This window comes from Paramormyrops kingsleyae, chromosome 16 (assembly GCF_048594095.1).
Source record: "Paramormyrops kingsleyae isolate MSU_618 chromosome 16, PKINGS_0.4, whole genome shotgun sequence".
Lineage (NCBI taxonomy): Eukaryota > Metazoa > Chordata > Actinopteri > Osteoglossiformes > Mormyridae > Paramormyrops > Paramormyrops kingsleyae.
Genome location: NC_132812.1, coordinates 19,649,159 through 19,793,337, shown reverse-complemented (window position 1 = coordinate 19,793,337; position 144,179 = coordinate 19,649,159). Strand labels below are relative to the sequence as shown.

At 39.6% G+C, this 144,179-nt stretch overlaps 2 protein-coding genes across 12 annotated transcripts; one reads left to right on the top strand and one right to left on the bottom strand.

Moving 5' to 3' along the window:
• Positions 1–32,686: 32,686 nt before the first annotated feature.
• Positions 32,687–41,582, bottom strand: LOC111834116 (SLIT and NTRK-like protein 5). 2 transcript variants are annotated; one of them, XM_023793072.2, is made up of 2 exons: positions 41,150–41,582; positions 32,687–39,289 (listed from the first exon to the last, which is right to left on the bottom strand). In XM_023793072.2, the coding sequence occupies exon 2, from the start codon at positions 39,236–39,238 to the stop codon at positions 36,647–36,649; it is 2,592 nt and encodes an 863-aa protein (XP_023648840.1). In that variant the 5' UTR covers positions 39,239–39,289; positions 41,150–41,582; the 3' UTR covers positions 32,687–36,646. The 2 variants fall into 2 exon arrangements, with proteins under 2 accessions (XP_023648840.1, XP_023648839.1); XM_023793071.2 differs by lacking the exon at positions 41,150–41,582 and adding an exon at positions 40,065–40,573.
• Positions 41,583–83,048: 41,466 nt separating this feature from the next.
• LOC140577587 (SLIT and NTRK-like protein 6) lies at positions 83,049–139,444 on the top strand. Of its 10 annotated transcripts, XM_072700696.1 has the most exons (6): positions 83,049–83,113; positions 121,453–121,518; positions 129,780–129,836; positions 136,993–138,018; positions 138,199–138,252; positions 138,826–139,444. In XM_072700696.1, the coding sequence occupies exons 2-6, from the start codon at positions 121,485–121,487 to the stop codon at positions 139,257–139,259; spliced, it is 1,605 nt and encodes a 534-aa protein (XP_072556797.1). In that variant the 5' UTR covers positions 83,049–83,113; positions 121,453–121,484; the 3' UTR covers positions 139,260–139,444. The 10 variants fall into 10 exon arrangements, with proteins under 10 accessions (XP_072556797.1, XP_072556796.1, XP_072556791.1 ...); XM_072700695.1 differs by having other exon boundaries at positions 138,199–139,444; XM_072700690.1 differs by having other exon boundaries at positions 136,993–139,444.
• The last annotated feature ends 4,735 nt before the right edge of the window (positions 139,445–144,179 follow it).

The following is a 144,179-nucleotide window of genomic DNA, read 5'->3' as shown; positions in this document are numbered from 1 at the left end:
GCACATGGTAAACATGGTAAAATTCTGTCTATGTTTACAGCTGATGGATTTTTTTGGTTTATATAAACATCAACTGCAGGCTCTCCGAAATTAAATCTGAAGAAATTCAACTATTCAATTAGCTTTATATGTCATTGCCCTCTTTCTTCTAAATCTATAGCTAGGAACACCACATATAAAGAAAGACTCAAGGTATACCTTTATTTGAGTTTTTATTGCAGTTTTTTCCCCTCAAGGTAAACACATTTATAACAAAAAACAACATTCAAAACAAAACAAAACAAAAACAAAAGCAGAGGCATCATGTCTATATACATACTTATCAGTCTCAGCTCCATGCTGCTGCCGCCATCGTTGACTTGCATTAGCCTTTTACCTGCAAGTCTGTCAGCATATTCTAACTGTCCTCTTGGCTTCGTCCAGTGTTTGCCTCTAATGGCAAAGGGCACATCAGTCACCTCTAGTCCTGCAGAGTGTGGCCAACACCACCGGAAGTTATCCTGTACATGTATATATTTGTCTATTTCATTTTTAAACTCCCTGTACCCCATAAACACACTTCAGCACTGACATAAAAGCCCCCTCTCTGTCCTGTGGCTTCTTCACCATCCATCCATCCATCCATTCATCCATCCATCCATGTTATCATGCCTCAGGCAGGATATGCATTTGAATCCTGTGCTCGGCTGAGTAGCCACCTCACCACTGGGCCCTTGAGCGAGACCTTTAACCCCAGCTGCTGTGGACTGGCTGACGCTGCTCTCCAACCCCAAAGGAAAAAACTCGCCCTCAGCCCTGTCTCTGATGGAAAACAAGTTGAGACATTTCCATCTTTCTCAGTGTTATAATGATTCCTTCTTAGCATCTGTTTTTCTGCAATGTAAATGCCTAGAGCTGAAATCTGTTTTAAAGATTTAATTATTATAGCTAATAAAAGTTTGGACACAATGTAATAAAAATTGTATGTGAGATTGTTACATTGTGGCACATAAGTTGTCTTTTCTTAGTATAAGCTTTCTTAGTATAACTTTTGTGTCTATTATAATACCAAGAAGTTTCCTATGGATGAACACAACCAGCCTGACACTTTATTTCACTTGCTTGTTTGTGTCTTGTGTTCTTCAGGATAGGATTCAGACTTGCCTTACATTGCAGAGTCAATTATCAAAAAATGGATGCATGTAACCATTCGTAAAATGATTATTAGATCTTTAGTTATGTACATGGCTATGCATGGCTCTGGTGAAGCTTGCGAGTCAATGTAATATTTCAGACAGTGTAGACTTCAAAAGAAAGAGGAGAGATAATGATGGTGGTACTGGGAGAGGTCACTGCGAGCGGAATGACAAATGCATTGATAAACTGCAAGATTCCAAAGGCTTTATTGCCAGAACTGGGTGAATTACATTGCCTCCATTGGAGCATTAAAAGCTAACAATGGATAATTTAATTGTTGAAAATCTGAGTGTAATGGCTGCTGTGAGTTAAAACTGATTTTGAAACTTTGCACAGCAAGATAAGCCCAGTGGCAAATCTTGCAGCAGAACTGTGACAATTTTAATGTACAGTTTTCCCCAAAGCCTCAATTCATAGGACAGGGATTCCAATCCACAGTTTTTTATTAAGAGAAGGGGAAAGGTTGTATTCCTGCAGGGAAAAGTACCTGAACAATTTTAATTGAATGAGGTGCTAAACAGCACAATAGGAACTGGAACCATGTGTGAGCTGTGTAGCGAAGCTATTCAGAAATGCCACACAGAAACCCAGCTTCACTGCTAATTTTAGCTTCAGCTTACCTCTGAAGCTAGCTTCGCATACAGTTTTCAAAGTCTAATCTGCAGTCACAGGCCATTGGAGGATATTTTGAGTGCGACTGCGTAGAATTTGACCAGAATGTCTGGAAGAATTTCCTGTCATTGGCTGCAGCAACAGCCCGGCATGTCTCACATAGATGAAATATATGCAATTGTGGTTTGGACTGATGACAATTAGCAATTATTAATCAGGTCATGGAAAAATCACTACATCTACAAAACATAATCGGCAAACAAATATTAAGAACTAGGTAATCTTTTTATGTTGCATTCCACATTTTTTCCCCCCTGATTTTGTAAATGTTATATTAGAGTCATTCAAATTTATTTATACAATAGACACTCACTTCTGACTGTCCTTTCTGTCCCCAAGACCATCAGAGAAAAAAACAGCTAAAATATCCAGAGGACACGCACGGGGAGAACATGTAAACATCACACACGCTATACGCATGCTCCATTACCCATGAACACAAATGAATTAACTTGGTGTGAATTCATTTATTTTTGCTTATACATGAGCCGTCAACACAGGTAAAAAAACATTCTTTCAATATGAAAGTTTAGTGTAACCATTACAAGTCAAGTAAAATAATACACATAATATTTCTTTCTATGTTTTTAAATATAAGTCTTATTTTATGAAATGAAATACTGAATCTCACGACCTTGCACTGCTTTAGGCATTTGGGTGATGCATGGATGGATCTACGCAAATCACAAACAGTAAGCTTTCTTTGAAGAATGCATATACTGTACAGTGATTTGAGCATACTTCCCCTGCGCTTCTTCAGATGGCTTATGCGAGATAAAAGGATTGATATACTTAGACATGTTTGATATTCTTATAAAAATATCTACTTTACACCTGCACTCTCATAGAAAATGAATCTTTAATTTAAGAAATCTACCCCGTATAAGGAGGGTCAGTGCTGCAGCTTTAGTGGGGATTGGCCTTTCGGGATTGCGTCCTTGCGATCAGCAGAGAACCGTAATTACACATTACAAAACCATATCGACTCTAAAATGATATCCGTGTTATTTCTGTGTCTTCCTCCAAGTCTGACTGATCGTGGTGGTGCATTTGCTGCGACTCGCAGGATGCCATTTCTGGTATGCAGGATGGGATGTCAAAACAGAGGAAAAGGCAGAAGCTCACAGCCTGTACCTGGAAGCTCACAGCATTCTGTAACCCATCCAGTTGCACGGCATTTGGCAAAGGAGGGCTGTGGCCAGGGATACACATGGATTCTGCCCTTCATTCTGTGCTGCTCATCTGGAGGACCTGCCTAAGTTCTCTCTTCTCTTAAGGAAAAGGCGTGCAGAACGCCAGCACTGCTACTCACCATCTTACAGCAAAAACCCAGCTCCTGTAATTGCACAGACAGGTCCCCAGTCCCTGTGGCCTTATGCTGTCCAGTCCACTACAGATCTGGTCTGGAGAAATCAATCTGGTCATCTTTTTCCAGGAGCTGCATGGGACTTCTCATTGTTTGTGTTTCCTGAAATGCCTCTGGAGGAGTGCAGCACCTGCTCTCTCCCCATAGCCCTCTGTATAATCTCTACAGCAGGAGCTGTTCTATTTTATGAACACTACCTGCGGTATTAATATCAGTCACAATGCGATGTGCAAATTAACCAGGTCTTGTTTTTTCATCAAATTCTTTTAATCAATGCATGCCAGGGTCTTTCTGAATGTGGAAAAAAAAGAAAATCAATGTTGCAGAAACAACTCACGGTTGGAATACCAAGCACAGATAATTTTATCAAATAAGGAGTTTTGTATTAAGATAATTTGCATGATCGTTTCAGTGCCACTGCTGGCTGACACAAATAACAAGGATAGTCTGGTAAGTGTTTGTCATCTACCTTCCAGGCGGAGGAATCCTGATCAAAAGAGGGGGTCCATGCAACAACCAAAGACAGAATGGGGGGCTTCAGCCCCCCAACCTTGGCAGTATGAAGGAGCAATGCTACTCTCTGTCCGTCTAATGTGAGGTGAAAATCGATCAGTCAGAGTGCTACCACAGAGGCAGAAGATCAAAATCTATTTACACCATGTGGATAACAACATACAACGAACAATGCCAGTTACATATGAAATATTCTAGAATTGTTTGTTCTTGCCAGTGGTCCAGGATGCAGACTGTAATCCTACCATCGCTGGGTTGATGGATAACCATCGATTATTTGCATGTTTGCATCCTCATTCTCCTAAAGCCAAAATCCAATAAAAGAAACAGTTTTATTTTGAAGGGAGAAGCTTTAGCTGTCACCCTTATACAGTAAGTAGGTTACCTTCCTCCATGTAGACAGAGACTGTGAGGTCACAGCAGCACCTATAAATCTGTGCCGGGAAGACATGATGAATTTTTTACAAGCCACCTTGCGTAAGATGTTGAAAATCAGTGGCAATGTGCAGATAAACACTGAACTAAGGAGTTAGACATTAACATGGTACAGTTTGATCAATACTCTGTGCAGCAATACCAGTCTTAGCTACCATTTTTGGTTAAGTCTGCATGGTGCATGCACTGCTTGACTCTTGTTTACTGCATTTGGGAGCATGATTTTTTTTTTTTTTTCTAACAGTTTAGTTTAAAATATGACCATATTTTGGTTTTTGTATGAATCATTAAAATCGGAAAAAAATGCATTTTGTGCTTTTATAATAATATTTTCATGATAGAGTTACAGAATTCAGCTGATCAAGATCAAATGAAAACTTTATTTTGTTTGCAACAATTAATATGCATTTCTTTTTATCATAAATATTAAGTAATGGCATTAGTAGTTCCAGTTGACACATTTGTCACAGTTGTGGGTGCTTGCCTGTTGTGGATCGCATCCATTTAACATCTAGATTAGCTCTCAGACCTGCAGCCTCCTATAACTACTCTTCTTGGTTTATCGAATCTTCTTAATTGTTTTAAATGCTAAAGTCAAGACTGCAGAAAAATCTGTGTGACCATTAAAATGACGACAACAATAATAATAATAATAATAATAATAATAATAATAATAATAATAACCTCACATACTGTATATATGTCTTGCTGAGCAGTTTGTTGTAGTGATGGTTGCCTGATGGAATGTCATAATACATCTCTGCCTATATTAGATTTATGAGTAAATGTTTAAATGATATGTATCATATTAACTGACTAGAAGGGAATTCTCCTCGTGGTATTTCAGTGCCACTGGCTTTTTATCTGGGTGAAATATACCCATTCCTGAAATTCACCTTAAGTGTATCCGTGTACATTTTGCACAATTTCTGCAGAGCGACTCAGGGTCGCAGTGATCGCGAAGCTTATCTCTGTACACGCAGGGAACAACCTGGCAGTGATGCAGGTCTATCACAGGGTAAACACAATGAGCGTTTTAGAGGCAGGAGTCCCCCAAAGAAGAATGGCTTTGGTCACCGTGAGGAATCCACAGCGACCAGAGGAAACACACTGACAGCTTCTGAATGCGCTTAACTACATGCATTATGATTCCAAGACTGAGACTAAAAACTCCAATGTAATGGTGAAATTCAAGTTTTCAAAGAAGGTGAAAACGCTGTTACTTCAAGAGGATGTAAAGGAACCTTAATTAATCACTGTTTTAATAAATCCTAGGGTTGGTGCCCGCTGGCATTTAGTTTGTAATCCTCTCCTATTAGGTAAATGTGACTAGCCATGCTTATCAGGATTTAATGATGATGTGGCCTTGTAGGTATGTAATGAACTATTTATATTCATGGAAGATTTTGAATCTCCAGCATTAATTTATGTGAAACAAAATATAGAATGAATTATTAAACTCTTAAAAAAGTTGTTAAGGTGACACGCATTGTGGGAAAAGCACATTCACTAGATCCTGCTTATCCAGAACTTTTTGTGGTTATTTGTATTTCTGATTTTCCCGTTATTGTAATTTTCAGTTTTGTGCATTTGCTTTGTCTACATTTGTATGTGCTGTAATTACCAAAGCTCAGACAGAGGTCTGCGATGAGGGCTGTCTGTGTGCTTTCCCAGCCACTGCGGGTCATTGGTAGCATTGAGTACACCGTGGCTGATCTGACTGTCTCACATCCTTCTAATGGTTTCTTACATTCTCTGCCTCACATCTTTTTATTATCCTGATACAGTTCAGTCCACAGAGGCTTTTTATATTGCGCTCAAATGTTTCCACCCCTGTATCATTATGCCATTTATTAATAATATGCTGATCTTCTTGCTCTCTTGTGACTCCACTTAGGGGCCACTGAGATTATAGACAATCTGCAGTAACCTATACATCTAACTAGCAGGTATCTGAGAGAGGATGCCACCTGATTCATCTGCAAACCCCTGAGAGTTGGCAAATCATTGAGAAGAAGAGTTGCGAGATGGTATTCTGAATATGCTAGTTTTGTTGCATCAAAAGGGGGAGACTTGACCAATGTTTTCTGGGGGTGTCTCCGGACAAAAAGTATTAGAACCACAGTTCTAACCGGTCTGTAACATTGAGCCATAATAGGTATTCACCCCCCTTTCATAACCGTTACAGTTACCCACTCGGGGAAGGACATGTGCAGAGCTTGTAGGGCAGGGAACATCCTGGATGGGATCCTGTAGGGCAGGGGACACCCTGGATGGGATCCTGTAGGGCAGGGGACACCCTGGATGGGATCCTGTAGGGCAGGGGACACCCTGGATGGGATCCTGTAGGGCAGGGGATACCCTGGATGGGATGCCAGTCCATTGCAGAACACACTTGTAGTACTGGAGTAAGAAAGAGTCACCAGTTCACCTAACTGGGTGTTTTTAGATGACAGGAAGTGCAGCACTTGGAGGAAACCCATGCAAATATATGAACAAGAAACCCTAGGGGTGTTAGGACACAGGGCTAACCACTGAGCTACCATGACAGCCGTGACAGCTGCCCCCCAGCTAGAAAAGATTCCCATATGCTTTTTTAACAGCTGTAAAATTGTGTAATGTGTGATATTCACACAAGGAGACTTTTAAGTTTAGCACTAGGTTTAATGCTAATGATTCCGTTGTTTACTCCCCTTAGGGATTACAGTCGGCTTCTTCTAGCTGTTCTCTTTGTGAATTATTATCTTTTTGCCCTAATATGCCAATTCTCTAGTGAACACAATTTCATTTTTATTTTTATTTGTTTCTGTGTAGCTGTTTCTTTTTTTTGAAAATTTAAGCAGCTTATAGTTTAACATTTACACAGGAATATAGATGTGATTTCGTCTGAGTATCAGGCTCAAGGATGCAAACATGTTAAATATGGCTCATTTCTGCAGAGACAGGGAATCACTGTGCTGTGACGCCGATTGTATGTGGCACAGATAGCAAGTGTAAAAGCCGGTGTAAAAGCAAGTCTAAAAGCCAGTGTAAAAGCAAGTGTAAAAGCTGGTGTAAAAGCAAGTGTAAAAGCCAGTGTAAAAGCAAGTGTAAAAGCCAGTGTAAAAGCAAGTGTAAAAGCTGGTGTAAAAAGCAAGTGTAAAAGCCAGTGTAGAATACAGTGTAAAAGCATGGGTAAAGCCAGTGTAAAAGCAAGTGTAAAAGCCAGTGTAAAAGCAAGTGTAAAAGCCGGTGTAAAAGCAAGTGTAAAAGCCGGTGTAAAAGCAAGTGTAAAAGCCGGTGTAAAAGCAAGTGAAAAAGCCAGTGTAAAAGCAAATGTAAAAGCTGGTGTAAAAGCAAGTGTAAAAGCTGGTGTAAAAAGCAAGTGTAAAAGCCAGTGTAGAATACAGTGTAAAAGCATGGGTAAAGCCAGTGTAAAAGCGAATGTAAAGATGAATGTAAAAGCAAGTGTAAAAGCACTTGAAATTTTGTTTATTATTCATGTTTTGCATGAAAAGCCACAAAGCAGCATGAGATGATTGCAACACACATCAAATTTATTTTGTAGATGTACATTAAATGCCATGAATCTGATTATTGTAACTGCATTTAATCATACCAAATTAAAATTTTAACATAAATCTTGTGGTTTTTGCAAAAAAAAAGTTAATGTAGTGTTTCACAAAAATTTTTATAATAATAACAAGAGTATTAAATGTAACAAAACTCAATTTTCTTAGATATTGGCCACAGATAAATGGGTGTAGTATAAATGTATATGTAGTTTTCTTTTTTGCATTTGTTGAGCACCATGAGGAAGAAAATTAGATACATCACATCAGCAAATAATTTTTTTAACATTACAATGGCAAGGCATAAACACTAGCTCTTTGTGGTAGGACTTCCACACTTTTCTTGCAATGTCTTGTACATTACATGCCCTTCAGATGAGTCTGAAATAGAACTCTATGCGAATAATGAAATTATTGTGAATTAAAATGCCTTTCCTGTCTGACTTTCACTGTATTATTTGTAATTGGAATGCTTTTTCAGTATACCAAAACTCCAGTTACCTTACTTAAAGTAAATTGTACATTAAGATATATAGTGTAGAAGGATGGTAATGACAACATTCTGAAGGAAGAGGAAGACTGTCATGTACACTAAAAATAATATTGCTAATAATAAATAAATAAATTTTTGATGAGTAAGACAGTCAAAATTTGGGATATATAAACTGAATTCTGTTAGCTACTTAATAACTGATCTGTCAGCAGTATTGACGTTACTCACTGACGATTTCAAAGTGTATGACCTTGTGTAGCATCAGCCTAATGCATGGAGGATCATGCAGCTCTACTTCCTGCAGACGAAGAGGGTGCCAAGTGTGCTGTTAACAGTTACTAAGCGGGGGGCCTTGCTTTGTGTCCAAATATTTAGTTTGGGGTATTGCATTGTAATTTTTTTATCCAGTGAGAACTCGATTTCTGCAGTATTTTGACTTTGATCCCAGTATTCAGTGCTGGCCCAATCCAGTGTCTTTTTTCCCACATATGGGGGGGGGGGGGGTGCTGTCTGATATTGTTCATATCCTGCTACTTATAATAATATGAACACTTACATTAAACATTTTATTACATTAAAAAAGATATTTATTGTTATAATTTATTGTCAGAAGTTAATCAATCCGAATTATTTGATGATAAGGGGCTACTTACATTTTTATTAATCATTTTCAGATGTTAATGTGATGAGTCATTTGCCAGTTCTATCTTTGGTGTTATTTTGTTTCTTTTTTCTTCCATTTTGCACTAACGTCTGGAGTCTGTCTCCTTAATAACCTTCTATGCTATCATGGGCCAGGCATTCATTTCAATTAATTATAATCATTAATTAGTGCATATTAATCCACCTTTCCATTTTCAGCAACCAGTAATCTTGAGTTAATTCTGAGCTGAATGGAGTGAGAGGCAGATGGGCATAGAGAACACAGCCATTCAGTCACTAATTCACACAGGCATAGAAAACACAGCCATTCAGTCACCAGTTCACACAGGCATAGAGAACACAGCCATTCAGTCACCACTTCACACAGGCATAGAGAACACAGACATTCAGTAGCCAATTCACTTGAACAGCATGGGCTCGAATTATAAAATTACTGAGAGAAAACTGAGGGAAGACAGATAGAAGATACAGCAAGAAGAGATGAGACACAACCTTGGTGGTACATAGAAACAGCGGCGTTATCCACTGATCTACTGCGATGCCCAGTTATACATCAGTGTCAGATACTGATATAATGTAATGTGTAAATGTTCTATTAAACAGTGAACCGCTATTGTGTTTTGGCCCAAAGGATTTTATGTATGAATTATAATTATGTCTCTTGGCAGAACAATATGCTAAAACCATCACAGGCTTCATTCTTTGGTTATGCAGCCATGACTCACTCGAATGTTTAAAAAAAAGGCCAGGACAAAAATGTCAGTTGTCACAGTTGCAGGAGGTGTCACTGAAACATGAAGCACACATTACAATATGATTTGTTCCCAGTTCCCACGTGTCTCCTGTACAAATTAGCACAGATGTTTGCTTTTTGAAAGAACACATATCTCGTTCTTGCAGCTCCAAATAAGACACTGTCCAGAGGGGTTAGTCTTTGTTGTCAATTTGGATGTAATAATGCCAGGTATAATCACCCTTTCAAACACTCCATACATCTATTAGTATTTTGAAGCAATGAGATGGGTAGATGAATCATTATTGTCGTTGTTGTTATCTTGGAAGAACTGTATTCATAGGGTAGTGTTTATGTATTTCACAACTAAACGTCTGCGCGCATTATTTTCTAATAATGGTAGGGGATGGCTCTCATAAATGTCGACAGAAAGGAAAGGGTGTGGCAAAATACAACTGAGTGACAGAAATAAATTATTAATACCCTGAAATAAAATATTTAATGACGTGCGTATCTATGTGTAACCTGTCAGTTCCAGTCTGTGCTGAGAAAAATTCTGATTCATTAAGTTGTGTAACTAAAATAGTATGTGTAATGTACAGCCATCTCAGGGTTTCCATATCAGTATTTTTTATTCTAGGTGTACCCTGCTTCACACTGTTTTATTTAAATATGTCATGTGACACACCTAACAAAAACGTATAAAATGAATTTAATATTAAAATGAATGCAAACTATATATTGTGTATATATTTGTTTAGTGCTTTCTGGCAAGGGAAATTTAACTAATCTATAATCATTTTTTTTCTGCATGGCACGCCCATGGCATCTCCCTAACATGTACATGTATTCACATTTGACAGAGCAGAGCACGCACTGCACGCCCACGGCATCTCCCTAACATGTACATGTATTCACATTTGACAGAGCAGAGCACGCACTGCACGCCCATGTCATCTCTCTAACATGTACATGTATTCACATTTGACAGAGCAGAGCACGCACTGCACGCCCACGGCATCTACCTAACATGTACATGTATTCACATTTGACAGAGCAGAGCACGCACTGCACGCCCACGGCATCTACCTAACATGTACATGTATTCACATTTGACAGAGCAGAGCACGCACTGCACGCCCACGTCATCTCCCTAACATGTACATGTATTCACATTTGACAGAGCAGAGCACGCACTGCACGCCCATGGCATCTACCTAACATGTACATGTATTCACATTTGACAGAGCAGAGCACGCACTGCACGCCCATGGCATCTACCTAACATGTACATGTATTCACATTTGACAGAGCAGAGCACGCACTGCACGCCCATGGCATCTACCTAACATGTACATGTATTCACATTTGACAGAGCAGAGCACGCACTGCACGCCCATGGCATCTCCCTAACATGTACATGTATTCACATTTGGCAGAGCAGAGCACGCACTGCACGCCCATGGCATCTCCCTAACATGTACATGTATTCACATTTGACAGAGCAGAGCACGCACTGCACGCCCATGTCATCTCCCTAACATGTACATGTATTCACATTTGACAGAGCAGAGCACGCACTGCACGCCCATGTCATCTCCCTAACATGTACATGTATTCACATTTGACAGAGCAGAGCACGCACTGCACGCCCATGGGCTCTCCCTAAGATGTACGTGCATTCACATATGAGAGAGGAGAGCATGCACTGCACGCCCATGGCATCTCACTAAGATGTACATGTATTCACATTTGACAGAGCAGAGCACGCACTGCACGCCCATGACATCTCCCTAACATGTATTTGCATTCACATATGAGAGAGGAGAGCATGTACTGCACGCCCATGGCATCTCCCTAACATGTATTTGCATTCACATTTGAGAGAGCAGAGCATGCACTGCACGCCCATGGGCTCTCCCTAAGATGTACGTGCATTCACATATGAGAGAGGAGAGCATGCACTGCACGCCCATGGCATCTTCTTAACATGTACGTGTATTCACATTTGAGAGAGCAGAGCATGCACTGCACACCCATGGCATCTCCCTAACATGTACATGTATTCACATTTGACAGAGCAGAGCACGCACTGCACGCCCATGGGCTCTCCCTAAGATGTACGTGCATTCACATATGAGAGAGGAGAGCATGCACTGCACGCCCATGGCATCTCACTAAGATGTACATGTATTCACATTTGACAGAGCAGAGCACGCACTGCACGCCCATGACATCTCCCTAACATGTATTTGCATTCACATATGAGAGAGGAGAGCATGTACTGCACGCCCATGGCATCTCCCTAACATGTATTTGCATTCACATTTGAGAGAGCAGAACATGCACTGCACGCCCATGGGCTCTCCCTAAGATGTACGTGCATTCACATATGAGAGAGGAGAGCATGCACTGCATGCCCATGGGCTCTCCCTAAGATGTACGTGCATTCACATATGAGAGAGGAGAGCATGCACTGCACGCCCATGGCATCTTCTTAACATGTACGTGTATTCACATTTGAGAGAGCAGAGCACGCACTGCACACCCATGGCATCTCCCTAACATGTACGCGCATTCACATTTGTGAGAGCAGCCAGTGCCTGGAGCAATTGGGGTTAAGAGCTTGTTCAAGGGCCCCGCAGTGAAATGATTACTCTGCCAGCCATGGGATTTAAATCAGTAACCTTTTGATCACGGTCGCAGAGTCCTAACCTGCAGAGCCACATGCCACTGTATAGCGTCGAAAACTATCAGTGCTATGCAATTATCTTCATCTCTCCCCTGACAGAAATTACCATCAATTTAAAAATAATTTTACACATCTGGTCTCCCTGTATGCTAGTAGTTTAAAAAAAAAATATATATATATATATATAAAGATTTGTTCCATTCATGCTGTTACCTTGATTCTTAATTACACAGGATACAATAGACGTTATTTCTTCACCCCATTCCTCTTTTTTCTATTGTTAAGATTAATTCTTCTAAATAAGAACATGAATTTCCTTTCTTATTTTCAATTAAGCATCCACCAATTTTCCAACCCACTTGTCCTTTGCAGCAAGGCAGGCCCAGCCTATAGGCAACATAGGCGTGGGTGCCATTTGAATGGGGGCACAAAAGATAGAGTAAAAAAAAAATTGGTTGCATTCCGTAGCATTATAGATATTTGCGCTAGTTTTTATATTTTTCTTACGACTTTCCTTGGGTGAGGGGTTAGCAGAGTATGGCCTATTGCGCCCCAGAGACTCCGAAGCCTACAGTAATACATATTTATCTGTCTGAATGGAGGGTTTTAATTCATTGTATAGTGATGATATTTGAAAAACTAAATATAGATTAAAAACAGTAGGTACGACGAAGTGAAACAGTACAGAAGGAGAATGAAAGGAGAGGCATTCCACACCATCTCAATGACTCATTGATATTCAATGAGTATTTTGTGCATTACTGCCCATCACATACAGTGTAGCTTAAGGCAGTGCACATGGATTACCAGGGCACCACACAGGTAAATGATAAAGCTTTAGCTAACAATACACTCTGGATCTATAACATATATTTCCTAACACCTCCAGTTGTTATGCTCGGATTATGATGTTGCATAATTCCTTGACTCTTCAATTGTTGACTATGTCCTTTTCTTGCTATTTTCTTCTCTCCATCTTTTCACTCTCACCCTGTATCTCTCTAGGTTCTTTCTTTATTTTATTAAATAAAGCACATAAATCTTTCCTTTCCTCAAAGTTTAGTCCTATCGACTACAAATATTTTAGGATATACACCACATCCTCCCTCCGCCCCAAGCTCTGGGGTACACCATGAATGAGAAGGGCAGCACCACATCCTCCCTAAGCCCCAAGCTCTGGGGTACACCATTTTAAAATTAAAAAGTCTTAAAAATGATATTGCGAATCATTACATTATATTTTACAAAATAATATCACTCAAACTAGCAGAAAATGCATGTGTCCTTTGCTGGTGTTTGTATTCCTTCCCTATATGTTGTGCGACCTCATAAAATACTAAAACCCTTTGGCACTCATTCTCATGACTCATCTTCAGCATCATGCACCTATGCAGCTCTGTCATCTCAAAATTTGCATCCTTATTTAACATAATCATCATCGTACAAGTGATTAAATAAACAGAGCAAATTTAACACGTCATGGCATCTCCAACTTCACGTTCAGAATCGCCTTGTTGGTAACGGTGGCTTACACACGCAATATCTGAGCATTTTTAGTTATTTTTAACTTAAATTGCTAAACCAATCTAAGTCAGAGCAAATAAAGAAGGATAATAAACAAAAATAAATATGGTAGTTCACTACCAGGACTAATAATGCTAATATGATATCAAAAGCATGTATATCATGCCATCATGTATAACATACGATTACTATATATACCGTTTGTGATGTTTATCATCCACTTCTGATGATGAAGATGTTGATGAAGGACCTTTACATGAAAACAGGGTCCTGTATTGTTGATATTTGTCCTCCTTATAAAATCCAAATGCCGGAATTTGAATTTTTCTTATCTCTGGTGCAAGGACTGGTCCCTCCCTAGAACTTTTGATTACAAAGTTCAATAACTTGATAGTGTAAAATGATGAAGACACCAGGTGTTGATTTTACATTTTTTGAGCAGTGAGGAAATAAGTGCCACACATCCAGCTGTGTCAGAAATGTTAGTGTTTTATTGAAGAATTTACTAAAGCAGAGCTGGGGTGGTGGGCGGGGGGCAAAAGCCAATTAAAAATCATCTTGTTATCAAGACACCCAGCAAGACTTGGATCTTAATGTCACCTAAATTCTCATTAAAAAAAGAGGCAAGGAACAAGACAGGGGGAAAGTATGAGGCATGATTAATTTCTCATGTTACCAAAGTAATATTGTCTACAGACGGCTTAGCCATAGGGTGGCGTTGGTGGCCCTCTGGCCTCATGCCTCCAGAGCTCAGGGTTTGAGTCTTGCTCCTGGCAAAGTGCATGTGGAGTTCTCCCCATATTCACACAAGCTTCCTCTCGGTGCTTAGGTCCCCTCCTGCGGACCAAAAACATGGAATTAAATGACTTTTGTCTCTGAATTTCCCATGGTGAGTAAGTCTGAATGGGTGCCCTGTGATGCGGTGGAATGCCGTCCCATCCAGGTTGTCCTCTGCCTTGTGCTTTGGGACCTTGTGCTTCAGGCTACCTGGGGCCCTGTACAGGATATTCAAAATGGGATGGACTCATATGACTGCTGCAGATAGTGAGTTCAGTGAAACAATTAAGATTAGCAGTGTGTGTACAAACACAGAGGATTTGCAAAGGTAAACAAGAATAGTCAGGTATTCTAGCTAAATCAAATTGTAACTCGTTACATAATATTGTCATTTCTTTGATCAAGATGCATGTAATTAGCTTGATCTATTCAGTTTCAATGCCATGAACTGTCCCAGATTTTTCTGATAATAAATAAACCTTTTCTCCATATATTTCCTGATAGTCGGGCTGTAACAGTACACGCATTCGCTGTATTTTACTGTAGTTTGCTACACAATGCAACAAATGAAAATATGTATTGACAAGGCGGAACTTAAATCCACAAGCAGAAGTTCAACATTATGCTAATTGGTGCTGCGAGTTGGTTAGGGCTAATGCTGGATACAGTCAGTTGTAATCGGGTATTTGGAAACATTTTACCATTTACGGTGTCCAATAAGAGTCAATGTGCTGCAAATTAAGAAAACATAAATTCTGAAAACACATGCAAAACAAAAAACACTGCAAATCCACTCATTGTACAACAGAAATGAGCTACAACACAATGGAAGCTTCCGGGGGGGGGGGGGGGGGGGTCAATAAAACAGACGAAACATAAGGGGTGGGTGGTAAATGTGGAATGTTTATGGTATATTGATACATTTTCAAAACGAGATATAGGATGATACACTATCATTTATATCAATATACTTTTATCATGTGTTAAAATTAGGCCTCTATTAAAAATTTGGAAACAGAGGCCAATAATATTCCTTCCTGGTTATAAGAACATTTTTCATCTGGTTTACAACACTAGCCTTTAATTATTGGCAATACCACTGAATTTCGATTTGATTCAAAGATCGCATCACTGATACAAATCCCAATATTCAGTGCTGTCTCAATCCAATGTCTGGGAAACTTCCTCTTTCTCCCCAGGTATGGGGGGGCTTGTGTGATATTGTTTGAATCCTACTACTTATGATAATATGAAGACTTACATTAAAAAAAAGAGAGATATTTTATTGTTATAATCGATTGTCAAAATGAAACATTTTTGCATAGCCCTACTAAGCTGACTCATATGATGACAAGGGGCATGTTAAGCATGCATGTTTGCACTTGTTTTTCTTGCTTGTGTTTATGTTGGTTTTTCCTTAATTTTTTAAGGCTTTGTTATATGCCTCTCATTATAATAAACTGTGGCTATTTATTGATATTTTTATTTTTGCTTGACATATAGACCTATCTGTATGCAATCAACTTCAAATTAAAATCCAGTTGAACAACAAATAATAAGCTCTATTTTCTCTATGGCTGTAGTTAATTACTTGATTACAGATGTTGTTGCTGCCATGTTTTCATATGGTCATTGTAAAGTTTAAGCTCATTTATCTTCACCTATTTCATTCCAGATGTTTGTTAAAAAAAAACCATTGTCACCAATGCTATTGCATGTCAGCGTTTTGACTTTTTCTTTTGGTATGTGAATTTTTCTCAATCAGTGGCAAAAATTTTTGCATGAAATTTGGTTTGAAATTTTTGATCCATCAAATTCACATCTGAATATTTCACAAATGCAAATTGTTTTCATGATGGGTATGTGTCCAATTTTTAAAATTCAATTTATTTTAGGCACTGCTCAATTCATGTTTTCAAGATTTTTGAGGTTACCATAGTCACTTATGTAATTTTTGGACCAGAATTCTGATTCGGACCACGTCCTGCTGTAATTTTTGGGCAGTCTGTCTCCAAATTTGTTGAGTTCTAGTTTGCCATCCATATATGTTTGCAAAGTTTGGAAAATATCTGTAAAATACTTAGAGTCATTGTGTTCAAAAGACCAAGTGTCTCCTACAGCTGCCATTTCCTTCCCTTGCTGTCACACAGTGCTGCTGCTTTGTTTTTCATTTTGTCTGAAAATGAAACCAGGTGCAGATGAACTTCACCCATATATGAAGGTCAAATGTCGTCTCCTTTTACGCTTTACCTTTCCTGGGAAAGGGGGCAATATTGCTTCTTTTTTGGGGTGCTTTGTCTCAAAATGTGACCAGTTACAGTTTGTGACCCGTTTAAAATGTCTGCAAATTTGGAGAAAGACTCTTTTAAAAATTTGCATTATCTTCCTACTAGATCAAGTGTCAAAACTGCCCTTTCTTTGCTATTACTATGCGGCACTAATTTCCAGTTCTTCGCCAAACAAAATATGCCTGCAAAACTTTCACATCTTTTTGAAGATTTCTTGCTGATTTTTGGATGTGGTTGCTCATATGGGCTGTTGAGTTAGCACACTGTTAGTATACTGAAAGCCATTCAAATTTTTAATTAATGGTTTATTCTGGATCAGCAGAGATTTCATTTGGCACTGTCGCTTCACACCTCTGGGACCAGGGTTTGAATCTCCACCATGGCTCCATGTTCTCCCTGCATCATCATGGTTTCCTCTGGGTAGCCTGGTTTCCCCCCACAGTCCAAAAACATGCCGAGGTTACCTGGAGTTCCCAAATCGCCCATAGGTGCACATGTATGAGCGACTGGTGTGTGAGTGACTGGTGTGTGAGTGTGCCCTGCAATGGGTCGGTGCCCCATCCTCAGTTGTTCTCTGTCTTGTGCCGGTAGCCTCTGGGAGAGGCTCTGGACCCCCTGAGAGCCTGAATGGAACAAGGGGCTTCAGAAAATGGATGGATGGATTATTCAACTCTTCCTGTTACTATATGCATTGAAAGAGCTGGTGAGGTTCTGTTCTTTTGAATACATCTACAAAGGTGAGCAAAGGGAAATGTATGTTGCTCTTTCTTCCTGGCCCAGTGCAGGGATCTGTGCTTCAGGCTTGAAGTTGTTTTTAACGTTGTTATTAGAATACTGACAACATATAGCTTGAAGCCAATCTGAGGTTTCAGTATGACCTTAGTTTGGATATTTACCTCAATATTTGTTTTATCTAAAATATTGCTAATTACAGTATTTTTTAGGCGTCACTGAACCTTCATTGGCATCAGTATTGGTGTTTAGCAGAAAGCAAGCTTTGGACATCATACTCTGTATAGCTTTCTTCTCGTGCATAAATATTTTCAAAGGTTACTTTCATTTGGTTGAAACCATATGGATACATTGGGAGCGTGCGTGTGTGCGCATGCAAAAATATTTTGTTCTATTAAGTTTTCCTCCCTTTTTTGTGAATTATTCAGGATCTTTTAAATAATCAGTACTTGATGTAACAAATTTCTTCCAACTTCCGGAATGGACAAGCGTTTGAAATCATATTTAAATTGCATGCATTTTAAACAGAGTGTGTCCTCGGGTACATAAATATGAAAATGAATGCAAACCAGATGGAAGAAAGCTAGGGATCTACTAAGGACAGTGAGTGTTTTTTCTCCATGTGCTCCCCAGCAATTAGAACATTTCCTTTTGAATTACGATCAGCACATGCCAACTATAATTATAATTACTTTCTGTCAGCAGGCTTAAAGCATGCACAGAAATATAATCAAATCTCGAAAGACAAAAAGTTTGTCCACAGATATGCAAGTTTGTGCTCTAGCCTGGTTAGGATCACTGCATTCCAGCAGGTCTGGGTACTTATATTCATCAAAGGGAGAAGGACTGCAATTAATAAAAGAATAAAAATTAAGGATATGTAAATTTCTAGACTAAAACTGTATTCAAGTTTGAAAGTCATTGGAAATAATGCAATTTGTGGGCTGCCAACCTTCAAGCAACAGTAAAGATAGAGATATAAGGTAAGACATTATAATGGCAGAAGGCAATGCTTGGAGAAGCTCTGTGATACTCAAATAAAGTCAATGAATCTTAACTGGAGCAGTTATCGCTGTCAAGAACCTTTATAGCTGGATGATTTTTTTCTATTTGCTGCTGTTAAGCCATTGTGTTCCTCACCCTGAGTTTATAGTTCAGACTGCGAGACCACCTTCCTTCTTTGCTCTGCAGGTAGACGAGCTCACCCTCCTATGAATTTATGGTTCAGACTGCGAGAGGTGCAGACCACCTTCTGTCTTTGCTCCTGCAGGTACAGTAGACGGCTAAACCTCCCACAAGTTGGTTTGAATTAACATTATCAGGGCTGACACCACACATTTTTTTATCTCTCTCTCTCTCTCTCTCTCTCTCTCTCTCTAAAATCATATCAATACAGCATTGTTTTGTTAATTATAGATTCATGGTTGACCTATTTTCTATTTGCTTAAAGAGTTACACCCAGTTTTAATAATTCACAATACTCCTGTAATTCAGCGTATACCCCAATTAACTGTATATTTCACCCTCAAATTCCTGGGAAGGTCAACAGACTGTAAAACCAGCAAAGTTGTGGAAACTATCCTAATGGAAGACTAAGAAAATCTCATTCCATTATGTATGCTTGTCATATACTGTACATATATACACAGCTGTGGTGAATTAGGATCCAGTCAGTTTTTTTTAACATTTGTTAGTAAAACAACAAATGTATAATTGCATATGAAAACACTTTTGTGCAATATTAGTAGTGCAGGAGAGACATCAAATTTTATATTGGGGATCCTGGTTCTTTCCTCTGATTGTCTAATGAAGTGTATATTGTAACAGTACCACATACGAGCAAGATAGACATACATGTAACCATATACAAAAATCACTGCACCTGCAAAATCCTGGTGCACATATTGAATAATGTGTTTATAGGCAAGAAAAATTATGTTCATGATTGGGGAAACAGTAAGAAAGCAACTAGAGACACAGACTTGGAAAAGGAAATAAAATGGTAAAATTCTCGCTAACAGCATTAATGCTATGGCTACATTAAGCAATGCCTGCCTTAATGTTCAGGACATTTAATGATCCAATACCTCGTTAGCTGGGCAGTGCATTACATTCATGATCTTTCCATAAGGACTGGATTGTGATGAACACAGAGTCTATCTTGGGGTCCCTGGTGGTCTAGTGGTCAGGATTTGGTACTCTCAGCCCCATGGTCTGGGTTTGGTACTCTCAGCACCATGGTCTGGGTTCGGTACTCTCAGCCCCATGGTCTGGGTTCGGTACTCTCAGCACCATGGTCTGGGTTTGGTACTCTCAGCCCCATGGTCTGGGTTCGGTACTCTCAATACCATGGTCTGGGTTCGGTACTCTCAGCACCATGGTCTGGGTTCGGTACTCTCAACACCATGGTCTGGGTTCGGTACTCTCAGCACCATGGTCTGGGTTTGGTACTCTCAACAGCATGGTCTGGGTTTGGTACTCTCAACATTATGGTCTGGGTTTGGTACTCTCAGCACCATGGTTTGGGTTTGGTACTCTAAGCACCATGGTCTGGGTTTGGTACTCTCAACTCCATGGTCTGGTTTGGTACTCTCAGCACCATGGTCTGGGTTTGGTACTCTCAACTCCATGGTCTCGGTTTGGTACTCTCAGCACCATGGTCTGGGTTTGGTACTCTCAACTCCATGGTCTGAGTTTCAGTCCTGGTCAGAGAATACCAAGCATCGGCAGGTGCTTTGTGGCTCAGCGTGTTTGAACCCCAAGGCCAGAAGACAGATGCCGCTAGGGGGCTTTTGAGAATGGCCCTTGACACCAATTGCTCCAGGGGTGCTGAACACTGGCCAACCCTGCACTGACGTCCCCAGAAAGTTCATCTCATCTGTCTGTGTGTCTCATGGACAGTAAGGTGAGATTACCTATTATGTGGCGAAGAGACAACCGAAGAGCAAATTTTCAAAAATCGCTCAGTCCACAAGAGACGTTATGGATTACAGGAGGACTGAGCGAGCTTTGGTGCCCGGCACTGTAATAAATGATGAGGAAGCCTGACTGTAGGTCATTGTGATCTCATCTCGAAAACAACAGAAAATGGACTGAGTGAGATATTCTTCAATCTCCCCGCGGGGATTTTTCAAAGTATCTAATCTGTTCTATACAAGGCAGGAAACATGCTGGATGGAATGTCAGTCCATTGAAGAAACTAGTGTGTGTGTGTGTGTATCAATAAATATTATATATTATATATATTATATGTAATAAATATATAATCATTTGTTATAATAAATAAATGCTACCTGCTACCTACTGCAGTTTAATTGAAATCCATCTTTCCATTTTTGAATTTAATTAACTTAGCAGAGGCTTTGTCCACGGTGAGGATCAGATAACAGGGTCAGTCAGTGTTCCTGGAGCTGGGGGGTTAAGGGTCTTGCTCAAGGGCCCGATGGTGACATCACTCTGCTAGCCATGAGACAGAAACCTTCTGAGCACAAGCACAGAGTCATAACCCTGACCCATTCCTGCACCCCTGCGTTGTTAAATGCAAAGACCAATCATTCTGACTTATTTAATCGCTGTTACTTATTTGATGCACATGCTAAATGCCAAAACTTGACATCCTGTCATACTTTTTTTCACACGCAGCAATTTTGTCTAAAGTAGTTTCATTATACAATGTATTATTGTTCATTATTATATGCAAGGATGATTCTGTTTAATGGCACCTTTACATTTCGAGTACCCCACTGCAGCATGCTAACTGCATTGCCAGGCATCAATCTATGTATCTCTCCACTTCCATCATGATGAAGGTTATGGATGCTGCTGGTTGAGGAGGACAGACCAACCTTTTTCAGCTTCTGTATACCCAGAGCAGGTCCCAGAGCAGCTGTAAAATCCCTCAGCGTGTCCTGGGTCTGTTGCTGGGTCTCTGCTCGGCCAGACACGCCCAGAACTCCAATGGAAGCCAAACGAAGTCATCTTAAAAAGGTGCTCAACCCACATGGATCCTTTCAACCTGGATAAAATGTACTAACATCTCTACTGTTAAGAAAACATATGGAGGTTCTCAGCCTTCAAAACGTCCACATCAGATTTCTGTTCAAAGTCAGGGGTCCAGAATAGTTTTCAATAAAAAAAACAACATTTCATGAACTTTATTGAATTAACAATAACTTTTGATATAGACATCAATTTACAATAAAAATGGGAACTTAATGTAACGCTCAACTATCATGAGTCGTGTGTGTGTGAAGTTTGGTGGTTCTACATTCTATTCTTGTACTTCAAATCACCTTTTTATGTTAAACATATTGATTCATAAGGTGCATTAACGGCGGGGTCCGGATCACCTTAGGTTCGGTCCGCATCCGGACCATGGCCCAGACTTCGAGAAGCCATGGTATGTAGGATAATATGCTGCTTCTGTGCATAACATAGCAGGCAGGGAGCTCCAGAGCTGCAGACTGAAATGCCGTCCCCAGCTCTATGTGCATGAAGTTTGCATTTCCCCTCAGTGTTTGGAAGTACTTGTGACTGCAGTCCAAAAACTGGCATCCCTAAGCTGCCCATTGTGTGTGACAGTGCGAGCGCAGTGTAATGGGCCGGCATCCCGTCTAGGGCGTTTCACTGCATTGTGTCCTGTGCCTGCCTGGGAGCCTGTAGCTGGACACATTATGTATAATTAAAAGCAGAAAAGAATGCACCAGGTATCACAGCACAAAAAAAAAACGAAATCATAATCTGAGTCTTTCTCCATTAAATCCTGTTCTATTTTTAGTATTACAAAGAGCAAAACGGCGTTGTAGGTCACTCTGAACAAGCACTGAGGCTAAGCACGTTAATGTAAATAAATAACGCAATTAACTGGCAGCCCCTCCCACCCGTCAGCCGAGCTGCTGCAGTTTGCTTTTCATTACTGCAAAAAGGTGCAATTAAACACGGCCGTGGCCAGCGGACTGCTGAGCCGACGGTCCAGTGGCTCTCATTTCACTTCCAGCGTTTCGGCACCTAGTCTGGCCAGACTCTGGCATTTATTATTAAATTCGCTCAGCGAGATGTCAAGGGGCAGTGGCAGTGTTGTTCACAGAGGCGCAGTACCCACTTGTGGCGAGCATTTATGGGAGGGCTGTGATAGGTGGGATCTTACCCTTTGACTGCGCCGTCTTGTTAAAGTTACGGTAGACTGCAGAATGGGCCAATTTACAGCACAGCACACCCGGGCTAACAGAGGGAAGGTGGGAGGGCAGAGGAGTCGGATGAAGATCAAGCAGAAAAGCCACTGTAGACTCTTTGTATGCTAAATCGAATATTGAGCTATTAATGGATTCATTTCGGTTCTTTGGAGGTTGGAAAATAATAATCCTGAACCACTGTCTACATAAACACCAGGGCAGTGAAATGTCAGCGAGGAGGATTCAGTCTTTCTAATGCCGGTTAACACTGTATAACACATACCCAGCCAAGACAAGACCAATTCCCTGGCTAGCTTTGCTGCTTGGCTGCCCTCGGTATATATAAATAGTAAGTAGTAAACAGTATGCATAAATATACCCCAGGGTCTCAACATATTCTGTATAGTCCTGAGGAAAAATTCGGAGCATAGTGTTCTTATGGTTTGGGAAATCATTTGTCTAGATGAAGTCTAGTAGCATGTTTAGCTAGCCTATATAAGCGCAGTGACAAGAAATTATGCCAGTGCTATACCAGTGCAGTGCATCACCCAAGCACTGGCAGCCATTTTAAAACTTTAACAGAAATTCAGGTGGAATATGAAGATAATAATTTTAGCTGACAGAGAAGAGAGGCAAAACTTCTTTATAACAATGATAAATAAGGCTCTCTCACTTCCATGGCTCAAACTGCATTATTTCATTAGGCATGAGGTAAAGATTAAAGTGGCAATTTAATGCACTGTAAAAATTTGGCTGGAAAAGCAATAATGCTCACAGGAAAATGTACATCCTGAGTAGGTCTGGAGAACACAGATCAGGATTTCAAGCATGTACTTCATTAGAGAATTATGACGGGGGCAGTCTGAGGGGCATCCTTTGTGTGTTCCTGCCTGGGCTCGGGGGATGGGTCAGCTTCCGGTGCCATGGAAGACACCTACAGACACTCGCAGACAGCAGAAATAGATCCTGTGTTACAGACAGGCACGCACACACGCATGCGGATACACTCCAGAGCCAAACAGAGAACAAAGCCGTATCTGGGGGAGAAAGAACCACAGATGGATCCCTGCAAGAGCTGCAGTGCTGACCAACGGGGAACACTGATGGAGCCAAACAGAAATCGTTAAAAATAATAAAGGAATGATGGATCTAAAGAGGATGGATGTGTCACGGATACAATGAAAAGGAATCCTGGAGAAACAAGCAGCGCTGAGAGCAAAGATAAATGGAAATCATAGCCTACAATGTACTCTATGCTTTTATAAATTGTGCTCAACATCAACAAGCCTACAGAGAGCATATTTCAGAAAAGCTGATCTCTAGGGATCAAATGCAAGCATCCATTTCAACTGTAAACTTTTACTCAAGCAACAAGAAGCTAACTGGGTGGGGGGGGGGGGGGGGTCTTTCATGACTATCTTAAATTAGTTAACTAATTTAAAACCACTGGTAGCACCAGTAACTGGATAGTTTTTGTTTTAACACACAATAATCTTTCAGTCATCATACATAATGTCCTAATGCATAGATCTTATAGCTGTTCTTAGGCTATTTATTATTCATAAGATTCATCTTTTTCACAGTAAGCTACAGTACTGCGTAGAATTTTACCATTTCCTGAATGAAAGCACTTAACGTAAAAGATACATTCATTCATGTGCTTGTGTGGTACAGAAGAAATCTTAATATGACTGTGCAGTGCTTCATAAAATCACTATTATTTTTTTAAGTAGCTTATTTTGTGAATGTTATTCCTGTAAGTACTTAAATAGCATGTTTAAACCTCAGACACTGCAATGATGCATCTGATTTTCTGTGAATAATATGCGGGGAGCAGTTAGCTGTCTGCATAGCTATTAATCTGAATGCAAGCAATTGAATGCATGCGGCTGTTTTATTCTGCATGGTGCGTGAATATTAAGTCACTGTACTACTTTACATAGCCCAGGACAAATAAGACAATGCACTTTCTGAAACAGTCCTGTGCACTAACTACCCCAGGATGAGTGTCTCTGTGTTATATCCATTAAGCTGAGCTTTCAGGGGGAACGCAAGCGATCCGTCTCACTTTCCAGCATGCTGGGATAGCTAAAGCTTCGTTATTAGTTTTGAAAGTTGAATGATGCATATTGTTTGGTCCTTGGATCTCAGTAACATATGCAGAAAAAAAGGATACTTTCATAATTTAGAGTTTAGAGGTGCCAGTTTGGACTGTGGCAGCTAACCTGCCCGGCGTGGGGAGAATATGCAAATTCCACATGAATCCTCCAAAGCAGAAAGTGTGAATCAGCAGTGCTGCCCAAATTGCTACCATCCTACCATTTAGACGAGCTCCTTTTATATATAAATATAATGTATTAACACTGTGCTCCCATTGTTGTACATTACTGTCCTCTGCTTTGCTGCAGTCAACTCTTCAGCCCATAGTGCTTTCCAAGGTAGCCAAGCTTGGTCACAGCACACTGGATATGTGAGAAACATTCAATAAAATATGCCCCTGGGCCATGCCATTTAAGTGCTGTGTTTGGGCCATGATATTTTCCTACTCTGTGGTTTACTGCCTGGTGTACTTAACTGTTTTTCTTGATGACTGTGTTCCTCTCACCTCACTCTGTGTGTATATTTTTCAGTATCATGTCCGTGACATTTACTACATGTTGTAAAGGTAGCTTACGTTCAATAATATAAGAAATACAGTGAAACACTTTCTTGAAATACTATGTATAATCACCTCGCAGAACCACCTGAGAACAAAATGTGGGTAGTCAGGAATAATTTGTGCTTTCAATTGCAAGCAAAAATATGATAAATGGATATTGATTATCTTTAGGCCAGAATAGCTGCACATCAGTTTATGTTGTGCGAGTAATCAGGAAGACCAACTAGGGCTAACGACCTCACTGAAGGGCCCGGCAATGACATCACTCTGCCAGTGACATCACTCTGCCAGGCAGGAATTGAACTGTTGACCTTCTAATAACACACAGAGTCGTAACCCACAAGGCCACACTCCGCTCACTTAGCCTTTTACACTCATACGTAATTCCCATTGCATTCTCTTGGCGTTACTTATTTCGATAGCTTTCCTAATGGGAGGTACTTAAATGTTAAACAGGGCTGCCAACTTTGGTCAGCTAGCTGGAGTGATATTCTGAATTTGAGACAAATCTGCACACACATGCACATGTATTTACATGTATGTAACAGTTTTATTACCTTATAAATAGTCTTTAGGGCTTACAAACTACCCCGATGCTTTTGATGTAACTGATTTTAGGTTTATAATGAAATAATATAGATTTACCATAAGATTTCGAGGGTGAGCGGAAGAGTGTAAAGGCGTGAGAGTTGGCAGTAGCTCTTGCTCCAGTAACTTTCTTGTAAGTGATCCTTCATTAGAATAGTTGAGCAACAGCATTCACACCTAAGCTGGCTCCTGTCCAGCTCTATGCTTGTGATGTCATCCACTTGTACATCACTTTGGACAATGGTATCTACCAACAAATAGTAAAATATAAATACATTGTCAGTCTATAATCATTTTAAAGGTTGTTGTGGTATGAGCCAATAGTTTAATACATAGTACAGAGTTGAAATGCTTTGTGGATTGTACTTTGTTTTTATATAATATCTGGTAACGCTTAACATTAAACGCACCTTCATAATACATTCATTTAAAAGCAGGATGTAACTAACTTAATGTCCTAACATACCTTCAGAGCTTTAATATAGATTAATAACAAACATAGTTATAGGATCACAATGTTTTTTTTATCATATAATGTTTGTTGTTAATGTACAATAATGCTATAAATGCATTATGAAGGTGCACTGTATGTTCTACAAAATCATTATAAAGGCATTATAAAGGTGCAGTTAATATAAAGCGTTACCTAGTATTTTGTCATAATGATTTCAAATGACACTGAAGAATCCTGACATTGACGGACTATTTTATCTGATTGTATGATATTGTAACAGTAGATTTTAGTAATTCCTAGTGTAATGGTGGATGTGTGTCAGAACTGAGGTTACCACCTGCCTTAACCATGTGTTAGAAATCACATGTGCTGCGCTGCAATTCACCCAGATAAACTGCTGTTCTCTACTGCATGAATATATTTACATACTTTTCTCTTGTGAACACGCTGATTTACATATTCATTAATCAAAACCCACAACACTGAAGTACTCACTCACCCCTTCACATTTTCTGCCTGCAAATTTCACCCGCATCTTGTTTATGAGTCTGGATGCTGACTTCTTTTCTCACACAAACACTTTTACTTGGTACCAATAACTTAAGTCTAAATCTGACAGTAAAATACAATAGAATAATGCATGTATAATAAACATAATGACTTGGTAAAATGTTATAAAACTTCATGTTACAATAATATAAAAGAATAATATATAACAGATGGATATAATTAATATTGAAACAAAAAATATATAGATGATTTTTTATATATTTTTTTTTAGTTAGAAGTGAATTTCAAGAAAAGACGGAAAAGCATGTGGGTATATTCTGTAAAAAGCACAGGCGGGAGCCAGGATTTGCAGGGCCTCCCCGGATATGCCCCTGGGGGAACCAGAGCCCAACAGGAGACAGCAGACTTATTGATGCATTCAGTAAATGTAAACACAGAGCTTATGAGTTTGCCAAACTGGACTGTGCTTGCTCTGTTTAACGGGGTCATGGAATTCACCAGAAACCATCCAGGCTCTGCTGGGTTTAAGGAGAGAAACAACAGAAGTGCTTAGCGCTGAGGATGTCCCACAGACTCTCAATCTGCCCTGCATTTCCGTCATATAGGTATAGCGGCTGATATGTGCTTGGGCTGCAGCCGCGCCGAGAGGGGGGGCGTTTATAAGCTGCTGTCCTCCCCACGGCGCTGGACCAGTTAAAGGCTGCGTTGCACATGTTTTGAAGATGTTTTTTTGAGAATAAGAGGGGGCTCAGATATTATCACCCTCGTCGCTAAAAGCACCAAAAAATAAATAAAAAAGTCTCTGAATGCCCCTGTGAGTGCTGTCCTTTCAATCAACAACAAAAAACAAACAAACAAACCCATGCAGACAGACAGCCTCTTTCTCGAGATTAATCAGATGGACAACAAAATGAATAAGTACATGACAACTCTGAAAAAACCAAAAAGTTCAATTACAAAATAAAAGAAAATGTGCATATAGAGAAATGTAGAGAATAGATAAGCCATATCAGAACACAAGATGAAGATGGGAAGTGAAATCTCGGAGATATTGAAATTTGCCAGGTCAGCGTGACGACATTGCTCATTTAACACAGAATAAACATGAAACTTTAGTTTCCATAGTAGGAATTTTCCAGCTTTGACAGCAAGTTGCCTTGATCACTGAAATCTTAGAAATGGCTTGTAAATGCTTAGTATGTAGTCATATGTATTTAGTATGCATCATCCATCCATCCATCTTACAACCACTCATCACAGACAGCTGAGGGATGTACACCTTATTATTAGAGAAATGTACAGAGAAATGAGTAACAAAAACAATATTATTATGAAATTTAATGTTCATACTTTACAGATTTGTACTTGCTTCATATTTTATATCAGTTAAGAATTTCTTATAAGAATTTTGAAAGTGATTTAATGGTGAAACCCATATACAGGTTTATAATCAATCCTGAAATCCTTTCATGATGATCCACCTCACATCTTTTTTTTTATTTTTTTTTAAATGCTGCATGAAGTTTACCTTGAAGCTGCTTTACATGCACATGGAACAACACGCTTGTAACAGACATGTCTTTGTTTTTTTTGTTTTTATTTTGCTAGAAGAGATTGCATATGATGAATTTTAATAGCAGATTATTTTAATCTTGATATGTTTTAACCTTCAATGGATTATCTCAACAGAAATGTACTGCGACGCTGTACACCTTCAAAAATTTAACCATGGCAATGCAGCAGATAACTGAAAAAATAAAATATATCCATATAAAATACAAATAAAATTAATATTTTAATCACATCAATAAGACTAATAACATTTCTAATAACATTGTACAACTATTTACTACAAATGGACAGCAACTTAAAATATTAAGTAAAATATTAAAAGTTAATCATAAGACATAAACAAAAATATATATTCCCTAAGGGGCTGCTTTTGTACTTTCCTGCAAATCATTTTAAGAGCTCGGCACACCTGCCCTCCGTCTTCTCTGTGTCATGTGCTTTGTAAACTCTAGGCTTATGTGCAGAATAAGCGGTTGTGATGGATGGATGGATGGACATATGGATGGACATATGAATGGATGGATGGACATATGGATGGATGGACATATGGATGGATGGACATATGGATGGGGCAGCACCGTACTGCAGTGGTTAGCACTGTTGCCTCCCACCTCTGGGGACTCTGGGTTCAGGTCTCTGCCATGACTCCATGTGTGTGAAGTTAGTATGTTTTTTCTGTGTTGTGGGGTTTTCTCCAGGTACTCCAGTCCAAAAACATGCTGAGGTTAACTGGAGTCACCAAATAGCCGATAGGTGTTAGTGACTGGTGTGTGAGTGTGCCCTGTGATGGGTTGGTGCCCTGTGATGGGTTGGCGCCCTGTGATGGGTTGGCGCCCCATCCTGGGTTATTCCCTGCCTCGCACCTGTAGCCTCTGGCATGAGCCCGACCCCCTGTGACCCTGAATAGAATATAAGCAGCTGCAGAAAAAGGATGAATGGATGAAGGGGTCCTCTTAGTCCCTTCATGTTTCATTAGGTTTCCCCTTATGCCAAGATAACAGCAGGATCTCCTGTGCTAAGGCTAAGCACGACATGAGGTTCTTACTCTCCAGGTCTATCCAGGTCTTCCATTAGAAAGATGTGCTTGAGTTCTCACGTAAGAGATTTCTCTGGCCATTGCAATGTTCTGCTCAGTCTGCTATCTATCTGTACAGTTTTTGTTTACCCAAGTTGTTTAAGTCAGCATCTTATCACCATAAGATCATACTGAACGGCTTGCAGAGAGCAAAATCATTCACAGTATGTGTGTTTCCCGCCTGCCCCTGTCCACTTGCCTTTCCCTTGGGGTCCTTAGTTACATCAGCTCACTTTCTCACTATGATCGCTGGGCATTGGTAGTCCCACTACACAATAATTTCTCAATGTCCGTTGTTCACAGTACAGTAACTCTTCAAGAAATAGATTATCATTTATAAAGTCACATCTGTCAGAACCTCAAACCACCTTTCTAATACATCAGTTAACAAACACATGTAGTGAGTTTAATATCTTATTTTTAATGCCCGAATACATTTATTTATTTGAATCTCTGTGTGAAATTCTAACCATGACCGAAATCCAAATGGGAATATTATTAAGTCCTTGGTATTTTTTTTTTACTCATTCCACATGTAATCACTGTTTCATGGTTACCATCTCATTCCAAAGTCTTCACAATTTTGCAGTGAATTGGAGCATACAATATTTCCATTTCAGACGTAGTTTAGGTAAAATCATAAATTCATTTTTAATAGCATGCAATTTATTAGATCCAAAGGAAAGCTGTGAGAATATAAGGATGAGCATCACTGAGAAATGTCTATGTTAGGGAAACAGGTCAGGCAGCTGATTAGTACATACTGAAATTGCAGAGAGCTCTGCATCTATCTATCTGTCCGTCCGTCCGTCTATCTATCTATCTATCTATCTATCTATCTATCTAATCAAAATAGATATTTTTGCATTAAAGAGTTGAGATTAGTCTTATATAAGTAGTTTCTGCATTGAAGTTGTCAGTTCTATATTATTGTTTTACTTCTAAGTATTGCTTTTTATGATTTTTAAGCATTTTAAAAAGTGTACAATGTATCCATATTCTAAATATTATTATTTCAAGGTGCTTAAAAGCATTGTCTGAGATGAGTTGTATTTTAAAAATAGGACTTTTGATGACAGACCTGAACAAGGCCTTGGTTTCCAGTCTGGGCTGAGTGGATTCAGACTTTAGTTTGTCTAACTTGAACTAGCAATTGCTCAAAATAACTAATTAAATAACAAATTAAACAAATGCCTAGCCCTAGGTCAGCAATGGTTTTTAATCATAACCTGTTCCTGATAAGGTACATTGCGTGAAACTAAAAATTAAGAAGGAATTAATAAACATGACGCTGTGTGAATAAAAAGGATTCATTTTAAAGGGAACGCTTTCAGTCAAGAATCTATGCAGGACACATGAGGAGAGCATTTTGCATGGACTGCCAGGAGTGAATGCATTAGACTCAATGCTTTCAATGCAGAATAAAATCATACTGCACTTGTCTGCCTTGATGCATTATTAAAATGTGAATGCAAAAATATGAAGTACCACATTTATAAATATATATAATATGATGCTGAATTATAATGTTATTCATGTTAAATTTATTTACTTTTGGCTACTAGGCAAACTATTCATGAGCTGGAGAGTGGGAAAAAAATTATAAAATATGAATATATTAAAGTGCTTTCTCGCTAAGGCTAGTAATCATTGGTTTGAATTTCACATTGAAACATGTTTAACGACTGCATTATATTAATAGATTATACTTGCATTTCATGATTAAAAACATGCTATAATTACCTGAAACCGTTTCATGGCGATTATTAAAGGAAGCTGTGCTACTTAAGTAGCATAATGATTCATCAATACACAGCAGCATTACGTAAGAAAATAAATTAAATTAAAAAATAAATTCAATAAATTAACAGAGACACTATGGCCTTATAAAGGAGGTCAGCAAATACACAAATGTCTTACAGTTTTTCTTTTAATTTCTTAAAACAAAATTGTCTGCTAAAACAATGACTGTCCACTATCATGAATATCTAGCTGACTATAAATCAATACTGAATATTTATCATCACCTGGGCTTGTATAGTACAGTCAACAGGCAGTATTTATATCACTCTATGTGTCTACGACACACGTCTCTTCAGAATCTCACAACACTCAGTTTTAGGATTTTGCACAGTAATAGTAGCTTGAAAATGATTTAATTGTACACTTATGGGTAAAATAACATGTTATTCTAGGGATCATTTATCATATTTTTTGCAAAAAGAATATAAAATGTATGCATTATTAAGAAAACTGAAACAATATTACTAATAGCAAAATCATATTTGTTAGGCTAAGGCCGTCAATATCTACACACTAATATTGTGTTTTATTAATAGATTGCTAATTGTGTAACGCACTGAGACCATGTAATCTTTTTTAACAATCTTATGAACCATTATGCAGTATGTTTGTTGATTATTGTACTATGAAGCACAATGGTTACCATGACGCTATAGATGACGTGAATGCAGTGGGGGTGCAGAATAAATGGTACAGTGATATCTATTAGAGGCACAGATTACTTTGTCCATAAAGCATATACACACATTGAAAATCTCCATTTTCAAAGGCTACTCCAATGCATTTTGAATTGTCTTAGCAATACCTGAAAACTCAGAGCTTAAAACATTTAAGCCAACATTTTTTAACTCAGATCCAGTTTAGTATAATTTATGTTATATGCATTACTTATGAAGCACATTTCCTAATTTCATTGACCACTGAACATACAATACTGGAAAACTAGCAAGAAAAAAGTAGAGATTGGGCAAATAATTATTATGGTAGCATTAAGTGAAGACCCTGCAGTGGGAAAAAGAGGAAAAATTATAGTTACCATTTTACTTGCTATATCCTTAGTAAACAGCATCTTGACATCACATTTGCATCCCACTGCATCCATCCATCCACCATCCATCCACCCGTTGCCTAAAGCCGTCTCACCAGTGCACAGTCCAGTGCAAAGTCATTTTGCTGCTGTTATTATTTTAATGTACCATCAATAAGGACTAAATCCCAAATGCACAGAACAAAAACAGATTCGTTCTGGAAACTTTATTTGAAAATACAAATGGCTTCTCATTGTGCTTTGAGAATTGTGTTCACAAATGAGGCACACAGAGTGCTTGCTTATCTGAATACAGCCTACGTACAGCCTCAGCTAAAGCAGTGTTGTTCCAAACTGTGAACACTTAAAAAACAGTGATAGGCAGTCTCATATACGGATTGAATCTTCCCCTGAAAAAAAAGCAATCATCTTTTGCCACAAGACGCTGGTTCTCTCTCACCTACTGCGGTAAATTATGCAGTTTTATTTTTAAAGTCTGCCTGAACAAGAAGATGGTCTTCTTAGGAAGCCATGAGTCGTGCTCGCGAAAATCATATTAAACATTGCATTCTGCATGGGCTAATAATAATAATAATAATAATAATAATAATAATGGTTGTATTGTTATTATTATTATTATTATTATTATTATTATATAGCTTTACATTGCAAAGGAAGTGAGATGTCTACATTTACATAGAAAACATCAACAACAATACATCCACTTATATCATTTTCTACATAATTCTTCTGCGTATAACATTGGTTCTTCAATGTTCTACAGCTGCATGTAAGCATCACTGATTGAGCTGGTCTCTTTCAGATATCAAAAGCCTTTTATTTCACTGTCTCTGCTGCAGTGGCAGCTTTAACTGGAGTGACTTTGCATCTGCTGGGAAAGGTGGATGTAAATCACAGTGCAGAGATGCAGATAGGTTACTTGACACACTCAAGGAAGCAATACATCAACTTGTTGTTTGGTGCAAACAACCTGAGGTATGACTGGAGTGTGTGACACTGTTGTTTCCATTTATCAAATAACAGGGTTACTGCAGGTCTGCATATGGAAGAGTAATGCAATAACACACTGAAGTTAATAAATAATAATACAAAAAAAGGTTAAATGTATTTTTTCAGAGCAGGATCCACAACCCTACTCACTGGAGAAGGTAAAACAATCAATAATACTAGACAAAAACTAGGATATTTAGGATTTTGAATATTCTCTATGTGTATGTAGCATTTATTGAGACATTCTTATACGATAATAATCATTACTGTAAAGGAAGTTTATTAATAATAATCAGTTTCTTGCCAAAGCATATCAGGACAAATCCCCGCCCCCATCTCCAGTCCAATGAAATGGCTGCCAGGGACCTTGACCCGGAAACGCAAGGCTGGGCTACCTCTCTATATTCTAATTACCTTTGACTTATGATATCTGCCTTTTCCACCATCCTCACAATTATATATGAAATTACATGACAGAACATTAAATGTCCTGTTGCAGTCTCTAACACAGTAAATCTTCTCTGATTTGGTGATTATCTGTGTAATGAAAAACCGGGGAGAGTGCGTTAATTATTTCACAAGATTTAAAGCAATCATTCTGGTCAGGGTAACATCAGTACTAATATACCTGCTAGGAAGCCCACGAAATCAGCCCAGGGACCTGTAAATCCCCCCTGAACTGAAAAATGCATGCTCTCTTTGACAAATAAGTGATGAATTTAGTATAGTCCTTCACTTAAATGAGGAGTACAATTAGAATATTCTTTGATTTCCCTTAAGCCTAACCCATAGTCATACATAAGGACAGATTAATGTTCAGATACTAGCAATTAATCCTAAAAATCAATGTTGTACATGTATGGGTTATGGGAACACACACACCACACACACACACAACCTATTGTTGTTTCGACCATGGATATTTGCATAAGAGTTATATCATCAAAGTTGTATGAGATGAATATCTTCATACAACAGTAGGCAAGCCACACTCTCCAGATATTTTAAATTGAAAGAAAATGGTGTATTCTCATTTAAGCATATCTATTTCTAGAATTAACTAGGATATGACTCTTGCATCTGAACATTACAGTAAAACACACACACACACACACACACACATTTGTATTCATATCTTTCTGGGGACTGTCCATTCATTTGGGCAAAACCCTAATCCCAACAATGACACCCTTAACCAGCCCTAACCTTAACCATAAGTAACTAAACAAAATACAAGACTTGTGGCATATTTAGTTTTTTGATTTTTAGTCCAAGATTTTTATAAATTGGCAGTTATCGTTGTAGTCACCGAAAAAATGTCCCCACAACTTAAAAAGTTATGTTCCCACAAAGAAATAATTACAACACACACACACACACACACAACATCTACACACTCTCCAAACCATATAGGGACATTGTTCAACTCAATAACAAGGAGATAAAAAATGGTTAAAAAAATAATCAACATTCTCTATTGCATGTCAACTGAAACAAACTATTTTAACTTAATTTCTGTTTGTTTAATTAAAGTATGGAATGACACATGTAGCTAGACCAAATACAGCACTATATCATTTGAAAACCACTGTATCGCTTTTAGTAATTATGGTAAAAGTATATCCAATAAGTTTAGTATGTGCAATAAACCTCTGTAATTACAGAATGATTACAGAAGCACATTTAAAGACTCAGTCTAGTCAAAGTTAAGATTTTCCTAATTACACTGTATTTTTACAATAGTTTGTAAGAATAAGAGGCAGAGGGTACATGATGAGCACTGTATCCATGATGAGCACTGTATCCATGATGAGCACTGTATCCATGATGAGCACTGTATCCATGTAATTGTCAGTTGAAAATAAAGAGGCTTCGGCTGAGCAAGTTGGGATCCTTTCTTGACATTGACAACAAACCTCCTCTGAATGAAGAATTGGCTGTACTGCTTGAAGTAAGGGTTATCAATCAAGATTGAGACAGAAAATTCATGAATGACACAGGCTCATCTATACAGATTTGACATTTTTCCCCCTGCAGCAATGCATATGAGTGTTTGCTTTATCTAGAGTTTGGAAACCGAAATGATTTGATTAGGGTGGGACCAAAAACCATTGATGAAAATAATTTTTTTGGTGACACGTAATGAACATTCAAAGGATACTTCGCTGTCACCCCAAGAATATTACAGCAGCTGCCACTAGGGAAATGAATAAATGTCCATTGTTTTCTTCCCAACACATACATGTTTGTAGTAACCAGACATCATACAGTGGCTTTTGTTAACACATTTTGGTGAAAGTAGTAAAGGAAAAATAAAACTAAAGAAAGAAAAGGCGTCACTAATCCTCGTATCAAAATAGGTGATATGTTAAAATGTAAGCATTAGACAACATAATTATGACATTATTATTTAAGATTTTAAATGTTTAAAAAGTTAATAGGAATGAAAATACAATTTATTCTCATTCGTCTATGATAAACCTCTTCGACCTCCTGTTTCCAAAAATGCTGAAATCTCCCAGTCCACGTTTTATTTATGGAACATAGATTTTTTTCTTACACCAGGGTTTGCGAACGACAAAGTTAAGGTGAATATATAAACTACAGTACTGTAAATGATCTGAAAAGGCAACACAGAATTTTACAGATATTCATGACATGTGACCTATATAACTGAGGTTAAAAAAAATCTTAAAGGAACAGATAAAAATTTGTGATGGTACATGACAGATTTCAGGTAAGTATGACAATAAATATTTACTTACAGGGAAGAACCAAAAATGTTCTGCACAGTAAAATGTACTGTTATATTATGTTTAATCAGAATGAGAATTATAAACATGTGATTCACAATATATGTGTGGTTATACTCATTGCAATGCATTTGGGTAAAATTACCTGTATCTACAATAATTTGTATTTAATAAACATTTATTATTGTTTTTTTTTATAATGAAAAAGTATCATCAGTTGCAGATCACAACCCATATATTCATCAAGTAGAATGTAGAGCATTTTACATCTGTAATGTAATGCATTTTTAAAAATAATCATTGTGTAGTCCGGCACGATCCCTTTACTGATCTTTAAAGTTTGTGCCAAGGCATTCTCCAACGAGAAGCACATCGGAAAGGAAAATACTATTTGATATATACAGCATTTCAAAACTGGCTGAATGTTGTCTGTTTCTCAAGAACTTCGAGGTAGTCCGGCTCAGCTTGAAGTTTAGCTTTTAGTTCCAAATATTTGTTTCTGCTGGGCTCCACATACACAGTACTTGGTGCTGTGCTGTACAGAACTGTCTCTGGTACCCTTTCTGGGTGCAAAAACTGTCGCCTGACTTCGTAGTTCGGGGTGTAAATGTATGGGGCGGGCCCGCTAAACTTGTATTCAAAAGCATTTCCAGAAGGCGACTGTTTGTCAGCATCAAGAATGCCTCTGAAAAAATTATCAGCATCTTGCACGGGGGATGGATTCTCTCGCGGTTCAATTGTGCTCACGCTGTACGTGGTACTTCTCAGATCACTATCCCTGTCTTCATCAGCATTATTTTTGTATGTCACTTTTAACTCATGTAAGTCTCTATAATCCTCCACGGCGTTGCCTTCTCGGGACCTGTAAATAGGGTTTTTGCACATATGACCCATTGTGTGTGGAATATACTCATAAACATGCCCAGCTGGGTTTTTCACTTTTGGGCCAGACCTATTACTATAGAGGCTGTACTGCAGATTAAAGGAGCTGACGTCAGAGTTATTGTTGCTGGTACGGTCGTTTTGAGTCTTTTTGCGTCGCTTCATGACAAGGACGAACAACCCTGCGGCGATGAAAACAGATAATATAAACACCAGAAGGAGACTCAGGATCAGGACGGAGAGCGGCACCGTATTGGATGGTTTTTTGTATCTCAGGGAATTTTGTACGGTTGTGGCAATGTCTGGAAAAGAGTCTTCAGATGGAGGCACTGTGGAAGCAATGACATCAGAGTAATCGGGACACAGGAGATCCAATCGGATGGATCGCATGTCCTCCCCAGACAGTCTCTTCGGAGATCCACATATCACGTCATTAACAACAGTGCCCGTATTGAGCTGCTCCAGCCAGATCTTCATGCCCACCACATCACAGGAACAATCCCACGGGTTCTCATACAGATCTATCTGTACCAGTGATTTCAGCTGATCTAACACACCACTCACAGGAAGATTCTGGAAATGATTGCTGCGAAGATTAAGTCTAGCTAGATTTAAACCGGTAAAAACGCCTGCAGGTAAGGTTTTTAGAACGTTGTTATTGAGGAAAAGCAGCTGGAGTTTGGGTACATACTGAAAGGTACCTGACACAATTTCTCTGATCACGTTGTATTCTAAATACAAGTACTGCAGGCTTTGCAACCCATAAAACATATCCGCTGTGAGGCGCTCAATTAAATTGCCGTTCAAGTACAGCCTACGCAAGTTTGTTAAATCCCCAAAGGCTTTGTCATGTATGTGGGCTATTCGATTGTTACCAAGGTGAAGCAAATCTAATCCGGTGGCTTCTATGAAATCAGATCTGAGTACGACAGGGATATAATTCCCAGTGAGGTACATCTTTTTCGGATTGTATGGTTTCGGCTTCAAGTCAGAGATGCTCTCAATCTTCCTCTCCTGGCAGTTAACATTCAGTCCGAGGTCAGATATTTGTAAATTACATGAGCAGGCAGTGGGGCAGTCCAAAGGCACTGGAGATTTAGTTTGATAAGCAATTATTGGACCATAATTATACGGAATGCGAGAGGTGGGTTTTGACCTTGATTTGCTTGATTGGCGGGTGCCCTTTGTCGGCCTTGACGATGACCGTAACACTGCAGATGAGGTGACAGAGGCAGTCACGGCAACAGGGGTGGTTTGGAAGTATCCAATCGTGCTCAAGGGTGGCTGGGGCCGCATGTCGTACTCAGAAATGGCTCTCCTGGGACATAACTCCTGCTTGGAGACCTCGTCCAGGTCTCTCCCGTGCAGCCGGAAAGGTGAATCGCAAACAACCTCCCCAACTAGTGCAGTGTAAGCAATGCTCTCCAACCAAGCCTTCAGAGCAATAAGCTCACATGAGCAATTCCACGGGTTCTCTTCCAGTCGTATTTCCACAACTTTGTCCATGTGTTCCAGAAGCCCCACATAAGGGAACATTTTCAACCGATTTCCCCTCAGATCAAGGTGAGTCAAAGGTACATATCGGAATATGTTGGTGGGCAGAGCAGACAATAAATTGTCATTTAGAATGAGAACTTCTAAAGTATTCAATTTGCTAAATGCATTAGATTCTATATTAGTGATGTAATTGTAATCAATCTGCAGATATTCCAGATTCTCAAGGCCAAGAAAAGTATCATCCCTCAGAAGATCTATCTTGTTATTGTTAAGATGCAGTCTCCTTAATCCTTGAAGTCCATTGAATGCTCCAGTTTCAACTTCTGAGATGTCATTGTTACCTAAATGCAAAATTGTTACACCAGTATAATTGATAAAGTCATTAGCAGAGAGTCTTTTCAAGAGATTTCCTGTCAGTAACAGATGATACATTGGGAAATGCACTGGACTTATTTCAGACAGTCTGACAATTCCTCTGTTCTCACAGCTCACAGTCAGAATCCCTTCTTTCTCTTCACAGGTACAAAGGTTTTTACAAATCTCTCCATAACCGTCATACATCTGAACGAAGCTCAGAGAGGTGGCAACAAATAAGATGATTTTCAATATCCAGATATGCATTTTCACAAAAAAGGACGGCTAAATTTCTGCAGTAGAAATATGTAGTTTCATCTAGAAAAAAAACGGAAATATTTTCTGTTTAAGAATCATACAAGAACACAAACAAAATTAACTATATGCAAACAGTACTACAGGAAACTAACGCAATGCATTGTCATTGTAAATCCATAAATATTTACAGCGCGCTTCGCAGGTTTTAATTTAAAAATTGTAATATTAAAAAGAAAACCCCCCTTTTCCGGATCTGGTCACGATTCTTCGATCCTTTAACATCTTAGAGAAGTATGTATCTCTCTACAGTGAGCAGTCTCTAACATGGCCCCGAAATAGGCTACACACAGCACCCGCCTGAACATACAAGCTCATGTATTGCTAGGCATTACAGGGAACTATCCATTTTGCATGAACAACTAAAATGCATGATAAAGATCCGAAATAAGAATTATTTTATTTTTTGCGCTGCACCGTACGGCAGTTCAACCAACTGCAAACCGGCTAATATGTCATGATCACAAACTAAACCAGTTAATGGAGTACATCGTATAATTAATTAACGCGTTAAATAACTTAATATATAAGCAGGGATATATTACGTTTAAATCAATTTCTGTATTTAGGAACACAGACGTAGTTCACTTTGCCGATTCGTACACTCACGCATACACACGTATAAACATAAGTAGGCGTAATATTAGTAAAGCCGTATTTTAATGTGTGCCTTCAATATAAGCAGTGCCGCAGTCAGAAAAAGAAGAAAATCCAAACCACAAAATAAAACAAATAAATAAATGCGCAATTATTCCCCATATATGTTCTCTTTACTCACCCTGCATATCCGATGACTTGAAAATAGTATCGCAACTCCTGTATATCAACCGATTTCTTCGAAAATATTGTAATATTTGCCTATCAAAGGATGGTAAGCCGGTGCATTTATCATGGGAAATGTTCATCGCCAATCTCGCAAGACTAGAAATGCTGATCGCAACAGCGGCGATAGTCACAGCCCATCATCCTTCAGGAAATAAATAAATAAGACAATAAATAAATAAGCAGCCGACTTGATTAGAATCACACGTGAATGGGCCACGTCACTGATTTAATGTCCAGCATTTCATAATGATGAGGAAAAATAAAAGTACATCAGAGCCTTTTCTCTGTAGCGTATCCGGTTTGTGTCGAAGAATCTTTTGATTTACACAAATTCTCTGGTCCGCTCCTCCTCGCCTCCTCTATCACGCACACACACTCTCCCCCTTTCCTCCCTCTCTCTCCTTCTCCCTTTATCCGCGGCAAAAGAGTCCGTTTTAGTCTGAAAAAGCTTTTCCTGCAGAATCCATGATACATGACGCGCATCGTCTAGCTGAGACGATGGCAAAATTATTCAGACTTACTCATCTCAGTGTTATGCCAACCTGCCAATCGCTTCCAAACGCGCTATATATATATATATATATATATATATATATATATATATATATATATATATATATATATTTCCCCTCTAAACTATTACTCCGAGTATTTCTTCTCTATAGAAAATTCACCTCGAATAACTTCTTAGTTTCCCTTGATAAACGAAATTGTTTCCAAGGCCAAAGACAGAAATGCTTTTAAAAAATTGTAACCATAAGAGGACTTCCAAACAACCGGACATAAATTAGGAATCTGGTAGATTCTACAAAGGCCATAGAATTTGGTATCATTCCGTCGGTCTGCGGAGTGCGATCGAACGAAAATGAAATCGCTTCCCTTTTTCATATATGTGTATTTTCACTATTTTGTGTGATCCGGTGCCTGTCTGATATGTGTCGGTGACGGGATGCATTTAAAAGCACCATAAGAGAAAATCATTTATTTCCCGAAACGCGCAAACAACACAACTATAAGTACAAAATGTCGATTTCTTACCAGGTCGGACTTCTTTAATGTAAAAAAATAAGTATCACAGTGTTTTCTTCCCATCTTTACTTGTTGTTTTAGCTGTCCTTTGCTCGACTGTGAAATCCTTAAAGTAGAGTTTCGCAGCTCTTTGGCCGCACGCTGCAAGCACTGAATTGCCTCATTCACGCCGGCAAACGTGACGGCAGACCCGGTAGAGCGCATACTGTTTTTCCCATAAAAATGGACAAAATCAAGTTTTACAAAACAAAGGAGTGTAGTGTTGGCTGAAGTAAACAAGAAATCCATGCATCATTTATTTATAAACCGACGCCGTGCTCCGTTGAAAAAGAAAAAAAAGAAAATTGTATGAACCGGCATGGGAGGCTGTCCCCCAAAATCCTGCGAGTGGTACGGGTGGCATCGCTGTGCACACAGATCTGTCATTTTATTCCCAGTCAACGGTTAGGTCCAATTTTTTAAATATATCTGTAGACATCTATATTTATATATGTATTGCTTTATCTGAGCCATCACAATGGAATATTAGAATAAACCAAGTAAAATCAACTGATTAGGGGGTTGAACAATTTAAAGCTTGATACGTCTTTCTATTTCTTCAAAGCTTCCAATTTCTCAGTGGGAGGGGGTTGGGGGGCGGATCAGGTCATACCTATAGAGGGCAGTGCTGCGATGTATTGGGAAGCCTTTTTGCGATGCCTTTCGTGTTGGGTGTTGATTTGATATGGCCATTAGCGCAAAAACAAATACATAAACATATGGTAAGACAAAGGTTAGGTGGTTGAAGGAGTTTCAGGCCAACTTAATTGCGCCTTGAAATTCCCTTTAAACCCCAGGTTTTGGTATGTACTTGTAAAGTAGTGTATATTACAAATGCTGCATAATATAATAACAGTAATATCTTAATGCAGCTGTTCTTCAAGTAGGTTTTTTGCCTATGATCAGTCAAGGTCAGTCTTTTAAGACAGAAGTCAATTTCTGTTAGCCGACAGGGTTTTCAAATTATGTGATTAAACGTATGGATTGGTGAGTTAACGAAAGTCTGGAATGCTGTTTTGGAATATTTTGCATATATATTTATATATATATATAGCCTTCCAAAAGGTTAGAGGTTTCTCAACTACTGTATAACTAAAGAGCCAAAAGATTAGCTTTCTTTGGGGGTGGTGAAGCACAGGATGACCTACAGTAGTAATGTATGTTTGTTTTTTTGTTTATTTATTTCATCCATTTGTCTTTTACAGTCAAATGTGCTATCTATCATTATTGACTAGCAGGTTTGATACACTGTCAGAAAAAAGTACCAATTTGTACCTTTAAGGGTGCAGCTAAATGTCCCTGGGGCTACACCCTCAAGGGTCTGCCAATTGTACCCTAGCTCTAGGTAAATGAACCTTTTAAGGTACAGAAATGGACTCTGAGGAACATTTTTGTACCATTGGTGGTACATTAATGTTGTTGGTACCTCGAGGAACAAAACTGTACCAGGGCTGCACCCATCTACTGTAGATGACTAATAATGACTAGACTCAAGTACATTAGCATGAGGTCTCATATCCAAAATCACAATGCAACATTGTTGGCTTGAACAGACAATGGGTCTTCAAGCAAATAATGACAGGTGAAAACAAGCAAATTTAAATCTCGATCCAAATCCATAGTCCAGACACAGGCAGAAGGTAACAGTGTTACTCAGCGCAACACAGGAAAATCACCAAATCAGAATCACAGGATAAAGAGCCATAAATCCAGAAGAATAAACAGACGTCATACACAGCAATAGGGGCAAACACAAAACAAGCCCTCACTATGGTGAAACATTCACTGCTTCATAAAGATGTAATTGAACACCAGGTGCTTTTAAACCCTGCTAATTAAATCAGGTTGATGAGCTACAGGTGTGAGAGGCAAAGGAGGAACAACCTGAGCCTGGCAGAATAGACTCTTGGTTTGATGGGGGGGAATGACAGCAGCCCACCTTCATTGGGGGGGAGTGCCAGAAGCGACTAAGCCACTAAGGTGAGGAGTAGGATGATCAGGCTGAGCATGCTGGGTATTCTCAGTGACAGACAAGATATCAGGGACAGGCAGACCCACAAATGGCCATAGTCCATAGTCCTCTCGGTCCACCAGGTACTGCAAGTACAGCATGGTCTGAACTGAGTATTCACGTTCTCCTCCAGCATCTGAAGGAGGAGAAGATTTAGCAGCGATAAAAATGGGGGTCACTGCACTGCAGAAAACTAGTTTTAGCAATGATTTATGGCATGAAGTAGAAATACAGAAACAGGATGGCAATTGCAAAGAATAGGTGATGCAGCTGATAGTTTTGACAGTTTTTAATGGGTTAAAATATTCTGTATGTATCTCCACAAACCTCTGGAGTTGAACATGTGCTCTCTCCCAAATCTGGCCACTTCATTTAAATCACTCAACAGCTGGGGCATTATCTGCCTCCATTTCCCACAGGAATACACTGCCAGAAAAAGGGTACAGCCCTGTTACAGTTTGGTACCCAACGGTGCAAACAACAGTAATGAATCCCCGGTGATACAAAAATGTTCCTCAGAGGCCGGTACGTTTCTGTACGTTAAAAAATATGTTTATCTACAGCTAGGGTACAATTGGCAAACCCTTCAGGGTACAAGCCCAGTGACAAGTAATGGTGCCCTGAAAGGTACAAACCTGGTACTTTTTCTGACTGTAGAAGGAGCTGGGAAATGGTTAAATGGTTAAGCATAAAGAGGTAGAAACTAGTGAGATCTGCATATTTTGCTCAATAAAGATAGCAGCTCTAATCCATTTCACTTGAGGAGAAATACTACCTTAACGAAAATCTGATTTCTTGTTTCAGTCACTTCATCTGGTCATTAGACTGAGAATGATACCTAGGAGACACACACTGCCATGGATTCCCACTGGGACACTGAATATTTCCCAAATATAATGTGTGTATTTTGACCCTTGGTCCAAGATATTGTCTTTTTTCATCCAAGAAAAACAACAACAAAACTTGGTTAAATGATACTTAATTAAAGGTTAGCTTGGTTAACTAGTTCATTCATTGTACTTAGCAGAGGAACTCAGGCATATCTGTAGGTAAACGTTTTTGACTGAACACAGACAGGACAAGGGAGCAAAGAACCACTTAGGTCCTCTGGAAAAGATGTGGCCTCCTGAACATTTGGGATAGAAGCTATGTGTTATGGGTGATTCAAAGATGCCTGGCACTCAGGGATTTGTACACCAGTTGGGGAAGCAGCTGGGGAAAAATCCAGGTTGAAGTCCTGTTAGGTGGAGGATACGAGGGACTTGGTTTCACGATAAGCTTCTTGCTTCCATGAATTCCCTTCAAATGGGAGTCACCACACACAAAGCAGACCATAGGGTTTTGGAGACTGCAGGATCTTGAGGTGCTGCAATGATGGGAGATGGCATCTACATTGGTGATTTTTGATCCTGTAAAATAAAATAGAGGGATGAACAGGGCATGGGTTTAGTGTCTTTGCCTCTTAGATATGTTGCAGGTCTTGATGATCTATAAAAACCACAAAGGGGTAAATTACCACTTCCAATGAATGCTCCTACTCATCAAGTGTCAGTTTGATGGCCAGCAGCTCACTGGTCTCCATGCAATGCATAGGGGAAGAGTTTTGAGGGAAAGACATGGTGTTGGAATAAAATGACTCCCATATCTACCTTGGAGGCATCTACACCTCCATGCCAACTGGAAGAATTGGGCTATGTTGCTTCTGGATGAGTGTGGAAATGAAAAGAGTCTTGAGATGATGGAAGGCAGTGAGTGCTGAGTCATGCCACAATATCTTCTTAGTAGTCGTGTGCATTAGTGAGGGTGGTAACTTTTCTAAAATTCTCTATGAATTTCTGGTAGAGATTTGCAAAGGCTACGAAGTGCTGCAATTTTGACAGTCTAGGATTCAGGCTAGCAGTGAATGAACGATACCTTTTTATCATCCATTCAGACTCCTATCAGTCCTACAACATAGCCTAGAAATGAGAAGGTGGATTTGTGAAATGCACATTTTTTTGGCCTTGGCATACAGTTGTTTTCTTGGAGTCAGTGCAGAACTTGACCTACGTGATCCTTGTGGGTGAATAGGTGACATTAGTGGTCCTTCCTGGATACTAAAACATGCCCCAACTACTGAGGGCAAGACCAGGGATTGAGGAGGCTGACAACAAAGATTACGTGCGTCTTAAGGTAGATCCATGTGAGTCAGTGTTAGAGGTCAGAGTACATCTCCGGTCATGTTACAGGTTGTCTTTAGAGATTGACATCAGACTAAACAGATGCAGGCTGTGCATATCACCTGGATTTGTAAGCTTGGTCTGCAGATTCATATGTAGTCGACTGTGATAAATAGGAAGTGGGGAAGGTTCCTCCATCCATTTCACACTACTAAAATGTGAAATTCCACCCTATAGTCTGCTGCCATATGACTCTGCTGGTGTATCTCACATATCTGGATTCCCACGTCCGCGCCAGCTGTGTGGGTGATCAAAAACTTAATTAAAAAAGTGCACAAAACTGGGTCTCCGAAGATAGTATGTGGACATTATGATTCCATAGGGCAACAGCTCGGCCTAGTGCCCATTAATGGTGAAATCATGAAATGGATCTTGTCCTGGCATGGTGGTGCAGTGGTTACCACTGTTACCTCACACGTCTGGAACCAGGGTTCAAGTTTCTGTCATGGTTGCATGTTCTCTCTGTGTTATTGTGGGGTTTCCTCTGGATACTCTGGTTTCCCATATGTGAGTGTGTCCCATAATTGGTTGGTGCCCCTTCCTTGGTTGTTCCCTGCCTTTTGCCTGTAGCCTCTGCGATTGGCTCTGGACCCCCTGCAACACTGAATAGGACAAGTGATTACAGAAGATGGATCTTGTTCCATTTGGTTCTGAGCACTGCGGGGTGGTGATCAATATATGCAGTACAGTGTGCGAGGAAGCCCTAGTATTTATTAGGATTACAGTCATACCTTTCAGGGGTAGCGATAAACACAGCAGAAGGTAATATGTTGGGAATAGCAGCGGCTACAGCACCATGACCTGACATGCTGGAAATGCTCACAGGAGGTGTCTGCCCTGAGAGAGTGACTGGAGTTCGCAAGCCATATTGTAGTAACTGGATCAACTCACTCAGATTCTCCTCCTGGCCGTTCAGTCATGCCTCAACCTCTGCTAGGTCTATTATGTGCCATAATATTCTGTTATAGTTGGACAAGGTAAGATCGAGGTGCAGTAACATGGTTTTTTTTTTTCCAAAAATGCTGGTCAAAACAGGCAGTAGGACAGGTACTGGGAGATGAAGAAGACCAAATCCAAATCTTGATCTAAATGCATAGTTCAACACTGGCAGAAGGTCAGAAAGTCAATAAGAGAAACACAGGAAAGTTGGACACAGGGGCAGGACAGGCACAAAACAAACAGACAGCTTGGTGAAACACATGATACTTTGCAAGGACGTAACTGGACACCAAGCTTTTTATACCCTGCTAATTAATCATGCTGATGAGCTACAGGTATGCTGATAGTATTTGGGGGTGGAATGGGAGGCAACTGGGGGGTGGAATGGGAGGCAACTGGGGGTGGAATGGGAGGCAACTGGAGGCGGGAGTGGAATGGGAGGCAACTTGAGAGGGGGGTGAAGTGGGAGGCAACTGGGGGGGTGGAATGGGAGGCAACTGGGGGTGGAATGGGAGACAACTGCGGGGGTGGAATGGGAGACAACTGGAGAGGGGGGTGAAGTGGGAGGCAACTGGGGGGGTGGAATGGGAGACAACTGGAGGAGGGGTGGGAGCCAATTGTGTATATGTGTGTGTGTGTGTGTGTGTGTGGTCCAGGTACACCTTACCTTGTGGGGACCATATGTTCCCACAACGTGATGAATACCTGTTTTTTTAACCTTATGGAGACCAGTTTCCTGGTCCCCATATGGGAAAACTCTATTTTATAAAAATCCGTGACTGCAATGAGAAAACTCTTGTATTTTGTTTGGTTACTTACAGTATGGGTATATTTAGGGCAGGGTAGGGGTCAAGGTTGTGATAGTTAGCATTAGCATTTTTCCCATTGAAATGAATGAGCGGTCCCCAAAAAGATATGATTTCATGACTCTGTGTGTGTGTGGGTATTTGGGCTTGAGAGTAAGTAAATCTCAAGAGGAGGATGAAAACAATCATGTTGCAGCAAGCAGATGGGGTCAAGAGATTCACTGACCTTCAGACTCAGGTATTACTATGGTTATTATGTGTTATTTAAGAGATTTTGAACAAGGTGCGTTTGTTGATGCCATGACAGAAAATATCTTGGTTCGTACACCACAGTGTGTTTACAGGGAACACTGTGATGCACAATCCTATAGTCAATGGCATTGCAATGGCCGAAAAACCTAATTAATGAGAGGTCAGCGGAGAATGACCTCGTTAAAGTTAACAGAAAGGTCGCGAGTACAAAAATAACAGTTCAGTAAAATGCGGGTGTGCACAATGGCTTGTCGGAATGCACAGCTTCTGGTCTCGGAGGTAAAAGTGGAACCTATAATAATCTAGCCACTGAATGTATATAAATATAAAGCATAAATCAGTGTTTTTCAGCCTCCAGGAAACTGGAGCATGTTTCGTATTCATTGGTGCCTGAATGGCTTCTTTATTTTTCATCTTATGAATCCCCCTTTCTGACCAGTCCCAATTAGGCCTTAAAAGGGGAGCCCAGTAAAACACTCAATCCCCACTGATGCCACATGGTTTTGTTACTGTCGTAACTGGAGTGAATCTGGAGTGAAAAAGAAATTCCAGTGACCAATGCCACTCCATGATAAATGGCAAAGAAGTCTTCTATTAAACTGTATTGTGACTAAAAAGAAACGTTTTCAGTCTTTAGGGAAGAGACGGGTAGAGCAGGTTACTTGGGAACATTGTGACCTTGCAAATCTCTGTTACATATATGAGAGACAAAAATGGTAGGGTTTGTGCAAGACATAGAGAATAGATTTTTTTAAGGGTTCTCTATGACAAGGTTTTGATACATCTACTAATACATTTCTACTGATAAGTACTATTATGTTATTATAAAAGTAATTTGGCGCATTGTACCAATACTACAACCAATAGCAAGACCATTACTCACTATATATCCCGTCTTTTCCTTAATACTGCACGTTACTTAGGATTGGCCTGATACGGATGCTGACGGATGCACATTAGTGACGTTGGTAAGTGATGGTTTCCTTTCCTTAGTTAGTTGTGGGTGTTTTGTTTATTGCTTTGGCACAGGTCCTTCCCAAAGCCACCACCAGTTTATCATAAATCCCTAAAATGTATGTCCCCCCCCCCCCACACACACACACAACACACCACATCACTCTGTGTTACTGTGTTACTGATCCCTAGACGCGGCCGTAACACCACCGAGATGTAATGTTATCTTTGCAACTTTTTATTCTTCTGTTAGGCTACTATGTGCCACTTTGTGCTACTCCAGTATGTACAGTAAGAAAGCTGGGTTGCGGGTATAGCCCATTACAGCCGGGACTGTGCTGTCTATACTGAAAACTGTTGCTAATAGGGGTGTAACGAGATCTCGCAATATTACAACATGACAAGATTTCTCGTCGGAGTGAAAAGAGGTCTGGCGAAGGCGCTGCAAATCAGCTGCTGTAAGCATGTCGGTGTCTGATGAAACTACCATAGTAGATGCCCCAGACACTTAAATCTTTTGTGTGGCAGCATTTTGGGTACCCGGCGGAAAAAAAAAAAACGGTTAAAGGTGACAGATAAAACACGAACCATCTGTAAGCATTGTAGGAAAATAATGCCGTACACAGCAGCTAACGCTACTATTACGCAAAGTCATTTTCAGCACCATTATAGCTCTTTACTTAAAATCCTCTGCACCGGTGAAGAAAACACTAAAAAAAGTTTTATGTTTGTTATCTATATTGTTTTATTTATATTCTATTTTGTGTTCAATTGAGAAGTCAAATAGGAGAGAAGCCTGTCATTTGAGTTTGTGGTGAAATATTTTATGGTGCTAGATATTTGTTCTGTTCTTTACTGCATATGATGATGGTGATTATTTAACACATTTCACCATACATCTGCATTATTTAGCATATTTTGTCTTTCAAATTAATCAAATAAAAGGCTGCTTTCCAGTAATATATTTCCTCTTTGAAGGTTCCCTTAAAATATAGGTAAAATATCGTCTCATTCTCGTCAACCCAATATCGTGTCTCGTCTTGTGGCCTGAGTATATCGTTACACCCCTAGTTGCTAAACAATGTAAACAACAGACATGTTTCTATAATTTAAATGATCAATATCTAATATCCATAAATGTAACTTCTGGAAATTCTGTCGTCAAGGGGCCCCTAGTTTCTGGGGGGGGGGGGGGGGGCATGGTCTGCCTACACTTCTTCTGGTCCACACATAACTCTGAAACTACACCTGTCCGTTTAGTACCCATTCCACTTACAGTACATGGCAATTTGCAAAATCTTTCCCCATCAATTAGTTTGTTACTTGTTACTTCTCTCTTGTGTATATCTTAATGTCCATGACTTAAAATGGCATTCATATTTAGAATTTTTATATTCTATTTATTTCTCATTTGTGCTGTAACCAGCATTTTCCATGACGTGTATCAGTAAGAACAGTAACAGACACACCAATGGTATAGACAGTGCCCAGGAGGATATACTGTATATATATTTTGTCATGGCCATGACATACTAATGTACGATGGACTAACTCACCAATCAAGTGCTCAAATAAATTTTTTATATAGTTTAACATTTGGGTTAATTGATTGGGGTCAGCATGGTGGTGCAGTGGTTAGCATTGTTACCTCACACCTCTGGGGAACCCGGGTTCGAGTTGCTGCTGAGGCTCCGTGTGTGGAGTTTGCCTGTTCCCCACATGTCATCCTGGGGATGCCTCTGGCCATTTGAGTTACCCCTCCCCCAGTCCAAAAACATGCTGAGGTTAATTTGAGTCACCAAATTGCCCATAGGTGTAATATGTGAGTGACAGGTGTGTGAGTGTGCCCTGTGATTGGTTGGCGTCCCATCCTGGGTTGTTACCTGCCTTGTGCCCATAAAGTCCAGTCCCTTTGTGACCCTGAACAGGACAAGTGGTTACAGAAAATGGATGGATAGGTGGTTTGTATCCTTGCCAAAAGAAAACATAACTGCAAAATTAGAGGCTGGAATGAAATGTACAAATACTATTAAATTTATTGTATCAAATTTGTTTGCCTAAATCTTTGTAAAACTGCATAATATAGCTTCCAACAGGCAGTACAGTGGCACGGTGCATTATGCTGTAGCTTCACACCTCTGGGACCAAAGTTCAAGTCTCTGCCATGGCTCGATGTGTGTGGACTTTGCTTGTCGTCCCCCCCCCCCCCATCAAATTACCCCTCCACCTTTACACTGTGTCTAGAAAGGTCAGACAAATAAGTTACCGTGCTGACAAGGTCATTTGTCTGAGCTGCACTTCTCATTGCTACTACTATGCAGCGCTGCTTCAATTTTGGGGCAACCTGTCCCGAAATTTAATTGGTCTCATTTTATCACCTATGCAATGGCTCTGCAGAGTATGCCCATGTCCGGCCACTGCGATGAAGAGGTCGCTTGGACACAGGAGGATACCTAGAAATTCTGGGCCCCCTGACAAAATGTCACCCCACCCAAATTTACATATATTTTGACATATTCAAGGGCCCCAGTCAGGTGCTGTGTCCCAGCATCTGCCAGCATGCCCTTGCCCCTCTGACTTCCCTGCTTGGACATATCCACATGTGGCTCATTTAAGTCAAAGTGGTTTATTAAGTTCAGTTAAAAGCGTAGTTCGGGTAAAAAGACTGATTCATATTTCTAATGCAGAGGTTTTCACCCTGAGGTCTGTGTAAGAGGTGTTCAGCTCTGCTTGGCTTTTCATCTGGGGGGGTCCCTGCTTTAAGAAATGTAGAAAATCCCTGTTCTAGGTGATAACGACATGAGAAAAGGTTAGAAACGGTAAATCTCTTCAGACTCAAGTAAAGGTTACGTGATCCAAATATACTGTGCTTTGAAGGGATCGGACAAGGTCACCTCACGTGACTGCTGTACGTGTCATTCTTATCTACTATCCTTGTCCATTTATGTGTCAGTGCATTTTCTGACCATCCCTGCTCTCTGCCTCCCCAAATTTCTGGGTGGTGCCCGGGGTGGGCACCATCTGAGCTGGAGTCCTGGTAAAGTCTCATGGAGGGGTGACATGACGAATGGGACCTACAAACTTTATTATCATGGGTGCAGCCTTCAGTGCCACCTGACACAGGCCAGCATGGAGAAAAGACTCACTGATAGACTTTGCCTTCATTCTTAATCACAGCTTATACCTGCCTTTTAGCAAGCAAGTCCAGGGGGGGGGGGCAGGCAGTTGACCTTGGACCCCAGAGGTTTTTTTTCTCCTTTCTTGGGAGTTTTTGGTTCCTCTCCTCTGTTTTTGTCTGGCTTTTTAAATTTAATTTCTTTCCTTCCATTTTTTCATTCTGTATTAGTCTCTCTAATGATGTTTAATGTTTCACAACACTTGCATGTAAAGTGCTTTGGGACGACTCTGTTGTGATAGGCGCTATATAAAAATAAATTGAATTGAATGACAATTTCGATCCATGAACACCTGGCCACAAACTAGTAGCAGTATGATAGCAGTTAATATGTGAGCATGTTCTTTTTTAATATATATAGGAAGGGTAATAAAACAAGGCTCCTGCAAGTGTTCATGAGCTCAGCAAACAGAAGAATGTGGCAGAGGGATTTAATGGCATACCAAACACATTCATTTCTGCTTCCTGTTTTTGGGCACAGGTGGATGCAGGATGTGGGACAGGACAGCAAAAAACTTTTGAGAAAAATAAAATTGCTGTTTTGGTTGGGAGAATGTAACAAAATAAACAGCACCACATGCACTCGCTCTGCATCTCTCGCCACAGGAGTCTGTAGGCAGGATTACTAAGAGGGATGAAAAAAAGAACATACCAGTGTTTTCAGCAAAACGTAAAGGAGGGACAGCGAAGAGAAATCAATACAGATAATTGTGATCACACAATTGTTCCTCCTGACACAGCTAGTGGATCTTCACCACTACCACCCCCCTCTCAAACACCCGTCTTACATAATTTAGCTCAGGCAAAAACCTCGGATTCCATCACATCAGCAGTCGATAAATTGTACCACCACTTAGATATTAAATATCCAAATCCAGAACAGAGCTAACAAGAAGGGGTGAATGCTCTCCTCTTGTTTGACACGTTATTTATGTTTTTATGTGCTTCTGTGTAGGAGGTATTTGACACCGTGATGCTTTGATGAGACAAATGTCAAGGAAATCCAAACAGTATAGCAATGTGCTCTATGACTTTATTTGATTTTGCCCGTCGGGTAGGATAACGCAACATAGGGGAACTAAGTATAGAATCTTCGGGAGTAGGCAGGGTCAAAAATATACCTTTTATGTGTAGCAGATTTTGAGGTGGGATTTTTTTTGTATCAGGGGATGGATCAGTGGCAAGTAGCCCTATTGCCTCTCACCACCACGTTCGTGGGTTCAATTCCCAACCCTGAGTTTTTTTTTTTCCATTCTTCCCATGTTTGTTTAGGTTTTCTTCCAGGATGAAATTGTGCATAGTGTGTGTGTGCATGCATATGTGTGTGTGTGTGTGTGTATGTGAAGCAAGTGTGTGCACTTGCTTCATAACTGATTAGTATCCTCTCCATAGTGTGCCCCTGCCTTGTGCCTGCAAATCCTGATATGCAAAAATCTCTGTACCGGAGAAGTAGAATGCAGTTGGATGGATGGATCTTTTTTCCCTGTAAGAAGGAAACATAATCATGTGACCTCAATTATCCAATGAATCTAATGGATTATGGGCTACATTATATCTACATTATATTATAGTTTACTCTATTGCTTAGTCTGCCTACTTGCCCTAGTAATTTAATAGGTTCTCTATGTGGAATTTTATTTAAAAAGCTGGATTGTCAATTGAAGGTCACCAATAATAATAATGAATTTCTAAATCCAAATTTTATATTGGCTGCTAATTCAACATGTTAATCCCTCGGTGCTGGGCTTTCCTTCCTGCACGGTCAATTAAAATTCAACATTAGTAAATTTCCATACTGCAAAATATTCCCACTCTAATTTAAATACACTGGTGTCTGTATAATTAAAACTTTAGTTATGTGGGAACCTACATATCACAATGTACAAATCCATTTTCCAATTTGAAATCAATCAATCCCCAGAGTGATTCCTAATCAATTGTGTTGTCACATTTCTGAAGGCTCTTTGCAAGAATGTGCATTACTGGGCACTTTAAGCACCATCACTAATGCCAGTTCAAAATATCATCCCATCATTTATATCCATCTGCTCATCACAAACCAAATTTTCCAGATCTGACAGGTGTGCTGATGCAGATACTATCACATGGGTGTCCTACTTCAGTTGAGATAGGTGTAGGTTACAGCATAGTTTAAAGTTGCTCCAGAAAATTGCAGTTCCATTTAAATCTTTGTTTAATCTAGTATATAAATCCACAAAGCATGCAGTAATTAGCAATGGAAGAATTGTAACTAATATAGTCTCAGAATTTACAAAAAATGTCTAATTAAATACAATGTAGCAGAAACAGAAAAGTGTTGCTTGAACTCCCAGTGATTAATGAAAGCTCGTTCTCAGCTTCGTAAATAACATCATATGAAATGGTTATTTTATAAATCTCTGTACAAATACAATCCAGGCATATACACTATATCTAATGCATTCTTTCCAAACCTGATGTTTCCTCAAAAGAGAATGCAACATCCAATGTTTCTCCAAGGGGTCATTCTTGAGAATTCATAGTGAGGACCCGGTAAACTGTGCAGCTTAATGGATATGTTGCTACGGAGGACACTGTACTCTCTGCCTCCATTCCTAACCCTCGAAAAAAGCATTATGACGCATGAACAGTTTTATAGGGAGTAGGGGATCAGCTGCACCATGGAAACATTTACTAAGAACCAATTACTTCTCAGCTGAACTCTTTTTACCTTCTGTTACCAGTTTTACACTCTGTTTAGCAGACATAGCCTGAAATTTCACAACAGAGATTTCTTATTATATTTGTTTTTAATTCTTACTGAAAAGAAGTAATAAAACGACCCCCTCCCTCAACAAAAAAGAAAAAAAAAACATGGCCTGATCCCTGATCCTGGGCCACTCTTTCAGTTTTCTATGTTCATGATTTGTGGTTTGATTCTTGTGCATGTGATGGTGGTGAATGTGGATCAACCATGAGCGGCATTTGAAGTGTGGCCGCTCTCTGCTCTAGCCACACCTTTCAATATTCCCTCATCTACTGCAGCCTTGTGGTTTATTTTACCTTTGATCTTCAAATGCTGCATTGAAGTTACCATATAAATTGTTTGCAAGACAATTGCGGTTCTAGGCTGAAATGCAGCACTTACATAAAACCTGCCAATAAAAAACTTTGATGAGCTGCTGGCATCTGGCATTTTCCATTTAAATCAGACGTCCTCGTTCCAGCGGGCATCACAGCCCTGGTGCAGCCGTACAGCAACCCAACCTCAAATTTTCTGGCAGCAGATCAAAGGTTTTCTCCAAAGCTTTCGGAAGGGCTTCCTCAGACCCCCTAACCTGACCGGCTCTTTGCTCATTATGAACACACTGATAACTTGCAAAGGTTTATGAAAATTAAAGGCATGAACCAATAACAGGCATTAACAATAACACACATGCAATTTTTACGGGAAGAATATTATGAATGCCCGTTAACATGAATGCTACCTGTATATGCCATTATAACAGTAGCATATGCTTCATTTACTAATTGATACATATTGCATAAGAAGTTTCAAAATAATGGTATGATAATTAAAAATATAGAAACAGTAAAAGATATTTTGGAATGGACAGTGTTAGTTTAGATTCTGGATGAATGAATGGATGTGCTAAAACAGTTTAATTAACATTACATAACATTGTTTTTAAGGGAAATGCAAAGCCCACCCAGCAATTGTGATGAGTTTACTTTCCTCAACAAAAGGTAACAGAAGGTGTTAGCACACCGTTCTGTCAATTTAGCATTCAACAGAAAGCAAGGTTTTTCTGGTCACCTCTGTGCTTTTTTCTGCATTATAACCTCTGCTATTTTCAATAAGGTTACGCATTATACAATAAGACTACTTTTATTATTACATTAATACACATATGAAAGTAAAAGAACAAATGCATTACTGAATATCACAAAGATATATTCCTATACAGTACTTATTGTCAGTGAAAATTTGGCAGATGACAGCATTTTCCTTTAAGGCAATGAAGCACTTTTTTTTGCACGGCCGGCAGCAGCATAGAATCCCATGCTAGCTGACAATCGTTACAGCCGAAGGATAAATTCAGACGTTAGCAGTAAGTCCGTAGTTTATCCTTGGTTCAGCTCTGAATTTGCATCACCCTGCTTAAATTAGTTCAATACACTGCATAATCATCTTCAGCCGAGGCCCTGACACATTTACTTGGCAGATATGATGAATTATAAATACAGTTTTGTCAAATTGTGCCACACGTTGAAATATAGCCCTCATTTTCTATATCTTTCAATTCCATCTATACATAGTGTAACAAGCTGTTCAGCTGTGAGGCTTTTCAGCATTGTTCTCTTTCGGTGTCACGGTCCATCCCCAGAGAGTATATAAATATGCTATTACCTTTCAATCTTAATTTCCTATAGCCAGTAATGAAACTGGAATGAGTTCATCAGCAAGTTCACCCATTTTGAAAGTGCATATATACAGATGATAGAAATATGTAGACCTTCTGGCCCTACCAGATAAATATTACATCATTACATAGGTATTTTAATATACCTTGAATTTCCTATTATTGTGCAGTTAAATTGCATGATATATATTATTATTATTAATATTAATAATAATCATAATAATAATAGGATACTGTAGCCAACATCAGTAAAATTACAGTTCACACAGCAGAATGTTTCCATATGAAGCTTTGTATCAGATTAACTTAAATCCAATATTGTCTGATCTATGTTGCTGATAATAAACTGAAGCTTTGTGGGATTACCGTACACTGTCAATCTCTGCCTGGTTTAAGCCAGTGGAAACCTATACAGTAACTTTTGGGTAATTGACTGAGCAGTATAATTACACCAACCACAAGTTTTGAAGTTCATTTCTTCCATTCCTAGTTTTCACAAACCAGTCTATATCTGTCTTTAGTCATGTCTCAATGAATGAATATTACATTTATATAGCACTTTTCAAGACACCTGAAGTGCTTTATAGAACCAATGGGGGGGGGGGGGGCACTTCAACCACCACCCCTGTGCAGCCCCCACAACAGCAGCCATTCTCTGCCAGCATGCTCACCACACTGGTGAAGGGGCAGGAGAGAATTCACCAGTTAGGGTTAGGGGATGATCGGGAGGCCAGTTCTGACAGGGCCAGGGGAAAATTTTAGCCAGGACATTGGGGTACCTCCCCTACTAGTGATCTTTTATGACCTCATAGAGTCAGTACCTCAGTTTTACATCTCATCCAAAGGAAGGCAGCAGCACAGTGTCCTCATCACTGCACTGGGAAGCAGACTGACCACAGGATGAGCTAACCTGTTGGCCACAGTGTCCCCATCACTGCACTGGGAATCACATTGATCACAGGATGGGCTAACCTGTTGGCCACAGTGTCCCCATCACTGCACTGGGAATCACACTGATCACTGGATGGGCTAACCTGTTGGCCACAGTGTCCCCATCACTGCACTGGGAATCACACTGATCACTGGATGGGCTAACCTGTTGGCCACAGTGTCCCCATCACTGCACTGGGAATCACACTGATCACTGGATGGGCTAACCTGTTGGCCACAGTGTCCCCATCACTGCATTGGGAATCACATTGATCACAGGATGGGCTAACCAGTTGGCCACACCAACACCTGTTCCAGCAACAACTCACTTTCCTAGTTGGTCTCCCATCCAAGTACTGGCCAGGCTCAAACCTGCTTGGCTTCAGGTTGATTACCTAGTCTGAACTACAGGTGGCTGCTGGGAGTTCCTCTATATCATCTAATATCATATCATTGTCCATAACAGCTTAAACGAATGACCCTACACTATACATTCCCTATGGTCAATGATGTGCCTTGAACAAACGTTTGTGTATGTATGTGTCAGCTTCCATTTAGACTTTATGCTCAGTCATGAATTTTTATTACAATGTCATCATTAAAACTTTGGCCCTTACATGCTATATTTGTCCCCCCAGTGTTGCTGTTCTGGGAAACAAATTCAAAATTGTTTGGTAATGGTACAGCATGCAATGGATGCCAGTCAAATTTGTGAAAAAAAAGTATGCACCATTATTGTGTATTGAACTGGAACATTATAATGTATTAAACACTTGAACAAAATAAAAATTATTATACGTAAATATTTCAGCTACAATTATTCTGGCTACATGGCATTTTGTATATAACCTATGTGTGCTGTCCTGGGTTGCATAAGTGGATTCTTCTCTGTTTTTTTTCCTTTTCTTTGTCTATATAAGATTCTAAAATAAGAAAACCCCACAATAAGAGATAATTAATCACAGTGGGAGTACAAGGCATATAATTATTTAAACTACTTCAGAATGCTTAGAAAACCACAGTTATTTTCTTCAAGCATTTCTCCTTAAATTTTTGAGAACCATTTAAGATTTGAATATGCTGACATACTGTCAAGTACTGTCAAGTACTGTCAGTTTTAAAATGTATGTGATTGAATTCAAGGCAATAGCAAAAATATACAAAAGCAAACATTTGGCAATATTATATTAAACAACTTATCTGACAAATGCCTTTTCACGGAATGTATCGAGTTTTGTTTTTATTATTTTATTTATTTGAAACACTTTGTATATCTTTGTATGTCTGGTGTTTGTGGTTTTGAATCAAATTTTAATCTCCTATCTATGCACAATTTCATTCAGATATTCTCCAAAAGCTAATCTCCTTGATAGCGTAATGAACCCAGCGTCTAGTTTAAATGTCCAATTCATCACATCCTTTACATTTCCATTAACAGTCTCTACTTCGGCACGTGTTTCAGTCTTAATTATGGGGCATTATTACGTAGCATTAGAACATTATTCAGTCTCCAGTATGAACTGAGCGAATGATTCTGAATACTTATTAAGTGAAATCAATAGGCCAGGCTACTATCAGAGATGTCACTGGATATTCAGACTGTTCATCTGTCTCCATGACAACCAACTGCACTAAGTAAGAAACATTTAAAGTAGTAGGCTTCCCTTATTTAAAATACAGAGCAATTTGCAACTATTCTGAAACTCATATCGGAAAGCTCTGTTTCATAAGAGATTATGACTATAAGTTTAATGACATTTGGTATTCATATAGTTTTACATCTCACATGTAAATAAAATTTCAATTATGAACTCTTAACTAAAGTGATTTGGTTTTTCTATTTATACATCTGGATATTTCACTAGGCAATTTTACTGTACGGTGATTTTTTCCACTGTCTGATTTTCATCATATATGCATATTCTTTTGGAATCGATTAAATGGGCGAGGAAAAAATATACAGTTTAGCATATACATTTTTATTTGGTTTGAAGAGGACAATTTTGTAATGTTCACAAACACATTCTAGAAGTTCAGTATGCCATGAGCAAAACAAACATCTCTAAACCTCTGAAAATAAGCAAATAAACAATATTGCTGAGGCCAATCAATTTGAACAAAAAAAGATGCAAAGACATTCATAAGGGGCCTGAAACTCTAATGCACTTTAGTATCATAAAAAAACAGGGGGGAAGACAATTATGCATCTTCCCAGGAGTGTTTGTCCTGCCAAAATCTCTCAAAGGGTAAGAAGTAAAACATTCGCAATAAACCACAGAATGGCATTCAGGAATCTGCAGGACTTTTTGGGTGAGGTCAGCATTCACATAAGTCACTAAACAGAACGTGAATGTCAGTCGGTTAAAAACCATCTATGTAACTCATAATAGTTAGAGAACTGTGATCAAAGGGCAGCTGTGTGAAAATAGATCTTTTTTGCCACAGTAAGGATATCAATCCTTAGGGAATGATTTACTATATAAGAACCCAGGTGACTTATCATCAAAGGAAGCATGATCTCTGATGCATAGTAGAAAATCGCACAAAACAATGCTGGATATCCAATATCAGAAAGTGTGAGGCACAAAAAAACTTGTAAAATAAAAAAAAATGAGAATTAATAAAAATAATTTTGATTGACAGTGACATAATACTTAATGCCCTGCTTATGTCGAAATCGCACCTTGTTGGAGTGTGGCTCCATCTCCTTCATCGTTAACCTTTATTTATTATGTCCCAAAATTTTGTAAAAAAATTCAAAGTGAAAAGTTTAATAAAAGGTCAGTTTTGCATTAAAAACCATGTTTTTTCATCAGCTTTACTGTTAATTTTCATTAGTATTCTTAAGTGGATGAGATATTCTAAGTGATGCCTTGATATTTGTTCATCCGTTCATTTCCAAATGATCACAGGGCACACTGACACATGCCATTCACTCACACATACAAGGCAGGGAATAACCCAGGATGGGGCACCAACCCATCACAGGGCACATTCACACACCAGTCACTCACACATACAAGGCAGGGAATAATCCAGGACGGGGCGCCAACCCATCACAGGGCACACTCACATACCAGTCACTCACACATGCACACTTACAGTAGGGGCAATTTGGTAAGTCCAATCAGCCTCAGCATGTTCAGTACCTGAAGGAAACTCCACGACAAAACAAGGAGAACAGGCAAACTGTACAGATACAGCCAAGGCAGAGACTCAGACGCTGGTCCCAGAGGAGTGAGGCAGCAGTGCTAACCACTGCTCCACTCTGCAACCCCAATTTCTGTCTCTTGTTATGTTTAAAAAACATCAGTACTATTTAAACCATGTGATACATACAATGCCCATATCAGATAAAAAGGTAGCTTCATAATAACTTCATTAAAAAGTCTTTAACAAATATTACATAACACTTATCAGATTATTAGTCTGTGTACACTCAAATACTAATCATAATTCATGCATTAGTGTTTTTAAACATTTATAAATGATTTAAGAAATACCAACAAAAGCACCATTTGGTAGCACATTGTTCATGTTCACTACTCATTCATTAATTTTTGACTAATTAAACAGATATCCTCACACGTCAATTACACCCATTTCATTTACCATTAGCTATTTGTTCATTGGTTGTACAGACTTAAAACCAACAGTTTCATATTTCTCTCGACATTCTAAGATAGGATGCGGTTGCAGAAGATGGATGGATGGATGGGTGTAAGCTTTATATCGATCATCTCAATCTCTTCCATTATGATGCAGATCTTGTTCATTTCATGGTCTTTACTAACTGTAAGTTTGGGAGCATGGAGAGTTTGCTGCCTGGTCAATGTGGTTTTCTCAGTGCCTTATTACGCCTATCGTGCCTGTCAAGTCTCATCCATAGAGTCACCAACCACAGACTGCCCTATCTTTCCGCAGATTATGCAGACTTCCCCAAGATTTTCAAAAAAAATGAGGGCATTTGTGTGACCAACTTTTTCCCCTTATCCCACCCAGAGGAGAGACATGTTCACCTATATCATTGAAGCCATTAAGAACGGCATTATCCTCCCAGGTAGATCATCTGTTGCCTCAGGATTCATCTTTTTTGAAGACTGTTCTCTCTCAACAGTAAGAAGTTCAATATGCCATGAGCAAAACAAACATCTCTAAACCTCTGAAAATAAGCAATCAGTTTGACCAAAAATAGATGCAAAGACATTCATAAGGGTCCTGAAACTCTAATGCACTTTAGTGTCATTAAAAAACAGGGGGGAAGACAATTATGCATCTTCCCAGGAGTGTTTGTCCTGCCAAAATCTCTCAAAGGGTAAGAAGTAAAACATTCACAATAAACCTGACCTGAGTGATTACACTTCTAGGCCTTTTCCAAAATCTATGTACTCCCTGATATCACTATCATGGTTCGCCTAGTAACCTGTAAGTACTGGTGGCCTAGCTGGATGGAGGACACTGAAGAGTTCATGGGGGCCCTAATGGCTCCTCCAATTGCTCCTGGTCCCCATACAGCCTTAGTCCCACCTCTCTTTGGATTTCATTACTGATCGCTCCAGGTCTAAGGGTAATACCATAATACTGACTATAGCTGACTGTTTTTCTCAGAAATGTCACTTACTTGCGGTGGCCAAACTGCCCTCAACTTTGGGAAACAGCAACACTTCTATTCCACTGGGTGTTCAGGCATTACAGAATACCTGAGGACGTGGTTTCAGACCGAGGTCCTCAATTTTTGTCGCAAATGTTCCAAGCTTTTGAGCACAGCTGAATATTTCTCTCTGCCTCTCTTCCAATTATCATGTAATCCAATGGTCTGGCCGACCAAGCCAACCAAGAGACAAGGAATGCTGTAAGTCTCCTCTGCTCCACTAACCCAACTGACTGGGCACACTGGGCTGAGTAGGCAAGTAACTCTCCCGCTCAACCAGCCCACAATCTAATTGCCTTCCATTGTGTGTTCAGGGTTACCAGCCTTCACTTTTCCCTTTACTCCCAGCCCACGGACATTCCAGCAGGAGATGCAGTCGCCTGTAAGAGGGGGGGCTCTGTCACCCCCATGAACAGCAGCAGCATGTCAGCAATCAGCAGTGATGATTACACCTGTGGGAGATGAAGTATTGCCAGGTTATGCTGCATACTGAGCATTTGATCTGTCCTGCTTGTTCTCGCAATTCACCGTTCCACTTCTGTTCTTGGCTCTACTCTCCCATGCTCCCTTCAGACCAACCCCATGTGTTTACCTGCCCTGTCCCGTCTCTACGTAGGACTGACTTCCGCAGCATTTGACTTCACCACCAATCAGATCTTGACTCCGAACCTTGCTGACCAATCATCAACATCATTTTTACACTTTCCAAAAAAGAGCATCGGTTTGTTTTTATGATTTATTTTGGGCAATCTCTGTCTCTGTGACAAGACAGCAGGCAAAAGTAACAAGCTGGTTGGAACACTCTTAAAATTCCGGGCATGATTGGGAAGTGCATTACTTATGAAGGGATTCGAGAAACACTCACTAATTAATGATTGATCTTAAGTGCAAGATAACGTTACTTTTAAATTCCCTGCTATTTTTAAATTATAGTGACATACTTAATGAAGCCTTAATTTTAAAGGCAAAATCATATGATTGGGGAAATATATTAAGTTTATTTAAATGAGTTTCTGAAACGTCATTCATTGCATTACAGCCTAAGTACTAGGGCTGTGAAATGTATTGCATTAATGCATTGTGTTCATTTTGAAATCAAAATGCATTATTTTGTGTCATGATTGGGTGGAATGTAGGATGCAGGAGCAGGCATAAGGATAAACAAAATGGAGTTTATTAAGAGGGGATGAACAGAACTGGGAACCAACAGGATCGCAGGGGATCAAAAAGAGAAGCTAAGGCATGGGGAACAGAGAGGCACAACATCATTGACAGAACTAAGGAACACAAGACCGGGAAGCACTTAAATACAGGACTAATGAGGGAAGAGACAAGAGGCAGCTGGGAATGGTTAAGATGAGGGCAATAATGAGAAGTGAGACAAATGAGCAGCAGGCACCAAGAAACAGGAGGATCAGGCAGGCATTGTGGGCAAGACATGACATTTTGTTAACTGCATTAACGCATGCAGTATTTTGTGACCCAACTGAGAGAACAATATGAACACAGATTTTAATAGAGACCTATAATATTCCTTCCTGGTTTAAACAATGTGAAAGTTTAGGTCGTGACATTGCACAGAATTCCATAATTCAAAGCTAGCATAGAAACATTCAGTTAGGGTCTCTCAGGGAAGCTGATGTTTCCAGGTTTATCATATGGAGCCATGCAATACTATAAACTATTATAATCTTCAATGTTTATTTTATTGAAGGGTTATACCTTAATCTTAAGATCTTTCCTGTTACAAAGTACACTTTCAGAGGTTGTCAGACATCTATTTTTAGAGCCATTTTCCAAATTGATATAAGATTTTAGATCAATTATGCACTTGGGAAAAAATATTCATTTGATGTGTCTGGTGAGTACATGCGATTATATGTACATGTGATGTATGCCATTAATTGCCAAGGTGTGTGATTAAAAAAAAGATTAACAACCCTACTTAAAATGCAATGCCCTCTCTATTATTGCCAGCTGTTCATTAAACCTTTTTGAAAGCATTAACATTCAGCTTGTGCTTGCTTGGAAATAGTATGTTTTATTATAAATTAATGATCTTTACATCACAAGTTTAAGTGAAACTGTTAAAAATATTTTTAAATGGGTCATTCTGATGAATTTGAGGATTTTTCATTAATTTTAATGAAATTAATTAACTACCCCAGAGCAAAATTTACAGTTTAGACAATGAAGTTGCACAATTTGAGTCTGTCAAATTTGAGAAAATTAATATTGTAGCGCCGATGGGATTTGTATATTCTGACATACTCGCATGATGCGCATATACAGTAGCCCCTGTGTATGTCTTGTTGTGGATGGTGGTATGTATTTGTTAGTGTGAATACTTGTGCTCCTGAGTATTGTGTATACCCTTACCTGTGTTGTGTGTAGAATCCTGTGCTCTAGTGTGGCATAATGGCCTAGTGTGTGTGAGCCTTCCCTTCACTGTTTCTCATTAATGAAGGGCTTCTTCCTTGCTTTATAGGACCTCAGTCCTGCTTCTAGGAGCCTGATATGAACTTCCCTAGCAGTGCACTTTACACCAGCACTTAATGTTTCCCATTCTTTTTGAAGGTCACTTGATGTCATCCTCTGACTCAAGAGAAACTGTCGGATGAGTTAATATTCATCTCTGGCATTAGAAAGTCACTTCTGCCTTTTACCTGGCAGGTTTCTGGTTGTTTCCAGTGTCTCCTGCTTCACTTTGTTCTTATGTACTGCCGTCTTTGATATTTCAAACCTGGAAGCAACCTGCTGCTCAGCATAGCCTTCTGCCAGCAGAACCAGGATTAAACCAGGATTTAAAAATGCAGATATTATTATATTTTTTTAATATAGAGTGGTTTCTTATTTTCTGGAGTTGTATGTTGTGGTAATGACTTTGTCGCAATGACACATGTACAGTACTCCTCTTTGTGGTAATTTTAAACTAATTTGGGGATTCAACATGTAAACATTTAAGATTTTAAGTTTTAATGTTAGATGCGATTAATCATGATTAATCACAGAACACTGTGCGATTAATTATATTTAAATATTTCAATATATATTTTTAGCCGATTCCCAACCCTGCTTAGTACACATTCTATTGTGCTGCAGTGTGACAAAACTTAAAATTCTTTGATTTGTCCTGTTTGCATCACCATTGTTGATTTTGAGGAAATTTGGCATATGAATTAGACATACCTTCCAGAGAAATATTCTGGTTGATTTTTACCTTTGAGATATAGCGCCTTTTTACACCAGGTGTGCCTGAAAATGTTTATTCAGTGTGTTTTATAACAACCTGCAACTTTAAAAAATATATATTATTACAGCTACATGACTTAGCTATAGCTTGTTGGAAAGTTCAGACAGAGTACTTTTTCATAGTGTGGTGTATTGAATTCAAAGATTGCACAATTTCTTTCAAGGTCAAAGTAAAATAAAAATTGATAATAGCAGCCTGAGTCATCTATGGAAACTCAGGAAATGGCTTATTATGCAGAAGAAGGAATGAGTGGTGCGTGTTTCTGGTGGTGCAGTGCGTGATCAGCCTGTGGAGCTATGATGTGTAATACAGAGATCTAGCCGTGATGTAGTAGTGATGACAGGTGATTATATGGAAGGTTTACTGCTGAATGTGGAGGAATCGCTGGTTCCCTGAGCGAAGGAGGAAGTGGATCAGGCCAGGGAGGTGATGATTCTGTGGTACCAGATGCAGCTTGTTTAAGCAAGCACCATACACATGGGTAAGACTCAGAAGGTCGTACCATACAGTATACTCTGTTATGTTAACTGCAGCCCCATCCCTCAGGAAACGGGCACTTGTTTCTCTAAGAGTGTGTAGGAGCACATTTGGGTGCTTATAATGTAGATTAATGATGCCTCCCCCCCCCCCCAAAAAAAAAAAAAAAAAAACAAGGAAAAAGACAAACTGATGGCAAAATAACTCTGTGGGAAATGGTGAAAAGATAAAAAAAAATAATAATTATACCACTCTGTCACGGATCCGGGCGGCTCGGGTGCGAGAACGTGGCATCAGGCACAAAAAGGGTGACCCTGACACACACGAGACCAGAGGAAGGTGGGAATTTCCGAGGAGACAGACACAGAGAAACCAATGGAGACAGAGAAGGCATCCTAGACAGGGGTGCAGGGATCGGCAGAGTGCTGGGGGGTGAGGTTAACGTTGGTGCTGGAGAGGACTTGCTGATTCAGGTGGGATTGGAGGACATGAGCACCAGCAGAGGGTGGAGGAGGAATGCAGGTAAGGGGAGGGAGACTGGTGTCGAGAGATCAGTGAAGGCTGAGGCGGTGTCCATGGCAGTCAGCATACAAAGGGATTAAAGGAAGGGAAATATGTAAAGAGGCTCGCCCTGGGGTAGAAACCATCTTTGACTCAAGGAACCATGGAGACGACTGAGGTCTGTGCTGCACCTGCTAGGACACCAGCACTGACAGGAGATGCAAGGGGAGCAATGCAGAGATGACAGGATGAGGGCAGAGCGCGCCTGAACTCCGACATCCGCAGAGGCAAACAGGTGGAGTAGTGGGCTGCTTTCCTGGTGCCTGTCAAGGCATCAGTGGCAGGAACAGCAGCAAAGACGGGAAACGGGAAGGGGCACCAGCTGGGAAGTGGCAAAAATAAGGGGGGAGGGGGCGGGAGCTGCAGAAGCAGCAGAGAGCAGAGCGGGCGAGACAGCAGGCGGGGAATCCGGAACAGGAGGCGCGGTCTGGGACTCTGAGGTAGCAGGGCCACATGCCATACGCTGTGGAGAGGTAGGGCTGAGACAGAGAGCCTCTCTGAAAAGGCCAGGAGAATGAAGCCAGAGGAGGCTGCCGCATGGCAGACATGAATGGCCGATCGCTGAATACAGCCACCAGGGGGCAGCCAGCGGGATAGGCAGACGTGCAAGTACAGAGCCAGGAAACACGGCGTTGGGGGACGCGGCCTAGGAATGGTGGGCGAAACGGAGCCGGGGGCAGATGTGGTGAATGTGGATGCGACCACAGCCAAAGATGGAGCCATCGGCACCAGCGTAGAGGAGATCCGTTACACACAGAGCAGAGCAGAGACACGAGCTGAGCCCAAATGGCCGAAATTGCAAAAGCTGAGTACTATCCCTGGTATAGATTGACAACCGCCATTTTGAGCATGACAAATAATCCCATTTAAACACATGTGGTAACTAATAAATAATAATAATAATAATAATAATAAAGACTTTTCTGTGTGACCTTGAGGTACCTATAGTCAGTTGCTATACAAGAAAAAGTATATAGGACGAACTATACACAACAGATGATAGTGATTAGATAATATAAATTAAATGAAATGCTAAAAATCATTAATATAAAAACTATTAGGCAGGAACTGGTGAGACACAACCTGCAGTGGAGGCTGAGCACAGCAGGAACAGGCCTTTGCCGATCTTGTCAGCGGTAGGTGTTCAAGTTAACAGACTCTTTGCTTCAGGAAGCATCAGCTAAGGTGTTAAATGGCCATAAAAAGGTGAGTAATGTCTCCCCGGTGACTGCAAAGCTGCCGGCGAGAAGAGACGCTGCATACAATGCAGGTAATGCAACGACACGCGAGCTGCAACGTGAGCCTCGGATATTTAGGATGATAAAATGATATTTTGGATGAAATCATAGCAGCAGTACAGATGGCTTAAGCGACAGAAGAGTCTTGAATTGGGAAATGGGAATGAACGGATCTCACAAATATGCGCATGGTGAGTGATTCTGAAAGAGATACTTTAATAGTGTATCTGTGATGGAAATACAAAAGTAGCAAAATTAATACTGCTTTGTAAATTGTAAATGTAATATTCAAAGAAATAAAAGGTAATACAGTTCTTGAGAAATTACTAAAGTAATCTGTTTTAAATAACATGTTAAATTGCAGCCAGAATTTGTATTAATTTCTCAAAATATAATTTAAAAATGTATTGACATAATAGTGCATCTGAAATTTTGGCTCCTGTTTTCAAGTCAAAGTTTTATTTGTCACATGCAGAGTTTTACTGAGTACAATGTGCAGTAAAATGCATGCCTGCATAACTGCATGTCTACAAAACAGGGGACATAGCCTAAGCCTAAGAGACATAAGTACAACGGGGACATACATATAAAGTGACAAGACATTAGATATTAAATAGCAATCATTAAACAGTAATCATCCTAGAGTGTTTTTCTCTTCAGTCTCTAACAGGAACTCATCCTGATTGTCATCATTAGGTGATTCCTTAAAAATATAAACAGGTTGCCCTGGTTACACATATAGTGGTGTGAGTTTTATTAGAGTGCTGAACATTTTCCTTCTATTCCTCAGAAGCATTTTACAGGGATAATTGGATTAGATTAGAAGGAAATCAGACTGAGCGTCCGTCGTCTGGCTTGATCAGGATCTTCCTTGATGATATCAGTGCAGTTATGCATTGTTATGAAGGGGTTCAAAATATATTTAAAAAAGAAACATTTGTGAACAGGGGGCACCGCAGGCGTGCAAACAATGATTTGTGCAGTTCTGTCTTATCAAGGGCAGCTGGTGTGCATCGAATAATATTGGCTGAGCTGTCTCAGCTTACAGGAACCCAAGGGTAAGCTATCCCTGAAGGCAATAGACTAAAGCTGTTTTTGGACGGCATGCTATAGCCACTATTGTTATTTTTACACTAACCTTTTCCGTTTATGGATTGATTTAGAGGAAAATGACCTTATGTAGGGTACGAAGACTCTCAGCATGAAGGGCACCATTAAGCTATGGTTACAGTATAAAACAAGCTACCATTTTGTGCAAACTTGCACAAATTACCATTTACTAAGTACTGATAAATCTTTCCAGTCTTGTCATATAACATGATTACTAGGACTCACCTATCCTGAGTTTAGGGGTCGTGTCTTGCCTCTGCTCTGTAACTGTGGAGTTTGCATGCTCCCCCGTGTCGTCTGGGTTTCCTGCTACGTGCCCTTAACCTAACCGGCATCTCAGGAGTGTCCATAGTGTGAGAGGACGTGTGCTTGGTGGACTGGCCTCACATCCAGGCGTTTGCCCCTAGCCTTGGCCCCACCCCATCCCTGACAACTAGTTAGAAGATGGATGGGCAGAATTACATAGTACAACTTCATATGGTCACACATATGGATTAGCGTTTTGGTAACCCTTTACATTACCTGCATCTTTACAATGCCTTAATAATTAATTCGTCAAACATTCATAAGCAGCATGTAAGTATACCTTTACAGATTTAATGTACATTTCTAACAGATATTATACGATTATACAATTGTAATGTATGGTATCATCATATAATGTTTGTTATTAATGTAAATAAAGCTCTTAAGGTATGTTACGATGCTAAGGTATATTTACTTGTTGCTTATGAATGTTCTATGAATGCATTATGAATGTGCACTCAATGTTCTATGAATGCATTATGAAGGTGCAGTTAATGTATTACATTACCAGACTTTCTTACAGGAAGAGTACAGTGTATCCTGTCTTCTGCATCTACGTCCTCACATTCGACACTGCCTTTTGATCACTGTATTGACAAGGTTTTAATGACTCAATAATTAATAATTTGCTCTGAATTTGGCAGTAATTAATTTGCCAGCTGCAGGGGAGTTTCGATGGGATAGCAACTGCAGTTCAGTCTAACAAAAGTTCCTGTTTCCTCTGTATTTTCACAGTAAATAATGTATCAGAAGTACGGAAAAGCAAAGGGGTTAAAGCACAGCCCACTGGCTAATGATGCTTCCTCAGTGACGGTTCACTGAAGGCTTTTTGACATGTATGCTCATCCGTTTAAGACTTCAGCAGGGCTGGTGAGGCAGCTCTGGCTGTTATCTCTCAGCAACAGATAAAAAAAAAAAAATCAAATCAGAGAGAAAGCTGAAAGCTGAAGCCCCTTTGCATTTTACACAGGATAAATGAATCAGAAGGCATATGCTACTGCAGCAGGGTGGGTACCATTGTATCTTATGAAAGGAGGATGGAGTGAGTGTTCAATCAGATAAGAAGTACTCTCCTGGAACGCCCAGCTAAAAATAATAATACTAATCATTTTGGAAATTTCTGTTGAAATGTCATCAGCGTATTGTAGCATTGAAAAGCATGAACAAACTATTTTGGCACTGAGGTTTGGAAACGGATATGGTGTGTAAGGAGCATGTTAGAAGAAGCTGCACAGTGAAGCATTTCTATTCTCTGGCTACATTTGACATGCTTTCATGTCAGTTCAGGGGGAATGAAAACAGGAAACAGTTTTGTTTTATAAAAGGAGATTGCATAGTCACATGACCATCCAACCAGACAAAATAGATGTGTCTGATTGTGTGTTTTTATACAGATATGGTCTCCTTATAATGGTGACACGTTGAGATCACAAAATGTGATGGGGATACAGTCACAGAGATACAAGGTTATCATACGGCTGCCATGAGACTGAATAAACTGTACAACACGGTAACTAAATAAAAGACCTCGGCTTTCAAATCTCCGGCCAGCTGGCCAGCAGAGGCTAGGACAGCAGATCCACCTTCAAGTCAAGTCAAGTCGGTTTATTGTCATTTCAGCCATGTTCACGGTACTCAGTGAAAGAGATATTGTTCCTGCAGGACCAAGGTGCGACACAAAGAACCAAAACAGGAACAACACAAGTCTAGTGCAGGCAGGACAGAATTATCTGGAGTGGAAGGAGAGAGAGTGCAAGAGAGAGAGAAAGTGCAAGATCAACACAAGAGCAACAAAACAATATTACAGGGTAAGACAGCATACAGTGCAGTCGACAAAAGCAGGAACAGTACTAGTTTGAATGAATACAGTATTGTCACAGGTACTGTATTGTAGCAGCAGAAGTGTGCAAATAATGCAAGATTGAGGTAGATAGCAATAAATAAATAAGTAATGGAAGAAGATCTGTTCAGGGGTGTGTGTGTGTTGGGGGGGAACAGTTTGCGATTCAGTTCTGATTCAGAAGTCTGATGGTCTGAGGGAGGAAACTTTCCCATCCTGGCAGTGAAGGCGTGTATGCTACATAACCTTTTGACAGACAGAGGGAGGGAGAAGAGAGTGTGGGAGGGATGTGTGGGGTCGTCCGCAGTGCTGGAGGCTTTGCGGATGCAGCGTGACGTGTAAATGTCTGCGACAGAGGGGAGAGAGACCCCGATGATCTCTTCTCTGCAGGAAATAGAGACGCTGCTGGGATTTCTTGGCAATGGAGCTGGTGCTGTGGGCCCACATGAGGTTCTCTGTGATGTTAGCACCAAGGAAATTGGTGCTCTGGACGATCTCCACTGGTAATGCATTGATGTTGAGCAGGGAATGGTCACAGTGTGCCCTTCTGAAGTCAACAAGCATCTCCTTTGTCATGTTCACATTCAGAGACAGGTTGTTGCTTCCACACCAGTCCATTAGCACTGCACCTCCTCTCAGCATGCCACCTCATCGTTCCTACTGATCAGACCAACCACGGTTGTGTTATCTGTGAACTTGATGATGTGGTTTTGACCTTTGCATTTCTGCACAGTCGTGGGTCAACAGCATGAACAGCAGTGGGCTGAGCACACAAACACCCTGCTCCTCGAACAAGCCTATCCAGCTCTGGCAGCACACCTGAAACCCATGGAATCATTACCAAGGCCTATTTAAGCTCAGTGTTTCTTCAAGCCCATTGCCGAGTCATTGAACCTACCCATGCACTTATCTAGGGTGCATTTCCCAAAAGCATAGTTGCTGACACATACATAATTGGAACCATGCAACTGAATGGGTCCAACAATGTTAGTTGCCAAGGGGAGCTTTTGGCACAGGTGCCCCTGTGAGATCTGCTCCTGATCGTCACCTTATTGATTGCCCTTGCTTTCCTGCACCCGCGTTGCCCTGCTGGCTCCTGTTGTTGGCACCATTGAACCTGCTCCAGTTTCCTGTTGACCAATCGGTCTCTCCGTTTGGATTATCCACCCTAGTCCTACAGTAGCTCTGACAAAAGCAACATCATCTGGGAAAGACTGACGTTTCTTGACCATTCCTACTCGCCTTTATCAGTCTCCATCACCAAATTGTGCTCATTGATGTCTTCTTTATCTTTGATTACTGGTAATAGAACTAATGAATATTTATTGAATATGGCTAGTAATGTCATCAGTAATGTCATCTTTTGGTATCATTTAGCAGCATCTGCTTTTAATATTAAAACCATGCTGTATATTACAGAATAAACATTACTATGCAAGCTAGGCTAATATTCACAACATAATTGTGTGCTCAAGGAAATGAATTATATTTTCTTAAAGACGATGTCATGCCAAATGCCATGCCCTATACACATAATTCACAAACCTGTTTTCACAAGTTGTTTACAAGATGATCTGCCTGTTTCTGAGTATGTTACAGCTCTATCACTGTCATTTCTGGCCATAATGTTGCTAAATGTAGTTCCAGTCGCCAGTAATTAGCTGGATTTATCGTCAAAGACTCAGGTAAAGGACACAGTCAACACTGACCATTTTGGAAAATACAAATACCCACAACTTTACAGGGATTTTTAACAAGGACGAGTTTCATCTTTAAGGGTTAGGCACTCATTTGGCTTTAGATGAATTAGATTATTTAGCAAATCTTACATAGTTACTACTGAATAAATATGTTGCGATGCAATGTTCACATCTCCCCTTAAAAAAATCTTCAGTCAAGAACGTTATGATTTGAGAAATTAACAACAAAAACAACAACAACAATAATAATAGTAATAATAATAATAATAATAGTAATAATAATAATAATGAAGTATGTAAAATACATTATAAAGTTATGTATTGAAGCAGACTGTGGAAACAAGGACACTGACATTTTACTGTTTCAAATATAAAATATCCAAGGCCCATATGATTTTATAGTCCCTTACTCTACTGAAATATATCTGATTCTGAGCGTCTGTATGATTGGACTGCATTAGAGTTTAACAATACCACTGCAGCAGATCACTTTCTCTGTAATTTCAGATCTGAATTTATCTTCATGGCTCGAGTCCTTATGTATGGCTCGCACTCAGCCTGGCTTTTCCACGGTGCTGCCACGGTTGGGTAATCACTTAATTGGTAAAATGACTAATGTCATCTGGAAAATATCCCGTCCATCCATCTTCCATTGCCACTTGTTCAGAGCAGGATGGCAGTGGGTCTGGAGCCCATCCCAGACAGCGGAGAACTGAGGACAGGGGCATCCTGGAAGGGATGCCAGACCACTGCAGTGTACACGCTCACACAATCAGGTACACGCTCAGGACAATTTAGAGGCAGTAAATCACCTGGTCCCTCGCACAAAGATGGGAAGCACTTGGAAAACCCAGGGGACAGCACTGAATCCACAACCATCAAGGTGCCAAACCAGCTGTCCATGTCAGAAAGAAGATATTGTCAGATGGAAAGATGTCACTCATATAGACCTGAAAAGGTTACAGTTTTTGTAGTAATTACTTGATATAAAATATTAACAATTAAATATTAACAAATATTACAAAATCATCAAATTACAAAGTTATATATTATAAATCTCTGTGTGCTTTTGGATCTGTTGCAGATTTGTAATAGTGTTACAGACCAGCTGTATGTGATTAGCTGGTATTATATAAACTCACCTGACAGATCGAACGTTTCTAGTAATTTTAAGCAACAAGGAACATTTACACAGGAAAATAGGCCACCATATATGAACTTTGGCTCATAGGTCCACCCTGTGGCTTCAAATTTGGTTCAGTCCCAGCAGCAATTTCCTGTTCTGATTACCCTCACAGTGTGTGCCCATATTGTCTCCTGTTTTTTTTGTCATTGTTAAATATCCCTCCTTTTGCCTGAGCAGATCTTGGGGATTTCCCTTCCATCTGTAACCCGGGAAATGGTAAATGTGGCTAAAGTAGCCAACCTCTTGTCACAACACCCCGGGCATTGAGCCCTGTTGCAGATGGACCTGTGTAGCTGCAGGCAAGTCAGTGGGTCCATTCTGACCCCTGCCCACCATCAAAAGTGTCTACTATGGGCACGCAAGCATCAGAACTGGACCTTGGGCCAATGGAAGAAGGTTGGCTGTTCTGATAAATCCTGTTTTTTGTTGCATCATATGGATGGCCAGGTACGTCAAGTATCAATGGGATGCATTGGACTGAAAAGTCCAATTTGATGACTACGTACTGTAGCACCATGCAGAGATGGGGTACATGTAGCCCTTCTGTTGATTTGTATCACACGGGATATCCTTCATTCACGTCTCATATCAATGAGCCTTGACTGCCCAACACCCTGTCAGAGGTTTGTGGTTTTTCCCTCAGACTGCTCTCAGTAGATACTCACCACGGCTGACCGTGAGTCAACAAGCCTTGCTATTTCAGAGATATTATGGCCAGGCGATTGGGTCAGAATGCTTGCATCCACCATGTCCATTATGAGTATGGAATGGTAGCATACTAATAAAATATATAATATATGCTAATATGTAATCTAATATATCCTAGACCTTGACATACACCTTTTTTTTCTTTTTATATGAGAGAGTCAACATTATGCGCTTCACAGTGGGTGGTCATAATGTTTTACCTCATCATTGTATACTGGTACAATGAACTATATATTTATTACTTTACCATTGTTGTTCATCACATAAATTCTATTAAATGAACCTGATTACTGATCCTCCTGTAGGCCCCACCACCTGCAGGGGGAGCTGTGGGGGTCGGGTACAAGGTAGATTGGGTGGCAGTCAAAGACTAGGGCCTCGACAGACCGATCACCAGCTACCAAATCTGGCTCATGACAGATGGATCGTAATCTCTCTGGTGGGAAAGGAGCCTGAGCTGGTGTGGGAGGTAAAGAGATACCGGCCCGGGCTCTGGAACCAAACTCCTGGAGATTGGCTAGACTTTATTGCACTCTGGAGTTTCCCATGATGAGACGCACCAAGCAGGTGTAGGTCTACTCATAGCCCCCTGAATTGGTGCCAATATGTTGAAGTTTACCCGGTGAATGAGAGGATTGCCTCCCTTCAACTCCTCAACTTTTGTCTGTTCTTACACAAATTCAGAGTATCCAGGCTTCTTGGAGACCTTGACTGGGGTGCTGAAAGGTACCTCTTCCAGGGACTCCATTGTTCTGCTGGGGGACTTTAACACACATGCATAATGATAGTGAAACCTGAAAATGTGTGATTATGAGGAAAAGTCTGCCTGATCTGAATCCAAGATATGCTTTATTAATGGACTTCTGTGCTAACCAAAGTTTGTCCACAACAAACATGATGTTTGAACATAGGGGTGTTCATAAGTACACCTGGCACCAGAGCACCCTAGGCCGCAGTTTGATGTTCAATTTTGTAATCATATCATCGGATTTTCGACCACATGTTTTGGAAACTTGGGTGAAGAGAAGAGCTGGGCAGTCAACTGATCACCACCTGGTGGGGAGATGGATCAGATGGAGGTGGAAACTGCTAGATAGACCTGGTAGACCCAAACATGTAGTGAGGGTTGCTGGGAGATTCTGGAAGAGGCCCTTGTCCAGGACGTCTTCAACTTGCACCTCTGGCAGGACATCTCTTGCATCCTGAGGGGGACTTGAGACATTGAGCTTGAACGGGCATTGTTCTGGGCCTCCATTGCTGAGGCTGCTGTGTAGAGATGTGGCCATAATGTTGTTAGTGCCTGTCGTGGTGGAAATCCCTGAACTCGATGGTAGACACCACTGGTATAGGGAGGAGTGATGCCTTCCGAGGTTGGTTAGCTTGTGGGACTCCTGAAGAACAGGTACCGGTGCAGAATGTGGTTTCGGCAGCAGCGGAAGCAGAAACATGGGTGTGGAGGACTTTGGTGAGGCCATGGAACATGACGTTCAGTCAGCCTCCAAAAGAACCTGGCGAACCTTCAGGTGACTCAGGAGGGGGAGGCGGGGTTTTATCCATGCTGTTTAAAGCGGGGAATGAACACTGCTGACCTCAACTGGGGATATAGTCAGGTGGTGGAAAAAATATTTCAAAGAGCTCCTGATGCCCACTGATACGCCTTCCTTGGAGGAAGTAGAGCTGGAAGACTTGGAGGAGGACCTGCACGTCACTAAGGCCGGGATCACTGAAGTAGTCAAAAAACTCCGTGTTGATAAGGCTCTGGGGGTGGATGAGATTCCCCATAAGTTCCTGAAAACTCTTGATGTGGTTGGGCTGTCTTTGCTGATATGTCTCTTAAACAGTGCCTTTGACTTGGCAGACTGGGGTGGTGGACCCAATCTTTGGGGATGGTGATCAAAAGATGTGTTCCAACTTCAGGAAGATCACACTCCTCAGCCTCCCTGAATCCCTGCTTAAACTTCTACTCCTGCAATCCAGCCCTGGTTAAGCAGTGGAGAATGAATGAACGATTACTTGCTGCTCATTATACCTGATCCCTCTTTCTCTTTCCATTGTGAAAGACCCACCTCAAGCATGGGCAAACAATCCCCCCCCCATTCTTGCCAGGTTGTATATTGTCTTATTTATTGTGTTCTTGCACTGGTTGTACTGGGGGGACTGTAACCTGAAGGAACTAGGATACATACTCATTTTTCATGACTACTTATTCAGTGCAGTGTCAGCCTGGAGTCTACCCCTGGAAAAATAGGGCACGTCCAAAACAAAAGGAACACCCAAGCACATACATATTAAGGACATTTCAGAAGCATCATATGGATGCAAAGTCAGCACTGATCCCACAGTGGAGATATGAAACAGCAGCACATTGAGGCAACATACCACCCAATCACATTATGTTGATTATGTTGTAAAATTATCGCATAATTGCATGCTGAGGTGACCCACACAGTTTAACAGAAAATATATACAACCAAATAAAATTATTGAAACATTGTAATGTACAAGCTTTTATTATGTTACCATAGTTAAGATCCCTAGGGTTATATCAGTGGGTTAGCTCTACTTCTGCACGGGGGAGGTTAAAAAATCAGTAGATATCCAGGGATTCACCCAGAAATTGTCATTTGTCATAACAGGGTAATGGTGATTCTAAAACTGATTGTGAGAAACCTGGGCTTTGCTAAAAGCGTTTCTGACTTAATGGCTATTAGTCTGTCTCTTTCATGGCTCATACTTCTGTATAAGTATACTGAGACATGTATTTCCTGCCTCTTGTTTTGCCTTCTGCACAGGGCCATCTGGTCCACGGAAAATAGAACAGCGACCAGAGCAAGGCAGCCACCTTGCAATAGTGGTTTGGCCTCAGAAATACTCCCAGGACTTTGGTCTCAGAGAGATTCTGGCAAACTATCAGACAACTCAGGAGGGGGAAACAGGGCTTTGCCTATGCTCTTTATAGCAGGGATGAAATGCTGTTGACCTCACCTAGGGATATAGTCGGGCAGTGAAAGAACTACTTTGAGGACCTAGTGAATCCCATTGATATGCCTTCCATAAAGGAAGTACAGTATGGGGTCTCAGAGGTGGACTTTCCCATCACTAGGGCTGATGAGATTTGCCCTGAGTTTCTGAAGGCTCTAGATGTTGTTGGGATATCTCACCTTTTCAACACAGAGTGGAGGTCCGGGACAGTGCCTTTCGATTGGGAGGCTTGTGTGGTGGTCCCAATCTTTAAGAAAGGGAAATGAAGGATGTGTTACAATTTTTAATGGATCATACTCCTCAGCCCCCCTGGGAAGGCCTACGCAATGGTAGGGTCCATTGGTGGATCCTCGGATCCAGGAGGACCAATGCGGATTCAACCCTGGTGGAACACTGATCCAACCAGGCGGCATGTGTTTTGTGGACTTGGAAAAGACATACAACCGTGTCTCTTGCGGGGGGGGGGGGGGATGTTTTGGGAGTATGGGGTGCTGGAAAGCACTGTTACTAGCCATAAACTCCCTATATAACAGGAGCAAGAACATAGTAATTCTTAGAAAGAATGGAGTGGGAGATTGACAGGTGGGTCACTCAAAATCATCAGTTATGCAGACATTGTACTGGTCTGTTATGTTGAAGCAAAAACTGAATGGAGGATAAAGCTGTCAAATTATGATGATGTCTGGTCATGAGCTTTGCGTAGTGAAATAGAAACAACTGAAATTAGTTTCCTTCATAGGGTGTCTGGCCTCAGCCTCAGAGATGGGGTGAGGAACTCAGACATTTGGGAGGAGCTAAAACTAGAGCCATTGCTCCTCTGCATCAAAAGGAGCCATCTGAGATGGTTCGGGCATCTATTTAGGATGCACCTTGGATGGTTCCTTGGAGAGGTGTTTCAGGCATGTCTAACTGGGAAAGGCCCTGGGGCAGACCCGTACATGCTGGAGAGATTATATCTCCTGGTTGGCCTAGGAACGCCTTGGTATTTCCCTGGAGATGCTGGAGGAAGTGGCTGGGGAGAGGGAGGTCTGGGAATCCGTGACCTGCAGTGACTCAGACCCAGATAAGCAGTGGAAAATGGATGGATGGATAGCCATTCACAAAGAACTGTACATTGACATTTTCATTTCAATTGTTGTATTCAATGTTTGGCAGTTGAACACTCTTTCCTTGTTTGATTTCAGTCATTAGGTCTTCATGGTATATAATATTCACTTGATCTCTGGGAGGGAAAAAAAAACCTTTTCAAATGATCACTTATGGTAACTTTATCCTTTCTCAGTCCACATTAAGGGCAGAATGTATGTGTGTGTGTGCGTGCTATTCACTACCAGTTGCATTGAGAAGAATTCATTCGGAAGAGGGCCTAGATTGTTCAGTCTCAGCACCGAGGGTAATAGATGAAATTGCAGGGACTTGAGGGAGTCTGTCTCTCCTACAGTATGGATCTGGATATTGAGAAGAGCCCTTCAAGTTCCTTCAAGACATATTTAGCATGGAAGTCATTTTATATCTTTGTGCTCAATGCTTCCAAGCAATGTAAGCACTACATGCAGTCAACAATATTGTAGAGAAGAATCAGAGTTTATTTTGGTAGTTTTGAATCGCCAGTTAAATATTGTACTCATTATTTTTGTCAACCTGTACTTTAGGCTAAGTTGTGGGTGGTTCACAGTTTCTAATTTTGCCTGGTGCTCAGAATTCCATCTTGTTAAAAAAAGAAGCTGTGTGAGGATAGCAGCTTCTAATCTTACAGGTAATCTCCATGTTGGTAGGACATGAGGAGATTTGATCCAACATGAACTTCATTCACTTATCTCGATGCTCCAGTAGAAGATATCTTTACTCACTTGTCCCATGCTCAGCCTAAATGATGAGCGTACGCTTTGCATTCTTGTTTGATTTTTGCTGCCTAAAGGAAAAATATCTTCTGAATGGAGCCAGGTAGTTGTCCATCGAGGACTTAAGGGCCAGGCTTTCTTATGACAATCAGGATCCGAGTCACTTCATTCTTTACATCACTGAATGCAGGCATCTTGTATCTTTAGGCAGAGCTGGAATCCTGCTAATTGAAACATATTGTCCGGAAAAATGTGAAAAAAATCCAGTTATACAGTATTTGGAAAAATCGCCGTTCAACACTATGCATTCCTAGCAACGACTTTTATCTTCTCCTTTTCATTTGTAAAATCTTTGCATGTGGGAACTGATCAAGGGACTCCTGAGAGCATAATCTTCACAATTGTTTGAGGTTTAAAAAGTTAAGTAAGTAATAATGATCGTATGTCTTGAATTCAAATGACTTAAAATCTTTTATCACTGTGAATATAAGAGAAACTGACTTTTAGGGATGTGCATCTCCATCAATGAGAGATGTGCATCTCCATCACTAACTTATCTGCCAATGATCAGATAAACTAAAGATACATATGAAGTAACTACTAATGTGATACAATATGATTCATCCCTATAGTGATGCAGTGCGATTCGACACAATTTGTTTCAACACGATGAGGTTCAATGCAATACAATGTCATTCAAGAGAATATAAAGCTATGCAATGTAATATGGTACAGATACGGAAACAGTCTGAGAGGTGGAATCAATTTAAATATACTGTACAATTATTAGTCAAAACTCTTTGGTTACATTTCTAAATAATAAAGCCTTAGGGCCTCTACTAATAATTATATATTAATAATTGGTCTTTACCGATGCGAAGATGCATCCTGAGTTCATTCCAAATTGCATCTAGTGCACACTTTTATGCCAGTGCATCGATGTGAATTGCTGAATCTTACCATCCCAATAGCCTTTACATTATTCTGGCGATGAAAACTACTGTCTATTATTGTTTTTATATTTCCATACCGCTTCTCTTGACAACAGTCCTTTCAATCACCATTGGGAGGTAAAATATAGTCAAGATATTTGGAATCATCATCATATGTATTTCACATGTCCTGCTTAAGTTAAACCTTCTGGTTGTGTCGGCGTGCAGGCGAGCAGGGAAGCAGGCGAGAGCCGTAAATGCGGATAGAACGGGGTTTATTTCAGGTAGACAGGACACAGGGAAGCACACGGCAAACTCACGTTAATGACGGACCTGGGGAAAATGGACTCAGACGCCGACTAAATACACCAGACAAGCAGAAAATAACAGGCAACAGGTGATCAGAATCGGTAATTAACACGAGGTAATGATGGGGGGCGTGGCACACAGGAGGATCGAACGAGCAGGTCATGACACTTCTCTTCTATGCAACAATCACTATCAACAACTCGAAGACTTTTTAGCCACCATTTTAACTGACATACATTTGTATCTTTGTTTTCTACAATCTGTTCAGTATTCGACTGCAATAATCCCAAGGCCCAGAGAACTTATGCCTTCAACAGAAGAACATTTTCTCCCTCACTTTGCAAAAGGACTGTGGCTAATCTGGTGTTTGCAATTTGATTGATGCATTCTGAGAAGTAAAAACAGGCAACCGTGCTAACACCGTATTGAAGAACAGGGCCACAAAGAAGCCACGTACAGTATGCTGTCGTTTCTTCACTGGACGAGAGTGACAGCATGATCAGGCCCATCAGTGCATCACTAAAGCTATTACCTGGGTTATTCGGTGCATCCTGGAGAGAACTCTCATATGGGTTACCCATACGTGATGGGCTTTGCACTCAAATAGCAATTTCTAGCTAACTGAGCTGCTATGATATAGCTAACCACACAGACCCTATAGCAGAGAAGGGACAGTGCAAGGTCTGCTGTCTGAGGGACATCCCATAAGTCAGTAGAACTGGCTGATCCTTTCGTAGGGCAGGCATACTTTCTACCTCACAATGGTCTTAGTGGTCTATCAAGCCAGCTTTTTAATGCATCCACAGAAACCTGGCACTGTTTCTTGGGCAGGGAAGATGTGTCCCTCAGCCCAGCTTCTGAGAGCTTAGCGACAAGTGTAGTTACAAGAGTACATGGTGTAGCCATCTGCTTCAGCATTTTTGCAGGTGCAAGACGGCATGGAAACATGATGTTCAAAATGACCCATGAAGGAGAATGCAATCCTTACTAGATGCTGTGCTTTTGCAAATGGTGAGGAAGTGTCAAGGGGTGGCCTCGTGTGTAGGGACTGAGCTGCCTGCTCAGGGGGCAGGGCATGTAAGCTCAGCTTGTAGACTGCTGTACTCAGAGGAGCTCAAAGGGTCTAGTCAAGCAGATTCTTTTGAAATTGTATCTGTTTCATCTGGTGAAAATCAGAGATGACACTACCCTCGTATCGCTTACAGAACTGAAGAAGAAAGAAAGATAGAATAAGAGTCCTTAAACTGTCCGCGCTAATGCTAACTTGTCATTAACATCATATTGCCAGGTATGTTCTTCTTTGCTGCAGAAGAGATGTACCTACTGGACACAGGAGACTCCAAAATAAATGATCATTTATCAAATCAAACCAAGTCAGTAACCTAGCATTTAAAACTGAACGTATTTGCCTAATAGGCAGTGAGATTCTCGCAAAGTGCTTTTACGGAAGTGCTTCATTGAGGCAGAGCCATTTGCCGTGAGCCCATGATGCTTCAGTGGCCCCTCTGATGACGGTGAAGTGGACTTTACGAGTTTAGTGAGTCTTTGGGGGGGGGGGGGGGGGGTCAAAGAGATGGTAAGAGGAGCTAATTGCCATGAGTTCTGGGCCTAAATGGTGCTACTGGTTCACTGTGTCCGGGCTGGGAAGGGAATGATCAATCAAAGAAAGGACACAGGCAATATTTCAGAATTATAATTATGATTAATAAACTGAAAATGTGGAGAGAATATGCAACACATGCAGGACTCACCGTGGCAAACTGGTGGCACGAGAACAAAGAAGGGAGCTTTAGCAGGCTTGCAAGCTCAGCCGGACTCCCGCCACACTGACATAAACACGAGAGCTACTGTAGCAAACACAAGAGGGTCCCGTTCACCCAGCTGATACCTAACGATGGGAATCATCTTCTCTCTGCACGCTACTCCAGATAACTGTATTCATGCAATCTCCACTAGTTACAAGTAGTCTGTAATTAAAGTAGAAAATAATAAAAGTAATATTTAATAGGTGGTTGGATATGTTAAGTGTATTAATACATTGATTTATGCATTTAGAATGAAGTTTACTTAATTGTGCAACAACCTTGAAGTATACGACTTATTGTCATTAGTGAAATGATTAAATAATATCCTTAAATATTAAGCTGATGACCAAGGAAATCCTTTGGAGAGATTACGTCTACTGCACTTGAAACAGGGGGAGGCAGATACATTCAATGCACCAGATCAGTTAAATATAATTGATATGAGCATTAAAGCAAAGACTCAGCATTGTGTAGTTAAAAGTCAGAAATCCCTAAACTGAGTTTACTTCCCCCCCCCCCAGGTTATGATGTCAATACATTCTAGTCAATGGATGCAATTTTATATGCAAGACTGAAGAAAGCTGTTAACTGGAATGGCAGAGGGCAGGTCATGCAGAATACGCCCTTACAAAGTCACGGTGTAATATTACGGTTTTTCTGCAGCATCAGGCACTGCGCTCCGAGAAGTCGTACTCCCATCCTCTAACAACTGGTTATAAATAACAATGAAATATTTTTTTCATTAACAAGAGTCCCTGAAATTAATAGAAAGTGCCATGCTTCTTTGCATCTGTTACCATTATGTATAACATGTTCGAATGAAAGGGAAAATGTTTTATTCCTCGAATGTAACTACCTGATACATTGACATTAAAGGAATGAGAGTACAGCAACTGCTTCAGCTTGTGCAAAAGAAAAATAATTACACCGCTTTTATTGATCTAGAAATCCTTTATGAAAATGTCACTTCATTTCCTACTTGGTAGAGGTATTAAAACCATACAGAATCTGTATTTGAACAAGCAGGTGCCCATATGCACATGATAAGATCTGACAGTTACAGAGGGTATATTTAAGGGCTCTTTCGAAGTTAATTTGTATCCCACAGATAGGAAATACTACGCAGTATTTTAAGTGAGTGGAGATGTCAGTAAGATTAATTTTGATTTGCAACTGGCTTCTGGTATTTTGAGCATTAAGCACCAAAATCCCCAGCCTAATTTCGTGAGGAGTGAAAATATCTCTGTTTATTCACTGAAAGCCCTTCAGTCTATATTTATTAGTGTTAGGAGACGTGTATGAGGAACAGACACGGAGGATGCCTTGTGCGCTAAGTAACCATGAAAGTAAGATATGAACTTGTTTGCATTTTCCTAAATGAATGGCTCTCAATCCATGCATAAAATTCAAGCTTTGTAAAGACAAGTAAAGTGGGCAAAGGGGGAAGTGAATAGGGAGGGTGCTGGACGGGACAGAGGCTCAGGGCTCATTCTCACCCCTCAATGGATTTCAGGTTGAGATCCTACCCCCTATATCTGCCTGTGCGCTGTCATGTATGTGAGTTTGCATGTCCTATGTCATGCCATGTGTTTCCAGGCAACAGTTACAGGCTTCCCACAGCTGTTTGCTGGGTAAGTGGTTATGGAACAAGGATGGATGGTACATGGAGTTACACCACTGTTAATTAAGCTTGGCAAAAAAGTCAATAACACTTTGGTGTGACAGCAGGGTTATGGGTTTATCTCCGTGCCGCAGCTCGGGGAAGGGAGTTTGGGTGTTTTCTCCAGGTTCCCTGGTCGCCTTTCAAGGCTAATGGGTTGTAGTCTGCGGCTGTAGGTGTGGATGGGCTTTGTGATTTTGCTGCTGTGTATCCCGCTACGTGACATGTGCTCCCTGGCTCCCCTGAATGGATAAACATTCACACAAGAAGTAACAGTGTGTCCCAAAGCAAATGAAATTCAAATCGGTATAAAATACACCTATAGCCGTCATTGTATCTTAATGTAAAAAAAAAAAAACTGTGCACTGAACCAGTATTCGAAGAAGCCAAGTCTTTTGCTAAATATTACGTAAGACCCATTGCCCCAGTTACAAAATTAATTAGGGACCAGTGTGTGTGGCAATAAGCAGAGCTATGTTTTACCTATATTATAATGGTAGCTGGCCATTGCTGTTGATTATGTGCATACAATTCTATTTATAATATTATAACGATGACGCTGTGATGGATTAGCGTCCCATCCAGCCCTGTCTTGTGCTGTATGATGCCCTATGAAGGCTCCAGCCCACCCCCCCCACAAAGCTGATCACCATAAAAGCTTGGGAGATGGATGTATGAATAAAATAACAAGGCAGGCACTCATGTATGCAAGTAAGGTTTCAAGTAGGTATTCCATCGAAGAGAATAAGTCGGGTAAGAACTGTTAAGAAGAGGCTTGAGTGAAGCGCTTGGCTGCCACCAGCAGTGTTTCCGGAGATTCTAATTTCCACATGTCTGATTATGTAGTCAATAATGCCAAGCACCTTCACAGCAGGTGGTGGGGGGTTGGGGTTGGGGGTGGGGGCGCAGGTTTGATAGACCCATCAATCGCATGGCAGAATTTTGGTCTGCAGCTGTGCCACTTCAGTAATGTGACTGAGCCTCTGCTGGAGCGCTACGATTGCCTCTGGGACGTGACATGCTGTCCGTCTGGGGAAATGAAGAGACACTTTGCATTTTCTGCTTTCTTCTAACGTGGTGCGGCCTTCAGTCACGGGCTTGCAGTACCGGCTCCATACTGAGCTGGAGTCTTCTGCAATTAAAGGGAAGGACACTTCAGCGAGGAGGCACACATGGTGCTGCATTGGTTAGCCTGACACGTCTGGGACCAAGGTTTGAGTCTTTGCCATGGCTGCGTGTGTATGGAGTTTGGACGTCCTCCCTGCGTTATCGTGGGGTTTTCTCCTGGCTCTCCGGTCCCCTTCTCCACTCACACAATCAAAAAACATGCTGAGGTTAAATGGAGTTCCCAAATCGCCCATTGGTGTGCACGTATGAGTGACTGGTGTACGAGTGACTGGAGTACGAGTGACTGGAGTATGAGTGACTGGTGTACGAGTGACTGGTGTACAAGTGACTGGTGTAGGAGTGACTGGTGTGTGAGTGACTGGTGTGTGAGTGACTGGTGTACGAGTGACTGGTGTACGAGTGACTGGTGTACAAGTGACTGGTGTAGGAGTGACTGGTGTGTGAGTGACTGGTGTGTGAGTGACTGGTGTGTGAGTGTGCCCTGCAATGGGTCGGTCAGTTGTTCTCTGTCTTGCGCCCGTAGCCTCTGGGATAGGCTTTGGACCCCCTGCGAGCCTGAATGGGACAAGGGGTTTCAGAAAATGGATGGATGGATGGTTGGATGGATCGAAGGACTCTTCAGCTGTGGGAAATTGCATGTAGATAACGATGTATGGTTGATTTGCTGCAGTGTAGATAACGATGTATGGTTGGTTTGCTGCAGTGTAGATAACGATGTATGGTTTATTTGCTGCAGTGTAGATAACGTTTTATGGTTGGTTTGCTGCAGTGCAAATAACGATGTATGGTTGGTTTGCTGCAGTGTAGATAACGATGTATGGTTGTTGCTGCAGTGTAGATAACGATGTATGGTTGGTTTGCTGCAGTAGGAGTCTCATAAAGATGGACTTCAGTGAGATACTCATTGCTACAAGGAACAAGTCATAAGAGACAAAAACCTCCTATAAATAATCTATCAACCTCTGAATTTACAGTTGCAAGGTAAAAAATGTGTTTTGGTGTAGTGTTTGCAAACCAGTCGCCTCAGTGGAGATAATTGATCAACTTGTCTGAATGACAATAGTGTTCTTATGTTCTTATGTTTGTTGGTTTGTGACTTTAAACACATTTAGAATCAACTTTATGGCTTGAAAACCTTCCACTACAATTCCCCTTTCTGAATAATGTAATTGTAAATCATTACATATTAATCACTATATACTTTGATAAATCAGTTTAAAGAGATATTATGCAGCACAGTGTTAAAATGTCTCAAGTTAAATGTGCTTCTATAAATAAATAAATATTAACGACTTCACCAGGGTTAAATCCTTCACTGAGTGTTTAAATTACAATGAACTCTTAACCTTGAATGGGAAACATTTTTATACTTCATGTAGTTTATGTATCACGGTATCCTTAAATGAATAGTTCAAAAATTGCATTAAAATATATGTTATATATGTTTTTAGGTGATTTTTTGTGAACTTGCTCATGACTGTTAAAACATAAAAAGCTGAATAATGCATGAAAGTGTGGGAGTCATGGCAATGCAAGGGGCACTGACACTGCAGTGCTCCTTCAGGACAAGGGGTTTGGATCCCATCTCCACCTGGTGCAGAGCTACTTCCTATATGTTGGCTGGGTTTCTTCCAGCAATTCAGCTGTCCAAAGAAATTAAGCTGCCTGTATTTAAAATCTGCCTGTAGGGGGCGTATGGAGCCTCCTGCAGCCTTATCCGGGGTCGAAAGATAAATTCATGAAACATACATTATTATTTTTTATAATTAACAAATGAAAATCAGGGCTGATGGAGAATATGCTGCTAAAATAGTCTGAATTGTTTTCTTTGACTGTTTCTAACAGAGGTCTGCGTATGCGCTATATGTTATTTTGTTCAGTGATCAAGAAATTCAAGCTGATGTCTAATTGTTTTAGGTAGGATTCTTGCTTAAAATTTATTAATGACAAAAATACTTACATCCACCGTAGTTATGATGCTTCCGAAACAGACTATGAAACACATACTAATAAAAAAGCAGAATAATTTGTACTTTTAACCTACAGATCACTCAACATGCACATAAATACTTTGGCCCGATTTGTCAGCAGAGCGACTCTAAATCAATATTACTGAGCACACATTGGTCCATTTTCTTCACAGATAAGTGCCCCTTGTATACCCCTTCACTCACACAGATCCATCAGCGCTGGTGTTTCTATAGCATACACAATGTTTGAGGGAGGGCTTCACTGCTTCCTCCATTCACCTGAAATCTTTTTGTTCAAACAGAGAAGGGAGGAAATGATGGCTTTAACAGCCCGCCGAACTGCCTGGATCAATCTCTTTGCTTTTTATGTTGGTAGTTATTTGATGTCCTTGATAGACAAACCAAGTTCTCCCGCTAAAGCTTTTTGAGCAGGGACCAGTTTCACAAGACAAATAGGTGACCTAGTGACCCAGGGACTGAAATGTCATAGATTTGGATATAAAGGCCGGGGATATTTTTAAATCTCACATTATAGCAATTGGCATCGGATCATTCATCATTTTTAAGCAAATGTCCTGAAGACACGTTTAAATACAAATTTCTGGCCTGTTGCAGGAGATTTTCATAGACCCCCTGTCATTATGTATGTACGTACAGAATGTGTGTAGCTGTTAAAGATAATGTTTATAAAATATAAGTAAGAATAAAAGAATATCAATATTTAGTTGAATCAATCTAGATTCGAATGGCATGATCTATCACACGTGTGCCTAAGAGGTATCCTACATGTTGGGATTGAATTGAGATGAGGGCAGAGTCCCAAATTTGCAGACCCCGCAGGTGGTGATGCTGGCAAGAGATCCGCAGATGTGATAACCAACCAAAAACAAGGGCAAACATCTGCACAGCACAATGCATCAAAGGAATTTCTGTATATTTAACAGACGTTTGTAAATGGAATGCTTTCTGACAGCTTTCTCCTAGTACTCTGACTCATTTCTGCAGGCCAAAGACATGCTGTTTGGTTAGCTGGCTTCCCCTTTTTAGACAGAAGTATTGTCCAGGGTGTCCCCTGCCTCGTTTTATCGGGGATAGGTGAAAGGCCTCCCCAAGGTTCCATATTAGATAAGTGGTTGGAGGATGGATGGATGAATGGATGGATGTTTTGCTGCAGGCAAAGCCTTGTGCATTCTTCTTCTGTGGATGTCATTGGCTAATTGCTGGAACGACAGTGACAGCTGAACAATGCATATGATCCATGCATTTTCTGTAACCACTTGTCCTGTTTAGGGTGACGGGGATCCACTCACACTTATGGACTGTTTGTTAACTCCAATTAACTTCAGCATGTTTTTGGACTGTGGGAGGAAGCCGGAGTATCCAGAGGAAAGCCACCGTAGAAAACAGAAACAAATATAGATGAGAAGGTGGAAAAAACTGTGAGGTTCATGTCTTAATATTTGGTGTAAAACTAGGCCTAAATTAAAAATTGAACTTCTTTTATGATTGTCATTTATACATAAGTGGGATTAGAGAGATTCTAAATACATTAAGAAATTAGTTTTTATCCAAATCACTTATTGTCAATTTAATGTAAACCTTTAGCAAATGGTGTTGGTACTTGTTTGCCTGTATCGAATCCACATTTTAAAGAAGAAATGAAACAGGCAGATCTGTATTTTTCTCGAGTGGCTGTTAGCTGAACTTGCTACTCATTCTGGAATATTCAGATCCAGGCAGGCGCTGACACATTTTAAATTACTTGCTGTTCAAACACAGTTGTGTTTTCACTTACGACTTGCTTCTCCATGCCTGTATTACAAATGGGAGATTTCCCGGAGGGAAAATAAAGAATGACCTCATTATACCTCAGTTCATTTACATATTTTTATAGTTTTTTTCCCCCCATTTTTATCCATTGTGTATCTATTCTTCTCTGAGGGGAGGATCAATTTAAATTAAACCCATTTGCCCCCCCCCATATCTATACCAATGAAGAACAGATATGAGTGCTTTGTCCATTTTATATCCAAGCTAAATTTAAATAAATATTGTATATAACATGAAAACACACTCCAAATAATAATAAGAGAGATACATATCAGCAGGGAGCATAGGTACTGGTACATTTAAAAACCAATTACAAAACCAGTTAATTAAAAAGGTTATTTAAACAACACTGTGAAGTCCTTCAGGCCTTTCTCTGCACATTAATCTGTGCAATGATTAGACGTAACTCACGTGGATCTGGATCGCCATGGCGATTCTGCAGCACTGTAATATTCAGTACAATATACTACCTGAGCCATTAACACATTCTATATTTTAGTAACAACTGCCCTCAGAATATATTTTGATATTAAAGGAGAAAGGAAATGAGAATGTCCTCATGAAGGTAATAATGGTGACATAATGGCGTCTACATTAGAGTCTCAAAGCTGGCAGTAATTTCTGAGTAGATATTGATCATACATTATAAAATGAAGAGCATATGTGCAACCTGAGCATTAAGGAATTACACAGAAAGTCTATGCATTATTCAGAAATATTTTAATTTGAGAATGAGGTTCCTTCCGGTGACAGCACTGTACCGTCGGAGACTGATGACGGCGCCGAGGTAATGCTCACTGTTATCAAATGGCAGAATCTTGTTGCAGTTGTTTCACAAGCCTGCCGGGGAGGAAATAATGCAAATCAAATGCAGTGGCCATCAATGGTATGTCACTGAATGAGTTATTGGAATCCTTCATGCTTGCGCAAAGACTCTGGGTCTGCTACAAAAAACACACACCTTTGTGTAAAATATGTTGCAAAAGGCCACCCCCCCCCCCCAAAAAAAAAAAAACATACAAGAAGCCATTTCGGTGAGATGAGAGAGAGAGAGAGAGAGAGCACCCGTATGAAGGAACATCACAATTACAGGAGGTACTGTAGGAAAAGAGAAGGATGGAAAAGATATATATTTACAAAAAAAACTCCAAACTGTTTATGATGGTGCTAATGAATGAAGGAAGAGGCCACACAGACAGCCATCTGAGTATCATGCCGTCCCTAGACAGGCCTGGCAAGCATAACCCCCACACCTGGGCTCTCATCTGCCCCCCCAGGAGAATTTTCCAGTTGTCCCCCTGCTGAGACAGTGGACCTCTGCCTTTATATACAATGCAAGGCTAAGAGCAAAAGAAAGTGTATGCTCTTGAACTGTCAGATGCATTAACTATGGTAAGATTCATGTAATTATTTCATTATTAATTTATTAATTATAATTTATTTATATTATTATGTAAATGACCGTGATATTAGAGTCTGATTAACATCACTCAATTTATGCTTGTTCTTAGCCATGTATATCACAAACATAAGCATGCCTTAACAGAACCTGAACATTGTAACCGACCGCAGTTGAGAGGAGAAAACTCTGTGGGATTGCAGTATCACATGCTGAGACGGACTGTGTGCGCTGTAAGAGTGCTCTTCCTTCCTGCCATCGTGGCATGAGACGACAATGGAGCAGATTTCATCTTCTGAGCGAGCATGACAGAGAGCAATGTCATTCTGTTGCTACGTGAATGATACCACGGTCAGATAAATTCCACAGTGACTATGGGGTGGGAATACTGCACAGCCAGCCGGCCGGCACTGCCTCTAGGGCGAAAGACTACAGGAGATGGGAGGAAGACTGGCATCAGTTAGAGGAACATTTTGATGGATCCTGTAAAGACATAAAAAGGAAGAAAAAATGAGGATGGGGCATTGGAGGGAGGTGGGGCTGAGCTCCTCCCCCATGCTCTTGATGATACTTTATGCCTTCAGATCTTAAGAGTATTGCCAATTTAGGTCATTAAGAAGAACTGAGGGAGAACATTCTCTGACACGTTTGGGGAATAAAGAGGAACACGTGACCTGCCCAGGCTGCTAGGGGAGGGTCTCTCTAATAATTACTGAAGAGCTTGTGAACTAACGTGGTCATTCTTTTAAGATATCTTAAAAATAATTATTGAAATGGCCTTGCTGTGTTAATTTTCATGTGGCCATGTGTGATGAAATATGAGTCAAGGAAAAAAAATTCTCCTTGGAACCATTCCTTCAGTTCTAATTTTCAGTGTAGAACCTGGGATTACCTCTTGTGACTACAGGGGGTTAAGAAATTCATTTTAGCAATGTTGAGTTTATTTATTGCGGTAGTTTCTCTTCTGGGTTTTATGTAATAAAGGTTTGTTTCTTTGGAATGTCTGATCTTGGTTCTGTGTGTCTGTGTGTGAGTGTAGTTTAGAGACAGACAGCGTGAAGTCTTCCTAGTATCAGCAAGGCACCAGTGCTAAAATATGAAAAATTTAAGATATGACATATTTCCCAGTGTCTCATGTCTACATACTATTATTTTCCACACCAGTGGCTATTCCCTGAGATAGACCAGGAAGATCTACTGTTTCTCCACAAGCATAAAACCCTCAGTGTTTGCGAAATGCTTCTGGTGGTCCAATCTGTAAATATTTTGGACGTGCCTGACATGTGCACTAATACTGTCTGCGGCAGTTGACGCTGGCTGTTTATTAGCCTTGTCGTTCACTGCAGGTTGAACAGCTGGCGATGGTAACAACATCCTGTGAACATCTGACACCATCTCCCAGCTAACTTTGATGTGGCGTTTTGTTTCATAACCATTCAGTGATGAAAATAAAAGTATCTTGCGACTGAAGTTAACAAATAATTCACCTATGGATTTTGGAGGCAAGGTTTGTTCCTTCTCAGCTATGAAATACAGTGTTATAGTGATCATGTCTGTCTGGGTGAAATTGATCATTATAAGCAGATGATCATTAGACATATACTGTTTAAGCACTATTTCTTATTTGTGGCTCATTAAATCGGTCGCACACACTATACCGTCCAACTTATCTGTAGACGTATTGCTACGGAGTTCTATACGTAAAGCACCACGCGTAATGTGTTATCAACTGATATTGCTAACAATGGCTAACAGTTAACCGGGCTAGAATTGGATTTCATGATAGTTGGATTGTTTGTCGGATTTAAGATAGTTCGGGCTAATTGTAAGTGAGCGAAGATAAAGGCCATTTAAACTGAGGTACCTTAAATCCGACAAAGTCTGGCTAAGCAAAAAATCTTGCTTTTTGATATGGGTCCATGGTATTGCTACCTCTTTGACAAATGGAACGCACCAACTCGGTTTTCCCGAGTTTTTAGCGGCTGTGACATAATCTCGGTAACTGAAACTCGGATCCGAAATGGAACGCACCATTATTAAAGTAAAGTAAAAAAATAAAATAGAATCAGTGTAGTTTTATTTTTTTCCATACGTTGTCATGTATAAAAAGAACCAAAACAAACTCTAAGTGGACTACTTGATGACTTTAAGTGAATTATTTAAACATTATTTGTATAGGAATGATTCTGTCCCAAGTTTTTTGATCCATATAAGCAGTTGATCACTATAGGCGGGTGCCACTGTATTTAAAGACAAAATGTACCTGCTTTAGACAGATAGTATTATACTGACTGTAATAGGAATCAGGGCTTCAGGCTGAAGACCAGGTCTGAAGAACCACCACTAACCCATTTTGTTCCCCTGTCTTGTCCCCAAAGCAGAAAACCCATTTTTTAAAATAAACACAACAGCAAATAAATAAGTAATGCATGCCTGCTATTAGCTGATGCATGCTGTTATTGTAAATGTGATTTGAATGAAATACGCATTTAGTTTATAAATATTATATATGCAGAAAAAGATGTGTTCAGTCAAATTACATTATTATTCATGTAGATGGCAAAGTAATGGACAAACATGAATCATTCCCAGGAAAACCCTCTTCTTGAAAATGCATTCCCTGATGGTGGGGAGTAACAGACAGAGCAGCAAAGATGCTGCTTATTTGTTTAGCCATATGATCCCTCCTCTATTCATTGTTTTCTATGATATCAGACAAAAATGAATTGGATAAAAATGTTCCTATGACTAAAGAACAGCTTGACTCATTCTCAATGCCTTATTATGTATCCATCATGCAGGCATATTATATATTCTCTTTGTACGTTATATATTCTCTATGTATTCTCAGAATACGGCCAAACATATATGTACATTGCGATTAATTAGTGGGATTGTCTACTTAAGCCAGGGCCTTTGCTGACTCAGGTGTATGATTAAGCACCCATCCTGTACCGCTAGCTGGTGGATGGGTGTTTGTACAGAAAACAATAGTGACTTTCAGCTTGAAACAATCACAGAACACCATCACAGGATGCCATCATATGACGCCATCACAGGACACCCTCATAGAATGCCATTGTACAACGCCATCACAGGACACTACCACAGGATGCCATCACAGGACACTACCACAGGATGCCATCACAGGACACTATCACAGGATGCCATCACAGGACGCCACTGTACGACGCCATCACAGGACACCCTCACAGAACGCCACTGTACGACGCCATCACAGGACACCCACACAGAACGCCACTGTATGACGCCATCATATGACGCCATCACAGGACACCCTCACAGAACGCAACTGTACGACGCCATCATACGACGCCATCACAGGAAACCCTCATAGAACGCCACTGTACGACGCCATCACAGGACACAACCATAGAATGCCATCACAGGACACTATCACAGGATACCATCACAGGATGCCAACACAGGACGCCATCACAAGACGCCATCATAGGATGCCATGCCATCACAGGTGATTGTGAAGTTCAGTTATGAAGTTCTAGGCCACACAAGCACACAGTAAAGAACCTTATCACCCAATATTAATACCCCACCTGAATGGCAGCTCATTCCACCAGCAATGTATATATATTTCTTTGAAATTTACTTTTGGAAAGTTAATATTACTTTCAAACAGTGTATGCCCAGAGGAATGCATTCATAATTAAACACTTAGTCATCAGGTTATTGCTAAAATGCAAGCATCCATCCACCTTCCACACTGCTGTCCAATATAGGGTGATGGTAAGTCTCATGAAAATGGAAAAAATAATAATGATTACTTCAATATTTAACTGTAGGAATAATGTCATGGGGTGGGAATATATACGCACACACACACACACCTGGAAAAAAATAAGAGACCACTCCAATATATATATATATATATATATATATATATATATATATATATATATATATATATATATATATATATATATATATATATATATAAGTAGAGGGCAGAAGTGACTTTGTAATGGCAGACCGTCAACTTATCCAGGCAGTGCCTCATGAACATGACATCAACTGACTTTCAAAGGGAATGGGAAACATTAAGTGCAGGTGTGAGGTGCACTGCTAGGACAGTCCGTATCAGGCTCCGAGAAGCAGGACTGAGGTCCCATAAAGCAAGGAAGAAGCCCTTCACTAATGACAAACAGGCTGCAGTTTGCAAAAAACATGTACTGTATCATTCACAGTTGCACACCCATAAACTGAGAAATGAGTGAAACAAAAAATTGTGCTGTGGTCTCTTCATTTCATCTAGAGCTGTGTAAGTATATGGTAATTGCTGATTATTCTCAGCATTATGGGAAAGGGGGTATTGTTGAGTATTGTTGAGAAGACAATACTCACTACTAATTGGTTTACTTCATGTTTGATTGGCATGATGCTGTGCTGAGGCCCTCTTCAACATCAAAATAACATTAAGTATGTTGGAGCTGATGCAGATACAGTCCTATGGGTAGGAACAGTACCCTGTCTTTCTCTGCATGGGTTATGTACTGTAGTGTCATTGCTTGGAACTCCCTCACAGAGTGGATGTAAAAACATGTTTGAAACAGCAGAAAAACTTCATCTTATTGATCTGGAAGTCAATGAGTACCACTCTTCTCTGAAAAAAAAAGTTTTAGAGTTGTAGCTTAGTGTACTCAATAAGTCAGTCATCTTATTTATGTAATTTTATTTTTTCACTTTTTCACTGGTAATTTAATATTTGAGGATGCAGACCTTTGATGACTCCACTCAGTTATAAACCCATTTTTAACAGGGTTGATTAAAATATCAAAGCCTAAAGCAGAATCACTAGCCACTCATTTGCACTAAAGGAGTTATGGCAGGAATTTCTGATCTCAGTCATGCACAGTGTAAGTAATTTTGGAAATGAGCCATATCAGTTAGATAATTACCTTAACATTTCAATGAGTTACAGTAATTATATATATATATATATATATATATATATATATATATATATATAAAATGTCAAAAAATATCTTATTTTTTCTAGCATACAATACTGAGCCTTAAGGCACAGCTTTCTTTATAGGACTACCAATACATTATTGCATGCAAATATTTAATGCGTCTATACAGGGTAAAAAATATATATTTAGAGTGCTGCCTCTGGCCGTATCTTAATAGAAAGTGCCATGTTCTGCTCACAAACGCAATCAAGATCAGGACAATGACCATAAAATAACTTTATCATACTTATTTACTTGCAACAGTAGTCAGCCTGTAGAGTAACAGCATGAATATGCAAACTGGGCTGCAGCGGAAAACATTTTAAATATAGCAAGTATGTGATCCCTGTGTGGTGGATTTACACAAACGATTATGTAAGTCGCATCGTCTGAGAGAGCTGATTTGTGCTTAGAGTACTGCACACTGGTACTGCACATTATATATATATATATATATATATATATATATATATATATATAATTATTACAAACATTTATTCTCCAAGGCATCCACTCGTCAAATTGTGTATCAGATCGGCTAATACTGTTATAAACCATATTTCTCTCAATGCCTTTTTAGATTATTACTATTAGTAAATCAACCACTGGCTCTACATCTGTCACATACTAACGCGCAATGTGACCCACAGGTCAAGTTTCAAAAACTCATTGTTTTCAAAGTTCCACGAATATGTGGATTTTTTGCAAAGAAAGTTCTGAACAGACCATCAGCAAACCATCGGCAGAGAGTTTAGGAAGAGGTCTGCGCTGTAACTACTGGTTAAAGACACTGTATTGAACTCCTTCACTGTAATAGCCCAGCAAAAAAACCTGAACACTTGATGGAACGGTAACTGGCCTTGTTTGCAGCACAAGAGACTGAGGTTATAAATTCCATCTTTGTACAATAAAATTTCAAGTGTTAACTGGCATTTTGTTGTTCTGACGAACTGATTTCTCACCATCCACTCTAGCTGCAATTCCCAGTTTAAATTTCAGTATCATTACAGATGGCAATCGCTACTAATTTGGATCAGAACAGAATGTGTGTGTAGCATAGTGTGTTCATGGTTCTGCTTCCCAAAAACATAGGTCTGAAATCCCTTACGTTATTAAGCACTTACAGTCCCGCGCGACCACAAAACAACATTTTCCATCAAGGAGCCCAAATGTACCTCTTTAAATGTGACACACAGGCGCGCTCAAGTGGATACTGGGTCATGGTACTCGGCACACAAATGAAAAAAGCTGACAGATATAATTTTACAGAAGGCTACATTACCGCCGGCAATACCCAGCAGGCTGGTCTGAAGTGCAATAAATTCAGTCTAAAGACTATGATGTTGCATTTGTTTGTTGACTAAGAGCACTATTCATAAAATTAAAGTATTTTACTTAATATATTTAGCCAGAAATATTAGAATTATTATTTCTAGCCTGTGTTTTTGTAACCTGTCTATCTATTTTCCATATCAAGCTAAAGGTAATGCTAATGCTAAAGCTTGTTACAGGAAGGACAGTGATAGAAGACAGGGACAGCCTGGATGGGATACGAATCTACTCACATGCAATCACACACTCTGGGAAATTTTGATATCAGATCACCTGAACTGCATGTTTTTGACTGCAGGGGGAAATCAGAGTACCTGCAGTAAATTCACGCAAACCTGGAAATCAGATTACCTGTAGTAAATTCAGGCAAACCTGGAAATCAGATTACCTGCAGTAAATTCAAGCAAACCTGGAAATCAGATTACCTGTAGTAAATTCACGCAAACCTGGAAATCAGATTACCTGTAGTAAATTCAGGCAAACCTGGAAATCAGATTACCTGCAGTAAATTCAAGCAAACCTGGAAATCAGATTACCTGTAGTAAATTCAGGCAAACCTGGAAATCAGATTACCTGCAGTAAATTCAGGCAAACCTGGAAATCAGAGTACCTGCAGTAAATTCAAGCAAACCTGGAAATCAGATTACCTGTAGTAAATTCAGGCAAACCTGGAAATCAGACTACCTGTAGTAAATTCAGGCAAACCTGGAAATCAGATTACCTGCAGTAAATTCACGCAAACCTGGAAATCAGATTACCTGTAGTAAATTCAGGCAAACCTGGAAATCAGATTACCTGCAGTAAATTCAAGCACACCTGGAAATCAGATTACCTGTAGTAAATTCAGGCAAACCTGGAAATCAGATTACCTGCAGTAAATTCAGGCAAACCTGGAAATCAGAGTACCTGCAGTAAATTCACGCAAACCTGGAAATCAGATTACCTGCAGTAAATTCAGGCAAACCTGGAAATCAGAGTACCTGCAGTAAATTCACGCAAACCTGGAAATCAGATTACCTGTAGTAAATTCAGGCAAACCTGGAAATCAGAGTACCTGTAGTAAATTCAGGCAAACCTGGAAATCAGATTACCTGCAGTAAATTCAAGCACACCTGGAAATCAGATTACCTGTAGTAAATTCAGGCAAACCTGGAAATCAGATTACCTGCAGTAAATTCAAGCACACCTGGAAATCAGATTACCTGTAGTAAATTCAGGCAAACCTGGAAATCAGATTACCTGCAGTAAATTCAGGCAAACCTGGAAATCAGAGTACCTGTAGTAAATTCAGGCAAACCTGGAAATCAGATTACCTGCAGTAAATTCAAGCAAGCCTGGAAATCAGATTACCTGTAGTAAATTCAGGCAAACCTGGAAATCAGATTACCTGCAGTAAATTCACGCAAACCTGGAAATCAGAGTACCTGCAGTAAATTCACGCAAACCTCAGACACTGAGCTGGTGTCAGGAACCGAACCCCCACTCCTGGAGGTCTGAGGACACTGTGTCTCCATGTCTTATGATTTCTAATGCAGTGGTTAATCAAATATATCTTTTTGCCGTGATCTAAAATGAGGTTATATTGAAATACTGAAAATATGGATGTTCATAACAAAGGAGTCCACACTTCATTATAGCTCCTTTGGGTTTTATATCCAAAGTGGCTGTGGCTTGATGTTAGAAGAGCTATTGGGCAATTTAAAGAGGTTACCGTGCCTTTCTGCAAGAGTGCATGCCTATTGTTGTGGATTCTCAGAGCAAGAGATCTTATCCCCTGAAGAATTTTCATTCAATGAACATTTTGTCTTTAACAACTGAGCAACATGGCATATAAAACAAATCAAAACCCTTTAAGGTGAAGACAAGATCGTTATAATCCCTTTCCATTTTTATCAAAAGATTTTGCATTTAGAATGAAACCAGTGATTAAACATCCATTCTAAATTTAAATAAAAGCACAGATATAAATGATGATTATCATAACAACAACAACAAGGATAATGATGGTAACTGAATCCACATGACGCTCAATAATGCGTGTGCACTGCGCTGCCTGAGGTTGGCTCCAGGCTGCCACGCCCTTTGAATGCTTAAGCAGTTAGAAGAGGGATGAAGGGACAGCTACACATATCATGTAAGACTCTTAATTTGATACATTATGTTTTAATGCCCACTAAGCATCCTTGTGACTTGTGTGCATTTTAAAATGTAGTTTAGTTTATAGTATCCCTCAGTTTTTTGTACTGCAATCTGCCATGTCCGTACTGTGTGTATCGCTTTTTTATTGGAAGTCTTCAAGGCAAATTTATGTGATATAGGTAGTGTATTTTTTCCCTTGGCTGTGTCAGTAAGTAGGCATTTAGAATCACTATGTATTTTAACTGAAATGGATGTATACCTTCGCACTTAAGTGGTGCCATGCTCTTGTCATCTGTAGATTCAACAAACTACTGAGTGCCTTTGGGCTTACGCTACCTTCACCGAGGTCAACGGCTTAAAATTCTTCATCACATTAATTTGACCCCTAGGCTTGAGACTGAGTATAACTACATTGTTCTTTTAATTAGCCTAGCTTGGATTAATATGTGAAGGTGATCGTGTCCTCTTTAGAGAAACTCACAGGGGTAAAAAAGAAAAAGGAAAAAAAGAAAAAAAATTCTTAAGCAGCAGTGTGAACAGCAGACTGATGATGCAAAGGCAACTCTCTTCCCAAGTCAAAAAGACAGTATCTGATACTATTAATGTGTCCATGAGCATGTCTTCCACTTTTATATTTGTAAAACTCTGAAATAACATCAGTACTGGCCAGTGTCAAGGTAGCTTTGGTTAGTTAATTCCAGCTGATTGGGCTATTAATTAAATGAACAGAACGAGGACAATCGTTAAGGCCTCCACTGCCATGTCTATTTCCACGTAAGACTACAAAATAGCTACTGGTGCAGTTATGACAAATAAAATGTTCTCCTAGATCACAGAATATTATGTGTCTACTTCTGACCTTGTGAGATATTGAAAGAAATAAGAAGAACATAAAATACTAATATCACAAATCCAAATGAAATTTTTTAATCCAAAATGTACTTATAGAGATACCATGTGGTTTTGATTGATAAGACATGTGTTAGTGAAAGATATTCTCAATCACACATACCTGTATATGTATTGTAGTTATAATATGTATGTAGCCAGTGTCGTAGAGCATCATAATGCGACCTATGTGAATGCTATATAGATAAAACTAATTACTTTATTTGTCAAAATAAATAAACATCAATATTTAAATTTATACATAATAAATTGTATAGAAATTGATTTAATTGAATAGGATGATTGAATAAGATGACTGAATAAGACCTCAGCCCATTTTTTATATACCAACTGTGTATTGCACTAATGATTTACTCTCAAAAAAATGACATACTTGTTCTGCTTAAAATTGAAGAGGAAATTTTAAGGGATGAGTAGAAATTAAATATTGCATTAAAATACTGCTGTTGATGCATGTGTGGTGCTGCCATTCTGTTTATAGTCAGCTGCTGGTAGTTATGCAAATCTTTGACTAAACCTGCTGATGGAGTTACTCTCCACCCCACATGTGCTACAACAAATATGCATACAATGGGATTAAAGAAACATAGATTGCTCGCTGTTTTATATCATTCATATAACATAATTAAGTAATAAGTAATATAAGTGACATTTTCACATAGTGAAAGAATAACTACTATGACTAGTACTATTACCAACAAAATAAATGAATTGATTATTATTAGTAGTAGTAGTATTAATAATAATAATAATAATAATAATATCCTAAATAACAGGTACTCTCTGTAATTGTGATCATTTTGCTACCTCATCACGGTAGCATCTGGCGACCCGTCAGAAGCGGGTGCCCTACATCACATATCTGTTCTGTGGCAGCACTGCGGAACATGTGCCTTCTTCTGGGGCTGCACACTCATGCAGCTATTTTCACTTTGTCTCACATGGGGCCGCCGCATGCCGGCGCAATCGGCTGGCTAAAGATGGCGGCCCAGAGAAGCCGACACCATAGACGGCCATCTGAGCTGCCTATTAGATTAATGGACCCTGTGCCTGAGAGTGAAACAGGCACAGAATCGCCATGAGGAACGTCTGGCATTTTCCCGGTGGGCTGGTCTGATGAAGGGGGGTCTTTGTTCCCCAACCCTGGCATTATATAGCATCTATACCAGGGTACTCCAGCATTAGCCTATATACCAGGGCCGCCCCGGCATTATATACACTATATACCAGGGCCGCCCCGGCATTATATACATTATATACCAGGGCCACCCCGGCATTATATACACTATATACCAGGGCCACCCCGGCATTATATACACTATATACCAGGGCCACCCCGGCATTATATACACTATATACCAGGGCCACCCCGGCATTATATACACTATATACCAGGGCCACCCCGGCATTATATACACTATATACCAGGGCCGTCCCGGCATTATATACATTATATACCAGGGCCGTCCCGGCATTATATACATTATATACCAGGGCCGCCCCGGCATTATATACACTATATACCAGGGCCGCCCCGGCATTATATACACTATATACCAGGGCCGTCCCGGCATTTTATACATTATATACCAGGGCCGCCCCGGCATTATATACACTATATACCAGGGCCGTCCCGGCATTATATACATTATATACCAGGGCCGTCCCGACATTATATACATTATATACCAGGGCCGCCCCGGCATTATATACACTATATACCAGGGCCGCCCCGGCATTATATACGTTATATACCAGGGCCGCCCCGGCATTATATACGTTATATACCAGGGCCGCCCCGGCATTATATACGTTATATACCAGGGCCGCCCCGGCATTATATACGTTATATACCAGGGCCGCCCCGGCATTTTATACATTATATACCAGGGCCACCCCGGCATTATATACACTATATACCAGGGCCGCCCTGGAATTTTATACATTATCTACCAGGGCCGTCCCGGCATTTTATACATTATATACCAGGGCCACCCCGGCATTATATACACTATATACCAGGGCCGTCCCGGCATTATATACACTATATAAAACTTTGTTTTTATTATTAAGGTTATTTCATTTATTTTATTGCTGTGAAGCACTTTGGTTCAACTTAGGTTGCTGTAAAGTGCTATATAAATAAACGTTGATTGATTGATTGATTGACTATATACCAGGGCCGCCCTGGAATTTTATACATTATCTACCAGGGCCGCCCCGGCATTATATACGTTATATACCAGGGCTGCCCTGGCATTATATAGCCTATATACCAGAGGTGCCCAACCCACCCGTTGATCTCAGCATGCCGGAGTGACAAAATAAAGGAAGGAGTCACATGAACTGCTACAGTAAGTGGTCATAATAGCTCCATTATGGGGCGGCTCATGCATAAGTCCCACACTTTTGATATTTTGCTCGTGGTGGCAAAAAATACTGTGTGTTGCTCTGAAACCTTCCGTAAGTATTATACTGGTTTGACATATAGGTTCAAGGCCAGCAATGGCGTTTAGTTCTTCCAACCATTCAGTGGCTGCTCTTTCTCCAAAAATATCCCACTCATGGCACAATGAAACGCTTGACCGCAAGATGTCTGTGATTTGTCAGAAATGCTTTGTGTCTGTTTTGCAAGGGGAAGAGTGGACCCAAGCCTTGCCAAGAAAATACTCACCCAAACCCTTCATTACAGCAAACCAGCTCTTGAGCCTTTAGGCTTCTGTTGGCATGAGCCATACATCAAGACTCATCTGCTTGTTCAGAATAGGGTGATGGATGACTCATCAGACCATATGTCTTTCTGCATTGCTCAGTAAATCACTGCCTGTATTCTCTGCATTATATTACTTGCAAAAGTCTCTTTTTATCTGTAATAAGTGGCTTAGGACTTGAAGCCCATGCATAGTGTCTTTCTTTGTGAACTTCCTGAAGGGCTGCAGTTGATGAAACAGCCTTCTCATGCCTTACAACGACATTTGTAGTCAACTAATGTAGTGTCATGTATTTGAATCAGCACGCGGTGAGGAAACCACGGTGACCATTAGCCTGAGTGGTGCTGATCGCCCCCTGCTGGTGCACAGTGAGCTCTCTGTGAGTCATTGTGTAACATTTGGGAAATGTATTATACTGAATACCAGAGTCCTGCAGAATAACAGTGTTGGTCTAGATCCTTGTACATGGTGCTTGTAAGATAGAAAGTAAGCTCAACTAAGATGAACATATTTAGAGCCTCACAAAGGGAAAGCAAACAAAACACTACGCTTTTGTTTAATCGGCCTTTTAGTGAATTAATTGGTCTTGTAACTTGGTTTTAAATATAAACATAATGATAGAAGAAAGGGAAAAATGTCAGTTGTGAAATATGGCAAAGCAAAGACAAACCACGGGAAGCTTTGGTTATAAAGAGAAAAGAGAGTCGAAGAGGAAAAAAAAACAGAAAAAAAACTTCTGGAAGGCTGGGAACTGAGACAGGGCCAATGGAAATGAGCTGGACCATTGGGACACTGGGCCATGTCAGCAGGATCCATTCTTTTAAACTCATTGCAACCCGAATGCTTGGATTCTTTTTATGATCTGTCAATTTAGGGCCAGATGAGAGAGAAGCAGAATTTGTAGCTGAAGAAGGCTATTTTACTTACAAACATTTATTTAATACAGGCTAGGTACAATACTCAGTAGCTATGAATATAAAATCAAAACATGTGGGATAATGGATAAACAAAATTATAAAGGCAACATGAAACACTCCATACAGAAACACAGCAAACAGCTCATGGGGTGGTCACATGAAATTTAACAGTGACAAAATTGATTTACTGACTCCTAAACAACTTGCTGGTCAAAATTCATCAGTGTCTCTGCACATTGAGCTAGAGGGGAAATCTAATAGGGGTGGGGTTTGTGGCAGAAGTGGATTTCTAAGCTTCATTTGCATGGTCCACTTTGCAACATATGTTCACGTAAATTATTTATAGTAAAAACTCTGCACGCTATACTGGCAAGTGAGACTCTCCACAGAAACGCATGTGGAAAATAATAGTGAGGTAAAATAATAATAAAATCTAAGAAAATTTACACCAGTGTTTTCTGCTTTTATGAATCATTAATAAAATATATTTTATGATTTTGGATTTATATTGGTTGTAATTAGATTTATTTTCTGATGTAAAAATAAATGGAGCCACTGTAAGTAATAATTATGTGCATACAGATAATATCCAGATTTAACTTTTAAAGTTTGGGAATGTATGTCTAATTAGAGCCAGCTCATATAAGCTCTGACTGCAATTCGGTGTATGGAATTCCTGTGATATTTCATCGCTAACACATCAGCAATAGGAAATAGAGGGAGGTGAAGAGAAAGCTGGGCATCAATATTCACTCAAACGAATTGGAGATGGTCTGACAGATAAAAGACAATTCCAAGAGAATTTAGTGATTTCTCAAAAGCAGACGTGACTGCAGTCAGAAGAAGAAAGTCATTCCTTACACTGACAAAGGGCTCTTTCAGAAGTATGAAAAATATAAACATTATTTAATTTACACTTCAGACAGTTCCTGTTGAATTATTCTTGGTAACTAACTACTATATTATTTGTGCCTCCTCAAGTAAAATGTTAGCCTATTTTCTTTAATCAAAAAGAAAACTTATGATTGCCTGCCGCTATCATCAGTATATAATTTATGCACTTTGTGTACAAAAGTATTTGATAGGTCTTATTCAAATTTTGTATACATTCCATGGATCAAGAGACACATTTCACTAAAAACAATAACTGAAAAAATCTTAGATGGATTTTTTGTTATTTTAACTTTGCATACACATTGTATGGTGAAGATCTCAACAAAATTGAAACAGCCTTGCATAGTGTTATGAAAGAAAAATAGTTGCAGACACTTGATCATGTTAGCACAATAACTTAAAAAGAGTTTGATGGATTTTTAATAGATTAAAAGTTTTGCAGACACATTGTACGGTGATGATTTGGAAACAAATTATTATTATTATTTTTTTAATAATTTAGATAAAATTAAAGCAACACCACTTAGTGGCATCAAATGGAAGGGGGACCTTAGGCGACAATTGACCTTATGAAGATGATTTTGAATGATGACCTCATAAAAACATGATATGGATGATTTACACCTGATTTCATTTTGAGGCAAACTGCATGAAAATTGCAGCAGCACCAGCGCTAGACACCTGCAGAACATTTTGTGAACATTGTAATTCTACAAGTCTTTCATGGAGCTTTTTTTTCAAAGCTCCCAGAAACATTGCATTGGTGATGATCTAGGGCTTATTCCCTTCTTGATAATTGTGAGATCGCTATGAATTCATTGTTTTTTTTTTGTTTTTAGCTGTTGATCATATTTTATATTTAATGCATAAATTTGTGCATAATTGAGTTAAGCAGCAAACACAGGGCATGGGTTCCTGTCAGGGACACTGCAACTGCGAGCTTCACATTCTCTCTAGACATGAAAGAGACGCACTGCATTTCTGTGTATTCTGTCATATTACCATGACGTGGTGACGGCCACGACCCATGTAGCAAATCTCGGGGGCTGTTCCGGGATCTCTCCACATCAGTAACGTTATGCGGAGCAGATTTAGTAATAACAGAGCCAAGGAGCTGTAGCGGTAACCTCACGCGGCTGAGAAGAAAGGGGCCGGCCAGGGGCGTCGCGGAGAGGAAATCAGGAGACATAATTTTCAGCGCTGCGAGTCGCGCTGCAGCTTTCAGACACAGCATGCCCACAGTGTTCATAGTGGTCAGTCTGGGAATGAAAACATGGCCAGTAAGGAGGCCCGAACAATGCAAGAACTGAGTGGACAGGTGAAGACTATTTGATGGATCAGCAGTGATCAATCATGCAGGCAACTTGCCTAGATATTACACACAAGACATAGAGCCCACAGTCGCAGGCCACTGTGACTTTCCTCTCTTTGCCAAGTCAACCTGCCACCCTCAGTAACAGTAGGAGATATAGGTGTCCAAAGTGTAGCTCTTGTTTTGCCTGTTTCTGTATGTGTGTGTGGGGAGGGGGGGGGGGGGGGGGGTGGGGGACTGCATGAAAAAGAAATCAACAAGGAAACAGGACCCAGTCTTTGCCAGGGGACAACCAGAGACCAGCAAGCAGTTACAGTCCCAAATGGTCAGTCCCCTCTTCAGCAGTCCTCAAAACCCGGCCAGGAGGCAGGTTTCCAGAAAGCTCCAGGCTCAGTACCATGACTGGGGGAAAGATGGCTCTCGCTGGGAAGCAAACTAATTTAAAATGTTTTACTAGTGGGTATGTAGTCGCTGCTGTATCTGATTTGGGCTCACAGATTGAGAAGGGAGATGTGTATACAGAATCAGACAATGAAACCCCTTCAAGGAGCCCTCAGCTCTCGGAGACACTTTGACAGCTCTGCTGCCAGAGGGCAAGCAGTCCTGTATAATGGATGAGTGGAATTAACCATCCCGGTAATAAATTTCCAATTCACTCTGGACATCAAAGAGAACCGCTGTGTTTCTCTGTTAATTCATTATTTTCCTGTATTTCTCAGGGTGCTTCATATTGACACAGCGTCATGACGACCGTGGGACGTGGAACAAGACAAATCGCACCGAAATTGAACCAGCGTCACTTAGTGGTGCCACATGAAAGGACAGCCACAGATGCGGAGCGGGTGAACCTGATTGCATTGAGACAAGTCACAGAAAGCTGGGCTTCTAATGAAGATTTTTTTGAGAGGTGGGGGCTGTGTGCAGGAGGGTGAGAGAGTGCAGAGGGTGGGGGGCGGGGCAAGGACTAGATAGGGAGGGGTGTCGGTGGCATACGGGGAAAACACTGCGGTCGTTCTTACAGCATCTGTGGTTAAGCAGCATTCCTGGAGCTCCTGGGGTTGAGGGCCTTGATGAAGAGCATGATGGTGATATGACTGCTCTGCCGGCCACAGGGCTGGAACCCCATCTATAGTGTCCCCTGCCTTGTGCTTATTTCTCATTGGACAGGCTCATTGTTGTCCTACACTGGACAAGTGGCTACAGAAGATGGATTACTCAAAGAAGTCATCAGCCCAGTTTGGGTTTGTCAGTCTTTTCCAATGGTGATTCTAGACCGTTTCACTTGGGGGGGGGGGACTGGGGCCAGTTGTTCTGTTAGGGGGGCCAGATGAATTTGACCTTAATGTCCTCCAAGCATTACTTACAGTATATTGCCAGCATTAAGAAGCAGAAGACAATTTTGAAAACTGATGCTTTGCAGTTACAATTTACGCTTTTTACAAATATGTAACTCCGATTTCTTGTTCAGACTTGCTTCCACAAGCTTAATAACTTTTTTTCAGGCATTAACTTTGTTTTTCACCCACTGAAGTTATTGCCCATAGGTGTGCATGTGTGAGTGAATGGTGTGTGAGTATGTGTGTGCGCCCTGCGATGGGCTGCCCCCCCCCGTCCTGGGTTGTTCCCCACTTTGTGCCCATAGCTTCTGGGATAGGCTCTGGACCCCCTGCGACCCAAAAGGATAAGCAGGTTGGAAGATGGATGGAAGTTTCCCTGCATGCATACCAGATTTTTACAATGAAAGGATAATTTAATATAATAATTCTGAACTGAATCATTGTGGAAAATGATGAAGCCAAACAACAAGTAATTCTGCTCAGTGTTCCTGCTTGAGAAGCTCCTAAATGTTATTGCTTCACTATAAATAGAATTTCTTTGGTTATTCAGCAACTCAAATTAATTAATCGCTTGCTTGATAAATTAAAAATGGCAGCGTAAGTATGCAAAACTAAAAATATAAATATTGAACATCTTAGTATTTAGAGACATTTCACAATAAATAAAACAAACAATCTTTGAATAAAAATAGTAATAATCATGAAATATATTGTTATTATATTTCTAAAAATTTTACTGCTTTTGTTCTACATTATGTAGAACATTTTATTCAGCTTATTATTGTATCAATTTTTGACATTACACAATACCTGAGAGTAGTGAGAATTACAGGCAGTGTAGAGATCTGGGAAACAGCCAGATAATAACATAAAAGGCTCTCAGGGAGATTAAGGGAAATGATACAAAGCATCCTTATTCTTATAGCGACCACTATAATGCATTATGAAGGTATCTGTAGTGCATTATAGATGAGCGCTTGATTCAAACTCACAAAGTATTATAATCAACACTATAATGCCTTATGACTGTCAACAGAAGATGCTGTAATGCTTTATTAATTCTTATACCGACCATTATAATTCATCATGATCTATAGTGCATTATAGATGACAGCTTCACAGAGCATTCATAAGTCATAATAAACATGGCTATAATGTGTAATGTCTTTTTATAAATATTTAAAGCCATGTTTCTAATACTTTATGAATGCATTATAACACATTATGAAGTATGCATGATGCATAATGCTGACTGCTTCAAGCAAAATATTGACAGCATTAAGTAAAGTCTTACCAGTTTAACTATCCTCTAACCACTTATTCTTCCCAGTGTCACAGAAGCACTCATCCCAGCATAGGGAACAAGGCTGGGATGCACCTTTACCAGAGCATGTTTATTATTATTATTATTATTATTATTATTATTATTATTATTAGTGTTATTGTTGTTGTTGCTGTTGTTGTTACATCTGATGTGCTATTTTTAGCAGCCACCAGTGGGATTGTCACTAAAACCTTTCTCTTCCATGATGTAAGGCTCTGCTCTTTCCATTTTGTAATGAAACTGTCTTCGTCTGGCCCTTTCTGTGCATGCTGACTTCATTTCCAAGCAGCACACTAGCAATCACTCCTCCAGACTAACAAAAACCCTTTATAAAATGAGAAATCCCCCTTATTGAATTACATGTTGTACACTGACTCAGCTGAAGCAGATAGTATTAAGTGTGTCCTAATGGGACTCCCAGCTTTTAATGGAATTGTGATAAATCTTTAATCTAACAACTTTTAACTTTTTTCTCAGTATTTAAACAGAGAAAAAGCAACCAACTGCTTTAACTTACAGTACTGATAAAATACTGGCTTAGCTTGGAAAATAGCTGTGTAAGTGGAGCAGTGAGCCCATTGTTCAGCGTCTCTTTGAACCCCTTGAAGGCTTTATCTTGATGGTCCCCAGTGGGATTAAACAGTCCCTACAGAAGACATATGTTTATTCTTCTATAAACTATTGCTTTGAAGTATATTTTATAATTAATGCTTAATTCACAAATCCCAAGTTCATTCAGACACGCATACACACACGCACACACACACACACACACGTGCAAATAATAATAATAATAATAACCTAAAGGAACAACAAAATTCATAAAAAGAGAAATTTTTGGTTTATTTTTACTGTTGAATGCATTACATAATATTCTCGTCATAAATTGTCCAGAGCAGCATAATAGAGTACCATTTGCGCACTGAGCACAGAAAGCCCCTGTTCCTCCTGCCCCTGTTGTATCAGAAAGCCCCAGTTCCTCCTGCCCCTGTTGTATCAGAAAGCCCCTGTTCCTCCTGCCCCTGCTGTATCAGAAAGCCCCTGTTCCTCCTGCCCCTGTTGTATCAGAAAGCCCCTGTTCCTCCTGCCCCTGCTGTATCAGAAAGCCCCTGTTCCTCCTGCCCCTGTTGTATCAGAAAGCCCCAGTTCCTCCTGCCCCTGCTGTATCAGAAAGCCCCTGTTCCTCCTGCCCCTGATGTATAAGAAAGCCCCAGTTCCTACTGCCCCTGCTGTATCAGAAAGCCCCTGTTCCTCCTGCCCCTGTTGTATCAGAAAGCCCCTGTTCCTCCTGCCCCTGCTGTATCAGAAAGCCCCTGTTCCTCCTGCCCCTGTTGTATCAGAAACATTGACACCTGACACATTCCCTTGCATATCAGTATGTTGGAACCTTCTTATTTTTTTATGCATTTTTTCCCTGCAAATAAAAGTATTTCTGCTATGAAATCACCCTCATCTCATGTTAACAAATTTTACTGGGCATACAGTGGGTTTAAAAGCCGAATAGGTTACAATTTGCAAACTGATTGCACTTTCTAAAATTTTAGTTACATAATCTTCTAAGCAAATCAGTAGTAAATTTTGGCACCTTCAATGAAAGCATAGGAATTTGTGCAAAACTAGACCATGTTTTTTTCCTGCCTCCCCTAAATTTTAGTGAGTGTAGTCTTTGTGTGCGTGTGAAGCAAGAACTCTAAGTGAATCTTCTAAGTGAATTACCCAGACAGCCCTGTCATCCCTCCCCATATCTAATCCCTACTCCTTCCACACTGCCAACCTCTACAACCTGTAGAATCACTGGATGGATCAGCTGGAAGTGTAAAAGCCAATACATGTGTTATTGCTGGAATGATTTGAATCCTAATTGTGATGTGTCACAGTGAAACTATATTAATTTATTACAGATTCCACTTACCTGCTGATTTGCACAATTTTCCCCCACCAATTAGGTGGTTATACGTTGTGTAGGTCTTAAGGTCCATGTATTAAAATATCATTTATAATATGTATTTTCTTTATATTAAATTTATTACTTTCTCATTTGCAATATGACCAATGCTTTCCACGACTTTACGGTAACAGCTGTAATAGACACACTAATGCAGGGGTGTCAAACTCCAGTCCTGGGGGGCCAGAGCCCTGCACATTTTTTGGTTTACCCTCATTTAACACACCTGATTTAACTGCTTCTGCTAATTACCACACAGCTCTTTAGCTGAATCATTTGTGGTGGAACAGGGAAAGAACTAAGCTACACCGGGCTCCGTAGTTGGAGGATATATAAAATGTATATGTATAATGTGTTCATATATATAATGTACTACGTCCCAAACTTATAAACTTAAACACTATCAGTTAAACAAAAGTTGTTATATAGTCATTTTAACGCTGGAAGTAAACGTATGTTTCTTCTACCATATATTTCTTATAACGCGGACACGAAATGACGATAATGCGTTTCCTGAATGGCCCCATCACCCTCACCCACCCATGTATTCCTCCCAAACCTCCCCAACCTCAAACTGTAGCCCCCTACAGTAGGCTTGGGCTGTTTCTCATTTTACATACCACCATAATACTTCTCACAATATTGCACCATTACCATAATACTATTATAATACTAATAAAATACTGTTACCTTAATAATAATAATATCCTACACACTCTTCACACCTCTTCAAAATCCTTATTAAAAGCCCAACTTGAATTATATTCGCCCATGATAATTTCATGAAGTTCCTCATGATAAATTTTGCTAGCAATAGAATTTTCTGAGCAGGGGCTGGTGATAACATATTTTATTTTAGAATAGAATATTCAGAAAATCTACACGCCCCACACTTTGAGAACCACTGCCTTGTACAATGTTACTGTGAAGTTTGGAAAAAGTTCCATGGAATAAAATGTTCATGATGGCTGATCCAAGATGGCTGATGCACCCTTTCCCCCCCTATACTGCCACCTAGTGCTGCTGAATCGACTTTGGGATGATTTTTCCCATGTGTATCAGGTGTATATTTTCAGCTATAGCTCCTCTTCCATATAATGTTTTTGTGAAGTGGTATTAGGATCCATGAAAGATCAATTAGATTACATAGAGTAATAAGATCAAATTGAGTTACCCTGTTCACAAGGTCTAGCATCTTCTGCAAATATATTCCTCCCCTTGCGTCTACTAAGCAGCATTGCTTCAATTTGAACACTTCTAGATCCATATTAAAGGTCTTAAAAATGTTTTTTAAAAGGTCTATCAAATACTTTTTGAGTTACTTTGCTCACAAGAGCAATCTTATGTAGCTTCCCTTTCCTTTCTTTGCTGCTAGAGTGCTGCTGTTTTTTGGGGGGAACTTTGTCTGAAAATGAAATCAGGTGAATATCTTAATCCATACAATGTTATTTCGTTTGTTCTTTGTGATGCAGTAATAATCATCTGCAGTCATCTTTCCATTGCTGCTAATAAGCAGTGTTGCTTCAATTTTCTGTAATTTATCTCAAAATTTTATCATTTCCAATTGTACACTCTTACAATATGTCTGTAAAATTTGAAAAAGATCATTCAAACACTCAAAATGAAATCAGTTGTAAATGTTTATCCATGTCATGTTTTTGGGAAGTGGAAATAAGATCCATCAAACAGTTTCTGAGTTGTCACGTTCACCAGGTCCAGCGCCTCCTGAGGTCTCGCTTCTCTTTGCTACCACACACATTGCTTCAATTTTGATGTGATTTGAATATTTGATCAGTTCCAGATCTTCGACATACCATTACCATAATGCAACTAATCCATCAAATAGATTTTGCATCCATAATGCAACTAATCCATCAAATAGATTTTGAGTTATCACACTAATCAAGTGTCTCAAACTGCCATTTAATTTGATATAACTTCTAATTAAATTAATTCCAAATAAAAATTAGATCCTAGAAGAAATATTTGGGAAAGTCAATCAGTGTTTGGGTTTCACCACTGACTGCCTGTCATACTAGTGCAAGCCTTGTGATAATGTAGCATCTCTACAATTGGGTAGGCAACGTTTTCATGTGATGGACTGTAGCACATTTCAGTTGGACTCAGACACAGCACACATCTAGTATGATTTCTAACCAGGCCACAGTGTGGAACACGAAAACGATGTTAATTATGTGACTGGCATACACAAGTGCACATGTACAATATACATGAACTGGACCCAGACGGGATCAGGTAGGCTGTACAGATATGAAAGTGACAGACATTTAACAAACATTATGGCAGAGGTGTAGTGTTTGCTGGAAATTTGTTCTCACAAGAGTACCCAGAAATAACTTGATGCAACGCACAAAATTTCAGAAATATTTGATAGAATACGGGAGTATCTTCTACGTGCAGCACAATTAAATTAAAATTGCTGTGTTGCATATTCGATTAATGTTTATGGGGACCGTCTGTCATTGCACCCAAAACGACTTCAAATAAGCCAGAAAATAAGGACATTAATCACGAACTCCATTCTGCTGTGCAATAGCCCTTTCCTTCCTCAGTCTTCTTCAACACAAAAAATTGCATAGTGATGATGAAAGTGTACTCAAGGCCAGAACGTTAAGCACAAAATAAGTGCAGACAAGCAGGGGTATGGGGGCGAGGGGCGGACAATCATTCTCGGGCTTGGTACAAGTCAACCGGGCTGAGTGTGAGTACGCCCTTAGACTGCAAGATCATTTTGTTTACTGAGAGTTTGAGGGGTTCCCTGTTCTCTGTTTCCGCTTGTATGATCCCGTTCTGTTTCTAGACTCTGTGTTTGCCTTGCCCCCTGACCGTTGTTTGCACCTTGCCTGATCTACGCCTGACTCTATGATCATTGATTTTTGGATCTGAATTCCGTTTTGCCAGCACTGGTTTTGACCTTGGATTGCCTGACTTCGATTTTGCCTGACTTATTAAAGTCTCCGGTCTCTACGTATCCACTTCTGAGTTCTGATTTCCCTGCAACCCACAACAAGCATCCATTTATTATTTATTTGTACTATTTAGAGTTCAGCAATGCAATATGAAGTGATAAACTGTACAGTGAGAGTACTGAACACTAGATTGGCTGAAACCATGAATACATATTTTCACAGCTCATTGGAAGAGAATGAACAATTTGGATTTTCTGCAGGCCTAGCACCACATTTCCGAAACTGCAGGTTAGTATCTGAATTGTTGCCAAGGAGATTCATACAAGACAGCAGAAATGCAAATGGTTTACCACAGTTTAAGCTGTGATTGTTCCATCTTAAAATAGCTTATTTAGTAATTTTTGAGTCTGACAGAATGAAATTTAGCACCCATTTCCATTGCATTGCAAGAGATTAAAAGAGAAATACTTTGGGTGACAGAAGGGGGGCACAGATGATATGATAAAGCATCTGTGGTGGGAGTTTTTTTCTCTTCCTTGGAGGGGGGGAGAGGGGGGAATCTCAGCCGGCATAGTTATCTGTCATGGCTTGAAGCGTCCATAGCAGAACAAACTTCTGGTGATACTCAGCAGGACAACTTAAAAAGTTTAGAAGGCAAAGCTTAAATATACAATTTGTGACCAACAAATTCTTAACAAATGGCCTTTCATCCCTACTGTACATAGATATTAGGTTTATTAAAAATCACTTGCCCAGATTCTGTCTTTATGCCTGTTGTTTTATAAGTTTAAAGTTTATCCAAAACATAAACTCAAATGGCATGCATGACACCATAAAAGAAAGTATATTTGAACATGTCAAATATAAATTAATTAGATAATGTGAAATAATTATGCAAAAGAATTTGTATACTCGTACAATGTGCCTGGTAGTCTGATGGCATTCCTTAAAAACTGGTTTCAAATTGTATTTTGTTCATTTCTGTGTGAATACTCATATTTCCTGAGTGAAGGATGCTGGCCAAATGAGAGTCTATGCAAGGGGGTGGAGTCTATGCCAGTCGGGAAAAGAGATGACTTCTCGTGCTTAGATATGTCGTGTTTTAAGTGTTTTACCTGACTAGTTTACAGGTATTGTGCACGGATTTAGCAGTTGTTTGTTTTGGCTAGTTATTTGAATGCAGTTGCTTACCGTCAAGACTCAGCGAATCAATGATGCTGTTAGGTTATGTAATGGAATTTCACACCCTAAAGGTGTGGAGTGCCCATCCTTTTTTACAATGACAGCTACTTTTACAAGGAAAATACTGAATCATGTCAGTATATTTTGCCACCAATGATACAAATTATTATCTATTAATCATGTCGTGACCAGATCATGCGTTGCGCTGTTTTTTAGATTTTTTTCCCCCTGAGCTACGAAGTGCTGCTTCAGTATGTTTGTCTCTCCCAAAAGACACCAGCTGCCATAGACTCACACATACTGGTAATTGGCATTTGGACTAACATGACTTATCTTTACAGCACTGTTTATAACTGAAATTCATTTATTTAAAAGTTAAGGTCCTTATTACCTTTCATTTTATTTTTTTTGTTATGTTGTCCAATTGGAAAACAATAATAAAATACTTGCTAGTATCGCTATTAGACCCTTTGGCTTCCAGAAGTATTTTTTGATTGCCTGGCATATGAATGATCACTGCTGGATGTCAATTTCAGGCGCTGCTGGAGACACAATTCAAAATCAATCAAACAGAAATGCATCAGAATGTGGTCATTCACTCAGTTACCTTAACACCTTTGATGCATCTGCAAATAACAGTGACACTCACATCCACCTGCTGCCCGTGCTTCATGTTATTTTGTCTGTAACTGTTTAATACCAGCATCGGAGGAAAAACATTGTATAGATATCTTTCACCATGGAAGAAAAATTGGGCTTCCTGGACCGCGAATACTAATGTTCAGATATTCTCCCTTTGTCAGAATGCTTTAATTTGTCACCAAATGACACACTGACCGAATGTTGAGGAAATGATCCAACTTGTTTTATTTATTAACTCATATTTCACAATTACATAAATGACACGAAAAACAATATGTATGTAGTGCTTGTCTAAGAGCAGCTGGAAAACTAGTCCCAATAAGGAAGTCAAAACTAGCTCATGAGAGTTTTATTTACACAAAAATATTCTGAGGGCAGAAGGAAAAATGATAGAGCAGGCAGGACCAACCAATCAGCTGTCTTGGTCCCACCTCCTTTAGTTGCTTGGACCCATCTCCTCTACAATCTGATTGGTTATCTCTCTGAACCATTTCTCCTTCTGCCCTCAGAACATTTTTGTGTAAATAAAAGTCCCATGAGCTCTAAACCAGAGTCTTTGAACCATGCATTCTTACGTAAAAGTGTTTACAGGTTCGCCCAAAGCCTCCGTACCTATTCCTTTCACAGATGCAGAAAGGGTCACCAAAGCTAAAAGAAAGATTCAGGTGAGAAATGACAACTGGGGCTGCTCACTATGAATAATTTCTTCCCCCTTGTCTGTGATGAAGTACACTAGCTGGAACAAATTGTGGAAAGGTGTTCAAAAGCTGATGAATGATCAGTAAAGCCTTTGCTAGAATTAAATTCAAAGAGATCAAGATGGGTACAGTGTATCCACATGTAGGAGTCTGGTTCTCCAGGGTCCGCTGACTTGCTGCAGGCTTTGAGCTGTCAATTTAATAGTGATTGCTACACCTTTCAAAGGCCTACTTCAGAGTGGAATAAAAACATATTTAAACCTAATAATGGTATCAAAGGTGTACAAGTGAAGCATTCTAATTATATATTTATATAGTTTGTGTTGTTGCGAACGTGCAAAAAAAAAAACCTTAATTTCCCCATATTATCTTATCTAAACCATTTGAATATAGTAATGTCTTATTGTTTTTATGCTTTTCCTGTTCTCATAGGAAACCAAATGACACGTTTACATTAGAAATTATGTTGGTTTATGTTGTTATGAGGTTTTCATTGATCATTTGCTGGCATTGATCTCAAGGCTGAAGATTTACGCTTTCCAGGGCGTCGTCGTTTAGTCAGCTTTGGCTTTTTATATCAATAATGGATCATCAAAAATTAAGGATTGTGCTGTTAGTCTGGTCACAAAAATACTGCTGCTTTGCAAAGAAAAAAATAATCAGTACAAAAAATTTTGCTCTTCAAATGTAATGTAATTAAATTAAATCACCCCCCTATTTTTTTACTCAGGAAGAGTAGAATTCTAATTCCACTTCCTCTCTTTCTGTGTGCGTGTGTCTCTCATAATGTGATAAAAGCCTGTTATTTTGACATTGTGGGAACTATTTTTCTGGTCCCCACAAAGATCTGTGAATGCAATCAAAAAAATCTAAAAATACCAAATGTCTTGTATCTTGTTTGGTTACTTATGGTTAAGGTTGTCAAGTTAGGATTAGGGTTTTCCCCATAGAAATTAATAGAAATTAAAGATATAATTACAAACCTATCCTACTTTCTCACGACAAAATTCAGCATCACAAGTTTGCAAATGAAGGTCTAAGCAAACCTGATGCCTAACCTAAGGAGCGATGAAGTTAAAATAGAACTTTTGGCCGCAGTGTGCAACAGTATGTTTGGAGAAAAATGGATGCAGAATTTCATGAAAAAGAAAACCTCTCCAACTGTTAAGCACGGGGGTGGATCAACTGTGCTTTGGGTTTGTGTTGCAGCCAGTGGCACTGGGAACATTGCAATGGTAGAGGGAAGAATGGATTCAGTTAAATACCAGCAAACTCTAAAAGCAAACCACATCATCTGTAGAAAATGCTTCAAATGGAAATGGAATAGAGGACTCCTTCTACTGCAAGATAATGATCCTAAACACACCTCAAAATCTACAATGAAAAGACTTTGCCCCTCATGGTCCCTGACCTAAACATCACTGAATATCTACAGTATGTATATACCTCAAAAGAGCATGCGCAGTGCATGCAAGATGGCCCAGGAATCTCACAGAGCTAGAAACCTTTTGTAAGGAAGAATGGGTGAAAATCCCCCAGACAAGAATTAAAAGGCTCTTAGCTGACTACAAAAAGCATTTACAAGCTGTGATATTTGCCAAAGGCAGTGTTACTAAGTACTGATCATGCAGGGTGCCCACATTCCTGCTTCAGGCCATTTTCCTTTTTGTTTTCTTGAAACTGTAAAAGACGGAAATAAAATTTTATTTATTTTTTTTCTACCTAGTGAATTATTGCGGCTACACTCTTCCGTGTTTCCTGATTAATGATGGTGCCCTGTTGACAAATAGCGTCTGTCGGAGTGAACTGTAATCAGATTCATATTGTCCATTAAGCCAGTAACAACAGTAAAATTTGAATTATCTGTTCTGTGAATACTTCAGGAGGGTCCCAGTTTTACTGTACATACGTTTTTTTGCATCCTTTCTCTCTTTCATGTGAGAAATTGTGGCCCGGATTCATTTAGTGCAGAAAGCCGGGAAATATTAGCAACATTACTATTGGTGTGAAACATGAAGTTCTATTATCTATAATCTATTATCTTTGAGCTTCTGCCACATGTGCTTGCGCATGCTGCCCGAGAATGGCAGCGTTTTGTCCGTAAAGTACCTTAAAAAGTGAGTGAAATATCCTTAATTATAACTACAAGAATCTGTTTAATCCCTGAATAGCAGAACATGGGTATTAAAGCATTCTGCACTTGTTCCTGTAATGTGTTTTCCAGATACATATAAAATGAATACAAATTTTCATTGGGAGCAAATACATTTTAGTTGTTATGGTCCTGACATTTTTTCCATCTATCAAGATGAATTTGGTCATATAATATTTCCAGTGTTATGCACATGGGTAATTATCAGGCCGCAGATTGGCTCAATGGCAGCACTATTGCTTGGTATCTCCAGGATTGGGGGTGTGAATCCTCTCCCCGCTTTGGGTTTGCATGCTCTTTCCCAGGTTGTGTGTGTTTTCACTGGCAGTCTAAAGACATTAAGTTAGATCAATCTCCCTTAGTATGCCAGTGTGATCCTGTCCAGGGTGCAGCCCTGCCTGGGATGGATGGATGGGTGGATGGATGGATGGATGGATGGATGCTTAATGTGTGAAAATGGCAAAAGGGAGCTGCTCTATGTTTTCTTCAGCTCTGACAATGTATAGTGCATATATGCGGAAATATATTCAGAAACAAGTGATTCTAACAGACTCAGCAAGGAAAAAGAAAACCACAGTAAGAGGAAAAATAACCTTTCATAAGCAAGTGAGGTAAATAATAATAATATATTAAACTGTATATTTACATGTAACATACAGTACAGTGCAAAGTCTAAGAAAATGGTGTTTAAATCAGTAGGCGATATATACATTTTTAACAGGGGTGATTGACCCTGATTGCAATCAACACACACACACACACACACACACACAAGTAAAATGTAAACCTTCTAAAGGACATTGTTGCAGGACATCTTGACTTTAACTGTGAAACATCTCATTTCGTGAGTTAAAAAAAGAAAAAAAAAAAACTACAACAATTTGATTTGGTCACATATCCCAACCATATCCTGAAATTCTTTCAAATTTCCCAGACTCTAAAAAATGAATGGCATGATTTGTTAATTGTTTCATCTCAGGGAGGCCTGGGATGATGACTTGTGAGTCAAAGTGTCACAACAGCGATGAATTGAGGCACTGCCCCGCACCCATCTTTGGTCAATAAATACTTGTCACAGGCTGATACAATTTAAAAAATTGCATGGACTCCACAATTTAATTAATCTAAATAAATTGTACCCATCTGTATGTTCCATGTGCGACAGGTGTAAAATGACAGAAAATTCACTAGCAGATGTTTTTGGTTCTGCCTTAAACAATAAGAGCATTGGACAAACATTTTTATATGCTTTTCAAAGTCATATGACGGAGATTTTCTAATTGATTACAAAGTACTAACTTTTTGCTTTGCCGAAGCAAACTGACCTTGAATATGAAAAACAAAACTAATGTTATACGGTTGTAGCAAAAAAAGCTGATTCTTAAGGAATGAAAGTCTGCTGATCCATCCTGTGTAAACATGTGGTTCATTAATGTTGAATGGACACTGAATTCCACAGATTCAAGCAGGAGCAGGCGATTTTGGTAGCAAGGCTGAGAAATAAACATCACATCTGGGAATTTATCTAGCACTTAAACACACCAGCACTCTCTCTGCTGGGGGTGGGGGTGGGGGGGGGGGGGGGCAGGGTAACAGGGGGATGCATTTATGAAATTTTGCATATCACCTGCCAGTTTTAAATGATTGTCATGTTAGAGTAAAACTATGGTTTTATGGCAGCTTAACCATTTCCAAACCTCTCCTAAAGTCAGCCCAGTACTTTCAGGAACCATCCAGTATACCCATGTATGAGTATGGATGTGGATTTTTTCACCCAACCAGTTGCACACTTGGTTTGGCTAATAAAGGCTTCATTGAATGAAATTCAATTGAATTAAATGTACAATAAATCAATGAATTGGTTAATTGATTGAATTAATGAATTAATTAAGCTGGTGGTGAAGTTTAATGGATACATGGAATGACTGGGATCCCCCTGAGGAGAAGTTTGGGAACCAAAGCGGTGTTCAGCTAGTCATCCAAGATATCAGTAACTTTTTGGAAACCAGGAGACATTTGGCTTAGCTTTTATTTTGTTACAGTTAACTTGCATATGTTCTAATGTTAAATGTTTTGTTCTGAGCAAATATACACTTTCTATCAAGAAGAAGAGCCTTAATCATTTTCTTTGACTGCCTAACACTGTAAGTTACAAAAACCGTAGTAGAATGTGTTATTTATTATTTATTTTTTTTACCAGACTTGCTTATATTATGAAAGGTTAGTTTTTCTATTATTGTGGTTGTCTTTATATTGTATCAAAAACACGGCGTCAATTGAAATTAGTCAGTTTTGAATACTAGTATCATATCATTTTATACAGTTTCATTGATTTTATTTAGTAGCCGATTTTGTCCAAAGCAAAATTAGGCGAGTTAACTAGGTTTCTTATCCCATTACAATATAACAGATATGTAACCTGTTATTACTTTAATAAGGGAGCTAAAAGGAAGAAGCCAAAAATGAATTTATTCCCTAATATAAATGACCCTTTGGATATTAAGCATTAGAAACATACTATCTGATGTATATTTTATCGCTACAGTGATTTTTATTGTTGCAATTAAGGGAGCTAAATGTCTAACTGCTGCATGCTGCTCTGCTTCTTGCAGTTTTAGTTTGCCACAGACTTTGCATCTCTGCAGAGGTTAAACACATCCATGAGAGATATTTTTTGGCAAATAAAAAAGAGTGCATGCAACACCACGGAAATAAATAAAACTTCCCAGCAACACCTATGGAAAGGCACAGCTTCACACAGCAGGATAAGTCGGCTTTTACAGAGTGCACATGTTTTATGAAAGGCTTTAATGAGAGCGACTCCGACTGGGTTCCGAAACTGCATTACCGGGACTAGCAAAAATGGCCAGATTGGAGGATGAGGTCTGTCATGATCTCCTACGCTGAACACTGTCAGAAATATAACCCCACTGAGAAGCATTAGTCCATCATCCAAGTTACAGAACTCCAAAAGATGAGTAAGGACACTGACAAGGGATGTGGGTTTACATGAACCAGAACAAATCAAGGTCAAGCCCCTTTGTCCACCTGTAGCCAGCTTTCGGTTATACAAATCGGTCTTTTGTTGGGTGTTTGGTCGCCGACAGCTCAGTCCTGGCTGCACCTGCCCAAACTCCACTCCTGTGCCCTGTCTCTCTTTGCCTCGTGCTGAAATCAGCCACATTTTAGGGAAATCCACCTTAAACCCACCGCTCTCAGCACGACTTACTAGGCAGCGGGGACACTCCACTGGCCAAAAGTTGCCTCGTCATGTGTATATAGAAATTATTCAAGTCATAATATCACCTGATTGTCAGAGCTTCGAGTTTTGCCGCATAGACTCTGTATCAGTGACTCTGAAATGTGTGATATTTTAGATGGATGAGTAGGGCTGCTTTGGGTAGCCGTGCTTTTTTCACATTGCTTAGTCAGTACAGAGTTACTTTGAGCTTGGAGAATATTCCTGGGTAGGGGGGGGGAGAGGGATCTTGAATGCCATTCCATTGTGGGGCACATTGAATCTCCAAATATGGGCAATAGGGTAGGTGTACAGTATATGTGGACTGTAGCTGGAAACCGGAGGTACAGAAAGCATGTGAACTCACACACACACGGATCCAGGGGCAAAGGTCAGACCCCACAGCCCCAGAAGGGTTAAACCGCTGTCATTCATGTAACTTGATACATAACTTATTATCATTACTATTGCTGTTGTTATGTTTGTAATCAATGTTTTATAGACCTAGAGCCTCTATCACAAAGCTAGATTTTTCGGACTACAAGATAACTCGTCGGATTTAAGCTAGTGAACGAAGTGATAAACTGGAGTACCTTAAATCTAGCTAAATCTCACTTTGTTATACTAGGCTGTATTCTATTTTTAAAACAGAATTGCTAACGGTGTGGCTTGTCTTTAAGCTGTAAATTTTGAGGATCAAAGTGTATGTGTACGTGCGTGTGAGTTATGTGTACATTACATTTTGACGTCATTTTATTGGTCGCCACAAGGGGAAGCTCAATTTTATAAAAACCTGTGACTGCAGTAAAAATAAAACAAAATAAAAAAAACAATAGTCAAAAGTATTGTGTTTTGTTTGATTACTGGTGAAGGTTAGGGGGCTGGGTAGGTGTTAAGGTTGTTATCTTTGCGATCAGGGTTTTGGCCATATGAATGAGTGGAGAGTCCCCACAAAGGTATGAATAAAACATGTGTGTGCATGTGTGTTTGTATGTGTGTGTTTGTGTGTGTTTTTCTCAGTATGCTTATTTTTCTCTCTTCTTAGGCATGGAAGACGCCTTGACCCGGTAGCACAGGATGTTCCTCTTTATCTTGGGCTCAGTCAAAACAGGTCAGCTTTACACAAGACTTCAAATGAATGATATGTCAGCTGTTTCCACAGCAACCAAGTCCTGTAAGTCATGGTAGAACAGAAACCGCTCCCCAAGGATGACCAATGATGGACTCGTGTAAAAGCATTTTTGCATTTCCAAAGTTTGCCTTGCAACAAGGGCAACCTGCACATATTCTAGATGGTCTAAAGTTCACAAATTAGGTCTTTTGTTAAGTTTAGTCCCTTTGTGTGAGTGTATACTCTGCCCAATTTTCTAAGCAAAGGAATTTATGGGATTTGCTCATGTTCTACCCAGTGTTGATTTAACTAGAGAAAATCAGAAACGTTGCTTATGACCCTGACCAGAGTCAGCTGGACGACGGATAGAAGGTAATGGGGCCACTTTGAAAAATGATATGAATAATTTAGAAAAACAGCAAATATGTTAAAATGTAGGCAAAAACAGAGCAATGCATTTTTTATCGTTATTATAAAGATAGTCATGCGCAACCTTAGCATCTCGAGACATAAAAAGGCACCTGGAAACACTGACCTACATTTGGAATACCACATTTCTGAAACAATTACAGACCTCTTTGGGCTGTCACTCTGACCAGAATTATATCTCGGACATTATGTAATTCATACTAAGCTATAGCTTACTACAGATGTTTACTTCTGCTATACTCTTTTTTTCCAACATTGAAGTAACTCACAGCTAGACATGAACTTCGAGATGTATAGGACTGGCTTTTAATGTCGACGGCGAGGGTCAGACTGAGCGTAAAGCCTGTCCCAGGGACGAGATGCCAGTGCGTCACAGCCCACGCACTGAAGGGTAATCTAGAGACATTAATTCACTTATACCATGTTTCGACCACAGGAGGAAACACACAGAAATATGGGCAGAACATCCAAACTCCACATACAGAGAAGCAGATGTTAGAAACCAAAGTCACAACACTGTGGGTGCGAGGCACAGTATCATACCAACTGAGTGTCACATGTTAAAATATTTGCTAATATCCATTAATTAAACAGTGTGGAGATACCCAGCAAAGCCATTTGTATTGTTCATACAGAAGGTTGAATTCTCCATACTGTGTTATCCAGAGGGCACCTCTCAGAGGTAATAAGACAGGCCATTATAAATGGCTTTTTTTTTAGGTTAAAGATTGAAACCTGGCCTGTTTGTCATCCGAGTCGCTGCCTTAAAAGATGACTTTGGTCATACTGAGCTGTTCTCCCAAACACTTGACTCACAAGTCCCCTGAGATATCGTCAATATCGATACAAGGTCATGAACTGACATATAGTGAGTCCAATGTTGAAACAATTAAAGCAAGAAGAATTTGTCAAGGTGGCCTTCAGGACACAATACTGCTCACTTGAATATCTATTCCAGGAGTTTCAATCGCAGCATCTAATGAATTTCCTCGGGCCAGGGGCCATTTAGCCCTGAAACCGAATACATTTATATGAGGATGAACTTATCGTCATCTGGCATGAAAAATGTATTTGTAACAGTGGTGGTGTCAATTACAAGCAGCTTATAATCGAGGAACTGAAAGGAGGGTGCCTATTGCCTTCTTCTACAGTGAATCACTTAAGTAACAAACAGGGCTAATAATAATCTATAACGATTTAATCTAATGTACTCTATCTCTTCAATGTCCTTAATATTTCTTATTTAGGCTAATTGAATTCATATTGCACTGTATTGCAATTTACTATTTTATTACCTTTTTGGTTATTATGCGGCCACTCTTATGTTTAAAGTGCTGTTGAGATTTATTCCAAAATATAAAAGGACACAAAATAATTGATTGCAGCAATTTCAATGACAGTGTCACAGAGACCTGAAGCCTACAAAAGCAAAGTGCAGGCTACAAGATGACTGTCTATGGCGGGACACTTACGTACTAATATTATAGACAATTTTGAGTCAGCAATTCACCGGAGTTGCCTGTCTCTGGGGCATTGAAAGAAACCTGAGTAGTTACAGGAAAGACAGGGAAAATGTCCCCCACAAACACAGAATTGAGGTTAGATGAGGTTAGAACGTATCAGGCGACAAAGCCTGGTGAACAATGTCTGAGGCATACTAAGTATTAAACATACCGATTCGACAGTTTTTTCTGTTTGTTTTTTTCAAAAACAAAAGACACAGTAAGAACATGAAAAGTGATGTAGGGCAACATTTGTGATGTTGTGGTTTTCGTGTGGGGGAGGCAAAGACAGACATGGTCTCTTGATTGCAATGCAACAGCCAATGCTCTTGTACAGACTGTCAACAGCGGCAATTTCCGCTAATGAAGGACGGGTGCAAGAATTAATCCTGAGAGGTCTGGTCGTCACAGCCCAACATGAACAGAAACATCTTAAGTGTAAAATTACGTTATCTTCTCCTAGGAAGCATTTGAAGTTGGTTTCTGTTCTGAGATGTAGGTATTGTACAGTCATTTTTCAAGTGTATCTGGCCCTGAAACAAAGAATTTGCGTAGATTCAAGATAATATTTTTATAACTACAAAGGCATCTATTTTCCATTTTAAATGCTGTGATCAATTAAAATCCATACAAAATAAGGCTTACTGGGAAATGAGTAATTAAAGTTTATGGAAGAGAACTGACGACAAAACTAAAACAGAGATACTACAGGTGTTCTTTTCAACCCAGAACTCTGCTGAATATAATTGTGTTAAAAGGGCTCTTGTAAATAATTTGGCTAGAACTACATTTTTTAATGTTCATTTTTTACCTCTGATGCAAATGGATCACATAATTAAGAGTATTACATAAGCAAATTGCTGGCATATTGCAAGAAAACATAATATATGCAATACTTTGAAACTGCTAAATGTAAAACAGCAGATACAGCACTATGCAACCTGCATAATGTTACAATTAACAGGGCATACAGCACTGTGCAACCTGCATAATGTTACAATTAACAGCGCATACAGCACTGTGCAACCTGCATAATGTTACAATTAACAGCGCATACAGCACTGTGCAACCTGCATAATGTTACAATTAACAGCGCATATAGCACTATGCAACCTGCATAATGTTATAGTTAACAGCGCATACAGCACTGTGCAACCTGCATAATGTTACAATTAACAGCACATACAGCACTGTGCAACCTGCATAATGTTACAATTAACAGCGCATATAGCACTATGCAACCTGCATAATGTTATAGTTAACAGCGCATACAGCACTGTGCAACCTGCATAATGTTACAATTAACAGCGCATACAGCACTGTGCAACCTGCATAATGTTACAATTAACAGCGCATACAGCACTGTGCAACCTGCATAATGTTATAGTTAACAGCGCATACAGCACTGTGCAACCTGCATAATGTTACAATTAACAGCACATACAGCACTGTGCAACCTGCATAATGTTACAATTAACAGCACATACAGCACTGTGCAACCTGCATAATGTTACAATTGACAGCGGACACAGCACTATGCAACCTGCATAATGTTACGATTGACAGCAGATACAGCACTGTGCAACCTGCATAATGTCACAATTAATAATTTAGGTTAAATTTTGAAATGAAGTAGACATTGCTTTTATATTAAAATATTCTGCATGCAACAGCCTACATAGTTTCTGCATTAGATTCTACTTTTGGTCGCCTGACTTATACACAGTCTATACTTTCACTATAATAATTCCTCCCCAAGTTAAGTTAAGGACTGCCTGTACAGAATAACAACTGTTTAATTGACATCTCAATGGCTTTCATTAGGTTTCAAAAGTTTTCACTAATTATACATTCGGAAATAAGGAGTCTCACAGCTGTGCTATGGGTTTGCGCCCTTACCAACATCTGTCTGTTGTGAAGAATCTGCATATTACCTCCAGGGATAATGGAGTTGGAGAAGATGCAATTCCCAAACCAGAATGAAAAATATGGGAATACATAGGAGGATAAATCTTAATTATGTAAAACTAACCATGCTATCTTTATAAATAAATTAAATATATGTCAATAAAAGCCAAGGATGATGGGAAATTCAAAAATTGGCTTATAAGGTGAATAAGCTCAGATTCATTGGAAGCTATTAATATATAAACAGTCTGTTTACAATTAGTCATATTTAGCTAAATTAATTCCCTTTACTTTAAATTTGCTCATAAGGTAATATTACACAAAGCAACAAAACTGTTTTACACACCAAACGAAACACCAACAAAAATGTTTGGCTTGTTAGAAATATTCATATGTATGAGCACAATGAGTAAGTGGACAAAAACACTAATTTAGCATACAAACAAGAAACAGAATTTCCTATATATTTATATCTCAAATGCATAAACTCCAGGTAGTGTAGTATTCTGGTAACCCTGCATACCTGTAGTAGAACCCAAAAATAAACATTTAATAAAATATTTGTACAACATGACATATTGCGATTTAAAATATTTGTCGGTATTCATATGAGAAGCGTGCTGATGGACCAATACAATATTTCAATTTATTTTAGAAATTCAACAGCACCATCTAGTGTTTCTTGTGAGTATTCAAGGCAGGCCTATGTCTGCAGGTTCTCCATTACACATATATTGTGATCACCCATGTATTACATTTAAAATGTATCTTTTGTTTTTCCCATGATTTAGTGTTTGGGTAAATAAGTATCACACTTTCTCCACATAAAAATATGGTAATCTTGGTATCAGAGCCAAATTCCCTATTTCCATCTGACCATCTAATCACTGTAAGAGGCTAATTAGAGTCCAGCCTTTGTGTAATGAGCCCTATCATTAAAACTATAATCACAATGCTTCACTTAAATGGTTGCTATGCTTTGGTGCTGGTTGACATATTTATAGCACTAAATTAGCAGTCAAGGAAAAGTCGCATAGTAAATTTGACTGATTTTTAACAATTAGAAAAATCTCACTGTCAAAAGTAAAGACCAGCTTTGCAAATTAATAATAATAATAATAATAAAATAATAATAATAATAATAATAATAATAATAATAATAATAGCCTGTGAGGCTCCAGGCTCACGACAAAAGAATAAGTGATTATGGAATATGGATGGATAGATCCTAATAGTTCCCTAAATATTGTTTAAAATAAACTCCCTGTGACTCTTTAAGTGAGCCAGTGGTGTTCAGCAGGTCACATGACGGACTTCAGTGTTCAGCTCCAAATGCCTGTGAGTCTCACTAAGGTAATGTGGGTTTGGATATACAAATGCCATAGCTAATGCATATTCCTGGGGCCGTCTGTCACTCAGTGGCTTAGGCCTCTGTATGAGCAGGAAGTCACTGGTTCATGTCTGGCAGTCTGATCCTGCCACTGGGCCCCCCAGCAAAGCCCTTAACCCCAGTCGCTCCTGGGGTGCCTGATACTGGCTAAGCTGGTGCTGTGACCTCCAAGCTAACTCTTACCTGTGCATGTGTCTGCGTGTCTCATGAAGAATAAGATGGGATAGGCAAAAAGACAATCCCCCTGCAGAGATGAATAAAGTATCACTATTCTATTCTAGACAAATATCACATACAACACCACCCCTGGATTTAGCTAGGATAAGGTAGGTCAAAAGAGTTCGCCTTGAGCCTAAATTAAAGCAGATATCTCTTACATCCCCTTTCTCGGTTAATTAAGGAGCGCTATAGCCAAAGGCATTACTAGCAACAACAATTTTATTTATCATTATTTACTGTCATTTTTATTCTATAAAAGAAGGCATGTATACAGTAATGAGGTCAGGAATGTAACACTGGGGCCAATCTTCAATGTGATACACTTCAGAAGCGTTAAAGTTTAACAGCCAGGGAAAAAGATAAACGAGAACTGTTGTAATTCAGTAATGTTTGATTATTTACATTAAAATTCCTGCAGTCTTTCACTATGGCAGAAAGGATGTGTATCATAAATCTTAAATTACTGACATATAATGTTCAGAAATGCTTTATATGAACTGCAGCTTCATAATGCCTTCTTACAACATGATGTTTGTTATTAATGTATAATAAAGCTATTAAGGTATATTAGGATGTTAAGGTATACTTACATGCTGCCTATGAATGTTCTATGAATGTATAATGGATGCATTATGAAGGTGCAATTAATGTAAAGTGTTACCTGATGTTCTAAGTATATATTCCAGCTGAGGACTTTGGGGGCATGCAGCCTAGCCAGGTAGTGCAGGCCACACCATTGACGGCATGCTAATCCATCCCATAGTATACACTATGCAAACTTTAAACTATGCACCAATTCTCATAACATGGCTCTGGTTTATAGGAGATAGCTGGAGTTTTGGGAGGAAACCTCTGGACACAGAATGTACACTATGTGGAGACAAGATTTACTGAAGCCTCAGTCCTGACATGGAGATTCACATTATTATTGTGATGTCAAGGCCTTAAAATCAAATTGATTATGAGACATCTTGTGCAATGTCAACAAAACATGACAGATATACCTGGACCTTTGGAGCAGTTCAAAGCCATTATAGCTAATCAGCAGTGATTTTCAGATCTCTATGTATTAGAATATTATTCCATGACAGACTAAAAAAAGACTTGGATGGGAATATTTCCTTAAAAAAAAGCAACAAAATGTAGAAATAAATAACAAAATACAAAGAAATAATGTAATACACACACCTTTATTAACCATGTAAGTCTCATAATTTCTCAAGTTAACAGTTTTTCAAATAGCTTAAGAAAGTGACTACAGCTCATCTAATTAACCTAATAAAATATTGAGTCCCTTTTAGAATCAGCCTTAATGTTAATATTTGCATTAAAATTAATGTGTCCATATTAATTGGGCACATTTATTAATTTCTAAAATTAGCAATAGTGCAGATTCCACTAGAGAAACTAAGTTGAAATTCAGTTAAAATCTCAGTCTTACTGCACCTTTGAATAACATTACATTTACAGGGGACAGCATATTATTTTGGAATCCATGTAATTCATATAACACTCTATTAAAGGATAAGTTAAATGAATGTGAACAATATACACTAAACTACAACATGTAAATGTGTGTTTATACACATAAAACACTGAAAAATACTGATTTGATTGTAATAGAACTAGTAATACTTCAATAACACCCCGATGACACAATAATGCTGACCAGTGCCTGAGATTTTTTCCCTCCAAAGTATTGTCTGGAACACGGTATTTTCTATTAATTTCATTTATTTATTCATTTTTATTTATTTCATACCTTTAATATTACATTGCACCCTCGCATAAGATATTACAAAGAAACTAGAAACAATTCTTTCTGTAAAGCTTTAATCTTGCAATGACATATTCTTACCACATGGAGGCGATGCAATGTAAATATCAAATCCATATTGCCAGTCAAGTCACATAGAAGAATGCACACTGCAAGCATCAAGTACTCTCGATCAGGCCATGAAATAAAATGAAAAATAAAATAAAATCATATTTTAGCTTCCCTGCCCCCCCCCCAAAAAAAAAAATGTCTAACTTGGAGTACATTGCAGTGATTAGAACATATTTTCTCAGTGATCACGTTATCAAGATTTTCCCCCTGGAATCAATAAAGTGTACTTTAGCTTATCTTATCACGTGAATTTGGAATGTGCACAGATGATGATAGTGACTTGCTGAGTGTGAATAATGAGAGACCTTACCGTGGTTATGTTGTACATACACTCACCTAAAGGATTATTAGGAACACCATACTAATACGGTGTTTGACCCCCTTTCGCCTTCAGAACTGCCTTAATTCTACATGGCATTGATTCAACAAGGTGCTGAAAACATTCTTTAGAATAGTTGGCCCATATTGATAGGATAGCATCTTGCAGTTGATGGAGATTTGTGGGATGCACATCCAGGGCACGAAGCTCCCGTTCCACCACATCCCAAAGATGCTCTATTGGGTTGAGATCTGGTGACTGTGGGGGCCATTTTAGTACAGTGAACTCATTGTCATGTTCAAGAAACCAATTTGAAATGATTCGAGCTTTGTGACATGGTGCATTATCCTGCTGAGAGTAGCCATCAGAGGATGGGTACATGGTGGTCATAAAGGGATGGACATGGTCAGAAACAATGCTCAGGTAGGCCGTGGCATTTAAACGATGGCCAATTGGCACTAAGGGGCCTAAAGTGTGCCAAGAAAACATCCCCCACACCATTACACCACCACCACCAGCCTGCACAGTGGTAACAAGGCATGATGGATCCATGTTCTCATTCTGTTTACGCCAAATTCTGACTCTACCATTTGAATGTCTCAACAGAAATCGAGACTCATCAGACCAGGCAACATTTTTCCAGTCTTCAACTGTCCAATTATGGTGAGCTCGTGCAAATTGTAGCCTCTTTTTCCTATTTGTAGTGGAGATGAGTGGTACCCGGTGGGGTCTTCTGCTGTTGTAGCCCATCCGCCTCAAGGCTGTGCGTGTTGTGGCTTCACAAATGCTTTGCTGCATACCTCGGTTGTAACGAGTGGTTATTTCAGTCAAAGTTGCTCTTCTATCAGCTTGAATCAGTCGGCCCATTCTCCTCTGACCTCTAGCATCAACCAGGCATTTTCGCCCACAGGACTGCCGCATACTGGATGTTTTTCCCTTTGCACACCATTCTTTGTAAACCCTAGAAATGGTTGTGCGTGAAAATCCCAGTAACTGAGCAGATTGTGAAATACTCAGACCGGCCCGTCTGGCACCAACAACCATGCCACACTCAAAATTGCTTAAATCACCTTTCTTTCCCATTCTGACATTCAGTTTGGAGTTCAGGAGATTGTCTTGACCAGGACCACACCCCTAAATGCATTGAAGCAACTGCCATGTGATTGGTTGATTAGATAATTGTATTAATGAGAAATTGAACATGTGTTCCTAATAATCCTTTAGGTGAGTGTATATTTTCAATGAAATCTACAAAATAGCTAAATTCCATGAACTTTCCTTTTAACGCTGCCTTTGACAAGAAGTTCTGATTGTAAATTACATTATCTTTTACCACAATGAGACAACTATGAACATGTACTTGAATTATGCATACTTTTTTAAAAATCAAATGACTCTATATCACATTTGAAACAGTCTGGCTTTTTTTGTTTTTAGTGGAATTTATAACCATATTCAACTTGCAATGGCCCACCCAGGAGACCCCCTTAATATGATACATTTCTTCTCCAAAAACTATTTGCCTTGTTTAAAGGTCAAATCTGTGAATCTCAGAGAGGAAATTGCACCTGACCTACATAAGCTCTTTATTTATAGACACCTCAGTCATCTCAGAATGACTAGCTGTGTTGTCTCCTCATATTATGTCCGAAGTCACAACAATGAGATATTGAGAAATGCCCTCCAAACAGCCCTCCTAAAATCCAATTGCTATTTTTTTTAATTGCCTTATATTTTGTCCAAATGGTCCATCATATCTCTGTTTCTGCAAAAATCTGACTAATTGTAAACTTTCTGTATTTTTATATTAAATGTGATTGTTTTTATTTGTATCAAATGCAGGGTTGTAGTCATGCATATGTATGTTTATATACATAAAACAATGATGCGCAGCTGCACACTTTTTTGACCTAAGTGTAATCTCCCATCGGCTTAAGTGTGGGGTTTAAGTGCACACATTTTGGGCAGAGAAACTCCAAAATATGCATGTAACACATGTAAATAACCCTTAAGCGAGTTCTGCCACTGCCTTAAGTGCATTTTTCACTACCTGCTTTGGAGGGCTGTATTAATTCACGCACCTCTACGCGGCCAAATGCAATATTGCAGTCTTCAGAAAGCCGAACAGGTGATAAAACAAAACTTTTGAACATGTATCAAACATTTACAAACAAATGTTAGAATCCAAAACACATGTGAGCTATTCATATACAGTAATTATATAGAAAATATATAACGCTATAGTGTATAGAAAAACGATATATTTCAGCTTTGACAACTGCTAATCCGCTAACTCTAAAGTTTAATTTGATACAGCTAAACTGATAAACCACTAAAAAATTTAGCAGAAGCTAACAATAACCAATATAGCTATAATTATATGAATTTAGCTTCACTTTAGTTTTTGGATATGAAACCCTTAAAAACATACCTTGAGAGCTAAAACTTTAACCTGCTTAACCTGCAGGTCCCAATTCTCATAACATTTATTGAACTAGAGTGATTCCCCGGCAGCTCACAGGATCCTCATTGCTGAGGACCCAAGTGGCTGGACTAGGCCAAGGAGACGCCCACTTAGCATCTTGGCTGTGACAGCTTACTTCCTGAGCACCATTGACTGAGGCACGATTACACCGCTTAGCACTGTGCACTGTGCAGCACTAAAGTAACTTTACAATATGTGCACTCCTATTTTCAGATGGTATCATAGCTCAAAAAATATACAAAATAGTGGCTAAATAAATGCTAACACATAGTGTCTCCAGTATATATATGTGTGTGTGTGTGTGTGTGTGTGTGTGTAAAAAGCCTGAGGCATTCAGCAAAATGCAGTGCCACATATGGAATGGTCAGCTATTATTAAATATATTTAAGTAGGCCCTACCAAATATATATATATATATATATTTTTTATTTTTTTTCTCTCCCACATATTCTGGGAATCATCTTACGTCCCCCCCCCCACCAGTGTCCTGGCCCCTTGGGGGCTTTGCAACCCCCACTTTGGGAACCACTGATCTAACCCACTGAGCCGCACACTGCATTCATTTCAAATCCCAGGGTCAGCCATTGTTATGCCGTTAGGACCTGAGTGAGGCCCTTTGCCCTAATCAGCACTGAAAGTTTATGGGGAATTCTGGAGTGAAGCCCACAAAATAGATTTCCATCTTTATCTCTCAAAGGACATACTAGCCTTGGTCATTGGCCCAATTATAAAATCACTCTTCAGACCCTAGGATGTGAATCCGGTGCCTTCCAATCACAGGCATAGTGCCCTAACCGAATGAGGAGCACAGTACCCTCATTCCACACAGCTCAAAGCCCAGGTTCCAGTGGTCCCAGGGACTGTCTGACCCTTCTTACATAAAAAATGCGTCTAACTAAACTAGCTGCTCCTAAAGTAGTAAAAGTAATGAAAAGATGCGTGAGCTGGTGCAAGCAGCGCAAAACTTGGCCCTCTTAGAGATGAAAATAGTCATCTGATATGATTCATCTTTTGCTTAAATCCTGAAAGATTTACGTTCTGAGAGCTAAAGGATGCCTTCAGCCCTCGCGGTATGGTGGGCTGGGAAGCTTAAGGCACAAATATTACTCTTCAGGCACATGATAGCCAGGGAACGCGAGGCCATTTTGTAGGACCTGGTCTGCCTTATTGTGCAAACACTTTTTCCTCATTGTTTCCATATTCCAAAATAACAATGCCCCGCCATACACACTGTATAATATACAATCAAGTGCAGTTCCAGGAACACCATAATAAAGTCAAACACCTTCCATGGGCTCCCCAATCGCCTGATCTAATCATCACCAAAAGTTTATGGGTAGATTCTGGAGCACAGCCTGCAGAGGAAATTTCCACCTTCATCTCTCAAGGAACTTGAATCTTTTCTTTTCAAAGAAGGGTCCAATATAAATTGAAGGTTCATTTTGGCTATGATGCCGTCACTTCATATCTCCTGCAGTTATTCGGGGTATTATGTTGGCACTGCTGAAGCTCATGGGTACCAAATACAGCAGTATGTTTACAAGCCGTCAAATTATATTTCTGTTTTAAATCTTTTTATATTACTTTGTGGTTGAAAGTTTAATTCTATCAGGGGTGGGCAATCTTATCCAGAAAGGGCTGTTAGGTATGCAGGCTTTCACTGCAACTCCCTAATTAAATTGCTGATTAGTGGACTGATTGGCTGAAGAGCCCTCACACCTGGGTTTGAACAGCTGACCTAAAGGTTACCCCAAAAACCCGCACGCACACTCACCTTTTGAGGATATGACCCCCTGCCCCTGGGCTATGACATTCGGCAGAAGGAAATAGGACCAGACTTCTGAATGACGGAACTCCACTGAAGAGGCATTACTGAGGAGGAGAGAGATCCCCCTACAATGAAATACGACAGTGCTATTCAAACGTGTCTGACAGGGCGCCCCTAGGGCTGATATGTTTGTTCTGACCCCGAAATCTTTATTTAAATAAACTTGAAGCTCAACGGGAAGGATAGGCCAACACAGAGATTACTAAAGTCCAGGGAAACTTCTGACATTGCAAGTCTCCCTATTTTTAATATTTCTAAAAGTTTTAATTTCTGCATAGGTCCGCCACCCTCACCTGCGCTCGACCCCCCCCCCCCGCAATTCCTTCGTGCCCCGACAAGGGGGCGCCCCGCACAGCTTGAATGCCTCTGTTTTACGAGGTATCGGGGAGGCAGGAATCGCCCGCTTTGAAACGGAGCTGCATGTACCGTAAAGACTCTTATACGAAACAGATACTGGGCTGCAGCTGTTAGGCCGTACAAACTAAGACCGACAAACACAGACAGATTTGTTTATATGCTTAGAATATAAACAGAAGAGTACCGTTTATGCTAATTACTTAGTTTCTTAAGACATCGACTCGTTTTGCATTACTAAAACGAAATATTTATATGCATATAATTACCGACGAGTTATTAGAGGTGGGGAAAATAACCATATTAACATTTACTTATACTTGACTTTTATCTGTTCAAGTTTCGGCTGCAGCTCATTTCTAGAATTGCTTGTAGGTGAGTATTTTTTAGCCTTTTTTGCTCCTTAGGGAATACTTTAAAAATACTTCGTTAAGCTGTTCATATTCAGTAATATGGAATTATCGATGTTTATGGAGAAAGGTCTTAACTCTGAGCATAGTGTTAACTGTAAAAACTGAACTTCGTTTTCATAAACGTCCCGCTTGAATAAATGCACTTAAATAAAAGCAATACTGGTACAAACTTAATAAAGCAATTAATCTTTTTGATAAATATTTATTCCAGAATGATGCTTTTCAAAACGGTGCAATCGCTAGTTTTATTTAATAATGATTAACCGTGCAGCTGTTTTACCTAAGGCTTTCGACTTAATGAATATCTTATTACCTTCAATTTCTGTGCAGAAGGAAATTTCACACACATTCATAAACAGTTTGTTAGAAGTTTTCAGCTCTTAGTATCATCACCGAGCTGATCGACGCTTTCTCAGAGTTTATCCCTGAAGTTTATTCAGCGTGTGCGATTAAGCTTCAATAAATCAACAGCGCACAAAAATCCGGCAAAAGCAACACCTTCCCTTAATCAGGCACACTTTGAGTGTAGGGAATGTGGTGGTCACATTGCGTCATTGGCTGTTAATCGAAAATGCTTTCAAGTACAAACACTTGGAACTATCTTTGATGGAAAATTTAAAAACTAGACTTTTTTCGGTCTTTCACCCTTTTATGTTTTTTTACATTATTATTAGGCTATTTCAAATGTTATGCAGTAGTATTTTCCTTGATTGCAAACCACATTTGGAAGTTTTGAAGAGCATGCATGTATGCACACACAGACAATAAGGCTGTCAATTTTTTTAATTTTGAAAATAAGGAAGTGGTCTTCAGCCCGAATATTATAACTTAAGTCCATGATTAAAATGCACTTTGTATGCACACATCACAATGTCCAAGATAACTGCTAAAATGACTCTGGAAGTCGTGAGTAATTCATTAATAAGATGTGCCGTGTGCAGGCATGTTTGGTATGTGGAAGCCTTTTATTCATATGTCTTCGGATACTTTCATATTATACGAAAGTGACACGGCGCCTTGGACTCTCCCTCTTTAACTGCATGCTTGTTCTTAGTCTCTTGTAATATATAGGTAATAAATGACATCATGGATCGCCTGTGTTTCTCCTTCAGCCTAAGGAGCGAAAGCTCACCTTTTCTGTTTTCACAGTGTTCGCTGGTTTGTTTTGTTGCTAAATTTGTGTCACATTTTACCTGTAGTGAGTGTGTGTCCAGGTATACCAAATGTCCCCACAACGTGATGAATACCTGTTTTGTTTTTTTTTTTGTTTTTTTTTTACCTTATGGGAAAACTCTATTTTATAAAAATCCGTGACTGCAAAAACTAAAAATGCAAAATCTCTTGTATTTTGTTTGGTTACTTATGGTTATGGTTAGGGCTAGATAGGGGTTAAGGTTGTCATAGTTAGCATTAGCATTTTTCCCATAGAAATGAATGAGCGATCCCCATAAAGATATGATTACACGACTGTGTGTGTGTGTGTGTGTGTGTGTGCGTGCATGCGTGTGTGTGGGTGGGTGGCCTTCAACAGTCTGACATCTCATCCAGGTGCCTCCTTTCTTCCCATGTACTTTTTGGGATTAGCTCTAGAATCAGTCTGGAAAAGTGGTTGAGGATGGATGGATGGGTGGATGGATAGATAGTATAAAGTGGAATATTAACGATGGCCACACTGTTTACTTTGCAAGTGTGTAAATCATGAAGAGAAATAGTTTTTTCCCCCTGTAGATAGGTATTTGTTTTTTTGTAAATGTGCACTATTGCCTTACTAGAAGTAAATATTTTGCCAGTTCTCTTTTTCATGCTTACTGAGCTGCTCAGGAAATGCGTGTTGAGGACTTGTTGCTCACATGTGTGAAAAGAAGCCGCAGCCTTTACTGCTTATAAATGAAAACACAGGCTCTGCTCTGGCAGCTACACATCTAGCCTGAAAAACACTGCATGATTTTATTTAACTGCCTTCTATACTACTTGTGAGTATAATTTTATGCATTTCTAGCTCTTTTCAATATTATGTAAATACCAAATTATTTTGTCCTGTTGTCCACTTTTATTTTTTTCAATTTCATTTTTTGTCAGAGGTTTCTAACACTAACATTCAGATAATGCTTCTTGTCTTCTTCTTCTTGGTTATTGTGCCTGACTTCTATTCTGGAAATTCTATCAATGTGCTGAGTGCTTTATCCATTAAAATTCACCTGAATAATGCATTTATTCCCACATTGATGATGATTATCTGCACAGATACTGGGCCCTAAAAATCTGAGTGGCCCAGTCAGCCATTACATGCAGCGCTGCAAATGTGCGGCTCGTTCCCTCATTACCTACAATGGTTTTTTAAAGAATATGGTTGTATCAATTATAGATAAAAATAGGCAGTTTGATGGGTGGCTTAAAATTGTAATTCACAACAGCTTTCCTGAATTTTTTTTTATTGTCAGCTTTTCTTAAGGTATTTTTAGGTCACATGGCCTAAAGAATATGAGGTCATACGCAAGTACTCCTTAAAAATGATCCATGAATCATTGGATGCATGACACATGGTCGGTTTGCATGGCATACCTGTTTCCTTAGGTTCTCTCAGCCATTTATTAATGAAAAATATTGCTACACTTCTGAGTGTCTTTTTGATGTATCAAACTGTGTTACTATATCTGTGTTAGTTATAAAGTCCTTAACTGAAATCACACGTTTTTAATTAATTAATCAAGCATATTTTTTCTTCCTTTTCTCTTACAGATGCGACAGAAATGCTGAGCTGCCTTTTCTTCATTTACTGCTTTTTGAGTGGCACCCTTTCGCAAAATGTTTTGTCTTCCAAGGAATCACCTGAAGGATCTTGTGGCAGACTGTGCTCTTGCACAGAAAAAGACAACATGCTGTATGTAAACTGTGAGGAAAAGAATATTGACAGCATTGCTAAAATAAAGCTACCACCAGCCAGACCATTCCACCTTAATCTGTATAAGAATGACCTTGTGGAGTTGCTTCCGGAGGGATTAATAGGTCTGAAGAATGCCCATTCACTTAATCTTGGTGGAAACAGCATCCAGCAACTGGAACCTGGGGTTTTTCATGCACTCAGCTTCCTGAAGAAGCTCTACATTAACAAAAATTTTTTAGTTGCGTTAAAAGAGGACACTTTCCTGGGTTTGGTCAATTTGGAGTACCTCCAGGCAGACACAAACTTTATTGAAGTTATTGAACATGGAACTTTCAATAGACTTATACACCTCAAAGTTCTGATACTAAATGACAACTCCATCAGAGTCCTTCCAAGAAACATTTTTCGCTTTGTTCCACTTACGCATTTAGACCTGCGCGGAAACCAACTGCAGTCGCTGCCTTATGTGGGTTTTCTTGAGCATATTGGCCGTATTGTGGAGCTTTTGTTGGAGGACAATAAATGGCTGTGCGACTGTGAAATGCTTCTTCTAAAAATTTGGAGGGACACCATGGTGACACAGTCATCCGTCAGCGAGGTTGTGTGTGACAGTCCAGCCAATCTGAAAGACCATTCCCTCAGCAACATCATGAAGGACGATTTGTGCCCTACATACGGTGACACCAGCTTAGAGGAATCTTCCAAGTCATTGAATATGGTTGCTACACCATCTTCAAAAATCCTAAAGTTGGTTATTGCAAGTGACGATGCAATATTCACGACACCAACACCCGTACTAACATCTGACGTCGCTTGTGTTGAACTCTGTTCTTGTTTAATCAGCTCAACTGCTGGTTTTTTAATCCATTGCGAGGACAAAGGTATTAAAAGAATGTCTGAGCTTGGATTTCTGCATCAAAGTCCCACAGATCTTGTCTTGACGGGAAATATGATTCAGAGACTTTTACGGGATGATTTTGTTGCATATGAAAGTTTGGTATTGCTGAATTTGGCAAACAACAAAATTGATTATATTGAAAATCAAAGTTTTCTCTGTTTAGGGCTACTACAAAAGCTCAATCTCAATGGAAACCGAATTGATCAGTTATTCTCAGGTATGTTTTTCGGACTTAACAGCCTTGAGCAGTTGTATTTAGAGTACAATGTAATTGAAGGCATCCATCCAGGTTCATTTAGTGCCTTGCCTAATTTGAAAATCCTGTCTTTAAATGGCAATCTTCTTCATAAACTTCCACCCTATATATTTCACCATCTGCCACTAATTAAAGTAAACCTAATGAATAATGCATTTAAGCACCTGCCTGTGATGAATGTATTGGATCAGTTGATAGCTCTGAGGCAGATTTTTTTGGATGACAACCCATGGGACTGCACTTGTGATCTGGTTGATTTTAAGCAATGGGTTGAGACCCTACAAAAGTATAGTGTGTCGGGTAGTATTTTGTGTCAGACTCCAAATAAAATAGCTAAAACGAAGCTGGAGATTGTGAGTCAGGAAGTCATGTGTCCTGACCTAGTGACATTCTTACCAATGCCAACTGGTACGTTTGCTCACGGTGTGCCTTTCCCCTCCACAACCATTAAAAGTACAGGTTTCTACCACCATTTCACTGTCTCTGTCCCATTTTCAGTCTTTATCGTAATATTTTTGATTTTTCTTCTTATAGTCGTTTTTTCTGCCAGTGGGATTGTTTTTTTGATTGTGCATCGAAAACAAAGGTCAAAGAAGAAACACAGAGAGGATCGGCCCCAAGACGGCGGCCCAGTGGATGTGAAACATGGCATGTCTGCCCAAAAGAACTGTTGTCCTTTGACTGAGAGGAAGACAGAGAATATAAAACAGGACCCCACATACAGCCCCGCTGCCACAGATTGGTATAATCATGACTGCCATACTCATTCGAAATATCAGGGGAAGGAAGACAGAAGTCAGAATCACCAGGAAGAAATAGAATTATTGTCACGGAGTTTAGTCTATGCTGCACCACGAGGTGTCGTGTTGGATTGGACTAAAAATGAGCATTTTGAGCTTAAAGGCAATTCACAGACAGACCCAGAATACCTAGAAATAATAAATCATCATAATCATCATTTGCAATAAAAATGAGTTTTTGTACCATGGGTAGTTTTGCATTAAGCCTATAAATTATTTTGAATCCAGTTTCAAATAAATTATTATCATTTTATTTCTTCCTGGGGATTTATTATTATTATTATTATATTAATATTAATAATGATAATTATTATTATAATGGAAACAGTAACAATAAAATAATTTTAATTTCACTTGTCTGATGAAGTATTTTTTTTATATTTCATAAAATTTCTCAAATGTATATATCATGACAGCTTTTTTTTCCTTAGTCTTTGTTATACTGATTTGATATCTTGCCTTTTCCGTGTGTCACAAACACATTTTAACTATGACATAAGCAATAAATTTCAAACAGACACAAAACAAAAAAAAATCAAATTTCTCCCATTGCTTAGATTTATTTGCTGGTAATGCTTACACTGTATATATTTAATTCTGTACATATTTAAGGATCTAATGAAGGTTTAAAGTGAGCGTCTGACTAGGTAAGACCCAAATCCTGTTTGGATTTTATGAATGACTTTTAAAATGGGTGATGTTCCCCTGGCTGAGCCATTCGCCCTGATTCCGGTGATATAAATATCCTGCCGTATTTCCCCATTCACTTCACATAGCTCCATTCACTTCTCTATATTTAGCCATGCTTCACCCAGTTTAATAGTGTTCTTACATAATTAAATCTCCCAAGTCAATCCCAGACCAATCAGAAAGCAAACGTATCCTGTGCATACCTGGGCATTTCTGCAGAAACACATGCATGCCGGTGTGAAACATGCCACTCTCTGATGGAAAACAGATGCACAGGACAAGAGAACTGGTGAGTGGATGGGGGTAATTTTTTTAGTACTCTTAAGGTGAGACAAGCAGAAGGTCTGAGTCACACTCAAAATTACTGCGTTACTCTCTCTAACACACTAACATAGCAGGAACTGAGAGAGGAAGACCAATGCATGAGGGTACCCTGCTCTCTCAAACACACAGTAAACTTTCTATATACTCAAAACAATTAATTCCAGATATCTTCATCCCACCTGCAAAATATCCTTGTTTCACATTTGGCATGAAATATGGACAACCTGGTTACTGCAGTGAACAAAAAAAACAAAAAACGAGTAACTGGAGAATGAAAACCACAGGCAGCAAAAGAGCATGAAGACACACAATCTAAAACCCCAGAAGTGACAGCAGTATGCAACAGCAGCAAGAAATGTAAATAAAGATGCTATTATGTGGGAATCACCGGCCGCATCTCAGCTTATTGTATCAGATCAGGGCCTGATTGTGAACAATGTCAAGGCAAGAAATATGCAAGAGAATTTAACATCACTAGAGCTCACATCCACTTTCTTTAAAGTTTTTAGGTCTGCTTATAATGTATAAATAATCTGTCTATCTTCTGGGGTGGCTTTCCCAAAAGTGATTAATTTTAGCGAGTAACAAACAAGATAACGAACAATGCAATTAAAGAACGAGTGAGGCCTACGTGCATTTCCCAAAACTCTTAGTTATTCCAGAACTTACAAACAAACTTTAACTACTACATTGTTGGCTTCTCCCCAGCCTCCGTGTAAGAAAATCACAGACTGTCGATAAGAGGCACATCCATCCTACGTATTTCAATGGTAAAATCTGATGATTGTCAAATGTAAATAAAAATATAAACTAATTATAAAATTAATACATCAAAGGAACCAAAATTAAGGACAAAATAATTTAACCTGTTGAAAATAAAAATGGGCTTGTAAACAAAACACAATGGTGGAGGATACTTCTCAAAAGAACTTATTGGGGAGGTGGTCAAAGATATATTTTAATAAAATAATTACTGCAATGTTGTGCAGCATAGTACACATAAGAAGAACAGCACAGTAACATTCAGGGGGAAATCTTGGGAGAGCCCCCAAAGTCTGGTGTAGGCAACGGAATCACATCTTCCACATGCCTAAAGCCCTCTTACAGCGGTGTATGTTCTTTGGAGTGCGGTGTGATACCTCTCTTCAGCCACAGTTTGGGGATTCAACACTGGAATCAGCAGTTATTAGCTGAGATATACCTGCTGTCTCCCAATAACCAGCCACCAGCTGACATACCATCCTTTGCCATCTGAGACACTCCAAAAATGTCTGCAAGATGTCCTTCATGGTTACATATCACCTGGACATTTAGACCTAGTGCCCAGAACCCTTTTCAGCAGGTGCAGGTGTGAATATGAATAGGGTTAAGGGTTCCATCCACTGCACCTACAAGGCCACGTGTGCCTGCAGTGGCATCAAAGCCAGTTTTAGCATCATGCACGGCATCCCCTCCTGCTGGACATTGTATGTAGTTGTGTGCAGAGTGCAACAGAAATGTGATCAATGCACAGATGCGGGACACAGCAGCCTTGCTGAGGCCATGTGCACCTGTAGGTCTGCAGGAATCCACCAGGGGGCGTAGAAGCAGAGAGCTGTCGGAAGCTGCACGGTGCACTGAGGGCAAAATTCTGGTGTGTTCCTCTTTTCAATTTATCCTGCACCAGAACAAGGGGGCTCATTATTTCACCCCAGGCCAGCCTGTATTTCTCTATGAATTGTTCATTACTGAGATACACCAAGGGGTTCATGATCACCTGCAAAAGCAACTTGACTTCCTGGATGCTGCCGTGTCAAACGCTGTCTTCTCTTGACTTGCACAATTTCCTGCCATTGCTGGTGGTGAGGGCTGATTCACCTTCCCAATTCAAAAGATGTGACTGAACACATAGCAGGTTTGATTGCTCAGCTCATTATGTAGCTTACCAGGTTTGATTGGTCAGCTCACTATGTAGCTTACCAGATTTGATTGGTCAGCTCATTATGTAGCTTACCAGGTTTGATTGGTCAGCTCATTATGTAGCTTACCAGGTTTGATTGGTCAGCTCATTATGTAGCTTACCAGGTTTGATTGGTCAGCTCACTATGTAGCTTACCAGGTTTGATTGGTCAGCTCACTATGTAGCTTACCAGATTTGATTGGTCAGCTCATTATGTAGCTTACCAGGTTTGATTGGTCAGCTCATTGATTGGTTAGCTCATTATGTAGCTTACCAGGTTTGATTGGTCAGCTCATTATGTAGCTTACCAGGTTTGATTGGTCAGCTCATTATGTAGCTTACCAGGTTTGTTCAGAATTTATGAATTGGATTTGGACTGACTTGACCACACCCAGTGAGATGTTGAATTGGAATGACAGAAGAATTTAATTAATTTCAATTAATGCAATCATACAACACATGAATGACATTTAATCGAGGAATACCTAAATAATTACATAACAGTTTTACGTCCAGTATGGTAGATACATATATTGAGCTTATATATATGTACCAGTGAGTGAACTTTATATTTGCATGAATGTAAGATAATACTTGTGTAATTGTTTTTGCCTATTCTAACAATATGCATTTGGTTTATGTCAGCCCTGTAAGTTCTTTTCCATGTGCATATATTTACTGTTTTTGCATATCTAACTGTTTACAGTATGTGTGTTACCATTTTTGAGGAGTCTGCAGTAGATTTTCTTGTGTCATACAGATAGGGTTGTGATAGGGTTAGTGTTATGACTGTATGTGCTCTTTCAGCATGGTACACAAAATCACTATTAAATTATTTTTTCTATAGGCGACCCTTCAAGTGTGGCATTCATTATGAATAACAGTGACATGCACAGATTGTCAGGCAGGTGCTCGGATGGGGGGGGGGCATGGCCTTTGGGTAATTTTGCTGCCGTAAATATTTAAGATCACGTGGTGGGGGGGATAGGCGGGATTCATGTTAACATACTGGATCATTCATATTTAAATATTAAGGTATATTGTAAAAGCCACCCTTACACTATGTATTCCATTTTAATTCTACCTCCTTATATTCAAAGTCTCATTTCTGAATGGTGCACAACCCTGTTATGTAGGCCTACTCAAATGGCATACAGGTGTTACATAAACGAGCCCAATTTGCACTATTTTATACTCTACATTATAGTTTTATATTGCAATACTAAACTCTTATTACATCATCGGCATTGTTACGTTGTCCAAAAAAGAGCACCAATGTTTTTGTCCACTATTTTGGCCGATCTCTGTGTCTCTGTGACAGGACAGCAGGCAAAAGTTCAAATAAAGAACGAGGTAGAAAATAACCTGTGGGTCGGAGCACTCGTAAATCTACAAGCGGGATAACTAACTAGTTTTGGGGTAAGGGTATCGGTAACATGTGCTAATTAATCATCAATGTTAAGCACTAGATAACAAACTACCTAGCGTTACGAAGCTTTCGGGAAATCAACCCCTGAAAGGTAAAGCATGAAACAGCATAACTCGTGGAGCACACAGAGTAAATCCAGGAAATATCCATATAATATCTTAAATGACGCCTTTAAATGGCCACTGATGAACTGACCACATCCCTCCACACATATAGGCAGATTGTAAAACAGCTGTTTGTTGAGTCTGCGATAATTAGCCATGGTAACCTTGATGTAATGTTTCACAGGTGTTTCTCATATCGCCTCACAGCAGTCACACGATTACTTGAAAGATAGAAAGACACACAGACTTTTGTATAGTCATCAGTCTAAGGCAGCCTATGATGGTCCTTGTGTAAAGAGAGGTGACAGGTGGTAAACAAGTTTGTTTTTTAAATATGTATTTATGCAAAATATTGGTTGGTGCTATAGAACATCAAAAAAAGCTTATAACAAAGTAAGTATACAGAGTCTGACACTAAGGTAGAGAAATATTTGAGTCAAATGTAAATTAATTCACAATGTGACTCTGTGAGCCTTTACCGCATTAGCAGTTAGAAAATGCAGGGGCGTATATTGGAGGGACTGGACAAACCGCTTATACATGAGCCTACTGTGAACATTAAGGGACAGTCAGCAACAGTATGTCACATTATATTTAAACTT

What these genes read in the sequence shown, in the direction of transcription:
- LOC140577587 (XM_072700690.1), top strand. Translation starts at nt 121,485, where the DNA reads ATGTTCCTCTTTATCTTGGGCTCAGTCAAAACAG. An exon ending in CTTGGGCTCAGTCAAAACAG is followed by an intron (nt 121,519 to 129,779) that starts GTCAGCTTTACA and finishes ATGTCTCAACAG; the next exon opens with AAATCGAGACTCATCAGACC. An exon ending in TCTTCAACTGTCCAATTATG is followed by an intron (nt 129,837 to 136,992) that starts GTGAGCTCGTGC and finishes TTTCTCTTACAG; the next exon opens with ATGCGACAGAAATGCTGAGC.
- LOC111834116 (XM_023793072.2), bottom strand. Translation starts at nt 39,238, where the DNA reads ATGCATATCTGGATATTGAAAATCATCTTATTTGTTGCCACCTCTCTG.